Source organism: Engystomops pustulosus, chromosome 5 (assembly GCF_040894005.1).
Source record: "Engystomops pustulosus chromosome 5, aEngPut4.maternal, whole genome shotgun sequence".
Lineage (NCBI taxonomy): Eukaryota > Metazoa > Chordata > Amphibia > Anura > Leptodactylidae > Engystomops > Engystomops pustulosus.
In genome coordinates this window covers 76,085,416-76,229,594 of record NC_092415.1, presented here as the reverse complement: position 1 = coordinate 76,229,594, position 144,179 = coordinate 76,085,416, and the positions used below count along the sequence as shown (strand labels likewise).

Genomic DNA, 144,179 nt, shown 5'->3' with positions numbered 1-144,179 from the left:
AGACCAATAGGGCAAAACAACCCTTGTCGGGTTTCATACCCTATATGAGATACACACTCTATGACAAAGTTTTTTTTTTTTTATCTGTGACAGTGTATGACGCTAAAGGATCTAAACCTGACTATACCTGCTGAATAGGTCTGTAATGGGGCCAGCTACTACAGGGTCAGGTTCCAGTCGGGACTCTGGTCATATAGGACCATAGTTCGGGGGCTAGGCAATTAGGGTGTGATAGGCTTTCTGTCCTGAATAGGGCTTTTGCAGAGACGTTATATGACTATTATGTCAGTAAGACACGAGCCCAGATGGACTAATATCTATCATTCACCTTCCCGCCCCCTTTTTTCTGCATTCTATGTACCCTGTATGAATTTCTACCTCCCTCACCTAAGACCATAATTGACTTCCTTGACAGTCACACAGGCCAATCTCTGATATTTTGGTATTTTCCTAAGGAGTCACATGGATTTACTTTACCTATGATTTTTCAGAAATACGAACAACATAGTCCTCTTCACGTCATATTTGAGGACACCTATAGTAGATTCCTATATGTTCAACTATCTTTCTCTTTATTTATAGACTGACCATCAGTGCAGAGGCCACAATAACATCAAAAAAGACTCCTTCTCTGTATAAATCTACAATAAAGAAGCACGTTTATATTCTTAAATCACTGGTTGTAGTTTGCTTTATACCCATAAAAGTGATTTCATTGGGTCCTCCCCAACAAATACTTTGAGTAACACCCTTCCTCTCCTTCCTCCTTCCATTTTCAAAAAATCTAACAGCACACCAAGGGTTTTGCTTCACAACAGCTACTTTCAGGGCATGCTAAACAAGACCTGTCACCACAAGTTTACCCCAGTAATACCTGCTGGTAAAGAGTTAAACGTCTTCTCAACATATCACCTAAATTATCTGGCACTAAGGCACTGTACGTTAATCGCAGCCATTTTTCTAATATGGAAATGCATATAAAGGAGTAATATTCTGTATAGAAGAGTCATGTTTTTACCAGGCTGCCAGTGAACCATGCCTCCCTCTTTTGATTGACAGCTCAGTATCTCTTCAAATCAGTCCTCTTCCTTTCCACTTCCTGTTCTTTCCAGAATGCTGTCCCTCTCTCTGCATGTGTATTTATCAGTGAGCATTGTGTGGGAAACTGCAGATAAGGTCACCATTTTACACACCCTGCAAAGGGTGGGGCAACCACCCAGTGGGCTGAGCCAACATAGACATAGACGTAAAATTCTTCCACAAATATTTTCTTGGTGGGTGAAGGCATATTTAAGCTAAGACACCTGCACTGCACATTTCAACAAAAGGTACAGTGGGGAGTGAGTAAGGTTTATTATGTCTTTTCTTAATGACAGTTTCCCTTAGGTGTGTTTCAGTATCCTATTTAACAGCTGTTCCCCATTTAAACAAACATTTTCACAACAGAGCTCAAAAAGAATATTTTATAAAACTACAAACTTTTACATATTTTGCAGTGATTCCTTATATTTGAAATTTGAAACAATTTTTGTTTTTATTAATTAAGATACAAAATTTTCCAGTCCTATACTGCATCTAATAAATGCACCAGGTGTGAATGACCTCCAGCAAAGAGAGAAGCACATTACCTAAACATGGCTACTAGTTGTGTGAAATGTTTTGCAAAAAAAAAAATAATAATAAGCAATAAATAAACATTAATAAACAAATTATATTAAACATGTTAAGTATTTCCAAATACCAAAATTCCTGATCTTTCACAAAGATAATCTTCCCACACTTTGAAATTCAAAACAGAAAACATCAGAAATGTCATTTTGCCACCCTTAAAATTATAAATGCAAAGTAATAATACCTTTCTCAAAGTGATAGAAGTAGGATAATATGAAGATTATGTAAATAACACTAACAAAGCAACAAGAAAAAAAAGGTCAAATAAATAGATCACATAGGACATCTGCTGGTTATAAAGGGGTATAGCAACTTTAAAAGCCTGTATTAAAACTGGCAATTAGGACAGATGCAATGTGCACCACTGGTTATTGTTTTCTCCTACCCCTTCTTCCACATTTCCCATAAATTAGTTAAAATTCCATTATGTCCTAGTAAATATTGTGTGATTAAAATTTTTTGGATTATCTGTAATTGTCAGGTTTAATAATAAGAACAACAAAATATTAAAAAATTATAATATTTATGTATAACTAAACTGCTAATATGTCATGCAAGTCTGTACTAGGTTGGTGGAAGCAGAAATTCTTTCTGGTCAATCCCTTCCCTTGTCCCTCACACCCAAGAATGAAAAAATAATAATTAAGTCCTGCAGGGAGTTCATTTGGAGGGTAAGAGGCTATGGCTCCCTTTCCATGTGCTGTAGCAGCCTAAGCTATACAGGCGTCTAAATTTACCCAACATCCGGACTTGCAGAACCTGGCAGCCCTTCCTAGGATGCTCTCAGACAGGACACCTCTTTTTATCCAGATCCTAAGTTATAACCTACGGCAAGGGATGTTACTTATAGAGGGATGGCCCCATAGCAGACTTCTGGATGGGGCCCCCATAGCTCCTCAGAAAATATACATATTTGCATACTCACACATTTATACACGCATGTTTACACTGATATATACATTTATACACTTTCACACATCTATCCCAGTAGCTGATGACCAAATGGGGGAAGTACCCAGCAGGAATTAGAGATGAGAGATCCCCTTGTGCTGTCATTCTGCTGTCCCATCTCTTGACATTTCTTATCTGAGCTGTCAATTCATGCTGTGTACTGTGTAGGATATGCACTGTTATATACATGTACAGTAGGCCACAGAATGAGGCTGGAGGACAGGAGGGCACAGGAGGAGGATAGAGGACAGGAGGGCACAGGAGGCCACAGGAGGAGGACAGAGGACAGGAGGCCACAGGAGGAGGATAGAGGACAGGAGGGCACAGGAGGAGGGCACAGGAGGAGGACAGAGGACAGGAGGCCACAGGAGGAGGATAGAGGACAGGAGGGCACAGGAGGAGGATAGAGGACAGGAGGGCACAGGAGGAGGATAGAGGACAGGAGGGCACAGGAGGAGGATAGAGGACAGGAGGGCACAGGAGGAGGATAGAGGACAGGAGGCCACAGGAGGAGGATAGAGGACAGGAGGCCACAGGAGGAGGATAGAGGACAGGAGGCCACAGGAGGAGGATAGAGGACAGGAGCTACAGGAGGAGGCTGGAGGACAGGAGGGCACAGGAGGAGGATAGAGGACAGGATGGCACAGGGAGAGGATAGAGGACAGGAGGGCACAGGAGGAGGATAGAGGACAGGAGGGCACAGGAGGAGGACAGAGGACAGGAGGGCACAGGAGGAGGATAGAGGACAGGAGGGCACAGGAGGAGGATAGAGGACAGGAGGGCACAGGAGGAGGATAGAGGACAGGAGGCCACAGGAGGAGGATAGAGGACAGGAGGCCACAGGAGGAGGATAGAGGACAGGAGGCCACAGGAGGAGGACAGAGGACAGGAGGCCACAGGAGGAGGATAGAGGACAGGAGGCCACAGGAGGAGGATAGAGGACAGGAGGCCACAGGAGGAGGATAGAGGACAGGAGCTACAGGAGGAGGCTGGAGGACAGGAGCTACAGGAGGAGGATGGAGGACAGGAGCTACAAGAGGAGGATGGAGGACAGGAGCTACAGGAGGAGGATGGAGGACAGGAGCTACAGGAGGAGGATGGAGGACAGGAGGAATGGAGTCCCCATTCAATGTCCTGTATTTGACACCATGGGATGCAGAGCACAAATATTTAGTGTTAATAATTCCCTGCAATCCCTGATAGATTACTCTGAGACAAATGTTCTGTCATACTTAAAGGGGTATTCTCATTTTAGCAAATTAATGTTATTGCATCAATTCTCTTTGCATACTGTCCATCTATAGAAAGCTTCTCTGTTTACTTCCAGTGGGCAGAAATCTGACCATGGTCACACAGGTGCACAGCTCATTAGTATGAACGGGGATAATCAGAGCTGTGGGATATAACGGGCCGTGCACCTGTGTGACCGTGGTCGGATTTCTGTCCACTGGAAGTAAACAGAGAAGCTTTCTATAGATGGACAGCATGCAAAGAGAATTGATGCAATAACATTAATTTGTTAAAATGAGAATAATAAATAATGAAGCTTTCTATAGAAGGACAGCAAGCAGATATCTAGAAAACTATGAGGATTTTAAAAATTTTAATTATACAAACAAAAACATTTATTTGCTGAAATGGGAATACAGTTTAAGGCTATGAAAGATACATATTGCTATTTACCCTCAGTGAGATTTAGTCACATATTGCTGAAGATTATACAAAGGGCAGATAATTTACATAATCACAACCCTAGCGGTCCAGTCAGAGAAATTGTATTAGTAAAATTAGGATTGTTAGCGAGTAAGCCTTACAACTCAGGGTCAGTTTGAAGTCTCCTTTGTTTAGCCAATCTACTATGGTAGCTGAAGGCTATTCTCTCCTGATGTCCATTGTAAGTCTGCCCCTGCCTACTCCTGTCTGGTGATGCAGTGCAGTATTCCGAGCATAGTAATTATGCTCCTGCGACCTGGAGAGAGGCCACAGGAGCACCCGTGACAATCTGCATCCAGAGTAGCGGATAGTCACCCATCTACCACCACAGTAACCCATAGTTAACAGTGTCCTGCTCCCAGTAGACGCCTCTGACACTTCCCCTTAAAGGGGTTTGCCCATGAAAGAAAATTGTCAAATTTCAATCCCCTAATGATGTTTACACAATAAAGATCATTTTTAACCCCTTACATTACAATTTTACTCAGTTGTATTGCTGTTTTAGCTCCTATCACTCCTTAGGCTGGTCAGTGTAAAATTCCAGAGTATGGGCGGGGACTCTCTAAGGAGACACTTCATGATCCATCTAGTGCTGGGTGAAATGTTGTGTGCTGACAATGTTCTTAGAATATCAGGGTACAGGTTTATATACACTTTTATTTAGCTTCTGAACATTCACTCGTATCTGACACATAGAAAGAGACAGATGAGTGATGACATGATGATATCCATGAGATGCATATTACACACGATTACATTCTCAGCTTTGCTACATCTCAGCCACAACATACACTGTCAGATCTGATGTGCCCCCCCTCCCCTAGATAGAGATCTTATCTGCCTGTAGCTTGTAGCTTTAATCTCCCAACGCTGCTTGCCGGCAGGAAGTCTGTGTGTGTGATCTCGTCTTTGAATGCAACGGTGGAGGCTGGGGGCAGAGAGGAGCACAGTGCAGCATCAGACAGGAGAAAAAAATGTCTTCCGACCCTAAAGTCAGAAGACTAATGGTCAGACCACGACTAAAATTGTGTACACCAAGACTGATAGAGACAGGTTGTAATTATATCTGTGAAATGCTGTATTTTTGTCAATAAACAGTGAATTAGGGAATGTGTTATAATTTTGTTATCCTGAATATATTTGAGAATCTTGCGTTCATGGGAATACCTCTTTCAGGGCTGCATCTGCCATGAGGCGAGATGAAAATCTTGCCTCAGACGGCAGAATGCGGATCCCTGTAAAGGGCTGCGAAATTCGCTTGTTAACGCCCGGATCGCCAACCAGCTAAATAAATCGCGCCTGTCTCTTTAAGACATAGGCGCGATTTATATGCGGAGCGACGCAGCGCCTTTATGGCTGCTGCGTCGCTCCGTTCTAAGCAGTGACACAGGCGTCATGACGTCACACCGCCTGTGTCACTGTGTGGAGCCGTGGCTCACAGAAGAGCCGCGTGCAGACCAGTGCCGCGCACCGAGGGAGCAATCTGCCTGCAGGTGAGTATATATTTTATTATTTTTCATGTACTCTCATGAAAAATGTGGCTAATCTCATTCTATGTGGCTAAAAAGTGGGTGGGGAGGTTTCATGTTATACTGGGAGGGGGGGTACTGTATGTATTATATGGGACTATAAAACGTTTAATACTGGAGGGGAAGTGCTGTATATATCAAATTATCAAATGGGGCCATAATTATTTTATACTGGGGGAAGGAATGCTGTATATATTATATGGGGGCCATTATTATTTTATACTGGGGGGGGGGGGGGGGTATATATTATATGGGGCCAGAATTGTTTTATACTGGGGGGGATGCAGTATATATTATACTGCATTTATATGGGTCATTTATACTGGGGCGGGGGGTGCTCTCTATATTATATGGGACCAGAATAATTTTATACTGGGGGGCTGTATATATTATATGAGGTCAGATTCTTCTTTTCCCGGTGGGGGTTATATATTTCTACGGGGCCAGATTTCAGCTGGGGGGTACAGTATATTACTAAGCTGGGAGGGCTGTATATGGCATACAGTATATTACTAAGCTGGGGCTGTATATGGGATACAGTATATTACTAAGCTGGGGGGGCTGTATATGGAATACAGTATATTACTAAGCTGGGAGGGCTGTATATGGCATACAGTATATTACTAAGATGGGGCTGTATATGGGATACAGTATATTACTAAGCTGGGGGGGCTGTATATGGAATACAGTATATTACTAAGCTGGGGGGGCTGTATATGGATACAGTATATTACTAAGCTAGGGCTGTATATGGGATACAGTATATCACTAAGCTGGGGGGGCTGTATATGGGGTACAGTATATTACTAAGCTGGGGGGGCTGTATATGGGGTACAGTATATTACTAAGCTGGGGCTGTATATGGGATACAGTATATTACTAAGCTGGGGGGGGCTGTATACGGGATACAGTATATCACTAAGCTGGGAGGGGGGCTGTATATGGGGTACAGTAAATTACTAAGCTGCGGGGCTGTATATGGGATACAGTAAATTACTAAGCTGGGAGGGGGGCTGTATATGGGGTACAGTATATTACTAAGCTGGGGGGGCTGTATATGGAATACAGTATATTACTAAGCTGGGGGGGCTGTACATGGGATACAGTATATTACTAAGCTGGGAGGGGGCTGTATATGGGATACAGTATATTACTAAGCTGGGGGGGGCTGTATATGGGATACAGTATATTACTAAGCTGGGGGGGCTGTATATGGGATACAGTATATTACTAAGCTGGGGGGGGCTGTATATGGGATACAGTATATCACTAAGCTGGGAGGGGGCTGTATATGGGGTACAGTAAATTACTAAGCTGCAGGGCTGTATATGGGATACAGTAAATTACTAAGCTGGGGGGCTGTATATGGGGTACAGTATATTACTTAGCTGGGGGGATGTATATGGGATACAGTATATTACTAAGCTGGGAGGGGGCTTTATATGGGATACAGTATATTACTAAGCTGGGAGGGGGCTTTATATGGGGTACAGTATATTACTAAGCTGGGAGCGGGCTGTATATGGGGTACAGTATATTACTAAGCTGCAGGGCTGTATATGGGATTATTGATTATTGCAACCTGGGGCTATAGTAAAGCATTCAGAAAGGTCACCAGAGGTCAGAGGGGCCAGTCTGTAGCTATGGGTTGTTTGTAAGTCGGGTGTCCTTAAGTAGGGGACCGCCTGTATATTACTAAGCTGGGGGGCTGTATATGGGATACAGTATATTACTAGGCTGGGGGGCTGTATATGGGATACAGTATATTACTAGGCTGGGGGGCTGTATATGGGGTACAGTATATTACTAAGCTGGGGGGCTGTATATGGGATACAGTATATTACTAGGCTGGGGGGCTGTATATGGGATACAGTATATTACTAAGCTGCGGGGGCTGCATATGGGATACAGTATATTACTAAACTGGGGGTGCTATATATTTACATTGGTCAGGGGAGCACTGTATGTAAAATCATGTAACATAATAACAGGGTGGGATATATTAGTTATAGGATACAATAGATTACTTTGCATCATTTAAAACAAATGTTAGGGTCTGTATTAATAAATTGGGGGTGTTGTATATATATATTGTGCTGTGCAGGCTATAATGAAGGGATGTTTTGTATGTGCAGGCTATAATGAAGGGATGTTTTGTATGTGGGAGAGTGCGGTCAGTTGTGTTGTGAGGGGTATATACTTCATACTGTAAGTGTGGTATTTTTAGGGACGCCGGGTGGAGATGCTGCACGGAGCTGAAGATATCTGCCCGTGAATTCAGCAGTGATACGTCATGGATTGGAGAAGTCCTCCTGATGGAAGAGATTGTCATCTATAAGGTACTAGATGCCACTAATGCCTCTCAGATCCTGTAGTCAGTCACACAGTGTCAGGGAGCTGCCTTTGGGGATGTTAATTGTTAGTAAAGTTTTCAGCATTTACTTAACGGTGAGTGGGCAGAAGTGTGGGGGGGGGGCAGCATTTTAATATTCGCCTCAGGCAGCAAATATGCTAGAATCGGCCCTGACCTCTTTAATTATTTGAGTTGATATGAGGTTTTATTAGAATGTAAACTTTTTGTACAAAAAAAAGCCCTAAAGGACACCTGTCATCAGGTCTCTGTAACTAATTCTGTCACCACTACCTGTTGGAGCAGCTCACAAGGATTACATCTTTATCTCATCAATTCATAGATTTTTATTATGTAAATGAAGCCGGGCACACGGCAAGAGAAAAGTGATGTCACCCCTGTTACCCCTCCCCTCTCTTCCCCAGATCATGTCTGTGTGTAATGTATAGTAAAGCATTGTTAGTGTTTGTTCTTTATCTGCTGACTTTATATGCTGTGTTCTGCTATACACATGTGAGAGACACAGATATCAGCTACACAAGTGCCTGATATGCTCTTCACCCATACACATGTTAGAGACAAAGACATCAGCTACACAAGTACCTGGCATGCTCTGTTCTCCTATAAACATGGCTGCATCCTGTAGCAATTGTATCTCTCATACCAGGGCCGGCGCTATGGGTAGGCAAAGTGGGCAATTGCCCAGGGCCCCTGAAAGGGGAGAATCTCTTCTTTCAAATGAATCTTGAATTGTGTTTCTAGGTGTTATGGATCCAAAGATATCTAGGTTTAAAGTGAGAATATCAGGTGCCATTTTTATATATAAAAATCACTCCCAACGGCAGTTTAACAGTTAATATCTCAGTTTTCCTGACACTTAGAAACACAAATGTAGATTCATATAAAAGAGGAGACTCTTTTTTCATAGGAAAAAATAAGTGAGGCTCTATGTGTCACAGAGACAGAGATACAGCCCTCCCCCCCTTCCAGATTCTTAGTCATCAGGCTACAGGGAGAATTTGCTGCACACAGGAGCTGCTGCACCTCACAGATAATGGAAATATTCACTTTATATGTTACTACATTTTGAGAAGGGATAATATCAACTAATATTTATGTTTTTAACCCTTTTCTATGCAGAACTATCTAAGAACACACTTTTTTCTCTTATTGCCTTTTTTGTGATAGTTTGGGGGGAAAATTGACTGATACGATGAACATTCGATCCTCTTAGCCTAATGTGACTACATATTATTACCGCAACCAAAACATGTCCATAAAGTTATATGTAACACCAAAAACACACACATGTTCTGGAATAAAGTTTTTATTTCACACCATCCTCCATTATTTGTACTATACATATGTTATTGTACAAGCGCGGAGGGTTCTGTTATTGTGCGGATAATACAATGGTGACATCTAAATGTGACTTTTGTTATCTCATTAGCTTGGTTTATGGATATATAGTTATTTATTTGGGTGACCATTGTGTAAACAATGATATATCTGTGTGAAGCGCAGTGCAATTTTCTGCAGTTCCCTTTGCAGCATATTTTGGGGAATATACACATGTGGGGTCTGTATGATCTCCTCACATCTTACTGTTTTAGGAAAATATATTTTCTTTATATAAGTATCTGGATTTGTACATATTTTAGAGGAAATTTTGAATGTTAATTGGCACATTTAATGCAATATTTATTTATGTGAACATATCAATAGGGCACATTTGAGAACTCTACACATGTCCATCTATTACAATTAGGAGATGTGAAGGTAAATATTTTCTGTTTGGAGCACATTTTTTGCCATCAAAGTCAAATTTTAAGTATTTTTTATAATATGTTTCAGTTTCATGCAAAATTGCATGAAGGCACCTATGTCTATAAACTCTTTAATGCCATTTTGAAAATGGGGTCCCTCACAGTCTAATCAACCTACCAGTATTTTTTTGGAGTGTGGGAGGAAACCGAAGGACCCAGAGGAAACCCAGGCAGACACAGATAGAACATACAAACTCTTTGCTGATGTTGACCAGCGTGGCAAGGCTGTAATGCTAACCACTGAGCCACCATGCTGCCCATCATCTCTGTATGATCTATCTCCTATAAAATTCTCAGAAATGACAGATTGTTTTACCATACTAAAAGGAGCCACTTGCTGACTGTGACTGGTCATAAAATAGTTTTATTTTGGGGCCCCACTTTTAGTTTTGCCCAGGGCCCCACTTTGTCTAGAACCGGCCCTGTCTCATACATACACAGACTGCAGGGGGCGTGGCCACCAGAACCAGGAAGCACATAGAGGAGCCAGCACCAGGAGTGTCACATCATTATACAGGTCATCAGTTATTTGTATAGGAGTATCTCATACACATACAGGCTGCAGGGGGTGTGGCCACCAGAACCAGGAAGCACATAGAGGAGCCAGCACCAGGAGTGTCACATCATTATACAAGATGCAGCCATGTGTATAAGAGTAACTCATACACACGCAGGCTGCAGGGGTCGCCAGCACCAGGAAGCACATAGAGGCAGCCAACACAAGGGGTGTCACATCATTATACAGGCTGTAAGTCATATGTATAGGAGTATCTCATACACACACAGGCTGCAAGGGGCGCCAGCACCAGGAAGCACGTACAGCCAGCCAGCATAAGGAGTGTCACATCATTATACAGGGTGTCAGTCATGTGTATAGGAGTATCTCATACACGCACAGGCTGCAGGGCGTGTGGCCGCCAGCACCAGGAAGCACATAAAGGAGCCATTACACCATTATACCTCACATCATTATACAGGCTGTCAGCCATGTGTATACGAGTATCTCATACACACCCGGGCTGCAGGTGGCGCCAGCACCATGAAGAACATAGAGGCAGCAAGCACGAGGAGTGTCACAACATTATACAGGCTGTCAGTCATGTGTATAGGAGTATCTCATACATTCGCTGGCTGCAGGGGGCGTGGCTGCCAGAACCAGGAAGCAGATAAAAGAGCCAGCACCAGGAGTGTCACATAATTCTAAAGGCTGTTAGTCATGTGTATAAGAGTATGTCATAAAGGCTATTTTTGGACTATAAGACGCTTCTTCCTAAGCACCCCAGATTTAGGCTAAAAAAAATATATATATATTTTATACCAATTAAAATATCCCTGTTGGTCACACAAAAGCAAGCATACACAGCTCTGCTTCATCCATACAGATACACACAAAGCTCTGCTTCATCCATACAGATACACACAAAGCTCTGCTTCATCCATACATTTACACACACAGCTCGGCATCATCCATACAGTTACACACACATACTGCATACTACACATGAATACACACACAGCTCTACTATACACACATTAGGAACACACTGGGAACTGCTCTACACATGAATACACACACAACTCAACTATACACATAGGGAACACACAGGGAACTACTCTACACATGAGTAAATACACCGATCTACTATACACACATAAGGAACACAATGGGAACTAGTCTAACATGGACTCCCGAATTTGTATGTTCCTCTCTTGTCCATGGGCCAAACTTTTTACTCTTTTTATTGTATTCAGTCTTTTTCACTTGAGAAAGGGGTTCTTTTTTTCCCGAAATGCGATGCGATTTGAAGACCCATTATTCTATAATAATAAAAGAATTTTAGCTTTCCCTTCAGAGTGCACCATTCAATTATACCACTCCACAAACATTCCCCATATATACAGTATAGTGTGGCGACGTTACCCACAAGATTTCTACCTGACAGCAACACCTATCTAAAGTTCATAAATAGCATTGTTCCTATTCTAAGCACAACCAGACACGGCGAGCACAACTCTACTTTCACATCTGAATTTTTACTCAAAGATGTCACACTATAAGCGCTTTCTCCCTGTCCTCTCTTGACACTATCTTTTATACAGATAGCACACAGCACAAAAAAAAAGGTGTGTGCATGAGACCTTACATGGTCACAGTGGCTGACCACTATAGCTTCCCTTCCCACTATACTCACAACACAGGCATTACTCTTTATTCTTCTCTGGCTCCGTCCTGCTGCTGGTTTCTGGTCTTCAGCAAGATGGCATTGCCTAGCAACATGAAGTGCCCTGACTCCTACTAGGGGACATATATCTTATTTTTTTGGGGGGGTGTATAATTGAGACATTTGGAAGGTCTTTTTTGCGCCTTATGTATGATCATGTCTTTTTTTTTCTTGTGATGCATGTTTAGTTTTTCCTGTTGCAACATCCCCCCATCGGGTCTAGCCTTTTCTTGGGGCCTGGAGGCGGCTGGGGCCCAGAATACTGGAGGGGCTGGCAATTGCGACCTAGGGCGCGCTGATGTCACGGTGCTTGGTATGGGGACCAGAGGGCTGCCCTACAGCCTGGCAGGTCTTCAGCAGGTGGTGTGCAAGAAATAAGGAAGGAGAGGCTGAGGTACTGATTTCTCCCTGGGGAAACCCCTGAGTGTCCGTAAGATAGGTCCCTGGGTAATGGATGGGGAAGCCCGTGGTGGTAGACAGCTGTATCCAGGGATCAGACGGAGGCAGATCAACTCACCGTTCTTTTTTGAACAACAGGTAGCAGGCAACGGGTCTAAACGGTCAAACAACAGATTCAGAGTACTGGAGTGGTCGTGGAGAGTGGTCCTCAGGAATAACGCAACAGGAAGAAGATGAAGGCTTGGATAACTAAGATGGAGCTGTGTCCAAACTGTGGAAGCTGCAGCTCTGGATTAGAGACTCCTGACTCCTAGTTCCTAGGATTGGTTTCTGTGACAGCACTAAAGGTGTACTGAACACTATCTCTCTCTTCACTCAGACCACGGGGTCTGGACTGCTGACAGGCAAAGCCAGACCGCTAAGACCAGACTCTGAAGAGACCATGTGCTCCCCTTGGAAAGGGGTTTTATTGTCCCCCTGGTCAGGTGGTAGCACCTCTCCAATCACACTCCAGTTTACAATACAGCCACATAATTGGATAACATCTTACACCCATTTAACTATTGCCTCTCCAGGCATAGGCTACAGCTGCCATTACTTAAAGGGATATTCCGGGAATATGAACGTCTGACACAAAAACCCATAATGCTATAAATAAATGAATACAACAATACTCAATGTCATTAGTAACAAAATGGAGCTTAAATAGTTTGATTTTATGATTTACAAAATTTATGGCCTCTCTAAAGTAGGTGGAGTTGTCACTAAGATGGCCGCCACTGGAAACTACAAGTTCCATGATCCTTTAGTTCTCAGTAACTCCTCCTACCTCTTATGCTCTGCTCCCAGTGATGATGTAATAGACTTTCCTGCTCTGTTACCATAGTAATGATGTGTAACTGCCTTCGCTGCACTTCACCACAACACCGGCCATACTGGATCCACTGCAACCAACCGAATACAGCCAAACATAGTGGTGATCACATGACCTGTCCAGGCAGGTGCAGGACATTTGATGTGGCCATGTGACCAGCGGCCATCTTCTGTCCTGCAACGGACCGCGCGGAGGAAATTAACGGACTGATTAAAGGGCCAGTAGCATATTAATTCTTTATTACATTGCATGTCACCAGCATTTTCTGCTAAGAGGAGTAAAATTTTAAATAACGACTAATTACACATTAGCTTATATTTTGAGTACCCATTTGTATATGAATTCTGCTTATTCTCACTAAAGGGTTCAGGACTCCCTCTGACAGCCCCTAACCCGGAGAGGGTGCTATTCGCAACTACCAGCCTACCTGGCAGTTGTGACTGGCTTTTTTTTTTTTACACTTTTTGTTGCAAATGTCTCCCATGTGAGGCAGTTATATACAGAAGTGAACACTATTGTAAATTTTGAATTTGAGGTCGAGGCCTGCATTTTTAAACACTCTAGTCGCACCCCAGGATGATGACAACATAACGTTGCATTTTCAAATGCATTTTCAAATGCATAACAACAGCTGAAAAGGATTTGCCTAATTACATAACTCTCAACATGGTGTTTACAAAATGAATCTATTAATGTTAACATAGTGTTAATATATGAACAGTGTTAACATGTGTGTTAATGCATTGGTTACTTAGAATTAGCCAATAAATTTCAATAAAATGTGAATGCAAAATGTATAAATTAAAAAAAAAAACAGCCCAAACTTTCAATGTCCACCAGGTTTATGTGCAAAATTTTAAAGGGAACCTACCACCACGAATCTACCTATAAAGGTAGATCGGGTGGTAGGTGGATGTATGGGACGTGAGGATAGCCCTTTTTAGAGCTAATCCTCACGTCCCCGCTAGTGTAGGATAAACTTTATTGCCCTAAAATGTAAATTTAATTAAGCGGCTACTGGGGCGTGGAGTAGCCGGACACGAGGCTACACGGCGCGGCTACTCCACGCCCCAGTAGCCGCTTTCCCCGCCTACCCTGTGATCTTCGGCGCGCAGCTCCTGGCAGCTGCGCGCCCTTGTCCGAGAAGCCGGAGTTCTGCGCATGCGCAGTAACTCCGGCCTCGTTCCCGAGATCGCGCATCCTCGGGCCTGCGCTCGGAGCCCGAGGATGCGCGATCTCGGGAACGAGGCCGGAGTTACTGCGCATGCGCAGAACTCCGGCTTCTCGGACGAGGGCGCGCAGCTGCCAGGAGCTGCGCGCCGAAGATCACAGGGTAGGCGGGGAAAGCGGCTACTGGGGCGTGGAGTAGCCGCGCCGTGTAGCCTCATGTCCGGCTACTCCACGCCCCAGTAGCCGCTTAATTAAATTTACATTTTAGGGCAATAAAGTTTATCCTACGCTAGCGGGGACGTGAGGATTAGCTCTAAAAAGGGCTATCCTCACGTCCCATACATCCACCTACCACCCGATCTACCTTTATAGGTAGATTTGTGGTGGTAGGTGCCCTTTAAACATTTAAAACATGTGAAAGCATTCCAATTTACATGATAAAACAGGGTCCATGAAAAAAAAAAACCTTCCTTTGCACCTGCCCTGGACCAGGTGCAGATTTGCACCTACAAAGTCACAAAAATAAGCAAAAGAGTGATACATAAGTGAAGAATCGCACAGAACATCTGGAAAATAAAGATACATAAGGAGTACTTTAAAAATTACAGCAAAAGTAGCAATTAAACTAGCAGAAATAAAGATACATGTTCCCCAATGTGAACTGTGCATGCACAGTTCATACCTAGAGCGTTCCCATTGAATTGAAGTGCTTGTATGGTATTCTAAGGTAGATGGGCAATCAGTATAGTGACTGCCAAAGACTAGAGGCTTCAGTGTTGCGTTTGGACTGGAAGATGAACATGGCTACTTTCTTTTGATCCTCTTCAGTTTATTAAATGACTCTGCTAGAGTTGAAATGAGGCCCACATTGTTTTTTGTCCCTTGCAATAGGTTTCTATTTTGCTTCTGTTTTTCATTCAAATCCATTTTTATTACTTCCATTACGATTTCTCTGTCCTGTTTTTATTTTTACATCTGCAAAAAAAAAAAATTAAAAATCAGGTTTTACATTTGTTAGAAAACACCACCTCTGGTTCTCTAGCATTATCAGTAAAAAAAAAAAAACAACCTGTCATAAGTTTTATTTTATTTTTTTTTTGTTCTCAGAAAAGAAAAAGGGGAGGGGAAGTTATAGGAGAAAGAAAAAGTTGTGAGTGTAATAAAAATTAACTTTTATTGTTATATTAAAATCTAGAGTCTATACTCTTATTCAATATTCATAACTTAACAAGCGAAGCATGAGTCTCATTGCTACGCTGTTGCCCCAGCCACAATTATTGCAGAATAGCTCCTAGGGATATAGATACAGGTGGGAGTCCCCTAATATTTGCTTTATTCCCTCCTGTGAAATAGTTGAATCCCACTTAAATTTAGTAGTGGGAATCTAGGACAGTGTTGGAAAATTTCCTCTTAACGGGTGATGTTTAGGACCCTATATTGAAGCCCAGCGTGACACCGCTGTGTGCGTGTGTCAGCTGTCAGGTATGAGGGGATCGCGGTGGAGCGATACACCGCGTCTCCTCTCTTCTAGCACTGCACGGCTTGTCTGATCTATAATGACATGCGCGCACAGGGACAAAGCTGATGGTAGGTCCTGATATATGCTCGAGCCGCGATCTCACTGCTTGTGAGTATCGCTATTACATCTGTCCCTTTATCGATCTATCCCTAAGTTGTGGCTGCGGGCATAGATAGTGTCCCGACACGTGTTTCGCCGAGTCTCCCCGGCTTCTTCTAGGGGCGGGGGCGGCCGGGTTCGGGCGCCTTTTATTTCCAAATCCAGGATTGACAGCTTAATTAGCCAATGCAATGCCACTATCCATCTAGTGGGATGCAACATTGTATCAAAAGTGTCTTATTGCTATTGCAACATAGTAAAAACATGTATTTTGAATATGCTTGCAAAGAAAACTCGATTGGTATTTCTACAATAATATATAATGAGGAAAGTTTTTCATCCTACATCATTATGAATGGCAAAAATGGCCAGTTTATTGCCACAGATCTATATATTTGTTGATACAATCAAAATGTCTTTATTTAAAATATGATGTTTAATCATCGATATTATTCTTTGTGAGAACGTCAGCAGTTAGAAATTGGATAAATAAATATGATGGTAGTATTAGGTAAACGTAATAGATACTTGAATAGAACAGATTTCGTTCCATAAAAATAACAATTAAGGAGGTAAAGAGTAGGTTCCTATATTGCATAATTAATATCATTTTTATCCAATAGTGGGAGACCCCAGTTAGGTTTGCTTATAGCGTAAACTCCAATCTGGGTCCCCCAAGGTGACAGTTTTGGGCATGGGGATTGTGAGGAAAGGGAGAGTCACGGTAGAAGTTCACCGTGGTGACTTCTAAAGAAAGCATCCAAATCCGAAGTTATCATTCAGCCCTCTGGGCTTGAGGCTTCCCATTCTGTATATCCATAAGCTCTCTTTTTGGAGAAGCATGTTGTCTAGGTCTCCGCCTCTGATTCCCAAGGTAATCCGGGTGATCGCCCAACCTTTCAATCCTTTAGGATTGCAGTTGTGACATTTTTTGAAATGTTCTGCAATAGGGGTTGGCTGGAATGGTTTGTTCTGTTTTAACGCTTCCCTCTGCATCCTGTCAAAATTCTTTATTGAATATAGATGTTCTCTCACCCTAGTTCTCATTTCTCGAATAGTTTTCCCCACATACAGTAGGTTACAGGGACATTGGAGAACATATATCACTCCTGGGGAGGAACAGGTGATGTGTTCCTGGATATTATGTCTGTGACCGTCCTTATCTTGAAATGTCGTCTTTCTCACCAGCACTTGGCATGCCGTGCATAAACTGCAAGGATAGAAGCCTGCGTATTTGTGGCACCCATCCTTCTTCACTTTACAGAAATGACTCCGCACCAGTATGTTGCCTATTGAGGAACCCTTCTTGTATCCACATGATATTTTGTTGCCTACAATTTCGGCCAAATCCGGATCTAGTGCCAGGATCCCCAAGTGGCGGTTCATGATGTTGTTCATTGCATCCCATTTGTCATGCAGGGTAGTGATGAACCTGATTTGAGAGTCTGTTACCTTAGTCTTAACCTGTAGTAAAGATGATCTATCGGTGTGTAATGCGACATTATAAGCTCTCTTTATGGAGCGTCCCGAATACTGTCTCTGTCGTAGGCGCTCTTTCAAGGCTACTGCCCCTTCCTTGAATCTTTCAAGGGTGGAGCAATTCCTTCGTAGCCTAAGGAATTCTCCTTTTGGAATTCCCTTGATAGTACATGGCAAGTGCGCACTTTCCGCATGTAACAGGCTATTTGTGGCCGTCTCTTTGCGATATATTCTCGTTTGGACTGACCCATCTTCCTCAACTTCAATTTTGATGTCGAGGAAGGGAATCGAGACTTTGCTGTACATGAGGGTAAGTTTGATGTTACAGTCATTTTTGTTAAGATGTGAAATGAAATCTTTCATGGTTTCCTCTGGTCCATTCCAGATGAATACAACATCATCGATGTATCTTTTCCATGATACAACGTGATGTGTAAAGTTCTCCATATCGTCACAGAATACCCGCTCCTCCTCCCACCACCCAAGGAACAAGTTGGCGAAAGATGGCGCACATGCGGCGCCCATCGCCGTTCCTTGGGTCTGGAGGTAGAAGCGGGCATCAAAAATAAAATAATTATGACGAAGGACGAAGGACAGTGCTTCCAAAATAAATTCCTGTCGTATAGTGCTCTTATCATTATAGCGTTCCAGGAAGTATTTTACAGCGTTGCAGCCCACCTGGTGTCCTATACTTGTGTATAGACTTTCAACGTCTACTGTCACAAGTATCTCCTCTTGTTCTAGACGTACCCCATCCAGGTCTTTCAGAATCTGCATAGTGTCCCTGGTGAACGAAGACAGATTAAGAACATAGTGTCTTAGTTCATTGTCCAACCATCGACTCAATTTCTCGGTCAGGCACCCAATACCAGACACAATGGGCCTCCCTGGTGGCACCTGAAGGTCCTCGTGCACTTTTGGCAACATATAAAAAGTCGCCACTCTTGGGTGCCTGACCGAGAGAAAATCCCTCTCCTGAGATGAAATGGCTCTGCTTTCCCACCCTTTATTTAGAAGGTTTTGATATTTTATTAGGAAATCCTTTGTGGGGTCATTCCATAGATGTTTGTAACATTGTTTATTAAGCAGTTGCCTTTTTGCTTCTTTAATGTAGGCTTCCTGTGGCCAGATCACTATGTTCCCCCCTTTGTCCGATTGTTTGAATATAACGTCATCCAATTTCTTTAGTTCCTCTAGGGCTTGACGTTCTTTATTGGTAATATTAGAGACATGACTGCTTCTTCAAGGATACGAACAACTTCCTCATCCTGTATAGAGATAGGGGGGTGGGTATGGGTCTCCAAATTGTGTTCTGTTTCCTTATTCAGGAACATTTTTTTGTAAAACAGTTTTCTCCCGAATAGGTGCAGATCTTTTATTAATTCAAAACCTTCTAAATAAAGGGTGGGAAAGCAGAGCCATTTCATCTCAGGAGAGGGATTTTCTCTCGGTCAGGCACCCAAGAGTGGCGACTTTTTATATGTTGCCAAAAGTGCACAAGGACCTTCAGGTGCCACCAGGGAGGCCCATTGTGTCTGGTATTGGGTGCCTGACCGAGAAATTGAGTAGATGGTTGGACAATGAACTAAGACACTATGTTCTTAATCTGTCTTCGTTCACCAGGGACACTATGCAGATTCTGAAAGACCTGGATGGGGTACGTCTAGAACAAGAGGAGATACTTGTGACAGTAGACGTTGAAAGTCTATACACAAGTATAGGACACCAGGTGGGCTGCAACGCTGTAAAATACTTCCTGGAACGCTATAATGATAAGAGCACTATGCGACAGGAATTTATTTTGGATGCATTGTCCTTCGTCCTTCGTCATAATTATTTTTTTTTTGATGCCCGCTTCTACCTCCAGACCCAAGGAACGGCGATGGGCGCCGCATGTGCGCCAACTTTCGCCAACTTGTTCCTTGGGTGGTGGGAGGAGGAGCGGGTATTCTGTGACGATATGGAGAACTTTACACATCACGTTGTATCATGGAAAAGATACATCGATGATGTTGTATTCATCTGGAATGGACCAGAGGAAACCATGAAAGATTTCATTTCACATCTTAACAAAAATGACTGTAACATCAAACTTACCCTCATGTACAGCAAAGTCTCGATTCCCTTCCTCGACATCAAAATTGAAGTTGAGGAAGATGGGTCAGTCCAAACGAGAATATATCGCAAAGAGACAGCCACAAATAGCCTGTTACATGCGGAAAGTGCGCACTTGCCATGTACTATCAAGGGAATTCCAAAAGGAGAATTCCTTAGGCTACGAAGAGGCTTGAAAGAGCGCCTACGACAGAGACAGTATTCGGGACGCTCCATAAAGAGAGCTTATAATGTCGCATTACACACCGATAGATCATCTTTACTACAGGTTAAGACTAAGGTAACAGACTCTCAAATCAGGTTCATCACTACCCTGCATGACAAATGGGATGCAATGAACAACATCATGAACCGCCACTTGGGGATCCTGGCACTAGATCCGGATTTGGCCGAAATTGTAGGCAACAAAATATCATGTGGATACAAGAAGGGTTCCTCAATAGGCAACATACTGGTGCGGAGTCATTTCTGTAAAGTGAAGAAGGATGGGTGCCACAAATACGCAGGCTTCTATCCTTGCAGTTTATGCACGGCATGCCAAGTGCTGGTGAGAAAGACGATATTTGAAGATAAGGACGGTCACAGACATAATATCCAGGAACACATCACCTGTTCCTCCCCAGGAGTGATATATGTTCTCCAATGTCCCTGTAACCTACTGTATGTGGGGAAAACTATTCGAGAAATGAGAACTAGGGTGAGAGAACATCTATATTCAATAAAGAATTTTGACAGGATGCAGAGGGAAGCGTTAAAACAGAACAAACCATTCCAGCCAACCCCTATTGCAGAACATTTCAAAAAATGTCACAACTGCAATCCTAAAGGATTGAAAGGTTGGGCGATCACCCGGATTACCTTGGAAATCAGAGGCGGAAACCTAGACAACGTGCTTCTCCAAAAAGAGAGCTTATGGATATACAGAATGGGAAGCCTCAAGCCCAGAGGGCTGAATGATAACTTCGGATTTGGATGCTTTCTTTAGAAGTCACCACGGTGAACTTCTACCGTGACTCTCACTTTCCTCACAATCCCCATGCCCAAAACTGTCACCTTGGGGGACCCAGATTGGAGTTTACGCTATAAGCAAACCTAACTGGGGTCTCCCACTATTGGATAAAAATGATATTAATTATGCAATATAGGAACCTACTCTTTACCTCCTTAATTGTTATTTTTATGGAACGAAATCTGTTCTATTCAAGTATCTATTACGTTTACCTAATACTACCATCATATTTATTTATCCAATTTCTAACTGCTGACGTTCTCACAAAGAATAATATCGATGATTAAACATCATATTTTAAATAAAGACATTTTGATTGTATCAACAAATATATAGATCTGTGGCAATAAACTGGCCATTTTTGCCATTCATAATGATGTAGGATGAAAAACTTTCCTCATTATATATTATTGTAGAAATACCAATCGAGTTTTCTTTGCAAGCATATTCAAAATACATGTTTTTACTATGTTGCAATAGCAATAAGACACTTTTGATACAATGTTGCATCCCACTAGATGGATAGTGGCATTGCATTGGCTAATTAAGCTGTCAATCCTGGATTTGGAAATAAAAGGCGCCCGAACCCGGCCGCCCCCGCCCCTAGAAGAAGCCGGGGAGACTCGGCGAAACACGTGTCGGGACACTATCTATGCCCGCAGCCACAACTTAGGGATAGATCGATAAAGGGACAGATGTAATAGCGATACTCACAAGCAGTGAGATCGCGGCTCGAGCATATATCAGGACCTACCATCAGCTTTGTCCCTGTGCGCGCATGTCATTATAGATCAGACAAGCCGTGCAGTGCTAGAAGAGAGGAGACGCGGTGTATCGCTCCACCGCGATCCCCTCATACCTGACAGCTGACACACGCACACAGCGGTGTCACGCTGGGCTTCAATATAGGGTCCTAAACATCACCCGTTAAGAGGAAATTTTCCAACACTGTCCTAGATTCCCACTACTAAATTTAAGTGGGATTCAACTATTTCACAGGAGGGAATAAAGCAAATATTAGGGGACTCCCACCTGTATCTATATCCCTAGGAGCTATTCTGCAATAATTGTGGCTGGGGCAACAGCGTAGCAATGAGACTCATGCTTCGCTTGTTAAGTTATGAATATTGAATAAGAGTATAGACTCTAGATTTTAATATAACAATAAAAGTTAATTTTTATTACACTCACAACTTTTTCTTTCTCCTATAACTTCCCCTCCCCTTTTTCTTTTCTGAGATTATGCTAATGGGTGGTGCACACCGTGAGTGTTTGATCATTTGAACACATCCGTGTATTCATTTTTTTTTGTTGCAGACTGTTAGACTTCTATTGCCATCCATGATCAACAAAAATAGGGAAGGTTTAAAAAAAAACAACAGATCGGGAGGAAAAATAAGATGTGAAAACGCCAATAGAAAAGATCCCTTCAGTAAGACTACTGTGATAATCCCAGAATCACTGTTGAGAAAAACAATGCAATGTGTGAAAGAGCCCCAAGATTCTGTATTTGGAGTACCCTCAATTCTTCACTAGATGGCAGCCATTTACTGATCGTTTCCTTCTGTTTTCTGTACTAGGTTTTCTTTTACTGCTAGTTATCTGGATGAAAACAATTCCAGAAAAGTTAGATCTGATTTTTCAGTTACATTAGGTTGATAACTGCATTCACAGAATAATCAACAGATATGAAATCCTGTGATGTGAATGAGTTTAAAAAATATCAGCATTTGGCTGTAGATACTACTCTGTGAAAAGTTCTGATTGCAGACTACTGTATACTACTGGGGACAGGCTGGTCTGGCTGTATACTACTGGGGGCAAGCTGGGCTGGCTGTATACTACTTGGGGCAGGCTGTATACTATAGGGGGCTGGCTGGCTATATACTGGGGGGGGGGGCTGTGACCAATGCATTTCCCACCCTTGGCTTGTACTGGAGTCAATAGGTTTTCCCAGTTTTTTGTGGTAAAATTAGGGGTCTCGGCTTATACTCGGGTCGGCTTATACTTGAGTATATACGGTAATGCCTCATCCAAAACTAGTCTATGCACCAAAAACTGTCCACAAAAACTGTGTGGTGCACAGTTTAAAGTAGAACAGTATTTGGCTACATTCACACGGCGCGCCGGAGAGGGGGGATGACCCCTCCCCTCTCCATAGAGATGCACATCGTACGGCCGGGCACACGGGGGAAGATGGGACACATGTGCAACACTGCATCGCTCTGTGCGCCTATTGATGTGCTTGGGGGGACGTCCTCCATACGTCCATATGAATGAACCCTTACACTGTAGGAGAATTTATCATCACAGTGGTAAATCTGGCGCAGAAAAAGACTCGTTTTCTAGCTTTAGACTTGTGGACCCTGAGACACTTTGATAAATCCCCCTCACCCACACCCCCACCATTGTGTCACAGCTAAAAATGGGGGCTCAGTATTGAGCTGTTTTTATTTCAATAGCTTTTCTCTTGATCAAAGCTGCAGGATTGACTTGATGGAGTTTTTATATCAGCTAATATACTATATCAAAATATAGCACTTAAATATAAAAACGACCATAGCGTATGAAGATGTCTTTACCCAACCTATATCTTTTTACAGTGCTGAGCATGACATCAAAAATATTTAGGAGCTTCACTATGGTTATCAAGCCACCCACATACAGACCCACGCATGCTGCCTTAAGGCAGTAGTGTGTTCATGCAGAATACAACATGTTATGTCTGGAGTGTGTTTGTACTACTAGCTGATTATGAAATTAATTCCTTTCTAATAGACATCATACCTTCAGGATTTTAACACTTTACCACAAATGAAAGTCTTATTTCATGAAAGCCCAAATACACAGTTTTTGTTTAAATGGGGTGTCTCAATATAACAACTGCCTTTATTTTACTGTAATCTCTTGGGAGCAGGGCCCTCACTCCAAGTTCCCTATGACTATGTTAAAGGCCACTGGTGAAGCTCTCTGGATCCATTACTATACTCCCTGGCTGCAATGATCAGCTGTATGGTGTCTGTATTGTAGCTTTGTTGATAATCCTTGGTACCATTACAGCAAAAAATTTTGAAACTTGAATAGTCACTGGGCCCAAAAATGTTTTTGTCTGGATCTACAATTATAAAATATACAGTTTCAGCTTACATACAAATTCAACTTAAGAACAAACCTATGGAACCTATCTTGTATGTAATCCGGGGACTGCCTGTACTATTATTATGAAAATGTGAGCTGATTTGGAACTTCACATGAACTGATCTAATGGTCAGACAAAAGCCAGAGTTACTTTCTGCTCTGGCTAAAATTCTGAAGAAAAAGGAAGGCCTAGTGATTATTTTAGAACACCACATATTTGTAATTTCTGGTGGAACACAACCCCGCAGTTGCTTAATACCCAATATGAAAGCAAAAGAACCAGCCTGACTTGACAATTATAGCCTATGCAGGCGGTCCCCTACTTTAGGACATCCAACTTACAGATGACCCCTTGTTAAAGACAGACCCCTCTGCCCACTGTGACCTCTGGTGAACCTCTCTGGATGCTTTACTATGGTCACAGACTGCAATGATCAGCTGTAAAGTGTTTGTAATGAAGTTTTACTGATAATCCTTGGTCCAATTACAGCAAAAATGTTTGAAACTCCAATTGTCACTAGGGAAAACTTGCATACAAATACAACTTAAGTACAAACCTATGGAACCTATCTTGTATGTAACCCAAGGACTGTCTGTACTATTTTTTTTAATTAATTTAAAACATCAGAAACTGTTTTAGTTTTTTATTTTTATGTAGTCAATAGAAAATGTCAAGAAAACATGCCAGAGCAAATGCTTCACCTAGATGTAGGTCAATGTTCAGATAAAGTTATTTTTGTTTCCTCAAAGGCGCCTTAGATGGATTTAAGAATACCTGTCAGGTTGATTTGGGACCCTAAACCAAAACCTGTGGTTTAGGGTCCTAAATCAACCTTTTTGAAATTGTTAAATGGAAAGGAAATATAAAAATAAACTTAAATACTTACCTGGATGCGAGTCCAATGAGGCAAATCAGACTCATATCAGTATCGCGATGAGGAAAGTAAATCCAGGACAGTATCCCGGCTTTACTGCATTTGTGCCGTACCTATGGCACTTGCACAGTGAAGCCAGGGTGTAAGGCTCTGGCTTTACTTGCTGGAACAATCAAAAAAAAAATCAAAAATCATAATGTAATACATTTTTCTCAATACAAAGGTATATTATGGTTACGTGTATTAGCTGTCACTTTCTGATGCCACTGAAGTTTTATTTTTGCTAATTAAGGATTATTTGAGCATAAATTGTCAAAAACTGCATATTTTTTGAAGAAAAATATGGGAAAGAATTACTTGAAAAATGTTGCATACAAAATTTATTGGGACATATTTATTCTTGTGGTTTCAAGTAAAGCTGGTAAAACAGAACAAACATACAGTGGGGCCTTTCACACATCTTGAGATTCTACTGTAAAACTTTGTGTGCATCCTAATTTGCTGTTTTAAATAAATAGTTTATTCATTCTATTTAGATTAGAGAACAACACAAAAGCATATTTATGGGGTGATCACTGGATTGAGGGTGATTACACATATCAGAATGGTTTTTTGCATTTGTCTCTTTAGGTCCCCTTTCTGTCCAGTTTGTAAGGAAACTCATACATTTGCATAGAACTCGGCCCAAATTTAGATATTCAATCTCTCACTAATTAGTCTCAGCAGCTACTCACTGTATCCCATCCTTGTGACTCTGAGACACTGGACACTTTCTACAACCCTGCCCGACACCCCCACCCACCATCACATGCCTGTATGGCAGCTTGCAAAATTTAGTGAGTAGCTCAAAATGGAATTTCAGGTATTGGTAACTTGTAGAGGTGAAAAAATGACACTGAATACGACTTCTTATATAGAAACAGGCTTTACTTGTTATGTTATCCTTGGGCTGTATAGATGTAGTATGTATTAGCTGAAGGTAGAGGGTAAATGAAATTCTGTATGAACTAATCAGCATCCTAGATCTCTCCCCTATGTATATAGTTTCTGTCTAGTGGTAAAAAATGTGAAGTATGTTCTGTACACAATATTCAATTGTTCTGGGTATCATAAACATATGTTTATCAATAACAATTGCACAGTTGCTAGGATAACTGACAATGGTACCTGTCCATGTTAAAGCTATTAGCAGAGTGGCAATACCCACAGGGGCATTAGAAATTAGTGGTGTGGTGTGAAGAATCTCACCTTGGGGAATTAGTTTGTTATAGCGCTGTGGTGTGAGGTGTGCCTGTGCTTCCTAGGAGATCATGGACCATGGTTTAAGATAAATCCTTTGCATACTGATTTCTTCCTGGCTGTGGTGAATGGGAGATTGCAGGCCTGGAAAACTACCACCATGCATCATCTCAGGAGTTCCTTATTATTGTATGTTATTCTTATTTATTTATTTATTTTAATAATTTTTATTCAGTTTTTCAAACAATAAATGCTATGTTTCTCTTCTGCATAAACTTGAATTCTAGTCCATGGTTTCACTATAAGAATTCAACACTTGTGAAAAGGTCTTTGTTTTAGTGTTGTTGCTCAAGGATGCAAAATAAATGTACTACAAACATTCCCAGTCCCATGCATTCTTGTCTGTCACCCACGGGTAAGCTTAAGTCACTTGGGTACATTCCCTATCCTCTTGTCCTTTGTGTTCATGTACATAAAATCAAAGTTTTCTATCCCCTGTCTAGATCTTTGAATGTGATGGAATATGTGATCAGTGGAATGTGGTCATGTTTTCTCCCTTGCTATCTCTGGTCCTAACGCTATTCTCTTTTTAGAATGATTAGATACATTGGAATGTAATTAAGGGCAGCCCCATTGCCATGTCTAGAAATAACCATTGTTTCAAGGGGTTAGTGTCTGTTGAACTTTGCCTCTTCTTTGGTGTTAGATATTTTCTTTTTTGTGTTTTCTGTTTATAATGTTCACAGAGTGGAAACAATCCTTCCTTTGTTCTCTGATCAGCTACACAGAGCGTCTGGAACTTGTTATAATTGTAGAATAAAAATTACAGAAATATAAAGATTTTTTTGTATAGAAAAGTTATAACAATGGCAATTTTATAAACACTACAGAAATACTTATTTATTTACAGATGAACTTTTAGTGAAGTCAGTTAAAAATTTTGTATTTTTCTTAGGGCAGACACATATGTTAAGGAATGGTACTAATAACTATTTTGTAATGCAATAAAAGAATATGTCAGATAATAATCTAGTCAATAAAGTTGTTCCTTGTTCATATGTCACATTTTATGCTCTGCTAACAGATACTTGGCTACGAGTGCCAGCACAAGTGTCTGTGACCTGATGTGACTTCTGTGCATTTCAAGCTCAATGCACCACAATGCCTTGTAATTCTACTGCTATACTTGGACTGGTGAAGCCGGCCATTGACCTAAAGTGTTGGCCGAAGATGATATATTATCCCTATCCACAGTAAAAGAGATAACATACTGACTGTGGGGGTCCAATCTCTGGGACCTTTTACAGCCTATAAGAACAGAGGGGCCGGTTCCCTTCTTATTAATAAAGCATCAGGGAGAGCATTTACCCTACTGCTCCATTTATTCTCTATGGCAGTGCCAGAAAGAGAAATGCATTTTACTTAGTATTTTCTGTCTATAGAGCAGCGGGAGACTTGCTTGATTCATAAGAGGAAACAGAACCCATATCAGTGGCGGTTGGACCCCATGATCACTATGTTAACTTGGAACAACGTCCATTAAATTGTCCATACACTAGAGATTTTTAATGGTCGTAAAGGTAATTTTAGCAATCTGGACTGTGATATGAACTAGTATGACATATGCTGACTAATGAGATAAACCTGTTAAAAAAAAAATCAATGGTGGATTATAGTTTGGGCGATTCAGACAGTCACATGGCCACCGGAATCGCCCCAATATACGTGCGGAGCTTGAGTCCGGCTGGTAGGCAGAGTAACACCCATATCTCCCCCACACACTAAGGCTATATTCACACTGCCATTGCCCGCCCGTACCGGGCAACAGCAGTGCACGGGGAGAGGAGGAGGAGGTGAGCGCAGCTCACCCCAGCCCCTCTCCATAGAGATGCATGGCGCACGGCGCCGTATTAAGGGAAAAGATAGGACAGGTACTATCTTTTTGCCCGGGTACGGAGCGGTACGGTGCGCCGTGCGCTCATTGCTGTCTATGGAGGACGTATATCGGCCGTATATACGTCCTCCATACAGTAGTGTGAATGTAGCCTAACACACACATACATATTTGTCTACCACAGAGCAAGGGAACAATACCCATTCTGCTCTGCCAGAGATAGAGGAGCACACGGGATGTCAGCGCCCTGGGTGCAGTGACATCACACACTGCGACCACTGCTCTAGACGTCTAACTGCTGGAAGGAGGAGGACGTCATGCATCGCAATGGGGGAGAATGTAAGTAAACTTTTATTATTTTATTGAGGGTTTTATATATGTATTACTGCGGTCTGTATATAAGTATTACTGGGGAGCTGTATATATTTATTACTGGCAACATTTACTTTATAGAAAAAAAATTGTTGAGAGAACCCTTTTGCTCCCAGGGGTCTCCACCACCGTTAATCTGGCCTTGCTTCTGGGCATTGCTGAGTGCTGTGCTTTTGTAATCATTAATGCCAAATATCAATGAAAGTCCACAATGACGCAAAACACCAGTGACTTGCCATTATTACAATAATAATTACAATAATTTCATGAGGAAGACCAACCATGAATGAACAGTTTTTGGATAAGGGCCTGCTTTAGGACACTGACAGTGATACTGAAAGATTTTTTTAATGAAATGCTAACTATTGTAAAATTTTGCTTTCCTATACAAAAAGGGAAAATCCAATGTTTCTGGAGAATTTTATATTTTTCAATATTGAGGATTTGACCAAACAGATAATCATCTAACTTCTTGCTCTAAGGGTCACAGAACTCAATACTAAAGACCAGAAAATGCCTGCATATTAAAATAGGGTGTCATTATTCAATGTCATACAGAAAATGTTAATTTCCAAGATACTCATGTGGTATCAGTTATCTTTTGGCTTCAAAGAGAATAACACACACAGCCACATATCATTTATGCCCGTGAAAGAATCTCCAGCCTTTCAATGTATCTCTAGAGGCCTCAAGTATAAATCTGCTGTGGTGACAATATGTATATATCACTTTGACTGGTGTGCACACTTTAAATGTTTATAATCATCTACATAGAGGGACATTATACTTTGCACAGCCTGTAATGTGAGTAATGCTCTATGTCATATATTTTGTCTACCGCATTCCAGCAAGGAAATTTCAGGCATATTCTCTGGGCAAATCCTGTTTAGAATGTCACAAAGCCAGTTCCATCAATACAATCATTCTTGCCAAAAATATTTTAGACACTCATCGACAGGCTCAAGTCATGACTGCTGCTTCATAAATAGAAACAAGTGTAAATCTAAATCATATTTCTTCTAGCCCGTCTGTCTTGTTCTATTATACAATCAGATTTTTTATTGAAAGTAAAGATTCAGTTTGAAAAATTACATTTATCAAAAGTGTTTGAGAGCAAAGCTGTTCTAGTTGTACTTGGCAACCAGTCATAGCTAAGCTTTCATTTTAAAGAGAAATCTAAGCTGACTTGGTAGACACAGCGGACAGAATGGGCAACTCCCTTCTGCTTATAAGTTTGGACACGGAAAAGGCCTTTGATCACCTCAGTGGCCGTTTATGTTCTCAGCACTAGAGCATTTTGGGCTGTGGGACCCCCTTCCTGATGGTGATCAGAGGCTTTTATGACACCCCCATGGCTACTGTACGCTTTCCGCACACTTGTTCAGCCCCCTTCCCCCCTGTTTAATGGAACTAGACAGGGGTGTCCCTTATTCGCCCTTTAATTTGTACTGGGCATTAAGTGGCGGTTATGTGCCCTTACCCAGCTTTAGCAGCTTTCAAGTTCGAGACAAATAATTTTTAATCTCACTTTTCAAAGACAGTGGGGCAGATTTACTTACCCGGTCCATTCGCGATCCAGCGGCGCGTTCTCTGCGGTGGATTCGGGTCCAGTCGGGATTCACTAAGGTAGCTCCTCCGACGTCCACCAGGTGGCGCTCCTGCGCTGAAGTTCCCCGAGGCCCGCCGAAATGCAAGTTCACCGGCCTATTCCTAGTGAAGGTAAGTGCAAATCTTGCAACACTTTTTTTTTTTAAATGCGGCGGTTTTTCCGAATCCGTCGGGTGTTCGTTCGGCCACGCCTCCCAATTTCCGTCGCCGATGCACCACAATCCGATCACGTGTGCCAAAATCCCGGGGCAATTCAGAGGAAATCGGTGCAAATCGGAAATATTCGGGTAACACGTCAGGAAAACGTCATGAATCGGGCCCTTAGTAAATGACCCCCAATGTGCTCCTGACCCTAATGCATGCCCACCTCTCGGTCCCAGCCCTCCACTCTCTCTTGACAGAGTTTAGCCACCTTTTGGGTTACATCACTGAAACAGAAGCCCTCCCCATACATTTTCTACCAGACCAGATCTCTCTACTCTAAGGCTAACTTCCTGAATTAGTGTGGTGAGAAAACATTGGATACTTGGGAACCCGACTATCCTTTTCATATACCTCTTTGTATATACACACATACGCTCTTTACTCACTGAATGGTCCCACTCCTGCTCTCGCTACTTGGTCATATTTCATCTTACCTAAGCAACTCTATCTCTTTGAGACCCTCCCTGTCCCAGTCCTGCTTAATGACCTCCGCTCCCTGCAGGCCTCTATCCTGAAATTAGTTTGGGCTAACAAACAACATAGGATCATCAAGCATATTATCTTATCCCTTTCTTTCCCCAAGCTTATCCTTTACTATTGGGCACCTACCTTCATAGGATCCCAACCTGGTCCACATTGCCTGCATACTCCAGATGGATGGAAGTGGAGAAGCTGTGGCTTCTGGGACGCATATATAGGCATGTCGCCGGTGAAGTTGGCGACCTGTGTAATTAACAAAGAGAATCAGTACAAAATACTCATGCACTGATATCACACCCCCCCAACTCCTGCAAAACTCAACACTTCCCTTCCACATACTTGCCAGAGGTGCAGTGAGCCCAATGCCACTATCTTCCATATTTTTGAGGACTGCCCTCTGCTCACAACCTTCTGGGTCCAGATACAACAAATCATCTCCCAGATACTCTCTCTACATATTCCATTATGCCCAAAAACGTACATGTTGAATTTATTTCCTCAACCCCTCAGGAAACGAACCCTTACTTTAGTTTTAAAACTCCTCACGGACGCCAAATGCCTCATTGCTTTACACTGGAGACATATATATATATATATATATATATATATATATATATATATGCTTATGTATGTACAATACAAGTGTGGACCAAATTGTTTTAAAAAATAAAAAATTCAATTTACAAAAAAGAAATCTAATCTCTGATTAGAGGAACTTGAGGAATTAGAATGGTTTCAGATACTGCAAAATGTAATTTTTAGGTCTACAATAACAGATTGTTGAGGACCCAACTCCAGACACCTCCACTAAATGTGCTTTACAAATAGTAATAGAAAGCTTTAGAAATTACTGATCATACTAAACATTTACACACAAATTCTGTGCCCATAGCAAACAATCTGATTATTGCTATTATTGGTATGTCAGAGGGGCAGCCATATACGTTTACGGCTTGGTCACCAATGTGTTTCCTTTGTTATTTCCTATATGGAATGTTGATGTACATCCATGAATTGGAAGGTTGTGTCTCATAGCTTTACTGACCAACTTTTCATGGTCTTTCCATGAGTCATTGCATTTGGAAGATTGGTTCACTTTCTCACAGTGCTCTGGAAATATTTTTAGTTTTTATGTGGACAACCCTTTTATTTCCTGCATCTATATTTAAAATGCCCAACGTCCACTAGATAAAGGTACTTTTCACTTCAAGAGTAATTGCAACAGATAGAGTGAAAGTCAGAATCTTCTTGTTTTTTCCTGCACTGATTTCCTGTAGTCTGTTGCTGGATGATAACATTTAGCTTCCTTTCATTTGCAGATGATTTGAACGCCTTGCACATAGTAAAGTTATAGTTCTCCATACTTGTAGATAAGAGATTTTAGATGGTACACAAAAAGTATAAATGTATAGTACAAATAGATTTGTAGTTAGATAGTTGTCTGAGTGGTAGGAGACACGTCAACACATCGATTAACGGGTCAGGTCTGCGGTAAGGTATGGCACATCACAGTGTAGGCAGTCCAAACCGTTTGCTTTGTGCTCTGTGTAGTGGATAGGCACCAACACTGCAGCTCCAGCTTAGGATAGGTTATCGAAAATTTACTGGACTATCAATCAAAGTTAGACCTAGTCTCTACAGTATGGCAGGTTCAAATTCAGGCAACTAAGAACATATAATGTTTTAGACAGAAATCTGACTTTGATTAGATAGTATAACATTTTATCGACTACTATAAAGTTAAAAGAAAACAACCATTTAGAATAACAAAAAACAAACCATCATTTTGCTCCCAGTACTGGGATCGTCTGTTGACATGCAGGGGATTGCCTAGAATAAGACTTATAATTAGCAGGACGGAGCGCGGGGAGAAGATGTCCGACACTCCAGGCTGCTAATTATGGATGCCCCCGACGCCTCCCTCTGCCTCCCTCTGCCATGGGGGAAGAGGTTGGTGACATTACACGAGAGGCGCAAACTCACACCTCTCGCATGACGTCTACTCCCACTTCCATGCTCCCAGAGGTAGAGGGAGGTGGTATGGGAGTCCATAATTAGCAGCTCTGAGCTCCAGCCTACTAATTATAAGTCTTTTTTCTCGGTGATCCCGAAATGTTAACATTAAAGATCAGTGCTGGGATCAAAATGAAGAGGAGCACAGGTGAGTATGTCTGGTTTCTTATTCTAAATGTTTTTTTTCCTTTAAAGGGAACCTACCACCCCAATTCTACCTATAAAGGTAGAACGGGTAGTAGGTGGATGAATGGGACGTGATGATTGCCCTTTTTTAGGCTAATCCTCATGTCCTGGGTATCTTTTAGAAAACTGTAATGCAGGCATGCGCAGAACGCTGGGGACTAGGACGAAGGCGTGCAGCTATGAGGAGCTGCGCGACGAAGATTAAATGGTAGGCGGAGTAACGTGGCTACTGGGGCGTGGAGTAGCCATGACTTGTAGCCTCATGTTCGGCTACTCCACGCCCCAGTAGCCGCATAAAAAAATGTACATATGCCTACATTAAAGTTTTCTAAAAGATAGCCGGGACGTGAGGATTAGCCCAGAAAAGGGCAATCCTCACGTCCCATTCATCCACCTACCAACCGATCTACCTTTAGAGGTAGAATCGGGGTGGTAGGTGCCCTTTAATAAAAATTATCCAATAATGGGTATATTTACAAATAAGTATTCAAACAATTGTTACTATGACAGTCAGTTTTCATAATAAGAATCCCCAACATTGACAATGTTGTTCAAGGTCATAAAAAATACAAAACAAATATTGTACTGATGCTGACCACTTGAACAATGTTCATGTTGGCAGTTGCTCAAGAAGAACTGAAGGTATTGTAAGGTGAAGCTGATGTTTATAGGATGCTGGAGAGCTACAGGTTGCCCACTACTAATGTAAATTAAAGTATAAAGACAATCTATAGCACTTAAGTCTTCATAAATAATGTATTTTAGCATTGAAAGCTCGTATTAAATAATATATAAGTATTCACTAATAGTCCCTCAGTCAAATAACAACTAGACATGCTGGACAATATAGTTCAGAAATGTAATTAAAGGGGTTGGTTACTTTACTTCATGTATTTTTTATACTTCAGGATATTAGGGGCTTCAGGATATTAGGTAATTTACCAATATACTTCTACTAATACAGTAGTTATGCTTTTACATCATCATCTGCCATTCCTGTTCATAAAATGGAGCTGGAGAGTCATGTGAACAAGTATCTGCATGGAGGGACTTCTCATCCCACAGTTGTCACTAGCATGTTCCAATGGCACAGGCCACTATTATATCTACTTAAAGTACAGCCAGGGCCGCATTTGCGGGGTGATGATCCTGCCTCTGGTGGCTGATTGTGGACCCCTGTTGGAGGCTGCAGATCGCCAGTAGTACGGACTTACCAAAGTCCGTACTATAAAAAAAAAGTCAAATACATCGGTGTCTAAATTGTTGATGCAATTGAGAGACAGAGTGGTGCAGCACAAAACTGTATGCACCGCTCTGCAGGACACATGCTGCTGCAGAGAAGAGGAGGAGGAAGTGATGGCAGCGGCGGGGAAGAGATGGGGCTGGAGCTTAAAGGTAAGTATTAGGTGGTGCTGGGAGGGACGGGAGCTGTATACTATGTGCTGGGGGCTGTATATCTACTGGAGGGGCTGGGGAGGGCTATATATACTATGTACAAAGGGGGTGTATACTATGTTCTGTCGGTAGCTGTATATACTATGTACTAGTGGGGGGGGTTGTATAGACTATCTACTATCTGTATATGAAGCAATGTATATCATTTACTTGTAATGTATTTAAAGGAAACCTACCACTGTTATATGAGGTTTTTTAGCTAAAGGCACTTACTGGTGGGCTCTGTACTGATATATCGTGGTTCGGCACAAAAAACATTGCTTTTGTCAAAAAATCAACTTTAGATGATTTTAAAATGAAGCCCAGGTGCTACCTCCACGTCATAGCTTACATTTGGCGGTCCGCCGAATTATAATTATGCACACCTTCTCTTTCGCTGACCTCCTCCCCCTTCCTCCGAGACCCTGTGACGTCACTCGGCTCTCAGCACTTCTCACGCATGCGCATTATATACTACACTTGTGCGGCCGGATGTTCCTTACAGCAAATGCGTGATAAACAGCCAGCTGCATGAGTGTAATATATAATGCCTATTGTTTCTTTAACCTGTTGCCGCTCTGCGTCGGACACTGAGCTCAGTGACTTAGCACTCAACATTCGATATATATGACGCAGCACTGATGCCGGTTAAGCTCAAGATCTGAGCACATGCCTAGGCTGACACTGTGCCTTTAAGATGACTTCATGGATGCCATCTTAATGGCACTGCCTGCCGGCAGCTTAGGGTACGGATCGGACCTCAGGGCTGCCATAGCAATGATTGGCGCCACTCGAAGACGGTGCAGGGGGGGGGGGCGATTGTGGGGGATAGACCCCCGCAAAGGCAGTTTAAATGCCGCGGTCATGCTGACCACAGCATTTAAGGGGTTAAACACCCACAATCGGAGCCCACTCTGAGCGTGGGGGTTACACTGGGATGTCAGCTACTGGCTCCAGCTGACATCCAGTGTATGCCAGCTCGGCTCAGATCTCGATGGCGGACGCTGAGTGTTAACTCAGCGTTAACACTTTTCTTTACTGTGTGACATGTCTGACGTTTTCATAGCTGCCATTTTGAGGACTGTGCAATCTTTTGATCACTTTTTATGTGATGTAAAATGGTGTAAAAGTAGTGTTTCGGACATTAGGAGCGGTTTTATGGGGTTCACTGCCGACAATAAGACGCGGCAATACCTAACATGTTTAGGTCCAGATTGCAATGATCAGTTGTACAGTGTATGTAATGCAGCTTTATTTATAATCCTTTGTCCAATAACAGCAAAAAATGTTGAAACTCCATTTGTCACTGGGGCAAATAAAATAAAAGTTGTCTGGATCTACAATTATAAAATATACAGTTCCGACTTACATACAAATTCAACTTAAGAACAAACCTAAGGAACCTATCGTGTATGTAAACCCGGGCACTGTCTGTATTTGTAATTTTTACACAGTATCCACTGGCCCATAGTAATGAAACTGCATATGCCATGCAGCCTCAGGATTGACAAAGACCCGAGGCTGTCAAGGCAACAGATTGTCGCTCCCCAATGACGTTTCTGGAGAGACGATCAGAACAAAGATGAAGGTGCCTACACGCCATCTTCTAAATGCCGCTGGCTGCATCAGAAGGGTTAATTCCCACAATCTTTGCTAACACTAATAGCGGGTATTAGCAAATCCCACCTCTGTACGAAGAGGGCTCACCTCCTGAACCCTCTTCATACAGCACCCGCACCTCTGCACCGTACATGTACAGTAGAGAGTGTGAAGGGGTTAAGCCACTGCTTTGTTATTTTAGCTGTGTGTAGGGTCATTGGGGGTCATTTATCTTATCTCTGTTTCTGCTTCTTTGATAATTTAACAATCTCACTTTTATCTTGTATCAAATGGTTTGGGTTTTTTTCAGATCTATTTTTGAGATATTTGTTACAAATGTCGCACAAATATAGCAAGTCATTTCTATCCATTTTCTAAGTTTTCCTCAAGTATGGTTTCGTCTGGAGTTTTTTCACCCAAAAATGTCGCAAATATTAACAAATTTTAAATAATAAATGTCATTTGCGACATTTAGCACATCTGGAATAGAAGATAAATGTTTATTCCTAACAAAAAAAACATTCTAAAATGTCCCTAAAAAAGGCGCATAAAAAAGTCTCAAATAAGAAAGAAACAACAGGAAGAGGTTTTCATCCTGGATATCTCTGTACTTGGCGCATTAACTTTCCTTGAAACGTTGTCTTGTCCCTGCAGCTGAAAAACACCCCATAACACGATGCCTCCACCATGTTACACTGTTGGGATTGTATTTGGCAGGTGATGGTATTCCCCACACATACTGCTTAGAATTAACACCAAAAAGTTCAATCTTTGTATCATCAGACCAGAGACTCAAACTGGAAACTCTATGCTGCTTTCATATGTCTTGCATGGAGAGGCTTCCGTCGGCACACTCTGCCATAAAGCCCCGACTGGTGGAGGCTGCAGTGACAGTTGACTGCATAACATTCTCAAATCTCCCTACTGCATCTCTGGAGCTCAGCCGGTGATCTTGGGCTTCTTCTTTATCTCTCACCAAGGCTCTTTGCCACAATGGCTTAGTTTGATTGGACAGCCAGATCGAGGAGGAGTTGTATTTGTTCCAAACTTTTCCATGGGCAGCTCCTTAGACCACATGATTCTTATGTGTTCTGACATGCACTGTGAGGTCTTATATAGGCAGGTGTGTGCCTTTCCTAATCAACTCCAATCGGTTTAATTAAATACAGCTGGACTCTCATGAAGGTGTATAAATATCTCTGGGAGGATAAGAAGGAAATGGATAGCCTGTGAGTTATATACAGGCGCTCCCCTACTTAAGGACACCCGACCCCTAGTTACAGACAGACCTCTCTGGATGCAATGATCAGCTGTAAGGCGTCTGTAATGTAGTTTTACTGGTCCTTAGTCCTATTACAGAAAAATATTTTGAAACTCAATCGTCATTGGGGCAAAAAATTTTTTTTGTCTGGCACTACAATTATAAAATATATAGTTTTGACTTACATACAAATTCAACTTAAGGAAAAACCTATCTCGTACATAACCCAGGGGACTGCCTGTATAAGCATCACAGCAAAGGGTCTGAATACTAATGACCATGAGATATTTCACTTTCTTGTTTAGTAAATCAGCAAAAATATCTACTTTTTTCTGTCAAGATGGGGTGCAGAAGGTACATAAATGAGCAAAAAAAGACCCATTTTGATCTTACCAACTGGCTACAATTACACAAAGAGTGGAAAATTTTCCATACCCACTGTATATTCATATCTGGTGGTTTTACTGATCTTTGGGACAAAAAATGTGAAAACATGTGGATGTTTCACAGAAAAAATGACATTGACATCAATGGCACTATTTCTAGTTTATGGTTAACAATCAGCCTTTATGTGTGTATGACCATGGGCTTAGAGGAAATATCTAGTTGGAACATAGTTATAGGGCTTCAGGTGTTGGAAGTTGAGGGGCTGATATTCTGTTTCATGTTCCTGTGTGAAGATAATTTCTCCTAAATGTAGTCATGTTGTCCCTTAGAAACGAGATGGCTTCCCCGGATACGACCACGTCACACTCTGGCAGCGGGGGCCAGACATGCGCTATAGAGTCCTGCCTGACCACCTTGATTCAGCAATGATTGCCACAGGACGGCTGTGTGACATGTAGCAACATCCGGACATTTCATACACAAAAACTTTTTGTTTCTTTGTGCAATCCCTCCAGCAGACGTGGACGTAACCAAGGACACAGTCTTGTTTCTAAGGGACCATATGACTACATTTATGAGAAATTATCTTCACACAGGAACATTTTTTTTAATAACATCCAATTGAAGAAATGTTTGTATATGGCAGATTAATGAAACTGAAAGTGAATGCCCAGTCGAGAATACTCCTTTAACATGATTTTTTTCCGTCTGTTGTAAGGATACATCATGAGAATTTTCGATGTATCCTTACAACTGAGGGTACAATGTATTGTATGAACGTACAGTGGAATATGTTCTGTGACTCAGCCCCTCTATCCTGAAAGCCTCTAGAAAGGTTTAGGGTCTTTTCCAAGTGACCCACAGACCAGGGATAAGCTATTACAGAGTCCACTAAGTGTATACTGCATTCCCCAGCAGGATTGAAAAAAAAACAGCTTGCTTCATTTATTCCATGCAGAGTTTCCTGTTGGATGCAACATATACTGTGCAGATTGAGGTAAAAAGTAGGCCTTCATCTGTTAGTACAAGTCTATGGACATGATTAGAGAGTATACAGAGCCTTCCTGGTAAACACAAAAAATGTTTCCAAAATTAAGATGTAAACCCGGCCTTATATGACATCTAGGTGGTATGTCTTAGGGGTCTTGTGGCGGGTACATAAGTGACATTTACAGTTACACTAATAATGCATCTATGTTCTGCCCCTATATTGACTCAGTGTTTTGGACCAAGTATCTGAATAATGCACTGCTATCATGCAATATGTTATGGGTTTTTATGTGGCATTAAGTACCCTGCATATCTATATATCCTGTCAGAAGATGCATCTAATTTTGTGTGTCTGTTGAGTACATGGTGAGGAGAGGGAATGCTAAAGTATAGCACTGCAGACATCTAATATGACTCCTTGGGTTGATTCAGTTGTTCTAGATGACCCTTCTACATCTCTATGAAGATAAGCATTGTGATTTATAAGCTTCATTGTTTGCTTGCAGTGACAGCTTCGAGCAACTATAGCTAACAAGATGTCACTGGAGTGCCAGTCCAGGAGACAGAGACAAAACTACCACTACCTAGAAAACCTCAGCCCCATGAAGAAAACCAGATCTATGATCGACCCGTATAGCCTACGCGTTTCGGACGTACGGAGCATCCTTACTCATGGCATGAATAAGGACGTTTCGTACGTCCGAAACGCGTAGGCTATACGGCCATTTTTTCTGCTTACTCTTTGTCAATCGGGATGCACTGCTTCAGTTTTTTTGTATTTTACACACTATTTTTATAAGAGAATTGGAATTAAAGATTTACGCTTTTATCTACATCTGGTGCAGCATGCGATTTCTTCCTCTCAGACTCTGTAACTAGCAGACCTTTGAATGGGGGCCCTCTTCACCTACATATATACTTGTACACACACACATTTACACAATCACAAACATTTATACACTCATACATGTACACACAGACATCATATATACACACACATCCAGAATATACAACACACAGATATGCAGCATATATACACAGATCTGGTATTTACAACACAGATATACAGCATTTATACACATACAGATATGCAGCATATACACAGAGTATATACTTGCCTCCAACAATGGAGTCTGGAACAACTGTCGCACAGTCCTGGAACATGGGGTCTAGATGAGGGGGAAGGGGAGAGGGGCTGGGTCACATTACTTTCACCTGGTCAGGTGACATTAAGAAGAAAAGGAGGGCAGGCCGCATATGAGGTGGGAGTGTCGGGCCGGCTAGTCAACTTATTACATGGGATTAGGCTAGGGCTTCCAGTAAAAAATTCTTCAGTGGTGCTCTACTTCTTGTAGTTTGGTGAATAGCACTCGGACCACTCCCACCAACACAGCCAAGGCCTCATCCACACAATTTGGTAAGCTTCACAAAAATTTGTTGCTGGTCTGGTTGACATGAACACCTTCATCCCACAACCAATTACAATTGTTGCCATCCAGTTCCATAGGCCCAATTGTTAACATCCCCCAAATGGCCTATCAACACTCTTAAACTGAACATGTGAACGCACCCTCACAGCCAACAGCATCTCTAGTAGCACAAACAAGACACGCAAGCTTCTTACAAACACCCTTGGCTTTCCAATCCTTAAAGGAAATCTACCATCAAAATGGATAATGTATGATAAACTGGGGGCAGTTACTCAAAGATCCAGGCCCCACGACTGGGAGATGCTTCGTAAATTTGTTATTCATTACCTCCTTTCTTCTAAAATATTCACAATTATCCTTCCTTCTGGACCGAATCCTGACTGATAGCAGTCCTTTCTTGCGCAATCAATGCTTGCATTTTGTCACTATTTGCTGGTTTTTGTTTGTCTACCCGTCTCTTGATGATTGACTACAAGTTCTCAATGGGATTAAGATCCTGGGAGTTTCCAGGCCAAGGACCCAAAATCTTTGTGTTTTGTTCCCTGAGCCTTTTAGATGTCACCTTTGCTTTATGGCAAGGTGCTCCATCATGCTGGAAAAGGCATTGTTGATCACCAAACTGCTCTTGGACGGTTGGGAGAAGTTGCTCTTGGAGGACATTCTGGTCCCATTCTTTATTCATGGATGTGTTTTTAGGCAAGACTGTGAGAGAGCCGATTCCCTTGGCTGAGAAGCAACCCCACATATGAAGGGTTGCAGGATGCTGTACAGTTGGCATGAGACAAGACTGGTGGTATCGCTCACCTTATCTTCTCCGAACAAGCTGTTTTCCAGATGTTCCAAAAAATCGCAAAGGGGATTCATCAGAGAAAATGACTTTACCCCAGTCCTCAGCAGTCCACTCCCTGTACCTTTTGCAGAATATCAGTCTGTCCCTGATGGTTTTCAGGAGAGAAGTGGCTTCTTTGCTGCCCTCCTTGACACCAGGCCTTGCTCCAAGAGTCTCCACCTCACAGTATGTGCAGATGCACTCACACCTGCCTGCTGTCATTCCTGAGCAAGCTCTGCAATGCTGGTAGCCTGACAGTCCTGGCGCCTGCTGGCCCTTCTTGGGCGCCCTGGAGCCTTTTTGGCAACAATGGAACCTCTCTCCTTTAATTTGTTGATGATGCGATAGATTGTTGACTGAAGTGCAATCTTTCTAGCGGTGATACTCTTCCCTGTTAGGCCAGTTTTGTGCAGTGCAATGATGACTGCACGTGTTTCTTTACTGATAACCATGGTTAACAGAAGAGAAACAATGATGCCAAGCACCAGCCTCCTTTTAAAGCAGGGTTCCCCAAACTACGGCCCGCGGGCCACATGCGGCCCGCGGACCGTTTCGATCCGGCCCCCGACACTTTGCGCGCCAGCGCCGGGCCCTCGCGGCCTGCAACAGTCGGGCAGGAGCCTCCGTCCGTCCGGACAGGAAGCTCCTGCCCGTCACTGTATAGTGCTCGATGCGGCCGGAAACGGCCGCTCGAGCACTATTATTGGAGCGATGTGGCCGGAATACAACCCCGGCGCACATCGCTCCGTGAACTAGGCTGCGCGGCCGCGCGATGACGTCATCACGCGGCCGCGCACCCCTTCCTGCCCGGACGCGGCAAGAAGATAGAAGACTTAGGTGAGTACAGGGTTTTATTTTTTTTTTATTAAAGGGCAGTAAAAAGATTGTGGCGACTGGGGACTAGTATAGTTAGTTATGAGGGGCTGTATAGGAAATAATTAATTATGAGGGGCAGAATAGGAAATAATTATGATGGGTAGAATAGGAAATAATTAATTATAAGGGGCAGTATAGGAAATAATTAATTATAAGGGGCAGTATAGGAAATAATTAATTATAAGGGGCAGTATAGGAAATAATTAATTATGAGGGGCAGCATAGGAAATAATTAATTATAAGGGGCAGCATAGGAAATAATTATGAGGGGTAGAATAGGAAATAATTAATTATAAGGGGCAGTATAGGAAATAATTAATTATGAGGGGCAGTATAGGAAATAATTAATTATTAGGGGTAGAATAGGAAATAATTAATTATGAGGCGCAGTATAGGAAATAATTAATGGTGCGGGTATAGGAAATAATTAATTATGAGGGGCAGTTTAGTAATTAATGGGGGGGAGGCATATTCAATAATTAATGGAGAGAGGTCCCAGTATATTAATTAATTAATTGGGCCAATATATAAAATAGTTCACAAGGGGGTGCAGTACCGGTATATTAAATAATTAATTGAGGGGGGGGGGTGCCAGTGTATTATGGATGCGGTCACATGTACCGCTATTTATTTTTAGACTTTAGTCCGGCCCTCCAACGGTCTGAGGGGGACAGTGAGCGGCCCCCTATGTAAAAAGTTTGGGGACCCCTGTTTTAAAGTGTCCAGTGGTGTGATTCTTACTTAATCATGACAGATTGATCTCCAGCCCTGTCCTCATCAACACCCACTCCTGTGTTACTGGAGCAATCACTGAAATGATGTTAGCTGCTCCTTTTAAGGCAGGCCTGCAATGACGTTGAAATGTGTTTAAGGGGAAAAAGTTTATTTTCTAGGCAAATATTGACTTTGCAATTAATTGCTGTTAAGCTGGAGGATATGCAAATTGCCATTATAAAACCTGATGCCGGTTGTATAATTCTCAAAACTTTTGGCCATGACTAATTGTATCAGAAGTTCCAGCACAGAGGGAGAGGGACTGCTCCTGAACACTAAGCCTCTGAAGCTGTGCCTTCAGGAACATCATTTTGAACATTTTAGAAAGAGGCTATAGATAAATATAAGATTACCACAGTCACACATGCTTCATTTTGAAAGTAGATCTCCTTCATGCACCTGTCATCACAATCCCTTGTAACGCTAGATCTTTAGTGTGCTGCCTTATAGTGGAATAATTCTGAGTACTGTTCTGTGTATAGTTGTAATTATACATATGCACAGTATGTGGGGTTACTTGTAAGACTTGGGACATAGTAGTTTTACGCCCTGCCCGAGTGAGGGGACAGGAAGATGTAGGGTGGCCGTTAGTTAGGTTCTCTAGAACCTGCAGTATCTTATAACCGGCTGGTGCACATTATACTGTGGAATAGTCCAGCACTGACACCTGGGGTCTCCCACAGCCAGAGCCCGGACCTTGCAGAGAGTCAGCAGCAGCTGAGGAGAGTGGGAGAGAGCTCATCCTGCCCTGTGATCCATCCAAGGCCGGGAGTAAGGTGTGATGGCGCCTGTGGCCCACCTCCCCTGCTGCTGTGTGGAGCCGGCGGGAGGAATGGTACGAGCCATCCTGTGCCCTCCCCCGGTACATGCTCTCCCAGCCTCGGTATAAGCCCCGGTTTTCCCTCCTACACTGTAGCATCTCCTGGAGGGAGGGGGAGTGCCCGCCCCTTCCTTTATAATCTCTCTTGGCCCCGCCTCACTATCTTGTGAACTGACCAATGGGGCTGCGCTGCCTCTGGCTTCCACACCAGCAGACCTTAACCCCTTCGGTGCTGCGCAGTCCTCATTATACAGTTGGGAGCTGCAGGAGCAGTAGCGGCGCTGGCAGCAGAGCGGGCGCTTGTGCCTGAGAGGAGTGCGGGCTGCGGGAGAGGAGCGCTGGACCTGTACACACCACACATCATCTCCGTGCCACCCCGTGCTCGCTGCTGTGCCCCCTGCAGTCTGGGGAGAAGTTGGCGGGTGGCGCTGGGAGGAGGGGGGGCCAGCAGTGAAGATGAATCGAAGTTTTAGCAAGTCCCAGACTCTGCGCTATGTGGCCAGCAGCGCCGTGGAGGTGAAGAGCAAGGTGAGGCCGCCCGTGTCCCCGCACCCTCCGCCTGCCCTGCATTGTCCTGCTAATGAATGGGGAGCCCGGGAGCCCGTCCTCTGCTGCTCACAGCCACAGCTTTTGTTTCTTGTGTGTGGCTCACTTGGGGAATGTCTGGAATTTCTTCTGGAGAGAGCTGGGAACCCCATGTATCATCCCACACATATATCCAGTGCTGGGAAACCCATGTATGATCCCGCACATATATCCAGTGCTGGGAACCCCATGTATCATCCCACACATATATCCAGTGCTGGGAACCCCATGTATGATCCCGGCCATGTATCCAGGGATGTATCCAGTGCTGGGAAACCCATGTATGATCCCGCACATGTATCCAGGGATGTATCCAGTGCTGGGAAACCCCATGTATGATCCCGCACATGTATCCAGGGATGTATCCAGTGCTGGGACCCCATGTATGATCCCACACATGTATCCAGGGATGTATCCAGTGCTGGAACCCCATGTATGATCCCACACATGTATCCAGGGATGTATCCAGTGCTGGGACCCCATGTATGATCCCACACATGTATCCAGGGATGTATCCAGTGCTGGAACCCCATGTATGATCCCACACATGTATCCAGGGATGTATCCAGTGCTGGGAAACCCATGTATGATCCCGGTCATGTATCCAGGGATGTATCCAGTGCTGGGAAACCCATGTATGATCCCGGTCATGTATCCAGGGATGTATCCAGTGCTGGAACCCCATGTATGATCCCGGTCATGTATCCAGGGATGTATCCAGTGCTGGAACCCCATGTATGATCCCGGCCATGTATCCAGGGATGTATCCAGTGCTGGGAAACCCATGTATGATCCCACACATGTATCCAGAGATGTATCCAGTGTAGGGAACCCCATGTATGATCTCCGCCATGTATCCAGAGATGTATCCAGTGCAGGGAACCCCATGTATGATCCCACACATATATCCAGTGCTGGGAAACCCATGTATGATCCCAACCATTAATCCAGGGATGTATCCAGTCCTGGAACCCCATGTATGATCCCAGCCATGTATCCAGGGATGTATCCAGTGCAGGGAACCCCATGTATGATCCCGGTGATGTATCCAGTGTAGGAACCCCATGTATGATCCCGGGCATGTATCCAGGGATGTATCCAGTGTAGGAACCCCATGTATGATCCCGGTCATGTATCCAGTGCTGGGAACCCCATGCATGATCCCACACATGTATCCAGGGATGTATCCAGTGCTTGGAACCCCATGCATGATCCCACACATGTATCCAGGGATGTATCCAGTGCTGGGAACCCCATGTATGATCCCACACATGTATCCAGTGCTGGGAACCAAATGTATGATCCCAGTCATGTATCCAGGGATGTATCCAGTGCAGGGAACCCCATGTATGATCCCGGTCATGTATCCAGTGTAGGAACCCCATGTGTGATCCCCGATCATGTATCCAGCGATGTTTCCAGTGCTGGGAAACCTCATGTATGATCCCAGTCATGTATCCAGGGATGTATCCAGTGCTGGGAAACCTCATGTATGATCCCAGTCATGTATCCAGGGATGTATCCAGTGCTGGGAAACCTCATGTATGATCCCATCATGTATCCAGGGATGTATCCAGTGCTGGGAAACCTCATGTATGATCCCAGTCATGTATCCAGGGATGTATCCAGTGCTGGGAAACCTCATGTATGATCCCGCACATGTATCCAGGGATGTATCCAGTGCTGGGAAACCCCATGTATGATCCCGCACATGTATCCAGGGATGTATCCAGTGCTGGGACCCCATGTATGATCCCTCACATGTATCCAGGGATGTATCCAGTGCTGGAACCCCATGTATGATCCCACACATGTATCCAGGGATGTATCCAGTGCTGGGACCCCATGTATGATCCCACACATGTATCCAGGGATGTATCCAGTGCTGGAACCCCATGTATGATCCCACACATGTATCCAGGGATGTATCCAGTGCTGGGAAACCCATGTATGATCCCGGTCATGTATCCAGGGATGTATCCAGTGCTGGGAAACCCATGTATGATCCCGGTCATGTATCCAGGGATGTATCCAGTGCTGGAACCCCATGTATGATCCCGGTCATGTATCCAGGGATGTATCCAGTGCTGGAACCCCATGTATGATCCCGGCCATGTATCCAGGGATGTATCCAGTGCTGGGAAACCCATGTATGATCCCACACATGTATCCAGGGATGTATCCAGTGTAGGGAACCCCATGTATGATCTCCGCCATGTATCCAGAGATGTATCCAGTGCAGGGAACCCCATGTATGATCCCACACATATATCCAGTGCTGGGAAACCCATGTATGATCCCAACCATTAATCCAGGGATGTATCCAGTCCTGGAACCCCATGTATGATCCCAGCCATGTATCCAGGGATGTATCCAGTGCAGGGAACCCCATGTATGATCCCGGTGATGTATCCAGTGTAGGAACCCCATGTATGATCCCGGGCATGTATCCAGGGATGTATCCAGTGTAGGAACCCCATGTATGATCCGGGTCATGTATCCAGTGCTGGGAACCCCATGCATGATCCCACACATGTATCCAGGGATGTATCCAGTGCTTGGAACCCCATGCATGATCCCACACATGTATCCAGGGATGTATCCAGTGCTGGGAACCCCATGTATGATCCCACACATGTATCCAGTGCTGGGAACCAAATGTATGATCCCGGTCATGTATCCAGGGATGTATCCAGTGCTGGGAAACCCATGTATGATCCCGGTCATGTATCCAGGGATGTATCCAGTGCTGGAACCCCATGTATGATCCCGGTCATGTATCCAGGGATGTATCCAGTGCTGGAACCCCATGTATGATCCCGGCCATGTATCCAGGGATGTATCCAGTGCTGGGAAACCCATGTATGATCCCACACATGTATCCAGGGATGTATCCAGTGTAGGGAACCCCATGTATGATCTCCGCCATGTATCCAGAGATGTATCCAGTGCAGGGAACCCCATGTATGATCCCACACATATATCCAGTGCTGGGAAACCCATGTATGATCCCAACCATTAATCCAGGGATGTATCCAGTCCTGGAACCCCATGTATGATCCCAGCCATGTATCCAGGGATGTATCCAGTGCAGGGAACCCCATGTATGATCCCGGTGATGTATCCAGTGTAGGAACCCCATGTATGATCCCGGGCATGTATCCAGGGATGTATCCAGTGTAGGAACCCCATGTATGATCCCGGTCATGTATCCAGTGCTGGGAACCCCATGCATGATCCCACACATGTATCCAGGGATGTATCCAGTGCTTGGAACCCCATGCATGATCCCACACATGTATCCAGGGATGTATCCAGTGCTGGGAACCCCATGTATGATCCCACACATGTATCCAGTGCTGGGAACCAAATGTATGATCCCAGTCATGTATCCAGGGATGTATCCAGTGCAGGGAACCCCATGTATGATCCCGGTCATGTATCCAGTGTAGGAACCCCATGTATGATCCCCGATCATGTATCCAGCGATGTTTCCAGTGCTGGGAAACCTCATGTATGATCCCAGTCATGTATCCAGGGATGTATCCAGTGCTGGGAAACCTCATGTATGATCCCAGTCATGTATCCAGGGATGTATCCAGTGCTGGGAAACCTCAGGTATGATCCCATCATGTATCCAGGGATGTATCCAGTGCTGGGAAACCTCATGTATGATCCTAGTCATGTATCCAGGGATGTATCCAGTGCTGGGAAACCTCATGTATGATCCCAGTCATGTATCCAGCGATGTATCCCTGTGCTGGGAACCTCATGTATGATCCCACACATGTATCCAGAGGTGTCTTCAGTGATGGGGGAACTATTGTGGGATCCCAGACATGCACCCAGTAGTGATCCCAGTGCCTAGAACTTCTTGTATGATCTCAGCCATGTATCTGCTGGACACTTGAAATTGTCTACCCCAGGGTGGGCTGGCATTGCAGCTTGGAGTAATGATACAATACAACACAATCAGTTAGAATGTATCTAATCTACGTTGAGTGTTTATTATGTGTATACAGATGGCAATGAGAGTTCTTACAAGTTTTTATCTTGGAAGTGTGTTGTGTACACAGTGAATGATACAATACCTAGACATTTGTAAACATCACATCCTGACTCTTTTTTTACCAACTACAAGTTAGAAAGAGGCCTTAAAAGGGTACCCCCTCTGAATGAATCGGTAGTTGCACTGGCACACTCCTGTCTCCCTAATTTCTGTGGTATTGCTGTGAATAACCCTTCAAACATGGGTTTGTTTTCAGTGTGTAATGCAGAAAGCATCATCTGCTATAATTTCTACGGCAAGGAATCTGTAGAAGACTTCAAAGTTTCTGTCATGGGATCAGTGGAATATTACATAAGCACTGGTATTCGCGTCACCCAGCACCCGTGACATGGCCATGATTGATTTGTATGAGGGTCAACTATTTGAAGAGTATAAATTGTTTCTTTTTGAGAAGTGCCAGCAGGATGGTTTGTGTGTGGATTAAAGGGGGTGTTCTTCTCTGGGAATGCCTGGCGTTAACAGCATGCACATGTTGTGGTCTAGAGACGTTTGCTATAGGCTGGCAGCTGAGACCACTTGGAAGACAGTGGTGAGCTATGCTTGGGAAAGGCCTCCCTCTTAAGAAACTGCTTGGGCTCCTTTTTATCTGCAGGAGAAGGCACAGTGATCTCAGCACGTAGTGCCCGCCCCTTCCTTTATAATCTCTCTTGGCCCCGCCTCACTATCTTGTGAACTGACCAATGGGGCTGCGCTGCCTCTGGCTTCCACACCAGCAGACCTTAACCCCTTCGGTGCTGCGCAGTCCTCATTATACAGTTGGGAGCTGCAGGAGCAGTAGCGGCGCTGGCAGCAGAGCGGGCGCTTGTGCCTGAGAGGAGTGCGGGCTGCGGGAGAGGAGCGCTGGACCTGTACACACCACACATCATCTCCGTGCCACCCCGTGCTCGCTGCTGTGCCCCCTGCAGTCTGGGGAGAAGTTGGCGGGTGGCGCTGGGAGGAGGGGGGGCCAGCAGTGAAGATGAATCGAAGTTTTAGCAAGTCCCAGACTCTGCGCTATGTGGCCAGCAGCGCCGTGGAGGTGAAGAGCAAGGTGAGGCCGCCCGTGTCCCCGCACCCTCCGCCTGCCCTGCATTGTCCTGCTAATGAATGGGGAGCCCGGGAGCCCGTCCTCTGCTGCTCACAGCCACAGCTTTTGTTTCTTGTGTGTGGCTCACTTGGGGAATGTCTGGAATTTCTTCTGGAGAGAGCTGGGAACCCCATGTATCATCCCACACATATATCCAGTGCTGGGAAACCCATGTATGATCCCGCACATATATCCAGTGCTGGGAACCCCATGTATCATCCCACACATATATCCAGTGCTGGGAACCCCATGTATGATCCCGGCCATGTATCCAGGGATGTATCCAGTGCTGGGAAACCCATGTATGATCCCGCACATGTATCCAGGGATGTATCCAGTGCTGGGAAACCCCATGTATGATCCCGCACATGTATCCAGGGATGTATCCAGTGCTGGGACCCCATGTATGATCCCACACATGTATCCAGGGATGTATCCAGTGCTGGAACCCCATGTATGATCCCACACATGTATCCAGGGATGTATCCAGTGCTGGGACCCCATGTATGATCCCACACATGTATCCAGGGATGTATCCAGTGCTGGAACCCCATGTATGATCCCACACATGTATCCAGGGATGTATCCAGTGCTGGGAAACCCATGTATGATCCCGGTCATGTATCCAGGGATGTATCCAGTGCTGGGAAACCCATGTATGATCCCGGTCATGTATCCAGGGATGTATCCAGTGCTGGAACCCCATGTATGATCCCGGTCATGTATCCAGGGATGTATCCAGTGCTGGAACCCCATGTATGATCCCGGCCATGTATCCAGGGATGTATCCAGTGCTGGGAAACCCATGTATGATCCCACACATGTATCCAGGGATGTATCCAGTGTAGGAACCCCATGTATGATCCCCGATCATGTATCTAGCGATGTTTCCAGTGCTGGGAAACCTCATGTATGATCCCAGTCATGTATCCAGGGATGTATCCAGTGCTGGGAAACCTCATGTATGATCCCAGTCATGTATCCAGGGATGTATCCAGTGCTGGGAAACCTCATGTATGATCCCATCATGTATCCAGGGATGTATCCAGTGCTGGGAAACCTCATGTATGATCCCAGTCATGTATCCAGGGATGTATCCAGTGCTGGGAAACCTCATGTATGATCCCAGTCATGTATCCAGCGATGTATCCCTGTGCTGGGAACCTCATGTATGATCCCACACATGTATCCAGAGGTGTCTTCAGTGATGGGGGAACTATTGTGGGATCCCAGACATGCACCCAGTAGTGATCCCAGTGCCTAGAACTTCTTGTATGATCTCAGCCATGTATCTGCTGGACACTTGAAATTGTCTACCCCAGGGTGGGCTGGCATTGCAGCTTGGAGTAATGATACAATACAACACAATCAGTTAGAATGTATCTAATCTACGTTGAGTGTTTATTATGTGTATACAGATGGCAATGAGAGTTCTTACAAGTTTTTATCTTGGAAGTGTGTTGTGTACACAGTGAATGATACAATACCTAGACATTTGTAAACATCACATCCTGACTCTTTTTTTACCAACTACAAGTTAGAAAGAGGCCTTAAAAGGGTACCCCCTCTGAATGAATCGGTAGTTGCACTGGCACACTCCTGTCTCCCTAATTTCTGTGGTATTGCTGTGAATAACCCTTCAAACATGGGTTTGTTTTCAGTGTGTAATGCAGAAAGCATCATCTGCTATAATTTCTACGGCAAGGAATCTGTAGAAGACTTCAAAGTTTCTGTCATGGGATCAGTGGAATATTACATAAGCACTGGTATTCGCGTCACCCAGCACCCGTGACATGGCCATGATTGATTTGTATGAGGGTCAACTATTTGAAGAGTATAAATTGTTTCTTTTTGAGAAGTGCCAGCAGGATGGTTTGTGTGTGGATTAAAGGGGGTGTTCTTCTCTGGGAATGCCTGGCGTTAACAGCATGCACATGTTGTGGTCTAGAGACGTTTGCTATAGGCTGGCAGCTGAGACCACTTGGAAGACAGTGGTGAGCTATGCTTGGGAAAGGCCTCCCTCTTAAGAAACTGCTTGGGCTCCTTTTTATCTGCAGGAGAAGGCACAGTGATCTCAGCACGTAGTGCCCGCCCCTTCCTTTATAATCTCTCTTGGCCCCGCCTCACTATCTTGTGAACTGACCAATGGGGCTGCGCTGCCTCTGGCTTCCACACCAGCAGACCTTAACCCCTTCGGTGCTGCGCAGTCCTCATTATACAGTTGGGAGCTGCAGGAGCAGTAGCAGCGCTGGCAGCAGAGCGGGCGCTTGTGCCTGAGAGGAGTGCGGGCTGCGGGAGAGGAGCGCTGGACCTGTACACACCACACATCATCTCCGTGCCACCCCGTGCTCGCTGCTGTGCCCCCTGCAGTCTGGGGAGAAGTTGGCGGGTGGCGCTGGGAGGAGGGGGGGCCAGCAGTGAAGATGAATCGAAGTTTTAGCAAGTCCCAGACTCTGCGCTATGTGGCCAGCAGCGCCGTGGAGGTGAAGAGCAAGGTGAGGCCGCCCGTGTCCCCGCACCCTCCGCCTGCCCTGCATTGTCCTGCTAATGAATGGGGAGCCCGGGAGCCCGTCCTCTGCTGCTCACAGCCACAGCTTTTGTTTCTTGTGTGTGGCTCACTTGGGGAATGTCTGGAATTTCTTCTGGAGAGAGCTGGGAACCCCATGTATCATCCCACACATATATCCAGTGCTGGGAAACCCATGTATGATCCCGCACATATATCCAGTGCTGGGAACCCCATGTATCATCCCACACATATATCCAGTGCTGGGAACCCCATGTATGATCCCGGCCATGTATCCAGGGATGTATCCAGTGCTGGGAAACCCATGTATGATCCCGCACATGTATCCAGGGATGTATCCAGTGCTGGGAAACCCATGTATGATCCCGCACATGTATCCAGGGATGTATCCAGTGCTGGGAAACCCCATGTATGATCCCGCACATGTATCCAGGGATGTATCCAGTGCTGGGACCCCATGTATGATCCCACACATGTATCCAGGGATGTATCCAGTGCTGGAACCCCATGTATGATCCCACACATGTATCCAGGGATGTATCCAGTGCTGGGACCCCATGTATGATCCCACACATGTATCCAGGGATGTATCCAGTGCTGGAACCCCATGTATGATCCCACACATGTATCCAGGGATGTATCCAGTGCTGAAACCCCATGTATGATCCCACACATGTATCCAGGGATGTATCCAGTGCTGGGAAACCCATGTATGATCCCGGTCATGTATCCAGGGATGTATCCAGTGCTGGGAAACCCATGTATGATCCCGGTCATGTATCCAGGGATGTATCCAGTGCTGGAACCCCATGTATGATCCCGGTCATGTATCCAGGGATGTATCCAGTGCTGGAACCCCATGTATGATCCCGGCCATGTATCCAGGGATGTATCCAGTGCTGGGAAACCCATGTATGATCCCACACATGTATCCAGGGATGTATCCAGTGTAGGGAACCCCATGTATGATCCCACACATATATCCAGTGCTGGGAAACCCATGTATGATCCCAACCATTAATCCAGGGATGTATCCAGTCCTGGAACCCCATGTATGATCCCAGCCATGTATCCAGGGATGTATCCAGTGCAGGGAACCCCATGTATGATCCCGGTGATGTATCCAGTGTAGGAACCCCATGTATGATCCCGGGCATGTATCCAGGGATGTATCCAGTGTAGGAACCCCATGTATGATCCCGGTCATGTATCCAGTGCTGGGAACCCCATGCATGATCCCACACATGTATCCAGGGATGTATCCAGTGCTTGGAACCCCATGCATGATCCCACACATGTATCCAGGGATGTATCCAGTGCTGGGAACCCCATGTATGATCCCACACATGTATCTAGTGCTGGGAACCAAATGTATGATCCCAGTCATGTATCCAGGGATGTATCCAGTGCAGGGAACCCCATGTATGATCCCGGTCATGTATCCAGTGTAGGAACCCCATGTATGATCCCCGATCATGTATCCAGCGATGTTTCCAGTGCTGGGAAACCTCATGTATGATCCCAGTCATGTATCCAGGGATGTATCCAGTGCTGGGAAACCTCATGTATGATCCCAGTCATGTATCCAGGGATGTATCCAGTGCTGGGAAACCTCATGTATGATCCCATCATGTATCCAGGGATGTATCCAGTGCTGGGAAACCTCATGTATGATCCCAGTCATGTATCCAGGGATGTATCCAGTGCTGGGAAACCTCATGTATGATCCCAGTCATGTATCCAGCGATGTATCCCTGTGCTGGGAACCTCATGTATGATCCCACACATGTATCCAGAGGTGTCTTCAGTGATGGGGGAACTATTGTGGGATCCCAGACATGCACCCAGTAGTGATCCCAGTGCCTAGAACTTCTTGTATGATCTCAGCCATGTATCTGCTGGACACTTGAAATTGTCTACCCCAGGGTGGGCTGGCATTGCAGCTTGGAGTAATGATACAATACAACACAATCAGTTAGAATGTATCTAATCTACGTTGAGTGTTTATTATGTGTATACAGATGGCAATGAGAGTTCTTACAAGTTTTTATCTTGGAAGTGTGTTGTGTACACAGTGAATGATACAATACCTAGACATTTGTAAACATCACATCCTGACTCTTTTTTTACCAACTACAAGTTAGAAAGAGGCCTTAAAAGGGTACCCCCTCTGAATGAATCGGTAGTTGCACTGGCACACTCCTGTCTCCCTAATTTCTGTGGTATTGCTGTGAATAACCCTTCAAACATGGGTTTGTTTTCAGTGTGTAATGCAGAAAGCATCATCTGCTATAATTTCTACGGCAAGGAATCTGTAGAAGACTTCAAAGTTTCTGTCATGGGATCAGTGGAATATTACATAAGCACTGGTATTCGCGTCACCCAGCACCCGTGACATGGCCATGATTGATTTGTATGAGGGTCAACTATTTGAAGAGTATAAATTGTTTCTTTTTGAGAAGTGCCAGCAGGATGGTTTGTGTGTGGATTAAAGGGGGTGTTCTTCTCTGGGAATGCCTGGCGTTAACAGCATGCACATGTTGTGGTCTAGAGACGTTTGCTATAGGCTGGCAGCTGAGACCACTTGGAAGACAGTGGTGAGCTATGCTTGGGAAAGGCCTCCCTCTTAAGAAACTGCTTGGGCTCCTTTTTATCTGCAGGAGAAGGCACAGTGATCTCAGCACGTAGTGCCCGCCCCTTCCTTTATAATCTCTCTTGGCCCCGCCTCACTATCTTGTGAACTGACCAATGGGGCTGCGCTGCCTCTGGCTTCCACACCAGCAGACCTTAACCCCTTCGGTGCTGCGCAGTCCTCATTATACAGTTGGGAGCTGCAGGAGCAGTAGCAGCGCTGGCAGCAGAGCGGGCGCTTGTGCCTGAGAGGAGTGCGGGCTGCGGGAGAGGAGCGCTGGACCTGTACACACCACACATCATCTCCGTGCCACCCCGTGCTCGCTGCTGTGCCCCCTGCAGTCTGGGGAGAAGTTGGCGGGTGGCGCTGGGAGGAGGGGGGGCCAGCAGTGAAGATGAATCGAAGTTTTAGCAAGTCCCAGACTCTGCGCTATGTGGCCAGCAGCGCCGTGGAGGTGAAGAGCAAGGTGAGGCCGCCCGTGTCCCCGCACCCTCCGCCTGCCCTGCATTGTCCTGCTAATGAATGGGGAGCCCGGGAGCCCGTCCTCTGCTGCTCACAGCCACAGCTTTTGTTTCTTGTGTGTGGCTCACTTGGGGAATGTCTGGAATTTCTTCTGGAGAGAGCTGGGAACCCCATGTATCATCCCACACATATATCCAGTGCTGGGAAACCCATGTATGATCCCGCACATATATCCAGTGCTGGGAACCCCATGTATCATCCCACACATATATCCAGTGCTGGGAACCCCATGTATGATCCCGGCCATGTATCCAGGGATGTATCCAGTGCTGGGAAACCCATGTATGATCCCGCACATGTATCCAGGGATGTATCCAGTGCTGGGAAACCCCATGTATGATCCCGCACATGTATCCAGGGATGTATCCAGTGCTGGGACCCCATGTATGATCCCACACATGTATCCAGGGATGTATCCAGTGCTGGAACCCCATGTATGATCCCACACATGTATCCAGGGATGTATCCAGTGCTGGGACCCCATGTATGATCCCACACATGTATCCAGGGATGTATCCAGTGCTGGAACCCCATGTATGATCCCACACATGTATCCAGGGATGTATCCAGTGCTGGGAAACCCATGTATGATCCCGGTCATGTATCCAGGGATGTATCCAGTGCTGGGAAACCCATGTATGATCCCGGTCATGTATCCAGGGATGTATCCAGTGCTGGAACCCCATGTATGATCCCGGTCATGTATCCAGGGATGTATCCAGTGCTGGAACCCCATGTATGATCCCGGCCATGTATCCAGGGATGTATCCAGTGCTGGGAAACCCATGTATGATCCCACACATGTATCCAGGGATGTATCCAGTGTAGGGAACCCCATGTATGATCTCCGCCATGTATCCAGAGATGTATCCAGTGCAGGGAACCCCATGTATGATCCCACACATATATGCAGTGCTGGGAAACCCATGTATGATCCCAACCATTAATCCAGGGATGTATCCAGTCCTGGAACCCCATGTATGATCCCAGCCATGTATCCAGGGATGTATCCAGTGCAGGGAACCCCATGTATGATCCCGGTGATGTATCCAGTGTAGGAACCCCATGTATGATCCCGGGCATGTATCCAGGGATGTATCCAGTGTAGGAACCCCATGTATGATCCCGGTCATGTATCCAGTGCTGGGAACCCCATGCATGATCCCACACATGTATCCAGGGATGTATCCAGTGCTTGGAACCCCATGCATGATCCCACACATGTATCCAGGGATGTATCCAGTGCTGGGAACCCCATGTATGATCCCACACATGTATCCAGTGCTGGGAACCAAATGTATGATCCCAGTCATGTATCCAGGGATGTATCCAGTGCAGGGAACCCCATGTATGATCCCGGTCATGTATCCAGTGTAGGAACCCCATGTATGATCCCCGATCATGTATCCAGCGATGTTTCCAGTGCTGGGAAACCTCATGTATGATCCCAGTCATGTATCCAGGGATGTATCCAGTGCTGGGAAACCTCATGTATGATCCCAGTCATGTATCCAGGGATGTATCCAGTGCTGGGAAACCTCATGTATGATCCCATCATGTATCCAGGGATGTATCCAGTGCTGGGAAACCTCATGTATGATCCCAGTCATGTATCCAGGGATGTATCCAGTGCTGGGAAACCTCATGTATGATCCCAGTCATGTATCCAGCGATGTATCCCTGTGCTGGGAACCTCATGTATGATCCCACACATGTATCCAGAGGTGTCTTCAGTGATGGGGGAACTATTGTGGGATCCCAGACATGCACCCAGTAGTGATCCCAGTGCCTAGAACTTCTTGTATGATCTCAGCCATGTATCTGCTGGACACTTGAAATTGTCTACCCCAGGGTGGGCTGGCATTGCAGCTTGGAGTAATGATACAATACAACACAATCAGTTAGAATGTATCTAATCTACGTTGAGTGTTTATTATGTGTATACAGATGGCAATGAGAGTTCTTACAAGTTTTTATCTTGGAAGTGTGTTGTGTACACAGTGAATGATACAATACCTAGACATTTGTAAACATCACATCCTGACTCTTTTTTTTACCAACTACAAGTTAGAAAGAGGCCTTAAAAGGGTACCCCCTCTGAATGAATCGGTAGTTGCACTGGCACACTCCTGTCTCCCTAATTTCTGTGGTATTGCTGTGAATAACCCTTCAAACATGGGTTTGTTTTCAGTGTGTAATGCAGAAAGCATCATCTGCTATAATTTCTACGGCAAGGAATCTGTAGAAGACTTCAAAGTTTCTGTCATGGGATCAGTGGAATATTACATAAGCACTGGTATTCGCGTCACCCAGCACCCGTGACATGGCCATGATTGATTTGTATGAGGGTCAACTATTTGAAGAGTATAAATTGTTTCTTTTTGAGAAGTGCCAGCAGGATGGTTTGTGTGTGGATTAAAGGGGGTGTTCTTCTCTGGGAATGCCTGGCGTTAACAGCATGCACATGTTGTGGTCTAGAGACGTTTGCTATAGGCTGGCAGCTGAGACCACTTGGAAGACAGTGGTGAGCTATGCTTGGGAAAGGCCTCCCTCTTAAGAAACTGCTTGGGCTCCTTTTTATCTGCAGGAGAAGGCACAGTGATCTCAGCACGTAGTGCCCGCCCCTTCCTTTATAATCTCTCTTGGCCCCGCCTCACTATCTTGTGAACTGACCAATGGGGCTGCGCTGCCTCTGGCTTCCACACCAGCAGACCTTAACCCCTTCGGTGCTGCGCAGTCCTCATTATACAGTTGGGAGCTGCAGGAGCAGTAGCGGCGCTGGCAGCAGAGCGGGCGCTTGTGCCTGAGAGGAGTGCGGGCTGCGGGAGAGGAGCGCTGGACCTGTACACACCACACATCATCTCCGTGCCACCCCGTGCTCGCTGCTGTGCCCCCTGCAGTCTGGGGAGAAGTTGGCGGGTGGCGCTGGGAGGAGGGGGGGCCAGCAGTGAAGATGAATCGAAGTTTTAGCAAGTCCCAGACTCTGCGCTATGTGGCCAGCAGCGCCGTGGAGGTGAAGAGCAAGGTGAGGCCGCCCGTGTCCCCGCACCCTCCGCCTGCCCTGCATTGTCCTGCTAATGAATGGGGAGCCCGGGAGCCCGTCCTCTGCTGCTCACAGCCACAGCTTTTGTTTCTTGTGTGTGGCTCACTTGGGGAATGTCTGGAATTTCTTCTGGAGAGAGCTGGGAACCCCATGTATCATCCCACACATATATCCAGTGCTGGGAAACCCATGTATGATCCCGCACATATATCCAGTGCTGGGAACCCCATGTATCATCCCACACATATATCCTGTGCTGGGAACCCCATGTATGATCCCGGCCATGTATCCAGGGATGTATCCAGTGCTGGGAAACCCATGTATGATCCCGCACATGTATCCAGGGATGTATCCAGTGCTGGGAAACCCCATGTATGATCCCGCACATGTATCCAGGGATGTATCCAGTGCTGGGACCCCATGTATGATCCCACACATGTATCCAGGGATGTATCCAGTGCTGGAACCCCATGTATGATCCCACACATGTATCCAGGGATGTATCCAGTGCTGGGACCCCATGTATGATCCCACACATGTATCCAGGGATGTATCCAGTGCTGGAACCCCATGTATGATCCCACACATGTATCCAGGGATGTATCCAGTGCTGGGAAACCCATGTATGATCCCGGTCATGTATCCAGGGATGTATCCAGTGCTGGGAAACCCATGTATGATCCCGGTCATGTATCCAGGGATGTATCCAGTGCTGGAACCCCATGTATGATCCCGGTCATGTATCCAGGGATGTATCCAGTGCTGGAACCCCATGTATGATCCCGGCCATGTATCCAGGGATGTATCCAGTGCTGGGAAACCCATGTATGATCCCACACATGTATCCAGGGATGTATCCAGTGTAGGGAACCCCATGTATGATCTCCGCCATGTATCCAGAGATGTATCCAGTGCAGGGAACCCCATGTATGATCCCACACATATATCCAGTGCTGGGAAACCCATGTATGATCCCAACCATTAATCCAGGGATGTATCCAGTCCTGGAACCCCATGTATGATCCCAGCCATGTATCCAGGGATGTATCCAGTGCAGGGAACCCCATGTATGATCCCGGTGATGTATCCAGTGTAGGAACCCCATGTATGATCCCGGGCATGTATCCAGTGCTGGGAACCCCATGCATGATCCCACACATGTATCCAGGGATGTATCCAGTGCTTGGAACCCCATGCATGATCCCACACATGTATCCAGGGATGTATCCAGTGCTGGGAACCCCATGTATGATCCCACACATGTATCCAGTGCTGGGAACCAAATGTATGATCCCAGTCATGTATCCAGGGATGTATCCAGTGCTGGGAACCAAATGTATGATCCCAGTCATGTATCCAGGGATGTATCCAGTGCAGGGAACCCCATGTATGATCCCGGTCATGTATCCAGTGTAGGAACCCCATGTATGATCCCCGATCATGTATCCAGCGATGTTTCCAGTGCTGGGAAACCTCATGTATGATCCCAGTCATGTATCCAGGGATGTATCCAGTGCTGGGAAACCTCATGTATGATCCCAGTCATGTATCCAGGGATGTATCCAGTGCTGGGAAACCTCATGTATGATCCCATCATGTATCCAGGGATGTATCCAGTGCTGGGAAACCTCATGTATGATCCCAGTCATGTATCCAGGGATGTATCCAGTGCTGGGAAACCTCATGTATGATCCCAGTCATGTATCCAGCGATGTATCCCTGTGCTGGGAACCTCATGTATGATCCCACACATGTATCCAGAGGTGTCTTCAGTGATGGGGGAACTATTGTGGGATCCCAGACATGCACCCAGTAGTGATCCCAGTGCCTAGAACTTCTTGTATGATCTCAGCCATGTATCTGCTGGACACTTGAAATTGTCTACCCCAGGGTGGGCTGGCATTGCAGCTTGGAGTAATGATACAATACAACACAATCAGTTAGAATGTATCTAATCTACGTTGAGTGTTTATTATGTGTATACAGATGGCAATGAGAGTTCTTACAAGTTTTTATCTTGGAAGTGTGTTGTGTACACAGTGAATGATACAATACCTAGACATTTGTAAACATCACATCCTGACTCTTTTTTTACCAACTACAAGTTAGAAAGAGGCCTTAAAAGGGTACCCCCTCTGAATGAATCGGTAGTTGCACTGGCACACTCCTGTCTCCCTAATTTCTGTGGTATTGCTGTGAATAACCCTTCAAACATGGGTTTGTTTTCAGTGTGTAATGCAGAAAGCATCATCTGCTATAATTTCTACGGCAAGGAATCTGTAGAAGACTTCAAAGTTTCTGTCATGGGATCAGTGGAATATTACATAAGCACTGGTATTCGCGTCACCCAGCACCCGTGACATGGCCATGATTGATTTGTATGAGGGTCAACTATTTGAAGAGTATAAATTGTTTCTTTTTGAGAAGTGCCAGCAGGATGGTTTGTGTGTGGATTAAAGGGGGTGTTCTTCTCTGGGAATGCCTGGCGTTAACAGCATGCACATGTTGTGGTCTAGAGACGTTTGCTATAGGCTGGCAGCTGAGACCACTTGGAAGACAGTGGTGAGCTATGCTTGGGAAAGGCCTCCCTCTTAAGAAACTGCTTGGGCTCCTTTTTATCTGCAGGAGAAGGCACAGTGATCTCAGCACGTAGTGCCCGCCCCTTCCTTTATAATCTCTCTTGGCCCCGCCTCACTATCTTGTGAACTGACCAATGGGGCTGCGCTGCCTCTGGCTTCCACACCAGCAGACCTTAACCCCTTCGGTGCTGCGCAGTCCTCATTATACAGTTGGGAGCTGCAGGAGCAGTAGCAGCGCTGGCAGCAGAGCGGGCGCTTGTGCCTGAGAGGAGTGCGGGCTGCGGGAGAGGAGCGCTGGACCTGTACACACCACACATCATCTCCGTGCCACCCCGTGCTCGCTGCTGTGCCCCCTGCAGTCTGGGGAGAAGTTGGCGGGTGGCGCTGGGAGGAGGGGGGGCCAGCAGTGAAGATGAATCGAAGTTTTAGCAAGTCCCAGACTCTGCGCTATGTGGCCAGCAGCGCCGTGGAGGTGAAGAGCAAGGTGAGGCCGCCCGTGTCCCCGCACCCTCCGCCTGCCCTGCATTGTCCTGCTAATGAATGGGGAGCCCGGGAGCCCGTCCTCTGCTGCTCACAGCCACAGCTTTTGTTTCTTGTGTGTGGCTCACTTGGGGAATGTCTGGAATTTCTTCTGGAGAGAGCTGGGAACCCCATGTATCATCCCACACATATATCCAGTGCTGGGAAACCCATGTATGATCCCGCACATATATCCAGTGCTGGGAACCCCATGTATCATCCCACACATATATCCAGTGCTGGGAACCCCATGTATGATCCCGGCCATGTATCCAGGGATGTATCCAGTGCTGGGAAACCCATGTATGATCCCGCACATGTATCCAGGGATGTATCCAGTGCTGGGAAACCCCATGTATGATCCCGCACATGTATCCAGGGATGTATCCAGTGCTGGGACCCCATGTATGATCCCACACATGTATCCAGGGATGTATCCAGTGCTGGAACCCCATGTATGATCCCACACATGTATCCAGGGATGTATCCAGTGCTGGGACCCCATGTATGATCCCACACATGTATCCAGGGATGTATCCAGTGCTGGGACCCCATGTATGATCCCACACATGTATCCAGGGATGTATCCAGTGCTGGAACCCCATGTATGATCCCACACATGTATCCAGGGATGTATCCAGTGCTGGGAAACCCATGTATGATCCCGGTCATGTATCCAGGGATGTATCCAGTGCTGGGAAACCCATGTATGATCCCGGTCATGTATCCAGGGATGTATCCAGTGCTGGAACCCCATGTATGATCCCGGTCATGTATCCAGGGATGTATCCAGTGCTGGAACCCCATGTATGATCCCGGCCATGTATCCAGGGATGTATCCAGTGCTGGGAAACCCATGTATGATCCCACACATGTATCCAGGGATGTATCCAGTGTAGGGAACCCCATGTATGATCTCCGCCATGTATCCAGAGATGTATCCAGTGCAGGGAACCCCATGTATGATCCCACACATATATCCAGTGCTGGGAAACCCATGTATGATCCCAACCATTAATCCAGGGATGTATCCAGTCCTGGAACCCCATGTATGATCCCAGCCATGTATCCAGGGATGTATCCAGTGCAGGGAACCCCATGTATGATCCCGGTGATGTATCCAGTGTAGGAACCCCATGTATGATCCCGGGCATGTATCCAGGGATGTATCCAGTGTAGGAACCCCATGTATGATCCCGGTCATGTATCCAGTGCTGGGAACCCCATGCATGATCCCACACATGTATCCAGGGATGTATCCAGTGCTTGGAACCCCATGCATGATCCCACACATGTATCCAGGGATGTATCCAGTGCTGGGAACCCCATGTATGATCCCACACATGTATCCAGTGCTGGGAACCAAATGTATGATCCCAGTCATGTATCCAGGGATGTATCCAGTGCTGGGAACCAAATGTATGATCCCAGTCATGTATCCAGGGATGTATCCAGTGCAGGGAACCCCATGTATGATCCCGGTCATGTATCCAGTGTAGGAACCCCATGTATGATCCCCGATCATGTATCCAGCGATGTTTCCAGTGCTGGGAAACCTCATGTATGATCCCAGTCATGTATCCAGGGATGTATCCAGTGCTGGGAAACCTCATGTATGATCCCAGTCATGTATCCAGGGATGTATCCAGTGCTGGGAAACCTCATGTATGATCCCATCATGTATCCAGGGATGTATCCAGTGCTGGGAAACCTCATGTATGATCCCAGTCATGTATCCAGGGATGTATCCAGTGCTGGGAAACCTCATGTATGATCCCAGTCATGTATCCAGCGATGTATCCCTGTGCTGGGAACCTCATGTATGATCCCACACATGTATCCAGAGGTGTCTTCAGTGATGGGGGAACTATTGTGGGATCCCAGACATGCACCCAGTAGTGATCCCAGTGCCTAGAACTTCTTGTATGATCTCAGCCATGTATCTGCTGGACACTTGAAATTGTCTACCCCAGGGTGGGCTGGCATTGCAGCTTGGAGTAATGATACAATACAACACAATCAGTTAGAATGTATCTAATCTACGTTGAGTGTTTATTATGTGTATACAGATGGCAATGAGAGTTCTTACAAGTTTTTATCTTGGAAGTGTGTTGTGTACACAGTGAATGATACAATACCTAGACATTTGTAAACATCACATCCTGACTCTTTTTTTACCAACTACAAGTTAGAAAGAGGCCTTAAAAGGGTACCCCCTCTGAATGAATCGGTAGTTGCACTGGCACACTCCTGTCTCCCTAATTTCTGTGGTATTGCTGTGAATAACCCTTCAAACATGGGTTTGTTTTCAGTGTGTAATGCAGAAAGCATCATCTGCTATAATTTCTACGGCAAGGAATCTGTAGAAGACTTCAAAGTTTCTGTCATGGGATCAGTGGAATATTACATAAGCACTGGTATTCGCGTCACCCAGCACCCGTGACATGGCCATGATTGATTTGTATGAGGGTCAACTATTTGAAGAGTATAAATTGTTTCTTTTTGAGAAGTGCCAGCAGGATGGTTTGTGTGTGGATTAAAGGGGGTGTTCTTCTCTGGGAATGCCTGGCGTTAACAGCATGCACATGTTGTGGTCTAGAGACGTTTGCTATAGGCTGGCAGCTGAGACCACTTGGAAGACAGTGGTGAGCTATGCTTGGGAAAGGCCTCCCTCTTAAGAAACTGCTTGGGCTCCTTTTTATCTGCAGGAGAAGGCACAGTGATCTCAGCACGTAGTGCCCGCCCCTTCCTTTATAATCTCTCTTGGCCCCGCCTCACTATCTTGTGAACTGACCAATGGGGCTGCGCTGCCTCTGGCTTCCACACCAGCAGACCTTAACCCCTTCGGTGCTGCGCAGTCCTCATTATACAGTTGGGAGCTGCAGGAGCAGTAGCAGCGCTGGCAGCAGAGCGGGCGCTTGTGCCTGAGAGGAGTGCGGGCTGCGGGAGAGGAGCGCTGGACCTGTACACACCACACATCATCTCCGTGCCACCCCGTGCTCGCTGCTGTGCCCCCTGCAGTCTGGGGAGAAGTTGGCGGGTGGCGCTGGGAGGAGGGGGGGCCAGCAGTGAAGATGAATCGAAGTTTTAGCAAGTCCCAGACTCTGCGCTATGTGGCCAGCAGCGCCGTGGAGGTGAAGAGCAAGGTGAGGCCGCCCGTGTCCCCGCACCCTCCGCCTGCCCTGCATTGTCCTGCTAATGAATGGGGAGCCCGGGAGCCCGTCCTCTGCTGCTCACAGCCACAGCTTTTGTTTCTTGTGTGTGGCTCACTTGGGGAATGTCTGGAATTTCTTCTGGAGAGAGCTGGGAACCCCATGTATCATCCCACACATATATCCAGTGCTGGGAAACCCATGTATGATCCCGCACATATATCCAGTGCTGGGAACCCCATGTATCATCCCACACATATATCCAGTGCTGGGAACCCCATGTATGATCCCGGCCATGTATCCAGGGATGTATCCAGTGCTGGGAAACCCATGTATGATCCCGCACATGTATCCAGGGATGTATCCAGTGCTGGGAAACCCCATGTATGATCCCGCACATGTATCCAGGGATGTATCCAGTGCTGGGACCCCATGTATGATCCCACACATGTATCCAGGGATGTATCCAGTGCTGGAACCCCATGTATGATCCCACACATGTATCCAGGGATGTATCCAGTGCTGGGACCCCATGTATGATCCCACACATGTATCCAGGGATGTATCCAGTGCTGGAACCCCATGTATGATCCCACACATGTATCCAGGGATGTATCCAGTGCTGGGAAACCCATGTATGATCCCGGTCATGTATCCAGGGATGTATCCAGTGCTGGGAAACCCATGTATGATCCCGGTCATGTATCCAGGGATGTATCCAGTGCTGAAACCCCATGTATGATCCCGGTCATGTATCCAGGGATGTATCCAGTGCTGGAACCCCATGTATGATCCCGGCCATGTATCCAGGGATGTATCCAGTGCTGGGAAACCCATGTATGATCCCACACATGTATCCAGGGATGTATCCAGTGTAGGGAACCCCATGTATGATCTCCGCCATGTATCCAGAGATGTATCCAGTGCAGGGAACCCCATGTATGATCCCACACATATATGCAGTGCTGGGAAACCCATGTATGATCCCAACCATTAATCCAGGGATGTATCCAGTCCTGGAACCCCATGTATGATCCCAGCCATGTATCCAGGGATGTATCCAGTGCAGGGAACCCCATGTATGATCCCGGTGATGTATCCAGTGTAGGAACCCCATGTATGATCCCGGGCATGTATCCAGGGATGTATCCAGTGTAGGAACCCCATGTATGATCCCGGTCATGTATCCAGTGCTGGGAACCCCATGCATGATCCCACACATGTATCCAGGGATGTATCCAGTGCTTGGAACCCCATGCATGATCCCACACATGTATCCAGGGATGTATCCAGTGCTGGGAACCCCATGTATGATCCCACACATGTATCCAGTGCTGGGAACCAAATGTATGATCCCAGTCATGTATCCAGGGATGTATCCAGTGCAGGGAACCCCATGTATGATCCCGGTCATGTATCCAGTGTAGGAACCCCATGTATGATCCCCGATCATGTATCCAGGGATGTATCCAGTGCTGGGAAACCTCATGTATGATCCCAGTCATGTATCCAGGGATGTATCCAGTGCTGGGAACCCCATGTATGATCCCGGTCATGTATCCAGTGTAGGAACCTCATGTATGATCCCAGTCATGTATCCAGGGATGTATCCAGTGCTGGGAAACCTCATGTATGATCCCAGTCATGTATCCAGGGATGTATCCAGTGCTGGGAAACCTCATTTATGATCCCACACATGTATCCAGTGCTGGGAACCAAATGTATGATCCCAGTCATGTATCCAGGGATGTATCCAGTGCAGGGAACCCCATGTATGATCCCGGTCATGTATCCAGTGTAGGAACCTCATGTATGATCCCAGTCATGTATCCAGGGATGTATCCAGTGCTGGGAAACCTCATGTATGATCCCAGTCATGTATCCAGGGATGTATCCAGTGCTGGGAAACCTCATTTATGATCCCACACATGTATCCAGTGCTGGGAACCAAATGTATGATCCCAGTCATGTATCCAGGGATGTATCCAGTGCAGGGAACCCCATGTATGATCCCGGTCATGTATCCAGTGTAGGAACCCCATGTATGATCCCCGATCATGTATCCAGCGATGTTTCCAGTGCTGGGAAACCTCATGTATGATCCCAGTCATGTATCCAGGGATGTATCCAGTGCTGGGAAACCTCATGTATGATCCCAGTCATGTATCCAGGGATGTATCCAGTGCTGGGAAACCTCATGTATGATCCCAGTCATGTATCCAGGGATGTATCCAGTGCTGGGAAACCTCATGTATGATCCCATCATGTATCCAGGGATGTATCCAGTGCTGGGAAACCTCATGTATGATCCCAGTCATGTATCCAGGGATGTATCCAGTGCTGGGAAACCTCATGTATGATCCCAGTCATGTATCCAGCGATGTATCCCTGTGCTGGGAACCTCATGTATGATCCCACACATGTATCCAGAGGTGTCTTCAGTGATGGGGGAACTATTGTGGGATCCCAGACATGCACCCAGTAGTGATCCCAGTGCCTAGAACTTCTTGTATGATCTCAGCCATGTATCTGCTGGACACTTGAAATTGTCTACCCCAGGGTGGGCTGGCATTGCAGCTTGGAGTAATGATACAATACAACACAATCAGTTAGAATGTATCTAATCTACGTTGAGTGTTTATTATGTGTATACAGATGGCAATGAGAGTTCTTACAAGTTTTTATCTTGGAAGTGTGTTGTGTACACAGTGAATGATACAATACCTAGACATTTGTAAACATCACATCCTGACTCTTTTTTTACCAACTACAAGTTAGAAAGAGGCCTTAAAAGGGTACCCCCTCTGAATGAATCGGTAGTTGCACTGGCACACTCCTGTCTCCCTAATTTCTGTGGTATTGCTGTGAATAACCCTTCAAACATGGGTTTGTTTTCAGTGTGTAATGCAGAAAGCATCATCTGCTATAATTTCTACGGCAAGGAATCTGTAGAAGACTTCAAAGTTTCTGTCATGGGATCAGTGGAATATTACAAAAGCACTGGTATTCGCGTCACCCAGCACCCGTGACATGGCCATGATTGATTTGTATGAGGGTCAACTATTTGAAGAGTATAAATTGTTTCTTTTTGAGAAGTGCCAGCAGGATGGTTTGTGTGTGGATTAAAGGGGGTGTTCTTCTCTGGGAATGCCTGGCGTTAACAGCATGCACATGTTGTGGTCTAGAGACGTTTGCTATAGGCTGGCAGCTGAGACCACTTGGAAGACAGTGGTGAGCTATGCTTGGGAAAGGCCTCCCTCTTAAGAAACTGCTTGGGCTCCTTTTTATCTGCAGGAGAAGGCACAGTGATCTCAGCACGTAGTGCCCGCCCCTTCCTTTATAATCTCTCTTGGCCCCGCCTCACTATCTTGTGAACTGACCAATGGGGCTGCGCTGCCTCTGGCTTCCACACCAGCAGACCTTAACCCCTTCGGTGCTGCGCAGTCCTCATTATACAGTTGGGAGCTGCAGGAGCAGTAGCGGCGCTGGCAGCAGAGCGGGCGCTTGTGCCTGAGAGGAGTGCGGGCTGCGGGAGAGGAGCGCTGGACCTGTACACACCACACATCATCTCCGTGCCACCCCGTGCTCGCTGCTGTGCCCCCTGCAGTCTGGGGAGAAGTTGGCGGGTGGCGCTGGGAGGAGGGGGGGCCAGCAGTGAAGATGAATCGAAGTTTTAGCAAGTCCCAGACTCTGCGCTATGTGGCCAGCAGCGCCGTGGAGGTGAAGAGCAAGGTGAGGCCGCCCGTGTCCCCGCACCCTCCGCCTGCCCTGCATTGTCCTGCTAATGAATGGGGAGCCCGGGAGCCCGTCCTCTGCTGCTCACAGCCACAGCTTTTGTTTCTTGTGTGTGGCTCACTTGGGGAATGTCTGGAATTTCTTCTGGAGAGAGCTGGGAACCCCATGTATCATCCCACACATATATCCAGTGCTGGGAAACCCATGTATGATCCCGCACATATATCCAGTGCTGGGAACCCCATGTATCATCCCACACATATATCCAGTGCTGGGAACCCCATGTATGATCCCGGCCATGTATCCAGGGATGTATCCAGTGCTGGGAAACCCATGTATGATCCCGCACATGTATCCAGGGATGTATCCAGTGCTGGGAAACCCCATGTATGATCCCGCACATGTATCCAGGGATGTATCCAGTGCTGGGACCCCATGTATGATCCCACACATGTATCCAGGGATGTATCCAGTGCTGGAACCCCATGTATGATCCCACACATGTATCCAGGGATGTATCCAGTGCTGGGACCCCATGTATGATCCCACACATGTATCCAGGGATGTATCCAGTGCTGGAACCCCATGTATGATCCCACACATGTATCCAGGGATGTATCCAGTGCTGGGAAACCCATGTATGATCCCGGTCATGTATCCAGGGATGTATCCAGTGCTGGGAAACCCATGTATGATCCCGGTCATGTATCCAGGGATGTATCCAGTGCTGGAACCCCATGTATGATCCCGGTCATGTATCCAGGGATGTATCCAGTGCTGGAACCCCATGTATGATCCCGGCCATGTATCCAGGGATGTATCCAGTGCTGGGAAACCCATGTATGATCCCACACATGTATCCAGGGATGTATCCAGTGTAGGGAACCCCATGTATGATCTCCGCCATGTATCCAGAGATGTATCCAGTGCAGGGAACCCCATGTATGATCCCACACATATATCCAGTGCTGGGAAACCCATGTATGATCCCAACCATTAATCCAGGGATGTATCCAGTCCTGGAACCCCATGTATGATCCCAGCCATGTATCCAGGGATGTATCCAGTGCAGGGAACCCCATGTATGATCCCGGTGATGTATCCAGTGTAGGAACCCCATGTATGATCCCGGGCATGTATCCAGGGATGTATCCAGTGTAGGAACCCCATGTATGATCCCGGTCATGTATCCAGTGCTGGGAACCCCATGCATGATCCCACACATGTATCCAGGGATGTATCCAGTGCTTGGAACCCCATGCATGATCCCACACATGTATCCAGGGATGTATCCAGTGCTGGGAACCCCATGTATGATCCCACACATGTATCCAGTGCTGGGAACCAAATGTATGATCCCAGTCATGTATCCAGGGATGTATCCAGTGCAGGGAACCCCATGTATGATCCCGGTCATGTATCCAGTGTAGGAACCCCATGTATGATCCCCGATCATGTATCCAGCGATGTTTCCAGTGCTGGGAAACCTCATGTATGATCCCAGTCATGTATCCAGGGATGTATCCAGTGCTGGGAAACCTCATGTATGATCCCAGTCATGTATCCAGGGATGTATCCAGTGCTGGGAAACCTCATGTATGATCCCATCATGTATCCAGGGATGTATCCAGTGCTGGGAAACCTCATGTATGATCCCAGTCATGTATCCAGGGATGTATCCAGTGCTGGGAAACCCATGTATGATCCCACACATGTATCCAGGGATGTATCCAGTGTAGGGAACCCCATGTATGATCTCCGCCATGTATCCAGAGATGTATCCAGTGCAGGGAACCCCATGTATGATCCCACACATATATCCAGTGCTGGGAAACCCATGTATGATCCCAACCATTAATCCAGGGATGTATCCAGTCCTGGAACCCCATGTATGATCCCAGCCATGTATCCAGGGATGTATCCAGTGCAGGGAACCCCATGTATGATCCCGGTGATGTATCCAGTGTAGGAACCCCATGTATGATCCCGGGCATGTATCCAGGGATGTATCCAGTGTAGGAACCCCATGTATGATCCCGGTCATGTATCCAGTGCTGGGAACCCCATGCATGATCCCACACATGTATCCAGGGATGTATCCAGTGCTTGGAACCCCATGCATGATCCCACACATGTATCCAGGGATGTATCCAGTGCTGGGAACCCCATGTATGATCCCACACATGTATCCAGTGCTTGGAACCAAATGTATGATCCCAGTCATGTATCCAGGGATGTATCCAGTGCAGGGAACCCCATGTATGATCCCGGTCATGTATCCAGTGTAGGAACCCCATGTATGATCCCCGATCATGTATCCAGCGATGTTTCCAGTGCTGGGAAACCTCATGTATGATCCCAGTCATGTATCCAGGGATGTATCCAGTGCTGGGAAACCTCATGTATGATCCCACACATGTATCCAGTGCTGGGAACCAAATGTATGATCCCAGTCATGTATCCAGGGATGTATCCAGTGCAGGGAACCCCATGTATGATCCCGGTCATGTATCCAGTGTAGGAACCCCATGTATGATCCCCGATCATGTATCCAGCGATGTTTCCAGTGCTGGGAAACCTCATGTATGATCCCAGTCATGTATCCAGGGATGTATCCAGTGCTGGGAAACCTCATGTATGATCCCAGTCATGTATCCAGGGATGTATCCAGTGCTGGGAAACCTCATGTATGATCCCAGTCATGTATCCAGGGATGTATCCAGTGCTGGGAAACCTCATGTATGATCCCATCATGTATCCAGGGATGTATCCAGTGCTGGGAAACCTCATGTATGATCCCAGTCATGTATCCAGGGATGTATCCAGTGCTGGGAAACCTCATGTATGATCCCAGTCATGTATCCAGCGATGTATCCCTGTGCTGGGAACCTCATGTATGATCCCACACATGTATCCAGAGGTGTCTTCAGTGATGGGGGAACTATTGTGGGATCCCAGACATGCACCCAGTAGTGATCCCAGTGCCTAGAACTTCTTGTATGATCTCAGCCATGTATCTGCTGGACACTTGAAATTGTCTACCCCAGGGTGGGCTGGCATTGCAGCTTGGAGTAATGATACAATACAACACAATCAGTTAGAATGTATCTAATCTACGTTGAGTGTTTATTATGTGTATACAGATGGCAATGAGAGTTCTTACAAGTTTTTATCTTGGAAGTGTGTTGTGTACACAGTGAATGATACAATACCTAGACATTTGTAAACATCACATCCTGACTCTTTTTTTACCAACTACAAGTTAGAAAGAGGCCTTAAAAGGGTACCCCCTCTGAATGAATCGGTAGTTGCACTGGCACACTCCTGTCTCCCTAATTTCTGTGGTATTGCTGTGAATAACCCTTCAAACATGGGTTTGTTTTCAGTGTGTAATGCAGAAAGCATCATCTGCTATAATTTCTACGGCAAGGAATCTGTAGAAGACTTCAAAGTTTCTGTCATGGGATCAGTGGAATATTACATAAGCACTGGTATTCGCGTCACCCAGCACCCGTGACATGGCCATGATTGATTTGTATGAGGGTCAACTATTTGAAGAGTATAAATTGTTTCTTTTTGAGAAGTGCCAGCAGGATGGTTTGTGTGTGGATTAAAGGGGGTGTTCTTCTCTGGGAATGCCTGGCGTTAACAGCATGCACATGTTGTGGTCTAGAGACGTTTGCTATAGGCTGGCAGCTGAGACCACTTGGAAGACAGTGGTGAGCTATGCTTGGGAAAGGCCTCCCTCTTAAGAAACTGCTTGGGCTCCTTTTTATCTGCAGGAGAAGGCACAGTGATCTCAGCACGTAGCTTGCCTGCATGCCTTGTATATACGTTCAGCTTCCTTTGTGATTGTAAAATAATTTAATGCGAGCTTGCCTCGATCATAAAGTGGGATTTTGTGGAGCCCAGCAGCCTCCTTCCACACCTCTGTGAGTCAGTGCAGGTTCAGTGTATACTCATCACTTAAGCTTTCATCTCCTGTCCTGTTTCGACTTGCAGCTGGAGCTCGGAGCAGATTTCTAGGCTCTAGCTTTCTTTATTGGTAAGGCAGAGTAATGTTTCCCATCATTAAATCAGTGTGCGTGATAGGACAGGCGTGACATCATGCATAACAAATCATACTAAGCGTGATGTGTTTTCCTGTCATTGATAGACAAAGCCTTTCCAGTTTAAAACCAGAAGCAGCATCCTCTGCAATTTACCATCTGCCATATTTCTCTTCCTGCCTTTGCTCTGACATGGTTTTGTGTTCTGGCAGATATGTTGTGTGGGGTGTGTTGCTTTAAACATGGCAGTTTTGCTGTTGAAAAATGTCAGTACTTCAAAAACTTTACTCCTTTTACAAATGCATAGAAGACTTCTCCAAAAGCCAGAAAAGGGTGGAGGGATAAAATAAAACATAAATATTTACATTTATTATTTGAGAAGTTCAAGCATTGTGGGCCTGTAAATTGCACTTCTAGTACATGTGGCCTGTGACACGTATGGCATTTTTTTACATTTTTGCATGTTTTTTTTTTTTTTTTTTAATTTTTTTTTTTTGCGTTTTTCAAAGCGCAATGCTTGATGCTGAATTTATCTGGGTCTCTTGGAATTTGGAAAAAGCCAGTGCCCTGTTTGTTGGTTCTAGTTTGGATTTCTTCTTCCCCCTTCTGTTTGTGCATGTTATTGCATGCGTTTCAAAAGGCAAACCACAAACACAACAATTTTCAAAAACCGTAACCACTTTGAAAAACGCTATGGAAAATGCACCTCATAAACACAGACCTTCAAAAACCCAATGGAGAAAACTCCCAAGTACAGACAATTAAAAAAGAATCCTCTTAGAAAATCCAAGAAGCAAAACTGAATCAAAAACACAATTTAAATATGCCACATGTGTCACTGGCTTGTATATGTCTGTCCTTGCACATTTGACTGTGACAGACCAGTGATTTCAGGAAAGTTCACGGGAACCTATTGGTATTAAAAGAAGAATTGGGGCCCACTTTGCTGAAAAGTAGTGCCAAAAATGGGTCTTTTTACAAAAAAATGAAAAATGTTCTCCCTGACTCAAAAAGTGCTGTGAACATTAAATGGTCAAATCCAGCAAAAATAGACCTTTATATAATGTGTATGGCCAGCTTAAAGAAACCAGTCCAGGGACAAATTTGGAATAGATGGAGTAATATTACCCAGTCTCATCTGACCACAGGAACTGAGTAGTTCTGATCTGTGTTGAACTTTATCTCTAATAATCAATCTAATAATCTGTCAATGCAGAATCGTACCTGAATTCTAAGCCTATATGCATACAAAGGTGGTTTTTTTTTTTTCTTTTTGTTTTTTTACATAAAGCCTATGTCCCCATTCACTTGTATGGGTTTGTGTACAAGGCTGTGTTTCCATAACCCCATGCAAAGACACACACTGTAGAAAATGTGAGTTTTACGTTTCACTTGAGATTGTAACTTATTATCCCACCTGACTAGAGACATTTAAAACTGACATATACTTTATTATTTATTTCATTAAAAATGTATAGATCTGGTCTCCCAAAAAATTGTGTAAATTGTTTTTCTTGGGCATTGGCCAGTAGAATGGATTAGTGTAGTGGTCCTTAGAGGGGATAGATAGGTTAATGCACTGTCCTGGCTAGTAAGCCATACAGAAGATCGGTCTAGTGGGACACTCCTTTCATAGTACCACAAGACTGCACTGGAGGCACTGATGATATCAGTTAACCTATTTTAACACTAGTAACACCTAGTAAGCCCACTGCGCAGGCCACAATAGATGGGGTAAGTCATATTCCTTATATATATTCCTAAAACTGTGTGCAGGTAGCCTTAGCTGTATGCAATCAAGGGTTAAATCTGAAGCAGAATTTGCAACACGAAATCTTCTTAAAGGTACCCCGTAAACTATCCCCACATGTGGTATTTTCTTCCAACAATAAGGATTTACTTGAGCTGGCTGAAGAACAGTGCGAGGCTGAAGGTTGCCCATCCCTGATTAAGACAGTACTATTATTGCCTTTATAGTGTAAACATGTTCCATATTGTTCCATTTAGAGATTATCCAGGAGGTTCAGATTTATTGACTTCTGCCAGAACTTGTGCATTGTGAATGTTGCTGTAGAAAGTTACACTATTTGCTGTCCCCCAAACCACTGGATTGTTGTATTTCATTGCAAGCTGTGACTTGTACTTTTGTCAGCACCTGTACATATAACATGTACAAGTTCTGCTGTTATGACTTCTTACAATATGAAATATTGAAATAAGACTCATACAGCCTCATGCAGACAGCTATGTTCTTTACCTGGGACAGAACCCCAGTGAAGCATTTGGCCGGTTAGGGAGAGGGTGAGTGTTCCTCACCCCTCCCCATAGGGAGCTGAGCGGCAGGAACTGGACCTTTCCTATTTTGTGGCATGGGCACATGACTTGGATACCATGCCGTGCTCAATGCTCCTCCTGAGCTAGCCACTGGTTTTGTAGCTAGCTTATGGCCGCCAAATATGGTCATGTGCAAGAGGCCATAATTTGCCTTTTAGAAGATTTAACTAAAATGTTTGTGTTGACTAATACTAACACAAAGTGATCAATAACTATGTGAAATCTGCTGCTTTCTGATATATAATGTGGCGATTTTACCACTTCCAGGATACAGAGCTCAACCTTTTTTCTGCAGATCACATTGCCATCTAAAGTCACATCTCACAAAAAATAGCTTCTGCAGCTCTGTGTATATGAGATTCAATTCTATACACTGCAGAAATGCACAAATCCACATGTAATACATAAAGTGTGCAGATACCCTTAGAAATCCATGCTAAGATTGCAGAAACTAACCATTCTCCAACATTGAGCTGAACCTCCGCTGTGTATAAATGGTGTATAAATTTAATTTAATTATTTCTGCTAAACTGAATCCACAACTAGAGCATAGCTGGGAAAACCAATCCCTTTAAACACAAGGTATTTTCTCTGTCTTGAATGCTGACAAACTCTTCTTTCCAGCCTTTAGGCAGGTAATAAATCTCTGATAGTAATGATATGTCTGAGCTGATTATTCACTGCAGCGCTGAGGAAGGTTAGAATGTGAATGTTTGGTGTGACTAGGAACACATAGAAATATTGTTCCAATTGTAGGAAAACAAGCCTGTTTAACTATATTTTGTAGATGTATGCTCCAAAATAGGAAAAAAATCTGTTAATTTAAAATCATATGTGCTCCCCTTGTACAGTTGGGTGCCATGTTAAAGAAAATCTAAATCCATCATGATAAACAAGGGGCAGTTACTCATAGATCCAGGCACTGTGACTGTGGTAATCCTCTTGCATATGTTATCCATGATATCCTTTCTTGTAAAATAAACTTTTAAAATCATGCTAATGTGCGTTAGGGGCTCTGAGGGGTGTTTTTCAGAGCCCCTCAGTGATGTAATTTCACTGGTTGTTACAAAGAGCAGAGCAGGTCTTTCCTCGCCCTTGCACTTCCTGCTTCTGCTAAACATAGGCTTAGGGGGAAGGGAAAAGACATGCTCATTGTAACAGCCTGTGAGGTTGCAGCATGGAAGGGCTCTGAAAACAGACCAGAGCCCGTCATTAGCATAATTTTAAAGGTTTATTTTAGAACGAAGGCAAACCTCTCAGTGCAGTAGATTCATAGGCTATTACAATGATCAGAACAGGTCTCACCCTCCCCTCTGCACAGAATTACAGAGGAGGGAGAGATCAGGGGGTTGGATGAGACACGGTGTGCTTATTGTAACAATGAGTGAAAATACATCACTGAGGGCCTCTGTTAACACACCACAACTGACTCGTTAGTGTAATGTTAAAAGTTGGTTTTAGAAGGAGGCCATGGATAACAAATATAAGAGGATTAGCACATACATGTTGATACATACATGATACATACATCTTGGATCTATGAGTAAGGGTCCCTGATTTATCCATGCTTGATGTTGATAGCAGATTTCCTTTTTATGTGTTTCCCAAAGGCTAATGTCAAGAGAGGCAAAGTGACCAGATGTTTGGTCTTATTCTATCTAATGTTCATGATATCCTGTAGATGTATCATAAATACCAAGGATGGAAATACACCTTTAAATTCCTGTAAGTAAATATGCAAAAACTGGAAAACGTTTTTATGAGCTTATAATAAGGAATCCATGGATTTGTCCTCAACAAAACATTGCCTCCATGGATTCCCTCATATGTCATTAAAGGGGTTTGTAGGGCCACAGACATTGACAGTCACAATGTGCATTAACCAAAGTCAATAATTTAATGTTATTAACAAATTTTGCTCATTTTTTTTAGCTAATCAAATCTTTAGTTCAGTACCGATCTCTCCGGTAAGGACCAGGGGACTTCAGTCACGCATACGTGGAAGCCTCGCCACAGTGCTGTGGCTCGCACTCACTAGCGTGTGTACGTGCCCCACGCATAGTATTGCTTGTTCAGAGGCCAGATACAGCTAATTTACTAAACAGCGCGTGCACAGAAAATCCAAGAGCGGTATCTACAGTGTGCGTGCACAACGCCGCTCTGTGGGAGCTGGGTATCCTGGGAATAGAGGTTTTCATGCGGAGCGCAGCGGCCATCTTTAGTCCTCATGTCATGCCACAAGTAGTGGCAAGCTAAAAATAGTTTAAAAAATGAATTCCAAAACAAGAAAATTCAAGGATACGGGTGAATGAAACAGGAAACATCTGATATATTAATTTTTGCATCGAACCCCTTTAAATTAGTTTGAGCACAGAGAACAGCATCTCTTCACTAACTTGGGTTGGTGGCATTGAAGTAAACCACACATAGGAATATCCTAATGCTTATCAGCGAATTTTCATACATTAAGGTCTTAGATTGATAAAACATAACAAATATTTGAAAATAAAATGTCCAGACTTTCTATGAAAGATACATAAATGATACAATATTTGTTAACAATGGTTTTTGCTCAGTTGGAGTACCGTAAGTACTGACTCTAAATCCAAAACTACCACCTGCTCAGACTCCAAAGTGCTATCCACTTATGTCTGACCCTGCTAACCTGCTATTTATTGCTTTTTCAGGGCTCAGCTAGTGTATCCTGTGTTAACTACACAAGTTTGTACCTTAAGGACTGTAGCTTTATTTCTTCTCAGTAGGCAGCAAAGTACAAACCAAAAGAAGATTTTATTTTTATTCCATGTCCATAGCTGGATATGTGACTAAAGAGAAAAATGTTGGAATATGAAGGTTTTTGATCTATTGTCAGAGGTAGACTTGGAGATATTTCAAATAACTTTGAAGCAAATTGTAGTAGAAAAACAGTGGAAAAGTCCAGCAGGATATTGGCATATAAATAAAGCGCTATGGGCGTCAGGAAGACCTCATGTAGACTGCTGAATTAATGTTCTGTGCCTCATGATTTAGTAATACAGAGCAGTGCTTTACTCTAAAACAGACTAAATAGAACAGGCTCAATCAAATCCCTTAGACGTTTACCGTATATTGGTAATTTATCAGAAAACGGTTCACAGAATGCAGTGATGTAGATACAGGCTTTATAAATGAAGAGTATTATAAAGGACATCTGACTTACAGATGACTACTAGAGCACTCCTAATCACAGATGGACCTCTGGCTGCTGATCTTCAGAGCCAGGCTACAATAATATATACACTTAGGATGATGGCACACGTGGCGTTTTGAACGCATTTTTGGTCCGTTTTTAAGCAGTCCGTTAAAAAATGCATGCGAGCCAAAAACGCGCTCAAAGCGCCACGTGTGCCATCACCCTCAGTATTAATGAAACTTTGTTTAGCCTTCTTCCTATAAGAACTCAGAATTTTTTAAATCACATGGATGAAAAGAAACTTTGACACGAGTAAGAATTACAAAATATTACTCTACTGACTTGCAGACAAATTCAACTTAAGAACAAACCTAAAGAACCTGTATTGTATGTAACCTGGGGACTGCCTCTTTATGCTGTGAATGGGCATCCTTGCCATGTTCCACTAGGCATGGGTAGTGTTGGTAGTCAGATGGCCATTTGTTAGTACTCATGAAGATAGAATAGAGCTTTTAATTGGGCTATGAAAGTCATAAAAGTAAAAGAAAGCATAGTCCCAATGGACCCTCTGTACAGAGCTTAGAAACTTCTAGTTTCTTTGACATTGGTATTAAAATTATTATTAATTCCTTTATTTACCGTATTTTTTGGACTATAAGGCGCACCATCAATAAATGCCTGCTAAAACGTCTAGGTTCATATAAAAGGCGCACCGGATTATAAGGCGCACCTGATTATAAGGATGAATGACCAGCAGGTGGCAGACCTGTTCACAGTTCAAGGCAGCGGTTGTCTGTAAGTAAGCTTCATATATAAGGCACACTGGACTATTAGGCGCACCTTTGATTTCTGAGAAAATCCAAGGATTTGTTGTGCGCCTTATAGTCCGAATAATACGGTATATAGCGCACACAGATTACACAGAGCGGGCCAAATCAGTCCCTGTACCCAACGGGGCGCACAATCTAATCAACCTACCAATATGTTTTGGATTGTAGAAGGAAACCCACGCAAACACATAATTATAAATATGAACAGATATGAAGTTTTCATACAATTAAAAAATGCCAGCTGAACAGTAGCACCCATGTTTAGCCGGCTGAGAGGAATACCTTTTATCTTATATTAATTCACTTCATTGTGCCCTGACCAGCACACAGGTCTGATTCTTCTCTTCTCTGGATATACAGCACTGTATGGCAGCAGCTCTCTTCATTCACTACAAATGCAGAAACTGGGGAAACTTTATTAGTAGACGCCTCTTTGTAATCTTAGTATCGTTTTCTTATTTTCAGTAAAGTAATGCTGTTCGGGGCAACATTTTAAAGAAGAAATGATTCTTCATTGGTAAAATGCCTCACTTGGTGGCCTGAATCGCACAACTACCAGATTTAATAGATTATTCCTTCTTGAGGAATGGCCATTGATTGTTTTCAGTCTTGCAGTGAGTTGTCTTTTCTACCAGTCTTCTCAAAACAAGCATTAAGGAATTTTTATTTGACTTCTCTGGGGTGAATTTTGCTCAAGTGCAATGTGTAAGCATGGATTTAACTTAAAGGGGTATTCCAGCAATAAATATGTTTTATATACAAATGGGTACTCAAAATATAAGCAAATATGTAATTAGTTGTCATTTAAAATTTTGCTCCCCTTGGCAGAAAATGCTGGTGACACGCAATGTAATGAAGAATTAAAATGCAACTGGCCCTTTAATCAGTCCGTTAATTTCCTCCGCGCGGTCCGTTGCAGAGCAGACACAGGACAGAAGATGGCCGCTGGTCACATGTCCACATCACATGTCCTGCACCTGCCTGGGCAGGTCATGTGATCACCACTTCGTTTGGCTGTAGTTGGTTGGTTGCAGTGCATCCAGTATGGCCAGTGTTTTGGTGATGGCAGTTACACAACATTACTATGGTAACAGAGCAAGAAAACCTGTTACATCATCAACGGGAGCAGAGCATAAGAGGGAGGAGGAGTTACTGAGAACTAAAATATCTTGGGACTTGTAGTTTCCAGTGGCGGCCATCTGAGTGATAACTCCACCTACTTTAGAGAGGCCATAACATTTGTAAATCATAAAATTAAACTATTTAAGCTCCGTTTTGTGACTAATGACATTGAGTATTGTTGTATTCATTTATTTATTTCATCATGGGTTTTTGTGTCAGACGTTCATATTCCCGGAATACCCCTTTAAAGAGAAACTATCATCAGGAGCCCTTTTTAAGGTTCCCTCATGTACCTATATAGCATAGCGTGCACATAGCCAAAGTGTTTTTTATCATAAAACTGGCTTTTGCCTTTAAAAACAAAAGCTTACCTTTTTCTCTGCAGAGCAGTGTCCTTTATATCCCATGGGAGTGGGCAGTGAAAAGCGGTTTCTCCCCCCTCCCTCGGGAAATTGCTTGGGAATGCGTCCATTTGAAATTTAGAAAAAAAAATCTCCCTCCTATTTGAAAGAGACGCATGATAGAGTGGTTTTCCAAGGTGGTAGGTAACCACTTCTCTCTGGCCACTCGCATGGGACACTGCTCTGCAGAGATAAAGGTAAATTTTGATCTTTTTTTTTATTTTTATTGGAATGAGCAAGTTTTATTATAAAAATGCCAATGTTCACACTATTCTTTATGTGGACATGGAGAGCCAGAAAAAGGGCTCTTGATGATGGGCTCCCTTTAATAGCATCCATAAATGAATTTCTAGAAAGGTTGTACAGGTGGTCCCTGGCTTAAGGATATCCGACTTGCAGATGACCCCTAGTTACAGACGAACCTCTCTGCCCACTGTGACCTCTGATGAAGCTCTCTTGATGCTTTACTTTAGTCCCAAGGCTGCAATGATCAGCTTTACAGTTTCTGTAATGGAGTTTTATTGATAACAATTGTTCCCAGGCAAGCACAATTATACATTTTAAAATCACAATTATTTGTATATTCTGACATACAAACCTAAACAACCTATCAAGGACGTAACCAGGGGACTGCCTTCTATCAACTCCTAGCCTATTATGCTACTCTATGTAGCAAGTGTGATGGACTCTTCCATTATGACTCTAGAATCAACTGTTCTCCACTTGTGAAGATTTGCTAGGACTGGCCACCCCAAAGCAATATTCTATATTTTCCTTTGAAGCTGAATAAATTTGTGATCTGGAACTGTTTTCTGGTCTAAAGGGTTTTTCAATCCAATCTGTTTTGTAATTTTAATTTGATGCTTGATTTAACATCCAACCTATTTCTGTCTGCAGATAGAATGTAATACATCCCCTATTTACTGGCGATCCTAATCCATGCAGCTCGTAACCTGGCTGTAGACTAGATCAGTCTTGGCAGAGTCAAATAAGTGTTCCAATTCACAGCTGATAATATATTGGTTATTACAACCTCTGTACTTGCTTGTGTATTTATATTTGCTATACTATCAACCTGTCTACTTGACAGACGGTTTCCATATTGTGCCCATGTCCAGCATTTGTTATGAGACAATAAGAAAGACCACAGTTGACCCTGGTAGCGTACTTGAATGACTTGCTCTACTGGGTTGTTGGCTTATTATATTGCAGCCAATGGAGTAATGGGTTACACAAAGAAAGATTGTTTAGACTAGAAGAGTTCTTTTCCTCCAGCGCCTGTACCCTTCTATTAGATGTCCTGCCTTCATTATCTGCTAGTTCTAACAGAAATGTTTGTTTCAACAACCTCTGAATTATAGACTTTATCAACGGTTTAATCTTTACATCACTTTGCCCTCCTTGACTTAAGGAACTGCATTTCATCTTTCGCCAGCATAATAACTTATAAAAACCTGTCCTTGTCATTAGTTACCATTTCATTTTTAGATGGATAGGTCTCTGAAAATAGAGGCAGGAAACTGGTGTACTTCAGACACAGAGCAGAAGCTATATATAGAAGAGATGGGGATAAATAATCGGAGAATGGTCTGTTTTTAATGTGCGCCTGTAAGTAGAATGTGCAGACCTGTAAAGCATGTATACAATGAATGAGCTCATTGTATATGAAGTAGACAAGTGCTTGAACCATTGTATAAACTGTATTAGTATGTAAGGATGTCAGAAAAAATTATATTTTATATTTAATTGAATTTATTTCTTTTGGACTTTCTTTTGAACTAATGATTTGGTTGTATTATGGGTTCAGTATTTTAGGGGAGAAAAAAATGTTTATTGTACTGTATTTTAATGTTCTGTATATACTCAAATGTTATTTTACCCGTGTTTAGCCTTGTCATGTTGTGTGAGTGGTTTCTCATCTACTATGTTTTTTCTTTCTCTAAACATGCTTTAAAAAGTGATATTATAGTGGAGTGGAGTGAAAACTCAGCAACAAGGCATCTGCTAAGAGAATTTACTTCTTCAAGAGTTGACCTTTTAGAGAGTCTTTCAGAAAAAATATTTTTGATACCAAATCTAGTAAAGATTGAACTATTTAAAGGGGTTGGGCACCTTTCCACAAATATTTGCTTAATGCTGTATAATAGTCATTTGCCATACTTATGTGAATGCAGCAGTGCTTACAAAGACTCACAAAGAGGTGCTATTGCAATTGTTGTGGAGACACATCGGGGAAAAAAATCCTACCAGCAGAACCTTTGGTCTTTAGTCTGTCCATAAAATGGACGTTGCTGGACCACTATGTCCATGGTGAATCTGCACCAAACTACTGTACCGTCAAACAAGTGCAGCACAGGTGCACTGAACAAGGCAGAGAAGAAAAACGGATAGTAAGACATGAAAACGATGGTTTGCGTTATGTCATCTAAACCTACCATAAAAGTCGTCAGGTTTGGATCATTATCCTATGTGTAAGGCAGCCTTAACTTGACCTACAATGCCGTAATGGGAGGCATCTAGGGTGTATATAAGCTCCAAGTGCACAGTGCAAGATATACTATACACACATATGGCCACTAAATATGGTACATATCAATATTGCTGCCATATCAAACCAACCATACTCGTAAAGGAAAAATATAGAGGTTTGGATTCCTTTTTTTTTACATATGAAATGGCAAGTATGCAATTTTATTTAAATTGTGAGCCTATTGTTGACCTTTCTCACTGTACGACAATACAACCTGTACACATATAAATAGTATCCATATATTCACTCTACTATAAATAATATCACAAATAATACCTGTACATAGTACCTCTGTATAGAATATATGCATTCATTCACACATAGTGGCCCAGATATACAATTGTGTCTGCGCCAGGTTTTTTTTGGCAATGTTTTCATGAAAAGTGTCTTTGGAGCTTGCACATATTATGCTGTTGGGCCAATATTGTGTCGCACTTGCATTTTGTTCTACGATTTTTAATACTGTGCACCTCTAGGGGCGGTTAGTCTGTGTTCCTGGTGTGCGCCACATTTATTACTGAGATGCACCACAATTCTGTTGCAACTGCGTGAAGCGAAGTACACCAAGAGAAAATATGTGAGACTATTTGCATGTCCTGAAAACTGACCAAATAAAAGAGCGTGTGCCATTATTATTGTGCCACACCTTGCACAAAGAAAGTGCAAACTAAAACTAGGAACATTGCACCAGTTTTTATACATCTGGACCACTGTATATACACATTCATATTCCCTTCAAATGTACACAACACACATTTTTAACACATTACTTACACGTATAAACATTGAACAGATGTATACACATTTTACACACAATAGTGGAACATGTGTGTCTACAAATTCCACAATAATTCATAGTATACATGTTTAAATTTTACATACATATACATGTGACACATATAAACATACTTTACATTTACTATAAAAAAAATTAAGAAAATGTGCATATGTGCACATTAAATGCATATAATGCTTATACATTTCATTTGTATCCACACTAAACATATATACTGTACATGCACACATTCCACCTACATGCTTATTAGGCCGACTTGTCCTTGCAACATATGACACATACATATGGAACTTTTTTTCTTATGTTTCTGTCTACCATAAGAAACCAATGTTTTATGCTGAATTCCTGCAACTCTTCAGGGCACTTTTATATTTTTCTGAATTTGAGTGCATTTGGTTTATGGTCTTTGGTCCTGTGGTGAACTTGTCCTCCGGGACCAGCATTCATTGTAACTTCCAGATGAAGAGATAATTAAACCTAAGTGAAATTGAATGAAACGACATCAGATTTGCTGGATTTGTTTTATTAGAGGCTCTTAGCACATTCTGATATCTTATTTTCTTTTCTCCACAAGATTAAAGATGCATCTCAATTAGCCAGCTCTTAATATAATGAGTTGTTTTCAGAAAATTAATTAAATCCACTTACCGTATATACTCGAGTATAAGCCGACTCGAGTATAAGCAGAGACCCCTAATTTTACCATCAAAAACTGGGAAAACCTATTGACTCGAGTATAAGCCGAGGGTGGGAAATGCATTAGTCACAGACCCCTCCAGTATGTATACAGCCTGCCCCCAGTAGTATACAGCACTGCCCCCAGTAGTATACAGCCAGCCCAGCATTAAAAGAAAATAATAAACTTATATACTCGCCCTCCGGTGGCCCCGACCTGCAGCGCTGCTCCCCCGATGTCTGCTCGGGTCCTCTTCTGGCTTCGGCGCCCGTCTTCAGTCTTCACTAACTTCGTGCCTGGATGAAAAACAGAAGAGGACCTGCACGGACATCGGGGGAGCAGCGCTGCAGGTCGGGGCCACCGGAGGGTGAGTATATAAGTTTATTATTTTTTTAAAGATTTTTGTTAACACTAGTATATACGGTATTTTCATTGAGCTCTATTTTACTTTGTTATAATGTAGTTGCACATAAATATAGTTAATGCAAGTCAATATTTCATATCGAGGTTCAGCAAAGTAAACCTGCTTTCTTGTTACAACACCTGTCCACACTTCTGCTTGCTATTACAGCTTAGTCCTCCTGGGAGCTTTTCACTTTGGGTCCTATAATCCTCTTTTCTTCCTTATCTGCTCTCCATTCTGAAATTGCCGCTGAGTTCCGTTTTGCTAGTCGGATAGATGGAAGTTCTTCAAGGTGTCCAATTACTTGGAAGTTCTATGCAGGGGGAGCAGCAAATCACAGCATCTCCTTCCAACAGCTGAAAGTGAAGATGCATAGACTGTGGCTGCAGAGAGCAAAGATGTTGGAAAGTGTAGATTACAATTCACATAATGACCAGAAACCTTGTACAGCCCCATGTATATGGCTGTATGATACATGTGACATATATTGTGTAATAAAACTTAACTGTATTCTATAGCTGATGACACAAATTGGACACCTAACTGGTAACACCCTCTTGTCTAACTAGACATGCACTTTCAGAAAAAAAAAATGCACATTAGAAGATGCAGATTAAGTTCATTGCAATTATTTAAAGGAGACTCGTCATCAAGTCCAAAATGCTGAAAGACTTGGCTCTTTTGATTGCCGCTGATCAAGCCGTTCTTTCCAAAGCTATGACTCCTCTTGGAAGTTTATTAGTTAATACGAATTTGCTCAGCAAGGCTCAGCAAGACCAAGGGAAAGTACTTCTTTGTGCTTTTTGAAAGTACAGGGAACCTCTCCCCTCGATGAGTGAAATCTAAGCTACGAGGGCGGTTTAATAAGTACCCATGTTTGACGACAGAGGGCATTCCTGAGAGAAGTTTGTGTTATCATCTTGTGCTGCCATCTACCAAACGACGGCAAAACAAATTGCAGACTGATTGGTTAGTTTGGATTTGGCAGCCATTTGAGTAAGAAGTGTTTTGTGATTTTCCGTAAGATGGAAAAAGAGCAGTATCGTTCGGTAATTTGCTTCTTGCTTTTGGATGGGGAAAAAATGTGAGGAGACAAAAGCAAAGTTGGATGCTGTTTATGGGGACACTTCACCATCTATGACCACAGTTAGATATTGGTTCAATGAATTTAAACACGGGCGAACATCCGTTTTTGATGTGGAGCGACCAGGATGCCCGGCAGACGTGGTTACCGAGGAAATCATTCGAAAAGTCCACGACATGATACTCGCTGATCGACGAACGAAAGTGCGCAAAGTAGCAGAGGCCGTAGGTGTGTCGACCGGAATGGCAATTAATTTTTTTACGTGATGAGTTGGCAATTAAAAAAATGGCCCGATGGGTGCTGCGATTGCTCACGGTGGACAACAAGCAGACGCGGATAATGTCTTCATTTCTAACACGGATACTTATTGAACCGCCCTTGTACATGTAAACCTTTCAGGAGTCAAAGCTTCTGAACAAGTGGATGGATTTTAAATACAACATTCTGAATTTTCTGTATATTTAATCAAAATATAAATATTAAGACATTTGTTTTTACTTTGTGTAACGCGACTCTTCTTTCCCATCACAAACTTTCAAAGGAAATCTACCATCCGATAATCTGGTGGTAGAAGCTTTTACTCGCTGTCCCTCCCGATCACCAATAATCTTCTTTTTTCGTCTTTTTTTCGTCACCGGCTTTCTTAGCATAGTCTGGGGGCGTGCCATTCGGCTGGGGGGTAACATGCATAAATTAGTTATCGTCTCTTTTGCATTGTTTATAAGGCTTTTTTTTTATATCCACCAGTTCTAAAAGACTTAAAATAAAAGGTGTTTGGATTGGGACAGGGAGGTGAGTAATAAGCATCTACCATAGAGTTATCTGATCGTAGATGTCCTTTTAAAGCTCTGATATTTTGGCTATATGAATGTTTTGCTTGGTCCCCTTTACAGTATATAGTTGATTTTTATTAGCACATCCCCAGTACCATAAGGCCATTCTCTGTCTATAAGTGGTTGATCTGATCAATTAAATGATTGTCCATATGAAATATATATTTCTTCTCTTGCTGTATGGACAGCTGTGTTCTATTGTGCAACTTCATTTTGCCTATAGGCTGTATTTCAGTACATCAGTTTTAAAGGGAATGTGTCAAGTTGAGCAGAATGTCTGATCCTTCAGCTGGATATTATAAAGCGGAAAAAGTTGAAAATTTAATTCTGTAAATCAATTTGTAGAAGGCTATTCACTAAAGTTAGTAATTTACTTATTGAAATCCTCTCTCTCGTTGACGTTATGTGTATATTACATTATATGAAATAAGACATACTTACCTCTCATCTTGGAATTTTTGCATGTATGGTAGATTATGTAGTGGATCCTCTAGGTTCATTGTTGTAACGGGTACTTGTGTAGTCTATTTGACATCATTTGGGCACTGTGAGATTCGGTGTCTATCTATTTAAGTACTTAGCCGGATCTAAAAGGTCTAACCATTGTGTTGCAAAACAGGAGGTGAAAAGTTCCATGTACACACTAACTGTGTTCTTGCATTGAACTGTTTTTATGTCTTGGTTGTCTGTATTATCCTTTCATTATATAATAAAGACTTTGGGGATGATTTGTCACATTTTTGGCTTTCCTGTTTCTCAAATTTTTGCAGGTGTGTTTTTTTTTTGGGGGGGGGGATATGCATTTTTTTTTTCCCACAACCCACTCCTAGCAAGTTTGCTTCGCCTCAGTAATACTGTGTTGTGACTTATTTAACACTAGAATCTAGATGTTATAGTCCCTTAATTGTCACACGGCTCTCAAGAGTCACAAAAGTTGTTTGGTGTAGAGTTCTATTACATGGGTTGCACAAAATATTGTGACTTTAACAAAAAAAAATAAATTACCTCCTTTATGTTGCCAAGACACACTTTTTTTTTTTTTTTTTTTTTCCTTTCCACTACATAACCACTACTAAGGTCTATTGTCTGCGTGTTGGTATTATTTCTCAGGGGTGCAGATCCCATCTTAGTAGTTTTACTTTACAGTTTTATTCTGCGCCCGATTTATTACAGTGTCTGCCTGAAGAAAAATCTATCAGTTTCACCCTTTAAGAATGGTCAACATAAAGAGTATACGAAGAGGGTTCATTTACTGAGCAATGATCACAGCATTTAAAGGGAACCTGACACCACATTTTCACAAATCCAGCTACTGACAGGTTCCCATAGAGCCCTGTTAACTAAATGTTACCCTTTTGTTTAGCTAAAAATTGCTTCCCTCACATCCCCAGAATTATTTTATATCAACTGGCATCAGAGGTATATCCTGTTCAGCCTGGCCCCCTCCCATACCTCGCTCCCTTACTATTTAGCACTTTGTCATGTGACCATGTTTACATTTGCAAAATATAACTCATGTATGTAGCTGATGACATCAAATCACAGCAGCCTGCATGGTCTTCTACTCCTCCCCATCCTCCATGGACAATGCTGTGCTGTGATTTTATGTAATCAGATACATACATGGGGCACATTTTTGCAAATGGAAATGATGAAAGACCTTAGATGACACCACCCTGGTCACATGACAAGAATGTAACACAAGGAATTGTGTAAAAAAATTGACACAATATTTTATATTAGTAAACATAGCTTTAGTTGAATTTTGGCAGATGGTCCCCAAGTACTAGTTCCATACAGCAGCATGTCCTAGCAGTAAGACCTGTCAATCGGGAACAAAGAGGCAGAGCAGTGCATGAAATTTGAAGAGACACAAAATAAGGGAGCGTGGTTCAGTGGTCGTCTGGAAGAAATCAAGAGTCATTTCCAGGATAAGAGTCAAGTATGCTAATATGCATATGATCCGAAATTACCCTTCAAAGAGAAGGGAGAGAAGACACTAATGCAATACACAGGTAGTTGGTCTAAAAATATCAAAAAAACTTTATTATTACTACAATGCATATAACAATTTTATTATTATTTTTTTTAAAAACCATGGAGACAAGAGTGTGGCCTCAACATTGAGGATGTCCACAGGATACAACACAATATTGGGTGGAAAGACACAGAAACAAAAAAGGGCGGTCTAACACCGGACGGTGTGGAGCTAATTCATATGTATATAAAGTGGTGAGCTGGATGTCAAAGGGACTGAATTATATAGGTGCTGTCTACGGTATGTACCATGAACATAGCACGAAGGTGACCACTGAGATATGTATCCAGTACACCAGGGCCCCTTAGTGCAACTACCAGTTCTTACCTAGTATTCGTAGACAGCACCTATAGAATTCAGTCCCTTTGACATCCAGCTCACCACTATATATACATATGAATTAGCTCCACACTGTCCGGTGTTAGACCGCCCTTTTTTGTTTCTGTGTCTTTCCACCCAATATTGTGTTGTATCCTGTGGACATCCTCAATGTTGAGGCCACACTCTTGTCTCCATGGTTTTTTAAAAAAATTTGTTATATGCATTGTAGTAATAATAAAGTTTTTGATATTTTTAGACCAACTACCTGTGTAGTGTCTTCTCTCCCTTCTCTTTGAAGGGTAATTTCGGATTATATTTGAGCATTCTGTTTGGCACTAGAGGTGTATTTATTAAGCAGGGAGCCATGACATATCAACAGACAGCACATATATGCTCAGCAACTTGACCTTGTAGGCCTCCCCTATACCTGAGCCCACTCATTTGTTAGTATTAATTTGCATATGAGAAAAACAATGGCTCTATACAATGAAGTATAAAAAAAGTTGTGTGTCCATTATATGACAATGCAAATATATAATAAATATATACATATATATATATTATAATATTTCTAATTACATTACAAAAACTGTATAAACTTGGTACCTTTTATGATTGCACTGACCCAAAGAATAACTGGGATGTGTCATTTTGATCACACACTCAAAGCAGTAATTCAGCTTTGGTGTACAAGGAAGTGCAATTTGATTCAATGTCTACAGATAACAAGCCTTCATTTGACAATGATGGCAAAATGGCAAAAATAAACAGTAGATGGGAGGCAAATACAAATGTTGAATCTGGAAAAAAAGACAGTCTAGTCAGACTTTGCGCCTACTTTTAGCTGGTGTAATTGGTGACCAAATTTTTGGACATTTTGCATAAATTTTTGATGGGGAAACTTTTCACCCTAACCCGGCAACCCCCTTTTTTGAGGACATGCCCCTTTTGTCATACTAGTCTGAAGTGTCTAAAAACCATCTTAAAAACTTGATAAATGTTTGTTTTTGACACATATGACAGAATTATGATGTAAACAGTTTGATAAACTGACCCCATTGTCATTTTCTTTTTGCAGCCGTATACATAATATAAGCTGCCATCTAACATTGTGTGCTTCTACTAAAATATTGACAAGTTTTCTTTATTTGGCTACGGCCTGGGTCATTACCAAAGATTAATGGAGAGTGACTGTTGACCTTTCTGCAGTTTACCATTAATCAATATATAGCGTCTGGGACAGTGCACATATGCTGCATGTCCTGGAAATTAACGCTTTTTATCTGAACTGGTGTGCGTTTTTCTGTGGCTCTCAACGTCGAATAAAAGTTATACTCTCATAATAATTTCTAAAATAGCTATATTTATAGCACCAGTGGCCTTTTGGGACACCTGCCTGTGCTCCTGGATGTTTAAGAACCCCCTTTACATCCCAGTTGGATGACTCCGGAAATAGTTTTTGCCATCTCTACTTATATGGCAGTTTAACTTCTTTTAACCTAAATGTAACTTTAATGCTGTCTCTTTGATTCGCTGGATCACAAATTCTTGTCAATTTATAGCTACTTATATATGTTCCAATTTTATTTAGTAGGGGAACAGGAGAATGGCATTGTATAGAATTTTCAATTCCAGAGTGATAGAGGAGATTAAATGCTGCTTAGGTCATTGATGTATATGTTATATCACAATGTTTATTAACAATGCTATTGTTTCATGCTTTTGTTCTTGTATGGGCCATGTTCAGCTACGCCTATTTCATTAAAACAGGTTACCGTATATATAATATAATGTTTTAAGATATGTATTAAACAGGCTGTTTTATTTGTTTGTAAATTGTAAAAAGTTTTAATAGAAAGTCGATTTAATTTCTGGCCCATCACTGTTACTACGTCAAGCATTTATTTATTTTTTTAAATTTTCAGCATAAGGCTGCACTCACACACACGTATGGGGGACGTGTATACAGCGTATATACATCCCCATAGCTGGCAATGGGTGAACAGCGCCCTACAGGAGTGGTATGGTGCAGCACAAGTGTCCTATCTTTTCCCGGAATACGGCACCGTGCGCAATGTTCCTCTATGGAGAGGGGTGGGGGTGAGCAGCGCTCTCCTCGGCGCCGCCGTGTGCTGCTGTGCTATGGTACGGCGGGCACACATCAATGTGAATGTAGCCTTAAATTGCCTTTATGTGTGTAGCTTTCAAGATTTGATCAAGAAGTTTTAATGGACATTTTTGTATTCTGCTTTCAGTATGGAGCGGAGTTTAGAAGATTCTCCCTAAATCGATATAAGCCTGGAACGTTTGAGGACTTCTATAATCTCCTCCTTCAGATCCACAATATTTCCAATGTAGATGTTATGCTTGGCTATGCTGATGTCCATGGTGACCTTCTTCCAATTAACAATGATGACAATTTCTGTAAAGCCGTTTCTAGTGCCAACCCTCTGCTCAGAGTATTCATTCAAAAGCAAGGTAAGATGACCACACTTAACATTATCTTTATGTCAAGACAGAGTCCGCTGATTTCTTTCAGAGGATTACAGATTTAGATTTGGATTATTGTTTTGGGAGTTCACATTGCTTGGGTCGAGGATTGAAGAACTTTCAACTTGGTATACTGCCAAGTTAAGTGCTAGCATGCTACTTGGATGTTTATGTGTTCAGTGGTTGTGCTTTAAAAGGATTAACTGGACCACCCAGAGAGATGTAAACCCTGATTCTTCTTTTTAGTTAAATTGTTTTTAATATTATTTTACACAAGTACATTTAAGTTGTTATGCACTGTACAATCCCTAGAATCTTGCTCTCTGTGTCTGTCTACCTGAAAGACATTCTGAATAATTGTCTTGTTGTTCTATGGATAGTACTCAAGTTGCTGCATAATATTTGTTTTTATTTTTATTATATTTTTTTATAATAATATTATTATTATTATTATTATTACCACTATCTAGATAAATAAGTTCTACATGCAGGAATCCAGTGTATTTTGTGTGGTTGAACTATAGGAAGTAAAATGCTTTTAGTGCATAGAATTAAAGATTAAATCCTCTGTTCGGCAGCTTCCTATACTTGATGTTTAAGTGATTAAAATCTTGATAACTAGAGGCCACTGCAGCCTTTGTTAACTCACTGACAAATTTCTGTTTAACTGGACGTGACATTTGGGTGATAAGACCTTGCCTTCAGGTTATTAGTAATTTTCTGTTTTAAGTAGGCTGAGCTGTTTAAGTGGGTAAGTATTATTGACCTTTGTAGTAAACTGAAACACAGCAGCAAAGCTTTGGCTCATTTTAGCTTGGTTGTAGCATACACTAGATTTCATGGATTTAAATTAAGTATTTAACAAGACTTTTATGGTCACATCACAGCTTGTGTGGCAGGATTGCGGACACCCCCTATGTACCTCCTAGAAGCCCCTTGAGCGTAACCTTTACTGACCTACAAGGAAATAGAATAAGACATTTGACCTGAAATGTATTGTAAAAGTCGTGAAATTGCTAATTTTTTTTCTCTAGGATTCCAGGAACTTGTTGGGAATAATGCTGAAGACAATTTTATACCTACAATATTTGATGCATAAGATCAACATTTCTGTTTTAAAACCTGTTAAGCAGCATAAATACAAAAGTAGTGGGCACAAGGTGCACCAAATGGAATATAGTGGTACACAATCAATTGAGAAAAACACTAGACTTTTTTCTGCTTTAGTTGTTTTTATGAGTTTGTATACTCTTCTGTTTTCTATTTTCTGTATATTTAAATGTTTTTCAGTCCAACATTGGGAATTGATCAAGATATAGACTGTTTTATTTCTGTATTACATAATATAATTTCAGCATTGGCCTACATCTTTAACTCCCTGCCACTAGCTGGATCTAATAGGCATCCATACGTGATGGCCAGTAGGCTGTTTTAAGACTTCTAGATGCTGTAGTGTCTGTTTGATGGTATGGTAAAGGATTTATGAAGCACTGCAACTTAGAGCTTGCTTTCATTATTGATTCTGGCATATAATGGATATGTCTGATGCAATGGGTTGTATCTGAATGTAGCAGTAAGAGGCAGTTGCCGCCAAAAACAAAATTGTTTGTTGATGAATATTCATGTTCAGGTTGGTGAAAATTAGGCGGATAGAGGCCAAAGACCAGTTCATCTCAAAAACACTGATAGATGAAGGACATCGGTCTTGTAGCCAATGAAGATGGAGAGCTATCCACAAATGCATAGGTATTTCCATTTATTTCTGGGGAGTAAGACAGCATGCCGTCTCCCTGGTTCTTGACGGCTGGGACGTGGGTGCAGAGAAGGCCCCCCCATCTGTTTGACAATAAATTCAATATATTGTGAGGAGATGGAAATGCCCCTATGTATGTTACCAGCCATACACATAGCTGCGTTCAGATGAAAATTGTTTGAGTACTATTGTTATCCAGAGTTCTCATGTATCAACTACATTTTTTTACCCATGCTTTTCTATACAGATGGAAGGAGTTTAAAAAAAAAAGATAAAAAGATGCTGGGTAGTATATGACTGTGAAAATGTGTGCCTGTGTTTTTTAGCTTTTGGGCTTGCCTTTTTTATTTTAGAGGTTGATATCTGAGGCATATGAGTTTTGTCTAAAAAGTCACACTAAAAGACACACCTTCTAAATGTTTTCCTATGTCTGCCTGGGACTGAAGGTAACTTGTGCCAAAAATTTAGACTTTTTACTCCAATTGTGCTTATTTTCTAAGATTAATCAGGGGCAGCTTTGAAAAACTAGGTTGCAGCGAACTTTGCAGGGTGAGTGGTTTATGAAAAAAAAAAAAGAGGAGAAATGTCCCCCAAAGGTAGATATACGAGGATGGTTCAATAAGTACCCGTATTAGAAATGCAGGCACCATTTAAAAAAAAAAATTATTTTTTTTAACATAGTCCCCTTTTAGAAAGATACACTTCTCCCAACGTTCCTGACATTTTTTTTGAACCCCTCTAAAAAATAGGATTTGTTGAACTCTCCAAAATACGCCTCTGTCTCGGCAATGACTTCCTCATTTGAGCGAAAAAAAATTTCCTGTGAGCCAGATCGGGGCGCGGCAGCAATTCACAACGCAATTCATGCAGTTTGGCGGCAACAACTCTGGATGAATGTGCTGGTGCATTATAGTGTTGAAACAGCACCTTCTTTTTCGCCAAATGCAGCCGTGTCTCCTTCAATTTTTGGTCAAAGTGGTCCAATAACTCACTGTAGTATTGTCCAGTGATCGTTCTTCCTTTTTCTACAAAAACCATGAGGATGACGCCGTTCACATCCCAAAAAATCATCACCATGACCTTACCGGCCGATGGGACTGTCTCTGCCTTCTTTGGAGCAGATTAATCGGGAGAAATCCATTATTTTGATTGTTGCTTAGTTTCTGGTGTGTAATGATGAATCCAGGTTTCATCAATGGTGACAACTTGACGCAAAAACTCTTTTGGATCTTGATTAAATTGCTCCAAACACTACTTCGAAGTTAACAGCCGCATCCGCTTATTGTCCACCTTGAGCAATCACGGCGCCCATCGGGCCGACAATATTTTCATCGCCAACTAATCATGTAAAATATTAATTGCAGTTCGGGTCGACACACCTACAGCCTCTGCTACTCCACGCACTTTCGTTCATCGATCAGCGTGTTTATGTCGTGGACTTTTTAAATGATTTCCTCGGTAACCACGTCTGCTGGGTGTCTCCTGGTCGCTCCTCATCAAAAAGATGTTCGCCCACGTTTAAAATCTCCTCGCATTTTTTCCCATCCAAAAACAAAAAGCGAATTTCCGAACAATACTGCTCTTTTTTTCATCTTCCCGAAAATCACGAAACACATCTTACTAAAATGGCTGCCGAATCCAAACTAACCAATCAGTCTGCAATTGGTTTTGCCGTCGTTCGATATATGGCAGTACACGATGATAACACCAACTTCCCTCAGGAACGTCCTCTGTTTTCAAACATGGGTACTTATTGAACCGCCCTCGTATAATCAGAACTGTACAAGGGAATACTCTGAATACATGGCTTGAAGATGTGAACAAAACTGATTCTAATGTTGTGTGTTTTTGTAATGGTTTGATCTAAATATTCAAATGCAGAACAAATGTATTGGAAGTGTTCATGCAAAACCTTCATGTTTATGTACAAAGATAACAGTTGTAGTTTTCATATGTGAGAGAAAATCAAATTTAACAATTTTATGTATCGTAGATTTTCGACTGCCACTTTTTCAAATTTCCTGAAGTTGGCCTACTTAATCATTGCAATGTATCTTAAGTTCTTCCCCTTTGTGATACATGAGTTGCCTGTTTAGTCTCACTTTTGTGACTTTTTGTGGTGTGGGACTTTTTAGTCCCAAATAGTAGCTCCCAAAATTAAGTCTGGGTCTAGCATACTGTTTTGGGACTTATTAGGTGCAAGAATGGGACAATTTCAGAGCCCAAAAGTCTCACAAGTTGATCAAACATCTAGGGTACAGAGATAAATACGGCATCTGCAATACATCCTGGAGGCAGCTAACCTTGGTACACTGCTTGATTCTGTACCTAAAAAAAAGTCTCAAATTGCAAAAAGTCTCTCAAAAAAATGCACAAAAACAAAAAGAAAGCAATAGAAGTGATACTTGCCCCCCTATGTGGTGTCATTTTAAGTTAATTTCTTTGTAAATATTAACCCCTTACCATCATGTGACGTAATATTATGTCCCATGCTGGCTGCGGGTGTATGGAGAGAGCTCACGGGCTGAGCCCTCTCCATACAGGGTGGGCTTTGGTGCATACTGCAGCAAAAACTCAACAGTAACACCCTCAGTTGTTAACCCTGTAAATGCCCCCAGGCAAAGCTGCCGGAGGCATTGAAATCCTGGCGGCATGTGGGCGCTGCAATCTTACAAAGACCCAAAGCTTTCTGGTTTTAACCTATTCATTACATGTGCGATTTGAACATTGTAATGAATGATGAGGAATATCCCCATATACAGTACTGCCAAAAACAAAAAATTATATTAAGAAAACCTAAAAATTCTACTCGCCTCCCTTTCCCTAGAACTGATATAAATATAAATAAACAGTAAAAATTATAACCATGTTGTCTCTTGCTATGTCTATCTATCAAAATATAATAATGGTTATTCCCAGGGTTTGGGAAAATAGCGCCCAAAGTCGAAAATACGACTTTTTTAGAAAAATCAAAAAAATCCAATAAAAAGTGATAAAAAGGCTGTAGAGTGCTCCTTACATAGAAAAATTTAAAAGTTGTTGTAGATTTTTGAGGGTGGAGAGTAAAAAAAGGGAAACTGCTACTCACATGAAAACACACATGCAGTACAGGAATGTAACAGCTAAATTGTTATCTTTGTCAGGCGGCTACTTGTGATCTGGGCATAAGTGAACACTAAACAGTTTTTATGTTTTAATATCTTCATAGCACAGAAAAGGCGTTTATATTCACCTTTTTGCAGGAATTTCTCACCATCTTCTCAGAGAGGATGTATTGTTTTCTGCCTGATGGTTAGTGCTTACATTGTTTGCAATGTTTTTTTCTTTAAAAAAAAAGCTAATTCTGAGCAGTTATAACAACATTTCTCATTAGAAAAGCATCTAGTCCTTTTCAACTGCTGCCACATTTTTACCAGGGCTTTCAATAATTTTTGGAATGTGGATAGTCATTCTGTAATGTTTTAATGTTATGCTATAAAGTTTAGTGTGACTTGTCATTTTATTAATTTAAGTTCCTGCTTATTTTTTTACTAAGGACTACAATGGCTGTCATATGGAGATGTTTACTTCCCATCTGAGAATGATCAGAATAATCAATGTACAGTTACAATCACACAAACAATGACATTGATGTGTGGCAAACTTCCCTGTTTATTCCAATAGGCTCCTATACATGGCTATGTTTTTTTTGGCCATGTGTTCAAGGCAACTGCCCTTTTCTACTTTCCTTGGCATGTGAACCATGACACTGACACGTGGGCCACAAAATGACCACAGTTTGTTGAATGCCGCACTATAGTGTTCATATGCAGGAGGCCTAAGAGACATTTATTTAATTTCCTCCCCTACAAACTATATTTAATCTTCTCCACTGCAGTTGCTCTACAACATCCTTCTGGAGGTAGCATGGTAGTAATTTTATTGAAAAAGATCAAGTATAATCTTCATTTTCTTACTCTGCTTCATAGGGAAGACTCTAATTGTGATTAGCTGCTTTCACACAGTCCCTGATCAGCCTGTGATTATCTCAGTCTATGATGCAGGGAATTCCATCCCCAGCCATGTGATTACCCCAGGACACCGGACTCTGTACAGTTACATAGTTTATACGGTTGAAAAAAGACACCTGTCCATCACTTTCAACCAAGGACGGGAAGGAATTGGATGAGGACGGGATTTAGGGGAAACAATTCTATATAACATAACCATCAATGTTATTTATATGTATAAAGGCATCTAGACCCTTCTCGAAGCTCTCTGCTCTCCATACTGTGACCAGTGCCCGAGGCAGGCTTTTCCACAGATTGACAGTTCTCATAGTTAAAAAGCCCTGTCACCTCTGGTGACTAAACCTTGTTTTTCCAGGCTGAGACCGTGCCCCCTTGTCTTTTTGATATGAACAACTTTCCACCATATTTTATTGTATGGACCATTCATATATTTATATAAATTAATCATGTCCCTTCCTTTTGGTCTTTTTTTTTTTTTTTCAGATTAAATAAATCTAGTTGTTTTAATCTTTACTCATAACTTAGACCCTTCATACCCCTTATCATTTTTGTGGCTCTGCATTGTACCCTCTCCAGCTCCAGGGCATCCTTTTTATGGACCGGTGCCCAGAACTGTACAGCATATTCCAGGTGAGGCCGGACCAATGCCTTGGCATTGCACACTATTATTTAATCTAATCAGTCTGTGATCGAGGACTGTGTTAAACAGCACTATGTACAATATACACATACTGTGTGAGGCTACCTTAATTGGCATACTCCATGAGGAGAACTTTTGCCTACTTACCTGACCCAAGTCAATAGCCTCTAACACAGCCAATCCAGTTCCCTACGCTGTCCTGAGGAGACCCAACCAGGTTGAAACAGTGCTGTCTACAGTTGGGTGTCTGTTCCTTCTGGAATAGATATACTGGTTTGGCTTAATTCCACATCTTATTAGACATCTTGTAAGTCATGCTTGGTGTTAAGGGGGCTGCCTTTCAAGGTAGCAATCCTTTTCCATTTCCCACCTTGGAAATCGTATTTGCATGTTTCCTATACTGTATTAGTGCAGTTGTCAGTCATAGTGATGAAATAATTTCACTTGTGTATTTTTAGATGACCATGTTGTACTGTAAGGATTAAAGGGGTATTCTTGCCTGGGCATTCACATTCAGTTTGATAAATCTGTCATATATAAACATTTCTTCAATTAGATGTTATTAAAAAAAATGTTCCTGTGTGAAGATAATTTCTCATAAATGTAGTCATATGGTCCCTTAGAAACGAAATGGCTTCCTCGGATACGACCACCTCTGCTGGAGGGATTGCACAAATAAACAAAGTTTTGTATACGAAATGTCCGGGAGTTACTGCAAGTCCCACAGCCGTCCTGTGGTAATGGACGCTGAATCCAGGAGGTCAGACAGTACTCTATAGCCCAAGTCTGGCCACCGCTGCCAGTGTGTGACTTGGTCGTATCCGGGGAAGCTATCTGGTTTCTAAGGGACAACTTGACTACATTTATAGGACATTATCTTCACACAGGAACATTTTTTTTAATAACATCCAATTGAAGAAATGTTTATATATGGAAGATTAATGAAACTGAATGCGAATGCCCAGACGAGAATACCCCTTTTTAGTTTGTAGGGTCTTTTTGGCAACGTAATCTTCTTCCTGAGCCATTCCTTGACTCTTGATCACACCTTATCTTCATGATAAAATTTACTGACTGTTCTTATCACATGGATACACATCTAGCTTATACTGTATGACGAATATATTAGCAGTTTTGGACTAGGATTGTGTTTGGTATTGGTATTGTGTTACACTAAATGCAAAGAGCTACGGTACCAAGTGCTTCTTTATTCACCAGTTTATTTAGAGGCTTTGTGAGAAGATTTCAGCTGTGATTTAGACTAGGATAAGTACAAGGAGGAAAAGATATGCATCTTATTATATAAAAGCTTTTCTGTTACTAGTATTGGCCCAGGATGAATTACTGTTTAGGAAACTGAATTATCATCTCTGAAGGGGATTTTATGCACTCTTCACCCAATTCACTGTGGATGGGTTTTCACTGAGTTTTCAAAACTCATTGCAAACACATCAGGAAAAATGAATCCCTAAACACACATGTTTTCACCTGGTTTCTGATCCTTGCAGATCGGCTGTGGAATTGCAGCTGGGGTAAATTTCACTCTGCATGTGCAGATATTCTAAATGGGGCATTCACATTCTTCAGTGGTATCACAATTGCATCTTATTAAAAATACAGGGCCCATTCCATGCCACGTGTCACCCAAAGCCATTTTATTCTGGTGACTGTGTCTGAATAGGAGTGAATAGGACAAGTGCACTTGTATGATTCTTCACTATGGCATGGAATATGTATTTCAGTACAAGCAATGTAACACATTGTTGTACCTGTGACACACTTACATTCTCTATGATTAGTAGGTCAGATGTGTGTCATCTTAATCCTAACTGACTGATCTTGGGCTTGGTAGCCCTTTTCCATGCCATTTATATTTATTACACCTGTATGTGCTACCTTCTCAGTACAACTGAATACAATTTTCCACCTCTAGTCCACTTCCTATTGCTGCAGTTTTTTTTTTCTAGACATTGGGAAGAAATGGAAATAAATTTTAGAAATCTGAGGTTATTTACCCAGATTTGCTTCACAATCTGACTTTTCTCTGAAGTCACATAGAATGCTGTTTTATTTGCATATTTTTTCACAACAATCACAGGTCATAGAACAGCTTTACCTTTTCCTTCCTCACACAGGAGAAATGCATGTGCAGTTCAGATTACTTGGCAGTAACTTCATTTGCACACTATGCACAGAATGTGAAGGTTACATTTTTGTAATGCAATGTTTAGACTTGAAGTGATGGTTGCTACATCATGTCATCGTCTTTTTGCCTGCTCTTTGTGCTAGAAATGGATTAGGCTTATATTGATTTACAAAGCAGTCAGTTCTATATTGGTTTAGGTCATATGCACAGAACTCAGCCAAAATATGGAGACTGTATGGCCTTACACAGAGTTCCTTGAATGGAGCCATTGGTGCTGTGGCTGCAGTATTCTATTGGGGCATAGCATGAGTCCTAATAGAACTTTTTCCTCTCCTTTTGTGTTTGGACTTATTTGCCTTTGAAGAACTTGTATCCATAGTAAAGGTAACAGCTTGTCATATTGGACTTCGTGCCCATCGCTTCCCAATAGAGAAACAACTCTAGACATTTTTTTTTTTCTTTAACATAAATTTTTATTTGGAAGATTTTACATATGTTAATCAAGTCATGTGTGTTTCACTTCTGGGAGTCATGGCTCACAACCACATCCAAATTTCCACCATTTAATGGTAAGTGGAGTACTGCATGCTAATACTGGACATCGTGAAATACAGGTGGGCTCTGGAAACGACGAAAAATTTCTCACAGGCGTATCCCTCCATCTTGTTTCCGCAGGGCTCTGCCTTGTTAACAAATGCCAATTGCAAGAGACTTAACCATCAAGCTAATGTAGGCAGAGCCAGACTTCCAGTGGAGGTCCTGGCTCATTTTAAAAAATGTGTGAAACTGTTGCGAATGAAAAATATAATAGTAATATAAATAAAGCCTGTTGGTGTTTTATGCTGTCTATGGTTGGTGCAGAATAAGTATGCTAACAGGTTCCCTTTAGGGCTCTTAAACTGTGGGTGGTCTGTGAATCTTGGACCATGCATGACTGGATTTCACAGACCAACTACAGTGCCGTGGATACATTATCGTGATATATAATGTAATTGAGATAATAGTTTGGCGTAGCTGTTTGCAGGGAAGTTGGGTCTCCTGTGGTCGATACATGAAATTTGCCCATGCACAGGTCCTATGCCATATCTTACGTTTTGTCATCTTGGTTCCATGACATCATCAGGCCATGGGTTCCATGCTGGATCTGTGATGCAGTAGTATAGTATAGTGTATAAGTGAACAGACTCCCTAGGATTAAAGTACTCTAGGATGCCTAGAAATGCAGTAAAAAAAAAATCTTTTTTTTTTTTCTTAGCTAATATCATCCCTAGATTGCAAAATAAATAAATAAAACCTCAATATGTTGGGTATCTCACATCCCTAAATTCCTAATCTAACACTCCCTCTCCCTCCCCCCGAATGGTAACGCTACCTTGGATAATTCTCTGTAAATGTCTGAAAAGAATATCCACGTTAATAAAATAAAATGAGATTCTCAGGAATAGTTGTTTCATGGGGAATGCCAGTATTTACTAAAATAAATGTGTCGGAAGAGGTGACAGGTCACTAACTCTTCAAAAAGCCTCATATAGTTCTTGAGAAAATTGTGTATAAGAAATAGTTCAACTTGGCCAAGCCTGTTTATACCACAGAGAATTTTCAATGACTGTTTATATTGAAGATCTAGAAGCTGGATAAATTGCTTTACATACTTGGTTTGTATCTAAGCTATGAACTAGTAGAACTGGAACAAGTTGGTCTACAGGGACACAAAAAGGAAATTACTGTTCTCTCCAAACCAATCTAAATGAGGATAAAATGCCTAATTTTAGGCTCTGGAAACTAACACTGTTTTTTAATAGAGTGTGGAATCGTGACTGATGCTGTACTAGTCACTTACTTAATTGTTGTCTTAAAACAACGCATTTGTAAAAAAATAACAAAAAACTGTTGTAGAAACACACTTGGGGCCGTGAGTTGGATAGTGTTGTTTATGTTAACCCTCTTTTAAGTTAATAGTGTTGAGAGTACATGAGGCCATGTTGGAGCCCTGAGGTCAAAGGCTGACCCTTCATAATTGTGTGAGCATTCCCTTGCTAATGGCAGGTCACTGGTGGGAATGTTCCACTTATTAACATGCCTCCTGCTCCCTGCAGCTCCAGGACAACCAGCACATTGCTGACCGGTGGAATACTTCATATCAGAGGCTGGTGACCCACATTCTGTTAAAAGAAGGAATTGTGTGTTTTCCAAACACTTTATGCACTGCTTTCAATGTTTCATTTAGCAATTTCCTAAGTAATGCATCGTCAATTTGGCAGATGTTATGTAGGTTACTATTTAAGTGTGTAAGAATTTTCACATTCCCAACTCCTTGTTGCACTGTACCACAGTGCCACTTGTCCAAAATTGAGTTCAATATATTAAAGCAGGACCATATGGCCTTTTTTGTTCTGGTGGAGCAGCTCAATGCAGTTTTATCAGTTATTTCTCTTTTTTTCGATTCAAAGAGTTTTTTTGAATAACAAACTGGAATACAGTACCAATGTCATGACAGTAGTAGGACTAGTAAACTATTTTAGTTTACTAGATAGAATTGTGTACTCAACCACTATAGTGCATTATTTGAATGAAATTAATTGACCGTCTTGAGCTGGCTATGAGGAATTCCAAGTTTACTAATTTTAATCCTGTCTATTCCCCAAGATCAAGTATGGATGTCTCATGCAGAAAATTGGGCTTGGTCTGCAAGATTATCTTGGTGATGCTATTTTCTGCCTAGAACCAAGGGTGGTTTGAGAACCTTTTTGGCAGAGCACCACCTTTAGAACCTTTTGGAGCAACTAATATTGCCTCTTTGACCAAATCTCCACTCGGGACAGCTGTTGGGATGTGTATATGTGTGGATAGTGCCAAGAACTATTGGTCCTTGTGGATCTCAGTGGTTTGAGAATAAAACTACACTCACTTGTCCAATAAAATTGCATTACACACCTCAACAGGTCTTTAGTCATATGACTAAAGACCCACCAAAGTTTGTAACACGTGAAGACCTCATTGTTTTTCATGACTGTATTCACATAATGCTGTCCTGTTGATCTGTAAATGATCAGTAAAGCTTATAGCACATTTTATTGGAAAAGTGAGTGCCATCTTATCCTTCTCAAACTACTTTTTACAAGGGAGCTGGAGACTACCGTATTCCTTTTGACTATGCACCTGGAAGAGAGCGGTTCAGGTTTGCTGGTTTAGAACCAAGGGTACAATTATTATTTTTTATTTTTTGTTACTTTTTTATTGAATATACAATACAGGTTATGTGCCATATACAACAAAACCTCATACACAGAGAAGCAGTGTACAAAATAACCAAAATACATCCAATACAATCTCCCCATTCCATGGGTTTGCACCAAAGCCGGCATAGCAGGTAGGGTTTGTTAAACTGGCAATACACAATTTACCTAAGGGCATCAAGTGAGAAGGACAAAGCAGAGTATAGAGTCGGGAGAGTTGCACCACCTACACCATACTTGTGTAGATTTTTCGGGGCGCTGCCTATGTAGGAAGACTACTTTTTCATATGGAACAACATCATTAACCAGGGTTTTTCATTGGGAGCACCTGGGGGGTCGCGGATCCATCCACCTCAGTGCCATTAACAGCGCCTCATTGAGAAAGATCATTGTGTGATTCAGCCATAGTTTAAACAGACAGACTGCGGGTTCGAAGTCAATCGGGGACGTAAGTATTTTATATAATGTTAAAAAGAACGTTTTAAAGAAAAATGTTCCTGTGTGATCAGCGTCTCCATCATGTTTCTTAATAGAACCAGTGAACACCTGATTTCAAAGAAAGTCAGGGAACTGGAGAGTTTAACATTGAAGTCAAGCTCTTCCCACCTCTGAACATCTCCTGGTTAATGATGTCGCAGGACCATCAATTACAGTGAGAAGGGCTTTTTAGGCAGAGAAAGCTGGACTTCAGTGTTAAACTCTCCGCCTTCTTAACTTCGTATAACTTCAAAGTTGATTTTCTGGATGATGCCACCACACAAGGCCATGAAAGAAACATGATCTAGAAACTTCTCCGCTGCATGATAACATACTGGTAGTGGTTTATTTGGCCAATTTCTGATGACCAGTTCGCTTTAAGCTTCATCATCTATCTTATGTATACGGATCTGAGAAGGCTTTCAGAAACTGCACTCACTAAAGAAGAAGAAAGGAGCAGAAACAAAGGCAACAGTAACCTTTGTGATTTGCTACTACCACTTCTGAAATTTAAAAAATAGCTTAAAAATGTCAGGTAATATTAATATATTCATTTGCACCTCGCAAAACATAGAAGAGAGCACGAGTTTGTGGGCCTGGATTAAGGAAGAAAGGCCTGGAATGTCCTGCTTCTATGTTGTGAGGGAGACTGTGTCTGTGGTAGCTTAGTCAATAAGAATCCATAGGCTCTCCTAGTTTCTGCAAATTCGGCAATACTGGGGGTTGGCCATCTAAGTAGAAGGTTCCACATTAAGGAAACCTACCACTTGTAGTGCCAGGTTTCCGATGGAAATACCGGGCACCAGCTCAGGGTGAGCTGGTGCCGGAGCTTATTTTAGTTAGTGTTTTAAACCGCGGTATCGCGGTTTAAAACACTTTTTAAACGTTATAGCCGGCGCAGGCAGGTACGCGCTCGGCGCTTACCGTGCACGCGGCTCTCATTCACTTCCTATGTAGCCACGTGCACGGTAAGCGGCGAGCGCGTACCTGCCTGCGCCGGCTATAAAGTTTAAAAAGTGTTTTAAACCGCGATACCGCGGTTTAAAACACTAACTAAAATAAGCTCCGGCACCAGCTCACCCTGAGCTGGTGCCCGGTATTGCCATCGGAAACCTGCCACTACAAGTGGTAGGTTTCCTTTAAAGGCCAGCTGCATATGTTTGTCTGATCCCCCAGACTGCACACATTGCGCAGGACGGGAGTCATTGCATGAGACAGAAATATGATGCATGGACTCCCTGTCTATCGGGCAAAGTTCAGAACCAGTACTGTGAGAACCTTGTGCAGTTGGCCTAAATATATTTGTTTTTGTAAGACTGTGAGAATGTAGTTGTCCATCTGACTGTGGAAAAACAGCAGGATAAGGCATTAGGGCACGTAGAGGGCAGTGCCGTTAGGGTTTAAGGTCCCTTGTTCTGAACATGCGCAGGTTGCACATAAGCTTAAAATATAGGGTTTTCCCCTCCAATGCTCCCCCCCCCATTTACATTTTGTATGGTTTTAAAAAGGTGCAAGTAACATAGAAACATCCAACACTGAGGAGCGTCATGTGACAGATGTGCCACTGCTTTCATTTTCTTTGTCCTGCTCTTATAGTGTAATCTACATGTATCTTTTGTGTACACAAGATTTGTATAGTGAAGCACTTTAAGCGGAGTCCATCACAAGGTGATAATGCTAACATTGTGAAGATTGCCATTAATGTTTTCTTATCGTGTTGGGTTTCATTGTTTGCCCTTGTCATATCTTGTTAGATTTTGTTACACATTTATTGATATTATCGTGTAAAGGTAAATTGAGGTCAGTGAGTGTTCTGTTTCCGCTCCCACCAGAGAATAGTTTTGTGTAAAAGTGAATAATTGTACATTGTATGCGGCTCTTTTTGTATTTATTCATTTTGACCTTGACAAAAGGTTCCAGTTCTTTTCTGCACTGATTTTGCCACATTTTATCCCCAACATTTAAGATGTATATGAGTGCATTTTAACAAGGACAGATGTATCAGTTAGATTGCTCATTCATTCATCTGTAACATTTGTGGTTGGCATAGCCAGAAAGCACTAAACTGCAAGACAAAGCGGTCAGAAAATGCAGTGGGGCAGCTTGGTCAGTCTATCCTCCCAGCGCCATCATCTGTAGTCAGACTAAAGAGTACGGCAAACCTCAATCTGCATGTTTCCAGGACAGCTACAGCACCTGGTAACATTGGGCAGATGCCAAGCTCTGGTGGGGTGGGTAGTGTTCTGTATTTCAACACTTTATCATTTCCTGGATCTGTCTTGTTTGTTCTTTTTACATCAAAAAAACCACCACATCAGTATGGCATCCATTTTTATTTCTTGTTCACAAAAAAACCCCCATTGAGTTCTATTGTGAAAATGTATTGCATGCTATGCTTTTTTTTTCCTCACTAATCGTGTAAAACGTTTGTCTAAATAAGCCCTAACTGATACATTACAGCAAACTATCAGAAAATTAGAGTTTTATGTTCTAGAATCTTATCTCATTAGGCACTGGAGAGCTGAGGCAAAGGCCATCCATAGGCAGAGCATGAAAACCTTTCTTCCCATATCTTTGTACATCGAATACGCACCTTGCTGCGCGCTTATTTTCACAGCTATTCAATGCCCCGTGCCAATTTATGTTCTCGACAGAGGAATGACTGGCTGAGGGTGGGTGGCACTGTGGACAGTTGTATGGGTCGCGTTCTAGGTATGAGGCTCATTCACACAGGAATGTCCATTGCACATCCATAAGGCAAAACTGGTTTCCCAGCATCACCTGAGAAAAGAATGTAGACTGCAAATACATAATAAATGCTTTTTTTTTTTTTTTTTTTTCCCCCCCTGTGGACCGATTGACTTCTATGGAAGCATGTGGTCACAGATGGAAAAAAAAAAGTGCATGTTCCAATCATGTTCAAGTCGACAGCAGGTTAATGAAAATAAAGGACATGCAAAAACCCACATAGCACATAAAGCGTCAGTATGCTGTCAATGGAAATTTACTGATGTAAAAAGCTTATGTGTGAATAAGCACATAGATGGTGCGGTAGACGGGGGTCATCTGCTTGTATGACACTTGAGAGCCAACCCCAAATAAGGGGGTTGAAATACAGGTGGTTCTCTGCCCCCTTTCTGTATCTATAATATGAATACATTCTGGAATTGCCATAAGATTTTACTTTTCGATAAAACCGCAACTAGAGATTTGGATGTGGCCACAGCTATACCGCATCTCTGTTATACCGTTTGGCTGATCATATGAAGAACGCCTGCTATAAATGTCATAAAGCTCCTCACCGGAGGCCTAATGCACAGGCTTTTATTATGAGGAAGGAGATGAGTGAGTTTGAATATTTTCCAATGGAGGAGTTTCAGAAAGTGAAGCTGAGGAAAAAAGTGCTGCAGCAGCAAATCTGTCAGGAGGAAAAACAATTTTCCATCCAAGAACAACCTTTTTTCCCCATAGAGGAAGTGTTTACTATTTTAAGTTGTATGATATTTTTACTTTTTTATACATCTATATTTTTCTAATAAATGTTACAGCAGCAATTAACTGTTTCGTGATAAAGGCATTCTGATGTTAGAATGTCCTCGGCACAATTAAATCTTGGGTAATGATGTATTTTTTAAATTGAATACTTTTTAAAATGTTTTAGTATCATTTTTGGCAGCCCATTTGAGGCATATGTTTGCTATCCACTCAAAACCAATATATCATTAAAATTTTTCAGGTTTTATATGGGAAATCAGAAAACTATGCATTTTTCTGCTCCATTCAGTACAATGGGAACACAGCACTTGGGTATTTCTGCCACTCTCATAGACCATGAATGAGAGTGCTGGAGATAGTCAAGTGCTGTGCTGTGCTCTACAATTTCCATCACTCCCAAACCTCCAACTCCAGGTGGTCACCCCACCACATCCACAACCTCAACCTGCTGCTTCATAAACGCACACATAACATATACACACAAACCTTTATACACTCATACATACATGTACATACTTGCTGTCAGGCAGTCGTCTTATCCTAGGGGATAGCTGTCATCTAAATTTTCCTGCTTGCTACTTTCCCCATGTGGCATCTGACATGAGCCCTGCCATTCTCCTGTCCCCTCTCAAACAGTAGAGCATCATAATACAGGCGGTTTGGGCGGTAACCCACAAAATTTTATACTCTGAAGGGCTTACACCCATGAAATCCTTGTGTATTTTTCACTGCTCTCTATGCATGTACACAAGAGCCATTTTAGGACTTTTCAGGTCCTCCAAGGGCCCTGAAACTATAAATTGAAAGCAGGCAAAAAGAACACTTTCTCCATTGCCAAGAAGGTTGATTCATATCTACCATATGTGAATTCCAGACTTGAAGGGGCTATAATATTCCTACAGGGCCCATGGCAGACTTAACCTGCCCTTCTCCCTTATATTCTCATTTATCTGTGTTGCTGGCTAAGCAGCATACTGTGTAGAATATGTACTGTTATATATATTATGCTGTATAATGTGCAATATGTGTGTGGATGTAAGTGTAACTCCAAATATTTTTTGAAGGAAAAATATCAAAGTATCAAAATACTGTAAAGTATAGAAACTTTTGCCTAACTCTGCACTAAGCAAAAATGAGAAATACTCTAGTTTACTCTAATTGGCCATCCGTAGGTGTTTAGCTGCTAGCAGAGGTTTTACCTTTCCACCCAGGCTAATCTCCATTTGAAAAGTTTTAGACCGAGACGAGAGACGGCTTGTTGGTAGAGGCAGTAGGACTTTGAGAGATATCACAAGCATGTGACTCATTACATGCTTCAGGTCATCCAATTACAAACATGTCCTGCATCATTTGAAAGTGCTCTGGCAAGGGGCCTTCAGTGATGTCACGTGATTCAGATCGGCCAATTATAAACCTGCTGTCCTGTTCTGGCTTCATTGCTCTGAGCGGATGTCACAACCAGGAAGTGCCGAATCTGATTTAATAGGAAATTTATGTCCGCTATATCACTAAATAGGAAGAAGCCAGCAGCATGATACAGATATCTTCTTGTTGTCAAAGCCTCTCTCGAGCTGTGCTAAAACTATTTTTTGTCAGTAACTCTAATGAAGCTTTATTTTTAAAGTGTAACTGTATAGATACCTTACTGCTGATTGCAGCCTGGGTAAAGGTCAGTAAATCTGGAAGTCATCTGGAAGTTGGGTGTCCTTAAATCAAGAACTATCTTATGGTATTTTAGCATGAGTACGAAGGTCTATATAATCTTAGTCCCGTCCTGTTAAGGTGGTTAGTCTTTGTGACAGCCCAGGGCTCCTCTAGGACAATGTGTACATATATTTTATAGGAAGAGAAGGTAGCTGACCAAGGGGCTGTACTGCAAAACAATATAATAAATAAATGCATTTTTTTTTTCTCCTGCGGTCACTTTAGAACTGTTCAAGGCATGGAGGAATTGACCATTTTTCTTTGACTAGATAAAAGCAAGGGTTTAGAATTCCTTTCACGCTTAGTAGAAACCTACTTCTAATATAAAACCTTGCAGTTGCCAAAACTGTAACTGACGTCAGTCCATCAGATGTTTAAGTCTGTAAAATGCCTCCAATTTCTGCATATGGTAGAATATGTAGCTCATTGAGTATTTCCGGGTCATTTCCTATACCTTGTCTGCATCTGTGTGCACACTGAACATTTTGTGCTTTAATCATCCATTAATTTTTCAGATTCTTCTTCACCTTTGATGGTTGGCACTCCTGATGTATCAGAAAGCGATTCGTGTACAGTGACGGGCTCAGTGTCCTCCATGTGTCAGTGTTTTCCCTGTCCTCCCAGCAGAGATGAGGACAGTTAACTAACACTGCTGCAGAACAGCTGGATGCCACATTCTCTGAATACATATTGAATTTGTGGCCATGTGTCACATTCTTTAAAGAAATGAACCAGGGTTGGATATAAGGACAACATTACTGTAGCACAATTGTTTTGCAGTGTGGTGAATGTGTTAATGGGGGATCAGTTTCTTGTTTTATTAATGTAAACCAATGTATTGTTAACACTAATCAGGTTGGTTATGGTGTCTTCATCTTGGCTGTGAATTTGGAGCTGTTTCGATGATGGTGCTGGTTATACTGACCACTGTGGGCTGCTGATTTATCTCACTCACTGCTGAGAAACAAGGTTCCTTTATAGAGTTTAGATATAATGGGAAGAGATTACAGGATATAATGGGAAACAAAAATCTAAGGGCTCATTCAGACTCATTATGGGGGCACTGATCTTATTGCATGATTTCTATCAGACCCCGGCTCCCATAGACCTCTATGTCCCCTGGTCATGGCGCGGTGAGCACACGGTGTGTCACCACATCGCGATTTAGTAAGCCACTTGTCTTGAATGCTCAATACAGGATCCGGTCGGGGCAGCACATGGCCATCTGAATGAACCCTAACATAGAGCAACCTCTTCTTGTATGCGTGAACCTGCCTTCAGTAAGCAATTTTAATGTGCACAAAAACATTTAGAAGAAACGTATTATTTTGGTATTGTGATGTTGTTCCTACACAATAATCTTCACTGTAGTGTGGCGCCATAAGCATCTATATGAATTTCATGCAATGTATTTTTGCATCACTCGACCAGACAACTGACCTCATGTAGATGATGTAAGGAAGAGGGATTTGCATAAGGCTGACATCTAAGAGTTTCCATATACTCTGCATTTACTAAGAGGCTCTGGTCCCTTTTCCCTGATTTCCGCTAGCTTTGCCTAGTTTAACAAAGTCAATCCTGGGACCCAGTCGGACCATAAGTAAGGGGGGTTGTTGTGTGCCTGCTGCATCATTCCTTTCTTTGGCTCTTGCGGAGATAACATTACATAACACTTGAATACTTCTGTTTATGCCTTAGGTATAGGGCATTGTACACACTATAAAATTACAGGAAAATGGTGTGATCTGAACACGGCATAGCCTCAAGTCAGATGCAAGAAAACCTGTTGAAAAGCCAAACCTTCTGTGTGAAGTAGAGCAAGTTGAACAGCCATGCATTATTTATGCAATATCTTTTATTTTTTAAGTGTTTCCATCATAGGTTAAAAATCTGAAATACTGAGAGCTGTGATCATACAGTTGTTTTTGTTTGTGACAGGCTTTGTTCATATCTGTAGATATTTGTTGTGGGTTTTTCCCTCTGGTTGTCACTCCATTTCCACAAATGACATAAATGAGAGTTTTTGGGAAGGAGTCTACATGTGTGATAGTTGACATGCTGAGACAAGATGGTATGTAAATATGAAAATTAATAATAAAAGTAAACTGAGGAAAAACATGCCATGTGTCAGTCTGCAGGTCATGCTACCTTCTCCTCAAACAACCTGGCAGCAGATACCACAGCCTTGTGACTTGTATCTCTAGATGTAAATATACAGGATCTGCTATAAATGTTTGGTTTATGACACAATCGCAAAAAGCAAGATTTGAAATGCTGTGTGAGGCCTTCGGAGTAGATATCTGCACCTGGGATCCTGGTAAAGTGGTCGACCTGCCCCACTGATTTAGTGTATGCAGAAATCCTATTGAAGCAACTCCATAGACGGGAGGGGGACATTTATCATAGCCACCGCCATGTCCTTCTACAGTGGATACATCAATGTATCTTTTGGGCAGTAGCGCTGCCGAGCAAAGCTACACCAGATCCAGCCTAGCGTAGATTTGTGGAAAAAACTGCAAACATTCAGTGGTGAATGCTCGCAAGCTTGAGTGAGTGCACAGGCACGTAGCAGGAACGACCTGCTCAGGTCCACTCCACCAGCAGCTGCAATGTGTGCAAACACAGGTCAGTCCGCTAGTCTAAATTCTCAGAAAAATGTATTGGTAAAACAAGTAACTAAAGGGTTGTCTTCTGCAGGAAAAATTTGACCTTTAGTGGGAAGTTGGGGGGAAAAATCCAAATGTTTTTAAGGATTTCACACATCTCTTTTACCTTTTTGGGCTGGTATGATTTTATGTAATCTAAATATTTTTTCAAAAAATGTACAAATTAAAAAAAAAAAAGACTGGCGCATGTCATGAAAATGGTGCAACTTCCATACACGGCATGGAATATTAAATATAGTCACTATGAATGGTAACGCAGAAAACAAGCCCTCATACTGCTCTTTACATGTAAAAATAAAAAGGCTATGGATTTTTGAAGGTGGGGAGTGAAAAATGAAAAAGAAAAAAAGGGTCTGGTCGTCGAGGGGTTAAAGATGTGGAGGTTACCATAAGTTGGTTATTCTTTGTTAAAGAATTTTATGATTGTAGAAAAAGGTCAGATCATGGTATATCATTATGCTGGGGTACTTACTGTTTCCCTATGCTGGTTTATTTTGGGATAATTGAAGGCTTGTATAAACAGAGCACTTTCCTGTGAGAGTAGGGCCTGTGGCTACTGAAGTACATCTAGTATGTAATCCTCTGCATTCTTGTAAGGGTTTGGGGCCGCGATTCACATTCTTGTTTTCACTTTATTACTTTTCATCTTGTTTGCCCATAAATATGTGTATAAATGTGTGTTATTCCAAGCTTTAGTCTGATCCCTTGTAGCATCTGGCATACCAAAGACATTTGAAGTCTCCCCCTCGAACACCTGGTCAGAAAGCAAGGGTCTGTGGAGAATTGATGCTGCGGGGAAAATGAGGGCCTTCAATGTATAGAGTAAGATTTATCCTTTCGCCACAAACCATTGCTGGGACAAAGGACAGAAGAGTCCTTTTAAATTGTTAGCTTTTACTGGCACATTGTTTGACTATGTATATAAAAGCTAACATACAGCCATAGCATACACAAATATCATGTGTAACAAATTGCCTTGAGTTTGGCCATTGGGAGTCCTTCTAAATACATGATTATATCACAGAACCTACAAAACCAGAAGCAGACCTTTAATTTACAAAAAAAAAAAACAGAAATCTCCTTGGCAGACCAGAGAGTACAGGCAGTCCCCAGGTTACGTAAAAGATCGTTCTTAGTTTGTTCATAGTGAATTTAAGCTCGAACTGTATATTTTATAAGTGTTACCCCAGCCAAAAAATTTTTGGTCTCTGTTCTGTTCTTGGATTAGAACAAGGATTAACAATAAAGCTTCATTGCAGACATTGTTGATAATTTACACAGTTTAGCATGGGGCTAAAGTTCAATAAATAACCAACATCCAGACTTAAAATAAAAAATATGCAAATTAACTGCATAATTAAATGCTTTTGGAGACGTTACCATAGCTCCTGCGAGATCCAGGGACTATGGCTATTGCACACCTCAAAGTACTTCTTCCATGCCCCCTTTGGCATCCTATAGGATTTCTGAATTATTACCTAATTCCTGAATCCAGTAGTGCAATTGGAGCCATTGTGCATGCACAAGCCTGTGATGTCGGCCTCAGAAATTGTCAAGGACCAGTAGCACTTGCGGTAGATTTGGAATATTTTTAAGTCTTTTTTTTTTTTTTAATCAAAGGGGGTCGTGAGTAGACTAATAAAGAAGTGATCGAGGATCAATGTGCCCAGAGAAATAAGCCCCTGGAGCTACTGGCTTAAGTAGATTCCAGATGGTATATTTACTTTTAAAAGTTTTGAAAACCAAGCCCCCCTCCATATGTGTAAATATCTGCTCCTAAAATGTATGGTCACCATGCAAATTCACTGCATACTACATGCCACAAAATATACATTTTAGTTCACACCCCATTGTCTGTCTTTGATGCCACACGTGATCCAGCTTCATTGTGTCATGGAAATATTTTCTGGATGAGTTATTCAGGGACATTGAATATCCTTATCACTTTTATGTTTATATGTCATACACCTCCACTAGCGGTTATTACAAAAGGGAAGATGTTTAACCCCCCCCCCCTCCCCCCTGGTGGTTACATTCCTTTATCTTTTACTTTACTAGGAGTCTAAGAGGTTAGTAGGAATATCTGAAGAATATCTGAAGTTTGACCAACTTTATCTGGGTTGAACAATGTAGCCTGGTAGCTTATAAAACATTCTGGTGGGTAAACCTTTATGAAATGTTGTCCAAAGTGAATATTGTCTCACAGCCAAAATACCCTTATGTCTGAAACATTTCTGTGTTTTATGTCTGTGACATTTCTTCTCTCATCTTATGTTTTGTTAGCTTTTATCTGTTGTATCCGCCTTTCTTTTGTGTCTGCTTTCTTTGTTTTTTATAGGTTGTTTTCCAATGACTTTCTATTGGAGTATGAGGTTTTTGCTTATCACCAAAAAGCTGCCTGACATTCCTAACTGTTATCTAGAGGGGAGATGAATCTTAGTCAGACTGGAGGAATTTGCTTATTCTGTTAGTGGCCTGCTCAGTCTCACTGATTTAGGCCATGACACATGTAGCTGGGCAATGCATTTTGTTAGTTTGTATGATTAATGGTTCCCATTTACTACTGACTCTAATCATGCAGGGTATATGCACTGGAACTACCCAATCTTTACTCCTTGAAGCCATAATTTCCACAATAATCCTTACTGTGGGTTTATGGGGGATCAATCTTTGGATATTATTAATGGTTATGACTTACGACAAAAAAAGTTTTATAGAACATCTTCAATGTTTTAGTGGACTTGTGAAAAGATTTGAGGTTCCTTAACAATTACAGTCTGACCATTGCTTTGCTATACAAATGATGATTAGAGGGTGAAAAGAAAAGGGCACAGTACAGTTCCTTGCGGTGCACCCCTGTTGCTGATGTCAGAGTGTACCTTCTCTGTCTACACCTACTGTGGTCTGTTCCTCAAGTAATCGAAGGTCCAGTTAATTACAGTGCAATCTGTTTGTAGGGCTCTCGTTTTCTCTCTTAATCATTGGTTGTATTGTATTAAAGGCAATAGAGTAATCAAAGTACACAATTGTTACTGAGGTTCCCCTGTGCTCTAGGTGTAAGGTTTGTAAAGCAGGAACAGCACTGTCATCCAAGCTTATTTTGTAATTGTAGGCAAACTGGAATGGTACAGACGCCCCCTGGCTGCCTCTTAGGTGTGCATGGCTGGGCAATAAGTCTGTAGGCATTGTGGCCAAGTGTTTGTATGCACAAGGTTCTCATGGCCACAGATACTAACTCGCGACTCCCTTGCTTTGAGCAGGCTATGACAGATCCTATCAGGTTGGTAGGCTTTGTTCACTTTTGCCCTCGGGACATTTATTACCTCTTCGCTGTAAACTGTTAGTTTCTCGCCCCTAGTTTTAGTTAATGGTGGTGCTTCTGGTGGTTTTACTATAGGATCTGTTGTTATAATTGCTTTCATCTATAAAGGTTGAATGAGTTGGGAAATTATCCAGCATCCAGATAAACTGTTTCACCACACAGTCTGTCTTAACATCACTGAGTTGAGTGTCCAAAATGTGTACAAATTTTGCTCAGTTTAAAACCCCAAATCAAACCAATCTTGGATTTATTGTTTACATGTTTATTTTTATTTAATTTTTTTAGCTTAGATTTGTAAAGCTCAAAGCTTAGCCTCAGTTGGCATAAAAAACTTCTTACTAATATATCTTAGAGGACTTGATTTAGGAGTGATTTAAACTCCTACCACACCCTGACTCATCCCTTATCTTGGATTTCTTCTTGTGGATCCTGTTCTCCTTGTTTTTAAAACATTAAACTTTGGTGATAGAATTACGTGAAGAAAGTTACTAGTGTTTAATTTCTCAAAGTTTTGAGTCCTCCTGTTCGAGCATTTCAGCAGGTAGCTACAAGTATTTTCTGCCCCATTAAAGCATAGTTTTATTTTATTTATAGTACTAGTTTACTGATCCTTTTCCATTATAAAGTGCTTCTTGTGCAGATCATACCCGACAGTGCAAAACTTTTAGTGATTTTCTTTGTACTTTGTGTTATCTGTAGACCACTTAAGCTGTACAGATGAGTTGGATACCATTGTATTAACTTCCTCTAGTGAAAAGCTACTGCTCGCTTCAGACCCCCACCCATAGAGGGACCCCTTCCATCTTTTTCTTTAGTAGTACTGTTCATACAGTCAAAACCCAAACAACGGGAGTACACCGGCTTCTGGATAAAAACAGTTCTACTTTTTATTGAAATAATCTTTAAAACGAGCACAAAATATATATCAAAGTGAGGGATCAGAGAAAATGTTATGCTTTTAGCCTGACAAAAAGGTCATACTAACACACAAGTGTTCTAACAATTACATAGCATGACCTAGTACAGTAGTGACCAGCCAAAATATGCAACGGAAAAAAAATGGCCATTCAGATGATTAGATCATACATAGCTAAATATTGGAATTGTCTTCCTTTATACCATTGTGATACATCTTACCCATGGTGTTAGTTCTGTCAGATGCCCCATCCGACGGTCCTGGTCAGGCTTTCAGTAGTCATGAGATTTAAAGGAAATTTACCATCAAAATGATAAACCGTGTGGTAATCTTCTTATATTTGTTATCCATGGCCTCCTAGTGATGCGACATTTGTGATTTTTCAGTTAATGAAGACCGTAGTCTCCTAGCAATGAGCCAATAGCTGTTAACTCTGCCCCTTTATAACTGACCATGTTGCTAACCATAATCCCCACCCCTTTTTATCATGATAGATTTTAGCAACTGAAAGGAGACTCCCTACAAAATATTTTAATAGGGAGATGTTCAGGAGCCAGAATATCCAGCTCTTTTTAGTGAGGTGAGCGAAGTCATCCAGCTCGCTCAGAAGAGCCGGACTGCCCATCATTACTTTACCCCTCCCTCTGCTACCTGATATCAAAGCAGCAGTGAGCACACAAACTGAGGGGGGTAGTGCTACTGCAGAGTGTAACAGCCATTACAGTTACACCACAGAGGGCTTACCAGAGTCACAGCACCTGAATCTATCAGTAAGTTTATCATGCTTGGTTTTGATGGTAGAATCAAGATCTGTTGTTCACTCCTGGGGCAAAGCCTGGTTCAGATACAAGCTGAAGTGATAAGATTTAACCAATATTTGCACATCTCTATTATTGTATAGTGTTCTATATCGGAGATCAGTTTTTTATTTTTTAAGGGTTGATTTACATTATGCCATTCAAGGTGGCATTGATTTTACTTGGTGTTTATGCCGAAGGTGCTTTTGTTTTATGTAAACGTTTTTAAAAATTTAGAGTTTTAGATCTTAATGCTTAAGGTATAAGATTTGGGATTAAGTAAGAGGCATACATTTTGCTTTAAAAACTTGAGCACAGGCTAAAGTTAATTTCCTCTAAAAATATTGTATTTGTTTTATATGGCGTAACAAAAGACCTCTTTATTTTTTGATGCAGAAGTGCTCTGACTTTTGCCAGTACATTTCTTGGCAGAAACTTTAGCCAAGCGGTCATTATAGCTTGTTTAAAATAAAGTGTTGCGTCTGATGCAGAAAACTTGATTTGATGCTAGTCCCTGGCAGAATTCTGTACACAAAGAATTTAGTTTCACATAAATACCGTAATCCTTTTCAGAATGTCTATTTGGCTGTAGGATCACCACCTTGATGAGACTTTTAAATTATGCTTATAAGCCAGAAAGGCTCTTGGGGGCGTTGCTCTGTGCTGCATATTCACAGGCTGTTACAGTGTGCAACAAGCACTCCCCTCCAACCCGTGTGTTAAAACTCGCTCTTCTGCATTGAGATCACATCACGCAGAGGAAAAGGAAGAAATGCTGAGGGAGAAGAGGGGGAGGGAGAGACCGTGAAATAGCCTTTGAAGCTGCTGGTAACATGGTGGGGCTCTGGTAACATCCCCAGGTGACATTCAGGCTCATTAGCATAATCTTAAGAGTTGATTTTAGAAGAGACAAGGCCATGGATAATAAGAAGATCACTGCAGTCACTGTGCCTGGATTTATATTTAAGAGTCCCAGGTTTATCATAATGGATTTTGATGGTAGATTTCCGTAACACTTTTCTTTAAATCTACACTGCCACAGGAAGTAGAGAAGAATATATTCTGTAACCATCTCATGTACAAACCAGCATTGGCTACAAAATGTGCATGATATAGCAACACCAGTGCATGATATAGCAACACCAGTTTAGATGCTGGGTAATAATAATCTTTAAATAGCACCATCATATTCTGTAGCGCTTTACAAATCATAGGGGATATATACAAATAAAATAGAACGTGACCGAGCACAAACTTTCATATGGACCAACATGAGTGAGGGCCCTGCTCGCAAGAGCTTACAGCCTGAGGATGGGTAGCATGTAATATTACCCCAATGTAAGATGAATGGTTTAGAAGGCAAGGGAGGAAGGAAAGGAGCCTAATAAGTGGAAGAATACACATTTATTTCTGATAAGATCTAGAATTTCTTATCGAAAAGTATTAAAATCAGAATGTTCATCAATTTTCTTGACTTTTGTGAAGGTCAGGGAATGGATACGAAGGCATTGTGGACACAGTGGAATAGCCTTGTGAAATCTTCATGTCACCTTATTCCTGTAACTTCATACTGTGGTGTACAGAGCTGTGTAAGGTGTAATTTCACGTGGGACCAGCTGACTTTTTTTAATTGATACCATTTGAACTTTATTCACCATGGCAAAAAAAAGTAGATTTTGGACATGCTTTTTATGTTTCAGCATTTACCATATAAATAAATCTTAGTTAAAAAGTTTAATTGATTGGGTCTTTTGGGGCATGGAGAGGATATCTTTTGTATTAATTTTTTTTTTTTGTTAAATGTGCTTTGTTGGGAAGAGGGTGTTTTTGAATTTTTTTTTGTTTTGAACTTTATTTTTAATTTTACTTTTTTAAGGCCCCATATGAACCCAAGAGCCTGTTTGCTCATACTATATACAGCAAAACTAGCATTTTCTTAAAGGGGATGGCCACATTTCAACATCTCTTCCACTAGACATGTCTATGCATGTATATGTACCCGTGTCTATGCCTACTTTGAGAGCTTTAGCCTTTCTTTGTTCTCACCAGGATTCCCTCTGCATATATACAAAGGGTGGGATTTAAACCCAGGACCCCAGCACTGCAAGGGCTATAGGGTTACCCACTCAGCCGTATTGAAACTTTTTCGACATTGTTCCACATATAGAAATTTGATTAAAAAGTGACCAAAGGGTTGGTATAGATGAAAAAGGTATTTGTCACAGCAATCACTTGATCCATTGGGGGTCATTTACTAAGGGCCCGATTCGCGTTTTCCCGACGTGTTACCCGAATATTTCCGATTTGCGCCGCTTGTACATGAATTGCCCCGGGTTTTTGGCGCACGCGATCGGATTGTGGCGCATCGGGGCCGGCATGCGCGCGACAGAAATCGGGGGGGCGTGGCCGAACGAAAACCCGACGTATTCGGAAAAACCGCCGCATTTAAAAACCGAAAATGTGTCGCTTGGGGAGCGCTCACCTTCACCTTCTATGGGATGGTGCATTCCGGGGCGTTAAGATTATTTTCGGCGCTGCAGCGCCACCTGGTGGACGGCGGAGGAACTACCATCTTAAATCCCAGCCGGACCCGAATCCTGTGCAGAGAACGCGCCGCTGGATCGCGAATGGGCCGGGTAAGTAAATGTGCCCCATTGTGTAAACTGCAGTCCTGCTCCACAGGAAAGATTTCCAGGTTTTTTCTGCAGCGTGTGGCTGAGATTTCTCATACACTATTTAGATGTTTATATTCAGGCCAAGATACAGTCTACATTTGAGCCAAATATCACTGCACCCTCTTTGTTAGTTATACCGCTACTTTACCATTTTCTACTCGCATCATCATGTGAATACAGGACAGTAGAGCCACAACAGTTACAGAACCTATGGATGGGCTTAGAAATATGGCGGCCTGAATCTCCAGGACATCTGAGTGCTTATGGTAATTTGCACACATCTTTGCACCAAGAAGTGTTTACTGGTTTCCAATGCATATTTATAGCATGATTATAGCTGCAACAAGGGGGTGGAGCGCATTGCTTGGTTTAATTAAAGGGCACCTACCACCACGATTCTACCTATAAAGGTAGATCGGGTGGTAGGTGGATGAATGGGACGCGAGGATAGCCCTTTTTTGGGCTAATCCTCATGTCCCTGCTATCTTTAAGAAAACTTTAATCAGGGAATATGTAAATTTTTTTAAGCGGCTACAGGGGTGTGGAGTAGTCGGTCATGAGGCTACACGTCGCGGCTACTCCACACCCCAGTAGCCTCTTTTCTCCGCCTACCATTGCCATGGCCGTGCACCCTCAGGCCTGCGTTCTGTGCATGCGCTACAAAGAGCTGCGTGCCGAAGATGCAATGGTAGGCGTAGAAAAGAGGCTACTGGGGTGTGGAGTAGCCGCGACGTGTAGCCTCATGTCCGGCTACTCCACGCCCCAGTAGCTGCTTAAAAAAAATTTACATATCCCTGATTAAAGTTTTCTTAAAGATAGCCGGAACGTGAGGATTAGCCCATTCATCCACCTACCACCCGATCTACCTTTATAGGTAGAATCGTATTGGTAGGTTCCCTTTTAAAATGTTTAGATTTGTGATTGTAGTCACTAAATATGGGGAAGGTGGGACCACATAGGTCACCAAGCTTCAGGTGAACACTAAAGTTGATACTTTGCTTCACTCTTCTTTTGCAACTTTTGCTTTTTGTTGACCTTGTTCAACTTGGTAATAATGCCTTCTCCTGGGGCCATGGTGCTGTGTGTTGTAAGTTATGCTAAGCATGCCCTAGATGCATCTCATATGTAGCCAGGCAAGTTGTGTCTGCAGGGAAGGGCTGTGAGTGCGTTACAGCAGAGCGGCCTCCTCTGCACTTTTTTCATTGGGGAGGTGGTTCATGTACAGGCATGTGGCATGCAGCTCATATCCCACAAGTATGACACATCAAGGACTATGTGATTTAGCTAAAAACATTGTTATTAAACTAATCCACATCACAAACTTTTTGAAGTGAAGTGTTGTAAACTCCTTCTTGTGTCCGGCCTACTTTGATAGAATTTCGTGTGTCACAGGGAACCTGACCACAAGAGTTTGCATCTGATTTCAGTAGAAAGGAAGAAGGATTTTTTTTAATACAGATAATTAGGTTACTGCAGAAGACATGCTTGTACACATGAGGATCGCTTTGCCACTTTATTTATATCTAAAGGATTTTCACCAGTAGTCCAGTGGGTAAATTTAGATATTTTTTGATTTGTCTGGACATTGGAGAAGAAAGTAAACTACACTTAGAATTACTTTCGATGAGAAAAAAAGGGATGAATTATTAGAATTCAACATGCTTGGGAAAAAAAACATTAAATGCATAATAACATGAAAAAAAAAACATTGATTTTGCAGTAATTGTACTGAACATATGTATAAAAGTAACATTTTATGAATGTTGTACAATGCTTAAAGGGAACCTGTCATCAGCAATTGACCCAATAAACTACCAGAATATTGTCAAGCAGCTTAACATCTTCTGGTTATTGTTTCTTTCATGTCCCATTGTGGTGGCATCATCAAGAAAGTCAACTTTGAAGTGAGCTGTAAATTGGTTGTATAAAGTCCAGGAGGAGAGTTTAACACTAAAGTCAAGGTCTGAATGCCTCCTCCTCTATGATTGAAATCCTGCTTCTGACTTCAGGAGATCCTGGTTAGTGAAGTCTTTTGATGCAAGTCAATCAATTACAGTGAAGAGACTTTCTGAGGAAGAGAGTTTCTCGATGATTCCTCCATACTGGGTCATGAAGGAGACATGATCTGGAAGATGTTTGGCAGCTTGACAACATACTAGTAGTGGTTTAATAGGTCAAAATCTGATGCCAGGTTTCCTTTAAAAACCAATGGTGAAATTCCTTTTTTTTCCCATTCCACCCAATGAAGGTTAATAAGTTCTATGGTCCCCTATTAAAAATACTACTCATTATCCAAAAAACAAGTATACATATTACAACAGAATAATAATCTTTATGATTTGTGATGCACTGCACAATATAGGGGTTCCATGTAAATGTAAAAGTATACAGTCAGACAAGATTGTATAACAAACTTCTAAAAATAAAACCTAAAGAAACAAACCAACCCACATCATTAAGGCACACTGTGTGTCAGAGGGACTGGTGCATTACAATGGGTTTCTGCAATCGGGCATATTATACTTTATCAGTTTTGACTGGAGTATTATGTTTCCTTTAAAACCTTACACTTAGAGGAAATCTACAAAATCAATGATGATAAACCAAAGACACTTACTCATAGATCCAGGTGCCGTGACTGTGGAAATCTTCTTATATTTGTTATCCATGGCCTCCTTCCTTCTAAAATAAACTTTTGAAGTGAGAAGAGCTCTGTGGGGTGTTACCAGAGCCCCTCAGTAATGTCTTTTCACTCCTTGTTACAATGAGCAGAACCGCGTCTTCCCCCACTGTGTAATCTAGCAGCAGCAGGAAGTGCAGAAGGAGGAAGGGGAGACCTGCTCTGATTATTGTAACAACTCACCCAAAAAACATGGAAACACCCACCCAAAAAAAAAAAAGTTTATTTTAGAAGGATGGAGCCCATGGATAACAAATTGCTGCAGTCACAGTGCCTGGATCTATGAGCAAGTTTTCTTAAAAATATCAATTAAACTTTTTAGTGTTTTACTTTTTGAAATGTCTGAAACCTATGGCTGTGGTGAGTCAGATGTGCGCATACATCATGTTTGTGTCAGATTCATGTATTTTCTTGCCTTATTCCATGTGACCTAAATACAGTAATGTTCTTGTTTCTATCACCTGGGAAAATCAATGCAGATTACTGCACCGCTGGCATGATCTGTATAGGTGATCATACGGGAGGGGCTGTTTCTATATCTTCTCCTTATTTGTAGGTCTTTGATGGGTGACCTCTAGCAGATACATTGCTCCAAGCCTGTCACCAGGCTACTGTGCTGCTGGAGGTTGTGTGGAAAGCCAGCTGGAATCCTGCCTTAAGCATTTCATTTGGTTGGGCAGGTGCCGACAGTGTGCTGGGGAGTGTGGGAACCCTTCTGATCTGGGCTACAACATTGCCTCATTTCCCCAAAGCTTTTTCAATTGACTGTTTCATATATATATACCGTAAAACAAAACTGCAGCTATAAATGTGCTGTTAAGTGATATTTTATATAGCACTCTAAATGGTCTAAAGTAAACAAAGCCATAAGAATATAGAAGATCTCATGTATGGTGCATGGTCCGAAAACTGCAGCACTGAAGAACTTGCAATACATTTTACAAGACCTGCCGCGAGCTTCTTGTTAATGCACTTGGCAAATGTTCAGGAACAAACCCCCCAGGAGTTATTTCACAGCTAGATTTTTCCAGCTGTTTGTTTCAGATAATTCTGTGGTATCTTGCTGCTTTTGTAAAGGAAATGCATACACTTAAGTAAGGAATAAGTCCGGCTACGTTACTTTATATAAGTAAGCCGTTTTTCAGGGATATAATGTTTATTGCCCATCCTTAGAATCAGTGGGGGATCTGAACGCTCATCAGATTGGGGAAGGGGCTGGATTCATTCTTCTGGTAGTAACGCTATACTATTGCACCTAACTGATCTATACCAGAGCTACAAATAGACACATTGCTTTGCCTGGTAAATAATGAAGAGCACGTGGCACTTACTGGAGTCAAGTCAGCTGAAGTTTATTTATTGTTCGAAAGAACTTCATCTGTCACACGCAGCTGAAATCCTGTCTTATCTGCCAAAACAGGACAAGCAGAAATCTTTGTAAAAATGATTCATTTTAGTTGTTCGTTTGTGGTAGTAGTTGACCATTTGCCACGTTAACCCCTTATCACCAACGCTTTTTCAGCTTAATGACCAGACTCTATTTTTAGAATCTGCCCTGTGTCACAATAATTGCTTGTAACTTAGGAAACGTTTTAACATATCCAAGTGATTTTGAGATTAGTTTTTTTTCTCGAGGCACATTTGCTTCATATAAGTTGTAAAATTTAAGTGATTGCTTTTTTTCTGAAAAAAAAAAAAGAAAAGCAAAGTTTGAAATGTTCTGCTGGTTAAACTACTCCAAAAGCTTGAGAACTAACATTGCTTTATGTCGGAATTATATTTTATGCTTCCTTCCATTTTTCTAGGATGTTATGAGGCGCAGAACTTTTTAGGTGTGATATTTCTCATTTTCATGAAAATTGCAAAAACTCACATTTTGAGCAACAACTTTGCTTTCAAGTGACTTTAAAAGGCCTAAATAATAGTAAAATCCCATAAGTTACCCCGCTATAGAAACTACACCCATCAACGTATGTGAAACAACATCTATGCTCTATCTTCAGCTCATTATGCATGCCTCTGTTGAGCGTTACTGCCCGTCTCCTCCCTCCCCAGGTAGAGAGCCGGTGATGTAATAGTTAGCCGCCAAATGAGCCAGAAGGGGCTTCTGCGATGTACACAGGAGACCCTGAGGTTCATTTGCATAATTTTTAAATACCATTTTTTTCCAAAACCAGAACATCAGAAGATAAAGGAATTATGGATCCTGTTTCACACACCAGCATGTAAGTGTGCTTGGTGTAAAATACTGCATCCATGTGGTAGATTTCCATCAAGTTTAATACCTACTTTCCTCATGTCATTGAAAGTAATTAGCCATAGGTCACTATGCAGAAGGATTGTGGACCAGGAAAAAGAACCAGACCTGCATTTTACTGTACTGTAGAAATATATTGTCAGTGATCTAAATAATGTTTAGTACAATAAGCAATGGAAGAAGTATTTATAATGGCTTCTGTCTAAATCAGAATACCCAGCCGACAGAATAATGGACAGATCATTATATTAGTTTCCTCAGTCAGCTTTCCGAATCGCAAGCCAATAAATTATTTACCTGAGCTTCTTTAAAATTGCATTATGACTGGGTTGTTCGTTTTTGTAAGGAAATATGAAAGAGTGCGTAGGAGAGAAGCTGCTAATCTTCTTCCCTTTTATTGTGTAGCTAGGGAAACCAGTAAGGTAGGTATCTGACAGGCATTATTCATATGTGATCTCCAGCTAGTGGCACCCAGTCGCTCTTATACTTGGCTCTCACGCGCACGAACGTCAAATGGAACCACGTTTGTTGTTTGCATCTGAGTGTTATCTGCATGTAATGTACACTGACGACCTGGGGCTATCTCCCGTTATTGCACTGCCCTAGAGATTACCATCTAATTCTTCAAGATCCTTTATGTCTGCAAGTAAATTTTTATCATCTGCAATCTGACACACACACACATTTTTAGAGCACCATTAATTACCTCAGTAATGGTCACATACATTGCATTAAAACAAGAACAAATTCCACTACAAACTCTGGATCAAGTGGGAGGAGGACTCTGCCCATGAGGGCTCACAATCTATATGGGAGGGTAGATGGAGACAGGAGGTTAAATAGCAAGGCAGTGCATTTATTACATGCAGTAGGCAATACTGAACAGGTAAGTTTACAGGGTATGTGTGAAAGGTTTAAAGTAGGTTGGCGACGGAGGACAGAGGTAATGGTGTGAATGCGTTTTTTAAATAAGATTTTGAAAGCATAAGCGTGATTAGTATTTTTAGTTATAACACTACTAGAACAGAAATGGTCCTTTTGTTCACTTCTGTTTATATTCTAGTATAAATCAGTTTGTGGACACAGTGCATCCTCAAAAGTGCAAGTGATACAACTACCAGGTGGGGACAAATGGGCGGAGAGACAGAGAAGGAATAACAAAGTCTCCAGAAAGCTGCAGGGAATTGGGGTATACATTTACACTTGCCAAAAAGCATGATATATCTGTATGTGTAAAGTTTGTATTGTACTTTGACATTTGTACACCCCAACCCTCGCCTCAGTCAGAAGCCACAACCATGTCCAATAATCAGCAGGTGGCATGCCCTGCTCATGCTATGTACCACCCACACATAGGGGACAAAATGCCCTGCTCTGAGATGTCATTTATGACTTGCACAGAACTTGTCCTGTTCACCTCACATGCTATTAAGTACCAAACAAGCCTACAGCACACCTTTGTACAGACAGGCTTCATAAACAGCTAACCATAATATTACGTGCAGGAAAAAGGAAGTTTAAGCAGCATGTTGGCAGGGAAAAAAGATGTACACCATATCCCGTCCTAGTATGATTGGATATGGATACCGGTAGTGGCAAAACAATGTTCTTTCCATTTATTGATCTGTCTAGGACAGAATTCTGCACCACATTTATAAAGGGTTTGGGACTTTGTTTTCTGACTGTGCTACAACTAGCTCAACAAAGTGGGCATGGCCTATGAATTTTGTTCCTAAATTTCTGGCGTAAAGTAAGCCAACTAATAGGAGGTGCAGAGTACGACTAGACAGTCTTATACTAGGACAGATTTATCATCCAGCATTAGACACTTGTATGAATCTGGTGCAGAATAAGACTCCCCAGTCTAACTCTACACTGTCTAACCTTAGGACACTTTTTATAAATCTGCCCCAATGTTCATTGGAACCTTCAGAAGTTTAGAAATTTTGTATAAAATATTGGGGCAGATTTATTTAAAAAAACAAAGTGTCCCAGGGTTAGAGGCCATCCCCATTTGTGGAGCTAGTTGTAGGAGAGCCAGAAAACTGTCTAAAACCCTTTATAAATGTGCATCGGTCTCTGATGAACATGTACAAATGTACATCCTAGCCAAAATGTGCAGATCTCTGGGGCTTTGAATGTTATTTTTACGTAATGTGGTATTACAATAAGTAATAATAGTTTGCAACTGTATGGATGCCACTGGCTTTCCCTGCTGTTAAATTTTTCTTGGGTGGCTCCTCTGTAATTACAAGGCTTTTTTTTTTTATATAGATGATCAGTTGAACCAGCTGATATAAGTGTCAGAATTACTTTCTAATTACTGATAAATTTCAACCGGTGTCATGACTTTCCACTGCTTTTTGCTATCTAACACTGCGGCGGAGTACAATGTAAACACCGGACCGCTTGTATTCATGAGGGGGCTGGGTTGGGAGCGGGATTAGGGGCGGCCTATGGAGCGCGCGGAGCGGTCCGGGGAAGAGGCAGCACCTCGGACCGCCCCCTCATGAATACGTCTGATTGCTTTGCGAGCGTTTATATTGTACTCCGCCGCAGTGTTAGAATGATAGTGTTACAGGAAACCTCCTGTAACGCTATCTAACACTGTGGCATTTGTTTAACCCCTTACCGACATGTACCTACTACGTCACATGCCGAGTGCGGGTGCATGGAGAGGGCTCACGGGCTGAGCCCTCTCCATAGCCAGTAAGTCTTTGCTGCGTATTGTGATCAAAAGGTCATACAGTACTAAAAATGATAACATTGTAAACGTCATCAAAAGCCGAAAAAAAAAGACACCTCCCAAAGCTCCGTACACCAAAGTATAAAAAAGTTATTAGTGCCAAAAGAAGTCAAAATCCCCCAAAATATTTTTGTACAGGAGGTTTTAATTTTTGTAAATGTATGAAAACATTATAAAACCTATACAAATTTGGTATCCACATAATCGTACTGACCCAAAGAATAAATGTCATTTGGGGCATACAGTGAAATCTGTAATATACAAGCCCACAAGAATACGGCACAAATGCGTTTTTTTTTACCAATTTTACTGTATTTGGAATTTTTTTTCCTGATTCCCAGTACATTTTGAAGTGTAATTTGTGATGCAGAAAATAAGCCATAACACAGCTCTGTACATGGAAAAATAAAAAGTTACACATTTTTGAAGGTGGGGAGTGAAAAATGAAAGCTCAAAAGCTAAAAAGGGCTGCGGCGTTAAAGGAAACCTACCACTTAAAAGTGGTAAGTTTTATACACATATACATGGCACCATCTCAGGGTGAGCTGGTGCCAGAACATATTTTTGTTAGGAGAACAAAGCCCCTATCGCAGATTTAAAAGCACACGCTCGCATGCGCAACTTAGCACTGCCTGTTTCCAGCACTTTAGAATCCGGCGCACGTATGGGGGCGCATATTGCGCCATGCCCAAGTGCGGTGCACCGAGTTATAAGTTAATATAACTTATAAATCTGCGATAGGGGCTTTGTTCCCCTAACAAAAATATGTTGCGGCACCAGCTCACCCCGAGCTGGTGCCATGTATATGTGTATGTATATGTGTTTAAAACTTTTAAGTGGTAGGTTTTCTTTAAGCACTAGGAGCTGCTTACTTCAGTAAGCAGCTCCTAGTGCCCAATTTATGGGTGACAGGTCCTCTTTAATTAGAATATTTGTGACGTGTTCATGCATATCTGGGAGATTTATCAAGAATTAGAACTAGCGGAACGCGTGGCCGCGGCTTAACAGCTCAGGCATTTGCATAATTATTAAAGCCTTATTTTTGTAAAAACCAGAGCATAACAGGCTAAAAGAAGAGTGGATACTGAAAGATGAGACACACACCAGTATGTAAGTGTGCTTGGTACATGCACACACTTTTTTAAAAGCAAATCTATTTGACTAGGATGTATTTAAGCCTCAGAGTTAAATCTAGTCTGTAATTCAGTCTACACTGAACTTTAGAAATGATAATGATCTGATGTTGAGCTTTAAACATCTAAGAGCTTGTCTAAGTAATGACTTGTGTCCCACACTGTCCATGTGAGGTGCTGCTAATTCCCCATGGACTAAACACTGCATTGTTTAGAATGACTACAGGGAACAGCTCTGTCTAATCTTGACACTGCCCAGTCATTTTGTAGTTTAAAGGGATAACACATCTCTAGTGCCCTGACTCCAAAGCTGTCTGAAAAGATTTTCCTTTTTCTTGGAAGCAGTTTGTTTCTTTGAAGGTTTTTCCACAACTACTAATTATTATTTTTTTTTTTTTTTTTTGGTTGCCAAAGGAAAATCTATAGATAAGCATGTAGCTCTAAGACCACGTGTTTGTATTCCGCAGAAAGATATATACGTTTTTTTCTTGAAAGTAGAACTGTGTGAGCTCCATTTCCCATTTTATGTTGACCTTTCCAAAGGTATTGGTAATGGCGCCTCTGTCCTTGTGACCCTAGCCATTCCTCTAGTCCCTATCAATTACCATATACGATTAAGTCTTAAACTATACATTTTATAAATACTTTGCCATTTAAAGATTTTTTGTTGTAACATTTTGTATTTGCTACTTTTCTAAAAAATGGTCATTTGCACTCATTTGTACAGGTATGTCTTGTTAAGGAAAAAACATGTTAAAATCAACTAAACGTTGAAAAGAAAAACTTCAGTAGTGCAATTTACCTTTTTTTTAATAAATGTGTATGTATGTATGTATATATATGAGATATATATATATATATATATATAACAAAAATACTACTTTGTCCTGTTTCTGGATAAACTTTTTCTCCATACTTACTCAGGTACTAGAGAGACAATTTAAAACCTTTAGCAACTTCTCCTTATTTCATTGAAATGAATTATCCAGTGAAATATTCTCAAGGTCTGTAAGGAATTAATTTGTAGCCACATCTCTGTACAAAATGGCTTTAAAGTTGCAATGTCGAAGTTTAGTAACATTTTTTTTTTAACCCCTACGGGACACAGCATCTTTTGGCCTAAAGGACGCGGCCCCATTTTTCAAATCTGGCCTGTGTCACTATAAGTGGTTATAGCTTTGGAACGCTGTGAGATATCCAGGGGATTTTGAGATTGTTTTCTCGTGACACATTGTACTTCAAATTAGTTTAAAAATTTGGATGAAATCTTTTGCGTTTAGTTCTGAAAAAAAACAAAATTTGGCAAAAATGTTGAAAAATTCTTTATTTTCAACGTTCTAAATTCTCTACTTTTGATTCAGAAAGTCATAGCACCCAAATAAATTCATAACTTACATTTCCCAAATGTCTGCTTTATGTTGGCATGGTTTTTTCAGATTCCACATATTTTACTAGAATGTTATGAAGCTCAGAATTTGGGAGCCATTTTTCACATTTTTTGTAAAATCGCCAAAACCTGTATTTAGATGGACCTGCTCAACTTCTAATTGACACTGAGAGGCCTAAATAATAGCGAGACTCGTAAATTACCCCATTGTGGAAACTACACCCCTCAACGTATGAAAAACCACTTTTAAGAAGTTTGTTAACCCTTTACGTGTTTTATAGGGGTTAAAACAAAATGGAGGTGGAGTCTGCAAATTGTAATATTTTTTCACAATACACTCATTTTGGGTGGAAAATTAAACATTTGTAATGGATAAAATGAAAAAAGGCTCCACAAAGTTTGATACGCAATTTCTCCCGAGTACACCGATACCCTACATGTGGTGGTAACCTGCTGTATGGGCGCACGGCTGGGCATAGAAGGGAAGGAGGCGCCATCCGGAGCAGATTTGCTGTCACATTGTACAGGCTATAATTTTTTTCTTTTTTTTAATGAGGACCTATAGGGGCTTATTTCTTTTGCCACATGAGATGCACTTTTCTAATACATAATTTTGGGGCATCTATAGCTAATTGGTGAGATTTAATTAACTCTTTGTTGGTGGAGGAAATGAAAATCATCAATTTTTAGGAAAATTTTTATGTGTTTTTTTTTTTGGCCGTTAACCATACCATGAAAATAGTATATTATTTTTATTCTTTGGGTCGCCACGTTTATGAAAATACTTCATTTATATATATTTTTTTATTTTTTCCCATTTTTACTGAATAAAAAGTAATTTGGCAAAATTGTTGTTAATTTTAGCATCACCGACTTACATATGCATAACTTTTTTATTTTTCACCTCAAAAATCTGTTTAAGGGCTTATTTTTTGCAAGAATGATAGCTCTTTTTAGTGGTCTTATTTTAGATTGCGTAACTTTTTAAAATCACTTTTTTAGAGCATTTTTAAAAGGGCATTAATAAAAAATCATCTTTATCAGAGAGAGTTTTTTTAGGTTGTTTTTTACGGGGTTCACTTTGCGGATCTAATAACGATTCTGTTTTATTATACAGATTGTTACGGACGCAGGGATACCAAATATGTGGGGGTTTTGTGTATTTTATTCAATTGTACTGAATAAAAACTAATTTGGAGAAAATCTTATTCATTTTAGCATCACCATCTTTTTATATGCATAACTTTTTTATTTTTTGGCAGATAAATCTTGTTAGGGGCTTATTTTTTGCGAGAACAGTTGTTCTTTTTAGTGGGCTTATTTTGGAGTGCATAACAATTTTTAAATCACTTTTTAGAGCATTTTTTATAGGGTATTAATTAAAAATTATCTTTTTTCGGAACGTTTTTTGCGTTTTTTTCCTCCGGCGTTTACCGTGCGGGTCCAGTAACAATTCTGTTTTATTATGCAGATTGTTACGGACGCGGCAATACCAAATATGCGGGGTTTTTTTGTGTTTTTATGTTTTTTATACTTTATTAAGTTTTTTTATGGGAAAGTGACATTTTAGGGGCTTATATTTTTATGTATTAATTTTTTATTTATTATAATGTGTAGTGTTAACTGTTTTTGCATATTTTTACTTGTACATACTTGAACTTAAACCAGTGATGCTCTGATCACTGGTTTAAGTTCAATACACTGCTCTACAATACTATTTTATTGTAGAGCAGTGTAAACTGTCTGAGCAAGCTTGCGCATGCTCAGACAGTTTACAGCCAGACCCGGAAGGGGTCTGGCTGCCATGGAGACCGGGCAGCTCCGGGGCACATGCCAGTCCTCGGAGCTGCCCGGCAGAGGATCGGATCCCCCGGTAAGCGGCACGGGGGATCCGATCCACAGCGCTTACACCCTTACACGCCGCGGTCATGTTTGACCGCGGCGTGTAAGGGGTTAACACCCGCGATCGGAGCCGGCTCCGATCGCGGGTGTTAGCGCAGGCTGTCAGCTGTACTAGACAGCTGACAGCCGCTGCTTCTGGTACCGGCTCCGTTCGTGAGCCGGTGCCAGAAGCAGGACGTTATAGAACGTCCCCGTGCGCTAAGCATCTAGCCCCGGGGACGTACTATAACGTCCTGGTGCGCCTAGGGGTTAAATTATCATGCAGCAGTATAATAAGTTTTTGGTACAGGCGGTCCCCTACTTAAGAACACTCGACTTACATACGACCCCTAGTTACAAACGGACCTCTGGATATTGGTAATTTATTGTACTTTAGTCCTGGGCTACAATAAACAGCTGTAACAGTTATCACAGGTGTCTGTAATGAAGCTTTAGTGTTTATCCTGGTTCTTATGACAACCCAACATTTTTAAAATCCAATTGTCACAGAGACCAAAAAAGTTCTGGCTGGGATTCCAATGATAAAATATACAGTTCCGAATTACATACAAATTCAACTTAAGAACAAACCTACAGACCCTATCTTGTATGTAACCCGGGGACTGCCTGTATTTTTCCTGTTTCCCTAATACAGTGGGATAGCATTGATTTATAAATGTTTAATGTTCTAGATTTGCTGGTATCCAAAGAAAACCTACCATCACCAGTGACATGTTCCGCTAATTTAGTGTAGCCCTATGCTTTTTTTTTTTTTTTTTTTAACTAAAACTATAGTAGCCCAGAAGTTATTTCTTTAATCTTTAACGTATATGCAAAAAAAAAAATTTTCTGCGCATGGGCAGTAGCTCTGGCTTCTCGTCTGTGAATAGTTTTTTAGCAATTCGATGTCCATGTATTGTATGTTGATATGATCACATTCATATGATTACATTGTACGGCAGACAGAACCTGACCTAGACTTGTCAGCCAGTGCAGTCGGTCAGGAGGATGAAGCCTCTTGATATATCTAGCACAACGGGAGAGGCAGGTGCACAGTAAATCTCACCATTAGTGTAAACTTTTTACTTTTAATAAGACTAACTAATATATTTAAGCACAATTAACCAATAGTATTAATGCAGTTATTTATACATCTTTTATGGATTAATTTCCCATTTTCCTTTTTATTTTATGTATTTTCTGTGCTGGCAGCCTCTATGAATCTACTAATCCACATTGTGGTCTCTTTGTGCATGTGACATGACTGGACCTGACAGTCGTAGTGATAAAATCTATGCTTACAATGACATTCTGCTCTGTTCTGCCAACCACTGTGAACTGTGTTTATCCCATATCTTAGTGTGTTTTTTATAAAAAGCATAACAAAAATATTTCTTTTTAAAAATGTATTTCTTTTAGTTAATCCTATCATTGCACTGCATTATTACTAGATAAGTATGTTTTATATGTAATTTCAAGGTTTTGTTATTCAATCTATTGTGTTTTTCCCCCTCTTGCAGAAGAAGTTGACTACAACACATTTGGGTCTGCAACATTGAACAGAAGGAAGAAAAATGCCTTGGTGGCATTACGGAATGACAGCCTTCGCCATAAGAAACCTCATATCAACATTAGTTTGCCTCATGACTTTAGACCAGTCTCCTCCATCATTGATGTGGACATTCTTCCTGAGACACACAGACGAGTGAGACTGTACAGACATGGATGTGAAAAACCTCTGGGATTCTATATTCGTGATGGAACAAGTGTCCGAGTTACCCCTCATGGACTGGAGAAAGTACCAGGAATATTCATTTCTAGAATGGTTCCAGGTGGATTAGCGGAGAGCACTGGGCTGCTGGCTGTGAATGATGAGGTTCTAGAAGTCAATGGTATTGAGGTGGCTGGAAAGACTCTTGACCAGGTTACAGATATGATGATTGCCAACAGCCACAATCTTATAATAACTGTTAAGCCTGCAAACCAAAGAAACAATGTTATCCGGAGTAGCCGGATGTCTGGCAGCTCTGGGCAATCGACAGACAGCACGGCCAGCCACCACAGCTTACCATCGGCTCACCTATTACAGAATTTTAACCCTGATGACATGGAGAGTGACGATGATGCTGATATTGTAATTGAAGGTAGCCTTGAGCCACGCAACATTCCCAAATCTCATAGCCTACCTTCTGGCAGCCTTTCCCGACTCAATGGAAGTAGCCTCAGTCACAGACTGGAAAGAGACTTGGCTCTTAACCATTCTGGCCGGGAGAGTAATGGAAGCATCCACAAAATCCTAAGCAGTTTAAAAGCTGACCCACGGAATAGTCTGGTGATCCCCAAAGGAGGGGTGGAGGAGGATGGCACTGTGATTACACTTTAAACAATAGAACTCTAATCATAGTCTGTCAATATGTTCATTGGCACGCCGGGTACTGTCTTAAAGGAGAAATCTGCCTATGACTTCAATGTTGAGCAGTTCAATGGTACATTATGTTTTAAAGTCTATATTTGAGTTCCATGCTAGTACTGGAAAGTGATTTGCTCAGACGCTCGGTTTTGTGCCTGTGTGTAGCAACTTTCTATCATTCTCTGCTTCCTTACTGGGTACATTACCAAAGCTTCTCTTTACATAGTGAATCTCCTTGAGTAGATAATGTAGCTCTTTATGTTAAATAGGGCTCTGCACTGTTAAACAGTTAGTGGAATCATGTCAAACCCATCTGGGTAATAAAACCACTTAGTATTTCTGTGGAACGTTCTTCTTGTGGTGGCCTGTACATGCCCTATAATGACCATGTCACACATCATGCAAAATTCTGAGCTCCAGTTTTAAGTTTCAGACTGTTTTTTTTCCCTCATCCCAGAAACTTGGCTGAACAGCGCCACTTGCTGGTCAACTGTGGTAGAGTGAGAAGAGAAAATCCTGCTGAAGCTTAAAGAGAACCTTTCATGCAAATTAACCCACCCAAAATACATTTTTCATTAAAAAACTATGATAAAAAAGCATTTTCCTTATCCCTAAATGGTTCCTTTCCATTAAATGCAATGTTAAAAAAAAAAATCAGTTTGTAAACTTCTATGCGGCTCACCTGATGTGAGACCAATGAGGCCCTGCATATGTAGTGGTTACTGCCCTGCCTCCTTGTTCCTGATTGACGGGTCTCACTAGGACAGTCTGCTTTGTGGAACATGTGAGAGAGATCTCGGTTACATCACAGGGCACTTCATGTCATGTGACCAGATTGATGTCATCTAAGGTCCTGTTACATAGTGTAGATGTTGCAAATGTATCTTATCACATGAAATCAAAGCATACTTCAGCATGAGTTGTACAATTCCATGAAGGTCGCTGTGATTTCATGTGATCAGATACAAACATGGGGTAGATGTTGCAAATATGATGGATCCTTAGATTACATTAACCTGGTAACATGAGATGCTAAGAAGAGGCATGGGCCATGTGGAAGGATCAAATGGGAGGGGTTGGCCGAGCAGGACATTCCCCCTCTGATGCTAGGTAATATAAGATCAAGTCGATTTATGGTGATGTAAGAGAAACAATTTAGCTAAAAGAAGGGTGTCTGTTAGTTAATACAGCTCTATTGAAATCTGTCACTGTAAATGTGATGACAGGTTCCCTTTTAAGAAATTGCTCATTACACCACAAGTGTTCATGCCATTTTGTCTGAACGGTGTCAATTGTTTATCATATTGTGCTGCCAACGTCGGATCTTTTCACAATTATGTTTCAACCATGAAATAATGGATTATTGTGCTTCCAACATCTTAGAATGTGTCTTCATGTACAAAAATAAATACATGCCATATTGTTACACTGTGGGACCTGTAGGGATTCTAAGAAGAGCAGAAATGTGCTTGTAAACCATGTAATTACAACTTAGAACAATTATTTCTCTAATTTTACAATAAAACTCAAAAATATAAATCCGCTTTGTTCACTGAATAGAAAACAAGGAGAAAAGGTACCAGATTTCTTTTTTCTAACTTGTATGCAACATTAAAGGACATCTATCACTGTCATGCTCGTTACCTTAGGGGGTCTTCTGCATTGGTTTTCTGCTCCTTTCTAAGGTCCGTTTATCCAACAAAACTACTTTATAAAAATATGGTCATGAGCCGGAGGTACTCAGGCACACCCCTGTAGTAAAAATTATGTCCCTCCCGGAAGCACAACAGACAGCCAGTGACATCACCCAGCTATCTGCAAGTCTCACGCATTCGCAGTAGCACTGTTGTTGCACAGCCAACTGGAGACCAGTGTGGCTGTGCAGGGAATCCCGGCTGGTCTTCAGTTGGCTGCACAGCAAAAGTGCTACAGGGCATGCGCGAGACTTGCAGACAGCTGAGTGACGTCACTGGCTGTCTGTTGTGCTTGCGGGAGGGACATAATATGAATTTTTATTACTGGGGCGTGCATAATTTATTAGGAGCCGGAGCCAGGAGGTGCTTAGCTGACATATGCCTGAGCGCCTCCAGATCATTACCATATTTTTATAAAGCCGTTTTGTTGGACCTTAGAAAAGAGCACAAAAATGATGCAGAAGACCCCCTAAGGTAACTAGCATGACAGTCGGCAGTCTACCACTAGTAAATCTGTTGCTAGAAGTCCTTTAAGCCGTCTTAAATCTGTCTTTTTTTTTTGTTAAGGAAATCTACCGTTTGATTCATACCTTATAAAGCCTCTTCACTGACTGAATCCACTTTGCACCCTGATGCAGGATCTGGCCTTGTAATAGTTTTCTTTCCTCTTCCAAAAAAAGGTGTTTTAAAAATAAACTAATGAGCTACAAGTGCTCTGGGGGTGTCATCAGAGATCCTCTGTGTTTCACCTGCACCGACAATTACTTGCAGCTCATGAGCGTATTAAAACATAATTTTTAGGAAAAGAAGATCCTAAAAAAAGTCAAGGCCCGATCCTGTATCAGGGCGCAAATAGGATTTTGACGGTAGATTCCTTTAAAGAAAATCTACCATTTTCTTTTAAGCATTACGAACCAAACATACCTTGAGAATGCTGTAGCTACACTGATGCAGAAACTGATCTTGCCTAATCCCTGAACTGAGTGGTTTTGCTGAAAAAAACTATTAAAAAATTATGAGGCTCCTGTGGCTGCCCCGGCGCTTCTCCTCTTGTACAGATTCAAAGAATGATGTCATCACTGTGTTGTCCCTGACAGGCAAAAGTAATCAATCGCTGCACCATTTCACCCCCCCCCCCCCAGCTGCTGTGTAGGAGTCATCCAGCTCAGGTTGATTAGTCCTGACAGTTCAGGAAGCTCAGTGTAATGTGTTTATGTAGGCAGCCTGCATGCAACCCAGCTTTCCCACGGTCCTACATTTTAATTAGCTTTTTGCGCAAAACCACTTGATTCCGAAACATATCTTGTTTAATCCCTGACCCAATGTAGCTACAGCATTCTCAAGGTATGTTTGGTTAACAATGCATAAAAACAAATGGTACATTTCCTTTAAATATAAAATGCCACTACAGGTCAAAAACCGCAATTTCATATTTTCACACGTGTATCCTTACAGTATTCCAGAGCAATTTACCATTAAATATCTGTGGGTAGAGGGCAAGGACTAAAACCTTTGAACTATATCCTACATTCCAGTTTTGTTTTCTGTTCTTTTAATTTAAAGCTGAATAAATAGTTTTTTTTTTTTTTACATTTTTGTATTTTAAAATTCATTAAATAAAGCCAGAACGCTAAATTTTTAATTTATGATCTGCATTTCTATGTACAATATTTACATAAATTACACGTGGGGTCAGTAAAATTCAAACTCAGGGTAGTTGCACATTGGTACTTGTGTGTCCGTTGCGTTTTCTCTGTATTTGTTGTTTTTTGCGGATGTACACGTAATGAAGGTTTAACATTGGTTTGAAAACGTAGCACCTGGCCTCAGTGAAAAAAAAAATGACCTGTTATCAGTTTTCTTGTGGACCCAATGATTTCTATTGATCTGTGATCCACATCCGTGAAAATCAGACAGGTTTTAAAAATTTTCAATGGACCACAGATTAGTGAAAAATAAAAAGCCGATGTAAAAACACCCATTGGAAGTAATAGCTCAGTCAAGCATACACAAAAATCACTGAGCACTGCATAAATTAGTAGTATAAGTAAAGATGAGCAGCTTTAATAATATACTCTACTAGCTGTATATCCCACCAATGCCCAGGATAGTAAATAACTGCTCTTCACTATAACAAAATAGAATTGGTTAAAAAAAAAAAAAAAAAGTATGCATCCCTCTCTCCTTGCCTGTCTTACACTCGCTTACTCTTACTGTCTGTCACTCACTCTCCCTGTGTCTTTCTGTGTGTATCCATTTTACCTCACACAAGTGTCTTATACATATTGCCTATAGTAATCAAAGCTCATATTAATGACCTGTGGCAACCAATCACGGCTAAGCTTCCAACTGCCGCAGCAACAGCAGACAATGGCTCCTGTATGGGTGGGTAAGAAGTATATTTTGGAGAGCGCAGTGTGAAAATTTTGGTCCAAAACCTGGTCGATGACATTCCCTGAGTCACAGAGAGCAGCTGTGCAAAATTTAGGCGATTGTAAACACGACAGTACAGATTCCTTTAGCGGACATGCATAGACTCAGCTTTATATATTAGATAAGCACAAAGGGATTCTTTCTCCAATTATCTGGCTCTATTCTGCAAAACCTTACCCACTGAACTCACTTTCATTCTATCTCTCTACTCACTTACATAAATGTCAAACAAAGCATTGAATACATGCATATGTAAAAATTTAGTGAGAACAAAAGAAATTGTCTGATACAATACAAATATCAACTATCTTTCCTGACTATGGCTGAAATTATGCATAATGTAGACAGCCCGCTTATCTATTGAGAGGGAAAGTGGAGTCAAGTGAGAAATAGATTGCAAGTAGCTAAGTCTTTACTTCTCTACAACATCTGGAAGCGGAAGCAACCTCTGGGAGGTGGGGGTGGGGCTGTCATCTTGGGTGATGACGATATGGAAAACAACAATTTTAAAAATATGCAAATCAATATGAAAAGCCCCTGGGGGCTCTTGGACATAATCTCCCTCCCCCCTGCACTTCAGACCAACCCATGCTTGCTCTGCACTGCCAGCTCTCACAGATGTCACTCCTGTTCTTCAGATCCCACATCTGCACAGTCCACTGACAACTTCAATGGCATTAGAGTTGCATTTGCAGTGTCATAAGTGGACTGCACAGAATCTAAAGAGATGAGTGACAAGGAGGTTCAGAAGGTGAGCCCTTCCAATCCGTAAACTGTCATGTCCATACTGCTAACCACCAAGTTACGTTGTTGTGCACCATCTGGCTAAAGTGAAAATGTCACCAGAAATTGACCCTTTTTAATGAAATATCCCCTTTTTCAACATTTTTGCAACCATCCAAAATGTTGGCAATTACAGAGCCAAATCAATGTAATTTTGTAGATTATTGTAAGCAGAGGGAGGACAGGCTCGTCGGGGGGGGGGGGGGCTGGGCTAACAGTCTGTGTAGCTGTTACAGGATCCCTATATGCTCATTAGCATCATTTTTAAAGTTGATGTTGGAAGGAAGGATTTTTGATGGTAGAATTCCTCTAATGATACATAGAAAAAAAAGCAACACTCAACATTAAAATTTGTCAAGATCTTAATGAAGATATTCTGCTTGACATACGATTATTTACAAGCCTGATTAAATGGAATAACCCACTACAGACTGGTAAAGGCCCAATAGATTTGTTTCTGAACACATACACATAGTCATACAAGATCTGAGGCACATTGATTGACTGTATACCCCCTTTAATTTCAGTAAGGAGGAGATGCATGCTCTTAAAGCTCTTGAAAAGGAACCATCAATAACAATTAAGCCCTCAGATAAAGGGTGGTAACACAGTAGTCATGGACACATGCGAATATAGAGATATGTGCTTAGATCTATTGAAAGATAGAGAAGCCTATGAAATTCTTCAAAACAGCCCTACAGGGAGATATATTAAAGAACTGAAATCCCTCTTACTGCAAGCCAAGTCTGAAGGCCTGATAGATAAATTATTGATGCCGGCAAACCCAGTAGTAGCAACATTTTATAGTCTTCCAAAGATACATAACGGAATGTCCCCTTTAAGAGGACGCCCAATTGCATCTGGGATAGGAAATATCACCTAGATTCTGGGGATATATTTGGACAAGGTCTTGAGAGATTTTGTGGTGGCACTTCCCTCCTATACACGGGACACCCTAGACTTACTGTCTAAATTGGAAGATATTACCCTCCATAAGCAACATCTACTAGGGAGAATAGATGTCGAGGCTCTTTATTCCTTGATCCCCATGAGATGGGTTTTATGTGCTGTATCCCACTTTTTGAGATCAAGGGGGGGCTACAGGAGCAACATAATCATTTCATTTTAAAGGCTCTGGAATTTTAACAAGGAACTTCTTTGTGTTTAATGGGAAGTTCTACCACCAGCTCAGGGGCACTGTGATGGGTTGGCAGTGCACGCCAACCTACGCTAATTTGCTCCTGGGCTGGTGGGAGGAAACGTATGTCTTCTGTGAGGTAAATTCACAGAACACCTTAAACATTGAAGCATGTTATAGATACATCGATGATGTCCTAGTGCAGGGCTAACAAGTGACATTTGCTGAGTTTGTACATCATCTGAATGCTAACACCATAGGACAGAGTTTCACCCATGAAAACTCTGAGACAATCCTTCCATTCTTGGATGTCTTGACTGCAAAAGACGCTAAGGGCACTATAATCACTGAGCTATACCGAAAAGCGACCTCCATGAACTCCCCAGTAATCACCCAATTCCCTTAAGGCGAGGGATCCCTAATGGGCAATATCTAGGCCTTAGGAGAAAGTGTTCCACCCAGAATCCTTTCTCAAACAAGCTAGGGATCTACAACAAATTTTCCAAGAGGGGTTATCTGGACATAATTTTGAGAACCACATTTCAACATGCCCTTAGGAATGACCTTAGCTAACTCCTCAAAAAGACACAAGCAAAAAAGGAGGAGAAAGCTATTAGATTAATAACAATATTCAATAATGGAGGAGAAGAGGCTGCTAAAAAGATTTTACACAAATATTGGGACATATTACTGATGGACCCTGACCTCAATGGGGTTATCAGTACACAACCGACAATAACGTACAAAAAAGGACATTCGTTGAAGGACAGACTAGTCCACAGCCATTATGTCCAGCATCAGGACCAGACATGGTTAGAAAAAAACCAACATGATGGGTAATTATGGCTGCAGCGGGTGCATAGCTTGCCAATACATGAGTAGGTGAAAGTCTTTTACATCCTCAGTAACAGGAAACTCCTATGCAATAACACAGTATATCAACTTTAAATCTGTAGGTGTAATATACAGAGTGGTTTGTGAATATAAGATCAAATATGTGGGCAAAACAATCTGTGAATTCAGGAGGATTGGGGCACACCTAGGTGACATGGGAGAGATAGACCTCTAGCCTGCCATGTGAATATGGCTCACAATGGTGACACTGACAAAATCCGTTTCCATGGTATTCAACTGATTAAAAGACCTGAAAGGGGAGGCAACTGGGACAAATTAGTGCTGCAGCAAGTGGATATTCCCACTTCAGTGATGCACCATGACGAGCGTCCTATGGGAGAGAAGGGGAGGGAGCGCAATCTTGGTGTGATGTGGGGAACTTATCCCCTCACCGAGTCCGCCAATTTCACCCCTATTTTATTACTTTAACCCAGTGAGGCAAAAGAGAAATAGCCACAAGTACAGAGAGGGTTAAACACTTTGTAATTCCCCTGATGAGTGCACTGAATGATGCATGAAAGGCGTAGAGTGAGTAAATAGCAGTATTAGGGAGTAACAGTGTCTGAGTGGGACAGAATTGGGACAGTCCTTGTGAGGACAGGGCACGTGTGGAGTCAGGTAAGCAGCTGATAGTAGGGAACGATAGGTCCTACGCACATGGATCGACGTTCTTTGGACCAGGAACGTGCACATTGAAGACTGGTGAGATCCACCCTTATTATTTCCTTACTATCCCCCGACTGTAGATCATGGTTTTGTGGAATTTGTATGATTGTAATTCCATTATTGTAAAGTGACAGATTCACTGTTGTGATGTGTTGTATTCATTGCTGTGAGGTAATAGCACAATATGATGCTGCAGTGAGTATTACCTATAAGTCTAGGACCTGAGTGATCTAAGGTGTCTGTTATCTGGTTGTATTGACCATTTAGTCATTATTGCACTTTAGTCATGGTCTTTCCACACAGCAGAGAGTCAGACCTGCTGTCACAGTGAAGAGAGAGAGTGTGGAGCACACCTTCAGCGCTGCCACAGTACCCAATCCCAGGAACTGAGTCAGGAGAACTCCAGCTTCCACAGTTTGGACACAGCTCCATCTCTATACAGTAGTATTGCAGTATATGGTAGGAACGATCAGACCATCTAGTTAAAGGGGTTTTCCCACAAACTAAAGTTAGGCCCTATCCACGGGATAGGGCCTAACTTGCTGATCAGTGGGGTCTCCGTGCAGAGACCCCTAGTCGCTCCGTCAGAGAGATGGAGCAGACAGCCGCCAGAGGTCGCATTAACCCCTCCAGAGGCGTCATAGATTCTCCTAAATGCAGTATTACTCCTTGAAAACTGCCTCATGCATCTAAACACGCACTGACTTTTCACTTTATATGGGGTGAGTGAGGACGGCAGGACATAGCAGAACGGCTGCTGCAGCCCCTGACATACACAGCCACTGCTAAGAGGAGATGGATGAGCTGTGGAGTAGGGGCAGCTGACCTGTTGTATGTGTGAGCCAGAGCCGTGCAGCACCTCCTTGACCTGGTGCCATTTCTCTTTGGCCGGGTCAAAATGGGCAGAACTACCAGAAGCCACGCCCACCCCATGTGCCAATATCACTGCGCTATAGTTGTTGCACATATCAAAGGCTGGAGCTAACCCAGAGGAAAATGTGGCCACAGGTCAACCAAGGAACTGGAGGTACGGAAATCAAGCGAGCGGTCACATCAGTGCAAGATCTGTAACAGCCTGCTGGTCAGGCACGGTTATATATGGAAGTGTTATATCATGAATATAAAGTACAGAAAAAGCCAGACATTCTAGGTGAAAAAAAAAATATATATATATATATGTAAAAGTAAATTAAATGGCAGCACTCCAAGATTCAAGGTGAAAAAATTAATGTACTTTTATTCCCATGTGTAGCTTTTCAGCTGCTCATAGACCTTGAATCTTGGAGTAGTGCCATTTTTAAATTTTAGGCCCCTTGCACACAAACATTGTGGGGACATATATGCAAAATTTGTGGGTGGATATCCGTCCCCCACAGACGCCTATGGCACACACATGTCACCGTACTATAGTGCGCATGGGAAAAAGATAGAGCATACTCCATCTTTTCACGTAATTACAGCCCGACAACCCTATGGAGATAAAAAACGTATTTTCTTATCTGACCGGAGCTCCAGATGTCACAACTTGTTCCGTTCCATTTCAATGGGATATTCAACCAAATCTCTTCCTTTATGAAGAAGGAACAATGAATGAATGGTGGGCTATTCTAGTTGGAAGATTTTTCCTTTTTATGCTGCCAAGTGAAAGAAGAATAACACTAAAGGAAGAGATTTGGTTGAACATCCCATTGAAGGAGAACGGAACAAGTTGTGACATCTGGAGCTCCGGTCAGATAAGAAAATACGTTTTTTTTCTTATATGTATTGTGACTGTGGGACTTTATATCTGGATTGGTCCTGGAAAAGTGTTTTTATCCCTATGGGGAGGAGAGGGGTGAGCAGCACAACTCACGCCACATCTCCAGCAGAACATATGCGGGACACGGCCCGGGCATAGCACGAATTCATGTGAAAGTAGGTTTAAGTTGTATTTACATGGTGCATTTTCATTGTACTTGAAAATGAATCACAAACGCTTCAGGCAAAATACACATGCATTGTAACAAAAGTGACCACATTCTGCCATGGTAAGGATTATCATTGACTTAAAGGGGTTGTTTGAAGTTTATTTAAAAAGGTACCTTTTCCTGCCCTCCCGCTCCTCTACTGCCCTCAGGGCCGTGCCCGTTTGTTTACAGAGGCAGGTACGCTCCAATCCGGGCAACTTACGCCCACCTGGAATGTCCACCCATCCCCTGTCCAAGCACCTGATACAACATTTTTTTCAATGTGCATCAGCTACTGGGACAGGTGGGCATGCCGGGCAGGTGAAAGTAGCCCAATCAGAGCGTGCCTGCCTCTAAACAAACGGCACAGTACTGAAGGACAGCTGGACTACCTGAAGATTTTTTGATAAACTCCGACAAGGCAACCAACCCATGTAAAAGCAGCTCTAGGTCAGGATACACATGGGGCGGATTGACCGCAGCATAGCCGCATAGTAATTGTCTAATCTACAGCGACTTCCATTGGCAGCAAGGTGAACAGAACAAGAAAAGTGCACTGGACAGTAGTCCTTACATCATAGAGAAATATGATGCTAGGACTCCCCGTCTGCCAGCCAAACGGCAACACCGCTGTTACAATAGGAGTCCAGTGCTGCGCTCAGTCATTGGGATCCGACCAGTGTTTCCATGGCACATTTGTGTGCGATCGCCATATTACTACAAATTCCTTACTCTTCCTGGACTAGAAATACTCCTCAGAAATGCTAAGAGGACTATTAGATGGAGTTCTGCTCCATTAATCTCTATGGAGCTGACTGAAATTGCCGAGTATCGTGCTCACCGATCTTAATGGAGCAGAACGGTCATGCGCGGCCGTCTGCTCCATTAGTCTGACAGAGCGACCTCACAACTGAGACCCCCACTGATCAGCAAGTTAGGGCCTCACTTTAGTTCATGGGAAAACCCCTATAAAAAAAATAAAAAGTAAAAAAATAAAAATTCAAATCACTCCCCTTGCTTTAGAACTGATATAAAACAAAATAAACTGCAAAAATCACAAACATGTTAGTTATCGCTGCATCCCAAAATGCCCAATATGCCACTTTACATATAATTTTATATGAAGTGATCAAAATGTTGCACAGTCCTCAAAATGGTAACAATGAAAACATTAGCTCATCTCACATAAAATTATGTCTTTGTACATCAAAGTATAAAAAAAGTTATTAGCCTCAAAAGATGGGGAAACAAAGAATAAAATTGACGTATCATTTGGAGCGCACAGTGAAAGCCGTAAAAACTGAGCCCACAAAAAAAAAAAAAAAAAAAAAAAAAAAGTGACAAAAATGTGTTTTTTCAGCAATTTTACCACATTTGAAATTTTTCCTAGCTTCCTATTTGGGATATTTGTTAACCCCTTCCCACCGCAGCCCTTTTGCATTTTCATTTTA

At 42.4% G+C, this 144,179-nt stretch overlaps 1 protein-coding gene across 1 annotated transcript; it reads left to right on the top strand.

Annotated features, from left to right (window-relative positions):
* Positions 1–67,384: 67,384 nt before the first annotated feature.
* Positions 67,385–133,744, top strand: PARD6G (par-6 family cell polarity regulator gamma). Its single transcript, XM_072152414.1, has 3 exons — positions 67,385–67,761; positions 90,609–90,831; positions 132,285–133,744. The coding sequence occupies exons 1-3, from the start codon at positions 67,690–67,692 to the stop codon at positions 133,145–133,147; spliced, it is 1,158 nt and encodes a 385-aa protein (XP_072008515.1). The 5' UTR covers positions 67,385–67,689; the 3' UTR covers positions 133,148–133,744.
* Positions 133,745–144,179: the final 10,435 nt, after the last annotated feature.

Coding starts and splice junctions, on each gene's coding strand:
- PARD6G (XM_072152414.1), top strand. CDS start 67,690: ATGAATCGAAGTTTTAGCAAGTCCCAGACTCTGCGCTATGTGGCCAGC. Junction 67,762..90,608: donor CCGTGGAGGTGAAGAGCAAG/GTGAGGCCGCCC, acceptor TTCTGCTTTCAG/TATGGAGCGGAGTTTAGAAG. Junction 90,832..132,284: donor AGTATTCATTCAAAAGCAAG/GTAAGATGACCA, acceptor CCCCTCTTGCAG/AAGAAGTTGACTACAACACA.